This window comes from Aphelocoma coerulescens, chromosome 2, assembly GCF_041296385.1.
Source record: "Aphelocoma coerulescens isolate FSJ_1873_10779 chromosome 2, UR_Acoe_1.0, whole genome shotgun sequence".
NCBI lineage: Eukaryota > Metazoa > Chordata > Aves > Passeriformes > Corvidae > Aphelocoma > Aphelocoma coerulescens.
The window spans coordinates 31,540,044-31,684,222 of NC_091015.1; the positions used below are offsets into that span (position 1 = coordinate 31,540,044).

The 144,179-nt window shown below is 37.7% G+C and overlaps 1 protein-coding gene and 2 long non-coding RNA genes across 3 annotated transcripts in view; 2 read left to right on the forward strand and 1 right to left on the reverse strand.

Moving 5' to 3' along the window:
• LOC138106406 (uncharacterized) overlaps positions 1-452 on the reverse strand; it is a 6,185-nt gene extending 5,733 nt beyond the window's left edge. Inside the window, exon 1 of the long non-coding RNA XR_011148983.1 lies at positions 318-452. This is a non-coding gene — a long non-coding RNA (uncharacterized lncRNA). The remainder of the gene's footprint in view (positions 1-317) is intronic.
• Positions 453-12,024: 11,572 nt separating this feature from the next.
• On the forward strand, positions 12,025-75,506 carry LOC138106405 (aryl hydrocarbon receptor-like). The gene is made up of 11 exons (XM_069006957.1): positions 12,025-12,509; positions 20,172-20,359; positions 51,645-51,760; positions 55,213-55,302; positions 57,092-57,215; positions 61,440-61,570; positions 62,440-62,642; positions 64,303-64,412; positions 67,023-67,164; positions 67,928-69,218; positions 72,383-75,506. The coding sequence occupies exons 1-11, from the start codon at positions 12,454-12,456 to the stop codon at positions 72,536-72,538; spliced, it is 2,607 nt and encodes an 868-aa protein (XP_068863058.1). The 5' UTR covers positions 12,025-12,453; the 3' UTR covers positions 72,539-75,506.
• A 33,555-nt stretch (positions 75,507-109,061) lies between these two features.
• On the forward strand, positions 109,062-112,605 carry LOC138105667 (uncharacterized). The gene is made up of 3 exons (XR_011148606.1): positions 109,062-109,136; positions 109,980-110,105; positions 112,326-112,605. It is a non-coding gene; the product is annotated as an uncharacterized lncRNA (long non-coding RNA).
• The last annotated feature ends 31,574 nt before the right edge of the window (positions 112,606-144,179 follow it).

Here is a 144,179-nt window from a genome sequence, read left to right on the forward strand (position 1 = left end):
GTGGCTGCTCATCAAACCAAGGAGCACCATCGGAGATTTATTTTGAACCCTATCACTTCTTACAAAAGTATGATGAAATTGCAGAAATAACCTTCATTGATTATCTTCTATTGACTTTACATCCATTACTATCTCTTCCTGGACCTCATTTGGACTACCAGTCTCGAGCAGTTTGTAACTGATCCTGCAGGTCAGCTACCCTGATGCACAGCACACACTGACTTTCCTGCCTACTGATGTTTCTCCTTCCAGTGTAAACTGGAGTATAGGAAATAAATATAGAAGAAGAGAGAAAACTATATTGAGTTGCAGCTCACCTTATTCCACCACAGAATGCAAGCCTCCATCTGCACCCAGGCTCAGGGTCTAACAGCACCTGCCATTTGGATGAACTATTAATTTCATCAGAAGCAGCATGATGCTCTGTTAAATAGGACAGCCACTTCTTCTCTTGAACTGGAGTGATTTCTGGGAATGACATAGGTTGGATATTAGATAACCAACATGAAACCCATAGTTTTCTAAAAAAAATACTCATTTTCTTCCCATATCATCATTGCAATAGTTTCAGTTACAAAGAAGAAGAGGCATAGTGCCACCAGCTCGCTGTCCTGATTATTTTCTTGAGCATCAAGCTTGAAAAAGATTGAGTTGTTTCCATCTGTGTGCCTCTGTACATCTGTTAAACTAAATAGATTGAAGTGACTGAGAAATACTATTAGATGAAACACTGATTTCTGTGCTTTTTAAACATGGAAATTACCTAGCTACTCAAAAATAATGTTTTTTTCCATAAAGAAAACACAGGTGACTTAGAATAGGGAGTACTGTTCAAAGCTTATTCTTTAAGTTATGTCATCGTTATCAAGTATTTCAGAAAACACATATTATGTCTGCTGTTTGGATACATGCAAATATATTATCAGTGGGAAAGAACCTCAAATAAATGAATGCAATATATCAAATACTACCAATATTAGGTGTTCTTACACCATGTGAATACCAAGAAACTACATAAAAAGCATAGTTTTAATAATAGTAACTCAACAGCAAAAAGGATATAACTTTTTTTTTTCCCTCCCCCGTGACACACTGTGGCTTAAACCAGAAGCGTTTATTCATTTATGGAAAGTTCTGCTCTGGGTTTGCATAAAGCTTGGTGTAGGAAATTACTGTTTTATCTGACTAAATGTTCGGCAATATAAATCATTGTATGATAGTTTGATCCATATATATGTGTGTGTGTGTATATATATATAAATACATAAATATATATATCTATAAAATGCAGCCTTAGTAAGCTTGGAGAGGGTCACAGGAGGTTGTTCTATCCACTACAAGTCTAAAGGACCTAGAGCATCATCTCCACGTTTAATGCCATTCATCATCTGTGTGAATTATGTCAGGGTAGAGACTATTCAGCTGCTTATGGATAGAATGTATGTAGATGTTAAAGGAACAAACTCAGCAAAGTCAGAGCATCAATAACTATAACAGGAGTAAAATGGCACAAACGCATCTGAAATTCTTGTTATTTTCATTTTATAAAAGCAGTTCAGGTGACCTGCAGCCATGATTTTAAGGTAACCATACTTCCAACCATCAGGAATGGTAACTATTTTAGGCTTAAAATCCTAAACTGGCAGTTTTCTTTATTCTGCTCTGTCTACAGTAGAAAAATTTGAGATGAAGGGCAAAAAATCCCACTGAGTTGTGTTTCTTCCATCTGCATAGTTACAAAGGGAAGGAAAACACACAGGTATCTACAAGGTCCTGCCCTGATCAAGATAATTGCCTCATTGTGTCCATTAGAAATGTTGTCATGACTTTGGTTCAAATTTTGTCCTGAAACAATGGAGAACACAAAATATGTATTTGCTACTTATTGAGAATGTTATGGGAATAACATAAATATTTCATACAAGGGTAGCAATACATCTTTAACAAATATTATCTAGCCATAACATTCTGGCACATGGATTGCTGAAAGAATTGTTACTGGGGAGAAGTTCTGACAGGAAGACTAATATCCCAAAGTAAATTTGTTTTCAAGTCTCCTTTTAGAAAGACTTTCTTTTTTCAGTTTATTGTAGAAGGATCGTGTGATGGGAGAAGTGGAAATTTCCCTGTGGGTGCCTTTCCCTGAGGGCTTCACTGAGGAATAATTATTGTAAATTCACAATATGCTCTGTGGAGCCAAAAGACACAAGAAGATTCTGTGGGGACAAGCTGAAGATTATTCCCATATCATTCCCTTTCTTTGTCCAGTTTTTGGACTGGCTAATTCTAGAACATGAATGTGAAAGGCAGCATCTACCTAGGAAATTAAGTCGAGTTTAGATGTTGGCAATGACCCAGATACTGCAGCTCAGACATACATACACTGTTAAATTTGTAGAATCCCTTGAATGACTCTCTGCCACTGTAATTACTGGCATGAAAAGCTTTAAGAAATTTCTTTATAATGTAACAACATATTGATCACTAGATCTTACAGTGACCTTTCTAAATGAACTATTACAAGATAATAGCTTCCATGCTTATATGAGCTACTAGTGGAAATCAATAATTTTCTTTTTTGTCTCTTTTTTCAGATTTTTTTAATGTCTTCTTTTTGGTCCCAAATTTCTCCAAATCCATAGCTAGTTTTCTCTTCCGTAACCACCTCTTTTAACTATTGGCTTATTGTTATTTCTGGATTTCCTCATTTGATGTGCTTATTCTCCTTGCTTTTCAACAGTTTTATCTTCCTGTATTATTCTGATTGCATTTCTAGGAAAGTACTGCAGGAATCCCACTATTAGAAAGTAAGACAAACATTTCTGTGACTCTGATAAACTGTCACAAGACTTTTTTGTTATTAAACATCTAAAGATTGTATAGAGATGTTTAATAACTTCTATCAGATAAGGAGTGAATAGATGCACCAAAAACAACAAGGCGTTGTCTTATTATTTAGCACATAAAACACTATGCCAGATATCCTGATCTGATGGAATTAGGGATCCAAATGCAACATAGACTCAATTCACTTCATATTATTACAACTATTTGTATTTTTAGTAGGTATAGTAGGAATGTTTACCAAGAAAAGAGAAAATAAAAAAAGAAAATAGAAAATTTGACAGAGTTGTTGTATTTCATTCAATAAGATAACTTCAATAACTGAAGTAACCTTCAGCTGCAACTCCTGATTATTTTAGGCTTGAGGTAGAAACAAACACAGGAATTACTTTTTTCATCTTTGGAAACTCCCTTAAAACATATTACACTGGCCTTGGGACATTATGCAGACCACAGGCCACCTTAAGGCAAGCCTGAAGGCCAGCTGAAAGGTTCCAACAGACCAACATGCAGCTGCTTGTCTTTCTTAACATAGATGAGATCTTCTCACCCAATTTCTGTGCTTATTGTTTGGTTTCTTTTCAAAGCCTACTCTACTTCAAGATACTGTCATATGTTCCTCGAAAGGACTATCAACTACTTTTGAAGGATGATCTACCATGCTGCACATTACTAGGGAAACCCCCACCCTTAACTCTGTAAACTGAAAGAGCCCAGATTCAAATTTACCAAGTGTGGACTCAGGGAATTCTTATAAAAGGAATCCTGGATGAAAAATTAATGTTGGCAGGAGTTTCGCTGTCTCTAGGCCATCCCTTTTGGTAAGTCTTCCTTATGAAAGAAGCTGTGAACTGGCTCTGATATACACCCTCAGAAATAACAAGCAGTATTTTATACATCTGAAATGAGCAACTTTTAATCTCTGGCAGACAGTTTAGATAACAGATCCATGGACTATTTAGGGAAAATGGTAAACTTCTAAAGCTTTGTGGTACCTTGATGATGCAATCTATTGAAGTGTCAGGATGATAAGAATATTTGTGCAAAACACTGAAGAAACAGTTCTGACAATATTGTGCTGAGATTACCAGAATTGCTAAGAACACTGACTTGAAAAACTGGCAATGTGCAGGTTTCAAAGCTGGTTTAATCTAGTGTTTCCAGAAGATTAAAATCATACACTAAAAACAAGCACTTCTTTTTAAAAGAAAAAGTTCTTTTATTGCAAAGAATGCCCATGATAGCTCTTATCCACTCCAGTATTTTATTTGTCGTTTATTTACAATGTTATATATATACAGTACAAAATATAAATTATAAATGAGGCAGCATTCCTTAGAAGAAACAGAACAGCATTTTTCCTCACTGGATGGATAGTTTTCTAATTCAGTATCTTCATTATTCAGTATCTTTATTACTGTAAACAGAAAAATATTTAAAGGAAATTCTGAACTGCAAAAGAACACACTAGACATTGGTCTGTGGTTCTTTTGTGCATGTATAACATTAAAAAAAAATTAAGAGACAGCTTCTGCATAGATGAGATTGTTAAAATCTTGCTTTTCAGACAACACCACAAAACCCAAGGCTCTACGCTGAAGCTGATGCTAGATAGCTAGTTGTGAAGATAACATGCAAGTCACTATAACTGAGGAGCTAAACATCTATTGTGCATGCAGGGCACACTGATCAGAAGGCTTTCAGAAGGCTCATTACAAGCAAGTGTTAAATACTAAAAGTTAGTCTGTGAGCCAGACAGAATTCAGAGAACCAGAGATAATGAGACTATAAAGTTGATATGTAGCTAGCAACAGTTGTGGCTTGCTTAGGGACACATGTAAACACAGTCTGGTTAGGACACTTAACAGGATAAATGTGGAAAAAAATAGAAAGGATAAAGCAAACAATACATCAGATGGTTTGTGGGCAGTTTTCAGTACATGCATGTTCTCTGTTAACATTAAGAAGAAATAACAAGCCATGACTACTATTTGCAGAATAAAAGCATTCAAGTTTTTCCCACTGAAAAGATACCTGCTCCTGTTACCCCTTCTCCAGTGTTAGTGTTTGTTCTATGTAATGTGGCAACTCTCTGGATGCATGCTGGCTTTAATTCTTCAAAGGCAGTTGTTTCCCTACTTTCCTGCCCTGACAGACACACTGTTTCCTCTCTTCACTTCCTCAGGTATCTCAATCAGAGATGAAATAAAAAAAAATTACTGTTGGAATGGCAGAAAATTGTAGTCACTCTGAATGGGAAAATATGTTAAAGGTCTAAATTAAAAAGCCTACAAAAATACAATTGCTTAATGAGAAACAGTCTCTAGGAGTAAGCTCTGAGTAGCTTACCTGGGGAGGCTGCAGTCTCCTTGTGACAGAAGGCTGCAAATGATGGGCAGGGCAATTAGCTGTTAGGGATGACACAGATCACTATGCTTTAGAGAACTATGGGCTGAATGAATGGCTGCATTTTGTGTCATGTCAATGAAAATAACTTGAATGAAACTAACACAGACCACAATTTTATTCTCAAGCAGGTTATTTCCTGAGCAGGTATTAAAATCACTGTGTTTGGGCTTTCTTGTTTGTTTTTTCTCATCTATTATTAATTATATTATATATATATATACATATATATGTAACTATATATTAATTATATATATATTTTTGGAAACCTCTCTGTGTAATTATGCAGATATCATATTGGTTTTAGCCTTGGTCTTTGGCCTTTAGATATCTGTGTATCTATTTGCTATTTTTGTTATATTCTTCTCTTTGTATACCCACTAGATTTGGTAGGAAGTCCCACTAAAATGAGAAATAACACAGTTGCCATTGATACAATACCTGTAGCCTGTCTTAGTCATGGAAAGGTTTTATAAGGTTAAATTAAAATGCATGACACCTAATTTTATTTATCAAAATTAGCTCAGGTTTCTCTTCACAGAAATTAAACTTTGGCATGGAAACAGCATTGTCATGTCTAATTTATATAATTTTTTTTACTCATTAGTCTTACTTTGTGTATACCCTTTCCTCTTAATGAGAGCATAAAGAAAATTTGCAACCTACTGAGTCAGCCATCATAATTGTAAGCTTGTTTCAGGATCTCTCAAACCACAGGTTTTGCTAAAATTATAAGCCAATAGAGCAACAAAGCCCTGTTAATAAATAGAATGCAGTAGTGTTTTTAAAGCAGAAGTAAAATGATCAGCTCTTTATGTATTTGTTATGTGTATAAGAGAACACCACAACAACATTGTGTTTGTGGTGCTGCTGGATCATATGCTGCCCACATTTGCTGATTGTCATGGTGATTTATTGTTGTGATCAAAACTTCCCTGCTTCTGCATACGAGTGATTGTACGCGATTTGGCACATGTATGGCCAAAAGCATCGCAAATGTTCTCTGAGGTTAAATCTGTATTAGTAAGTTTAACAAGTGCTATGGTTGTTAAAACAACCATTGGTAGATTTAAATTGTTAGAATCATCCTTTAAACAGCTTCAGCATGTTCCCACATGATTCCCAGGGGCAGTTCAGGGTCTAGCACAGGGTAGTGGCTGTTTGCAGTTTGCAGGCAATCACCTTAGTTTGGAAACTAAGAAAATATTGTAGTGTGGATCTGATTCCTCATGTGCCAGTGAGCCTCAGTGGCAGGGAAGGGTCCTGGGAACATAATGTATTTGTTGATCCTGGTGGTTTGACTGTAAGAAACATCAGGCAGTACATGCAAAACCAGTAATTTTCTTTTAATAGGTTTGTAGTTGCAGACATAACTCTGTGTATTCATGTGACAAACAGAAGCTCACTCCATCAAGAAGGAAGGAGGGGAGGAAGAAGGAGTGGCTGTCAGTCATACAGGTGTCTAACTGCTGGGGTCTTGGTTAAGAGGTTCTCTTGGGTCATCCCGACTTGCCCTTGGGAAGAGATGACTTGTTATCACTGATTGATTTTTTTTCCAGTACTTGATTGGGAGTGAATTAAAATAATGAGCGGTTCTTTACTTTTCAGGACAAAAACAAAGGTCCTTGGGCATAATAATGGAAGACTATTTTAGCTATATAATAAAATTTGCTTTGAATGCTTCTGGGTAAAAGAGGATTGATGAATGTTTTAGGCAGGCAACTTTCATTCAAGTTGCTTGCTATAGCTGTATAGATCTTCAGAACTTTTTGGTTTGAAAAAAGAGTTCTCTTGAACAAAGAGGCAGTTTCTGTATAAACTTGTTCTCTTCTACTTGTTTCTGCATATGAGAAAAAACCTCAGAATACTAATCAATGTACTGACTTTTATACTTTTATATATTGTTTTATATACTTTATATACTGTTCCTTTATTCCTGTACTTAGAGGTGCAATATGCTTTTTATTTTATATATCATAGGATCTGAGCAGAATCATGATCCTGCCTTACAGATGATTCTTACTAATTACCCAAACTTTTTCCAAGTCGAAAAATCTTGAACACAGTCTTTAAATGTGGTTTTCATCTACTCAAGAATTTTTTTGGGGCTCTGTTGGAACAATTCAGACTATAGATTACATTGGATTAGTGCAAGTCAATGAATTTAAAATAATTAAAACACCATTATTAACCAAGACCTATCAGCAGGAACCACTATGTGAGGATTATATTCTACTTGCCCAAATACTAATTATATTTCATATTTTTCAGCCTTTATATGGCTCTTCAACTTCTGGAAATGCTCCCTAAATTAAATACTCAATAGAAGCTGGGTGTGATTTTAAACACTAACACATCAGCAGCACCTGCAAGGGGAATGGGGAGGCAGGTGTCTGAATGGGAGAAGAGAAAAAGAATGTGGTGGTTCTGTCCTATGTTGACAAAAATATAAATAGAAGGGTGGGGGAGGGGGAAGTTTCTTGTCAATCCCATTTTCCCATTAAAACTGTAGACAGTTCAATTAGTACCTGCAAATGAGGCTTCTCTAATATTAGTCTCATTACTGATTTTCTTTGTTCTCGATATAATTACTTCTGTTTAAGTTTTAAAAAGTGGGGTAGAATCTCCTTCAACAATCCTTGTTTCTCACTATGATATATTTGTATGACCTTCCCAGTCACCAAAGAATCCGTATACATGTAATTTGCTGACTCTCATTTAACTTCCACAGACGATTACTTCCCTGAAATGAGTAGGAAGAGACTCATCTGAGTTGCCATAGATATTCTTTCTTAGCAGAACACAGAAAATAACAGCTAAATCAGCAGTAGTTCTGTATATCCATAAAACCTGAGATGCATAAATCATGGTTTAAAATCACAATCTTCTTTCCATGTCTCCAGGGAAGGAGGAAAGAAATCACAGATAACCAGACTAGATTTCTTCTGTGTTATTTGCACTGCAAACAGCTAGAACAAGTCAGCACATAGAATTAAGCTGAGGGAAGGAAAATTTTGGCCATGGATAGAAAGAGTAGGATAAAAGCTAGAAATGAGTCAGAGATGACCCTAAGATAGCAAGCAATGTTTATAATTCTTATAAATTCCTCCCAAATGACAAGATTTTTGTTGGTCTCATAGTGACCCTGTGAAACTCCAGCCCACTCAGGAATTTCTGTCTGTTTAGTAAAAGTCCCCTCTTCCAAATAGCCCCTACCATAGGAAACGATTGAAGGGCCAGGAGACAGAAATTAGGAGGGAACTGTTGAGGGTAGGAGATGCAGAAATGGGGCAGAATGTGGAATTGTGTGGAAAAAAACTATACAGCTCATTTTGGAGCTAGGGCAGCAGGTGTGATTGCTGACAAGTGAGAGCTCTGGAAGTTTCAGAGGATAACAACTGCAAGGCATACTGGGTACTGGACCTCACACATGCTGGGGATGGGGAAAGGCACAGCTCATTAGATGCACAAACATATTTTTCTTAAAAATCTCATTGATTGGCACCCCAATTCATATCTATAAGGGCAAAAATGCTGGATTTGAGTATGAGGAGAAAAGTGATTGCTAGTGGTTTGAGAGAATTTATTACAGGAAGATGTGTTCTTTGGTTTAGACCTAGTAAAACACCTGGGTAGTAGCCTAAAGATAAAATGAGAAGGGATGAGAGCACTACATGCATGAAAGTGATCTCCATAGGAATTAAACCTTTTTTAATTGTCCACATTATGACATTAACCACAGTCATCCTTTGCGAGACCAAACATGTTGTAAGACATGACAAAATACTAGTTCAAAAAAGAAAAATAATAAAAAGTCCAACAAAAACATACACTGTAAAGGAGGTTTTAAGATTGCTGAATCATGGTTGTATAGTTTTTCTTGTTTTACACTCAATATGAGGCAAGATCTCTACTGTACCCAAATTATCAAATAGAAAAGAAAATACTGAGACGGTGCATTAGGCAAAGAGACAGTAAGAACGTCAGAGGAGAACAGATTTGCGAAAGTTGTGGGTAATTTTTAGAATTTTTTAGTTAACTGCCTAAAATGGACATTTTCCATGCATTCTACAATTCTCTGTGTGCTGAACATCTGAAATGTCATACTTGCTGTTAAATAGGTGACTGCCCCATTGGAGTGGATTTCTAACAACAGGCAGTGGATTGAATTGCAGATGTACAGAAGATGCCGCTTCTGCCTAGCAGCATGAATTTACCTTACTCTCTATTTCCAAATTAGGGAGCTAACAGTAACCACAGTACCTCGCTGGTGCCATGCAATTCCCATGGCCCCAGAAGGGAATTGGGAGATGAAGTCCCTCATGGGAGGCTACTTCCTTGTTTGTGTAACCCTCAGTAGATTTGGAGCTAGCAAATAAGAGTCTATGTACGGGTGTCTCTCTGCTACCTAGGTAGCACAAGAGATCAAGAAACAGTTGTGATCTTGAAGCCAGTGGAAAGTAAGAAGTCTTAGTTCAATCTCATAGTGAATGAACAAAAGACTGGAAGCAATTAAATTAAAAATTAGAAGAAGAGGAGCCATGAACAATGATTGTAAGCTCTCAACACAAAGATAATGTAAATGAAGAGAAGAATGAAAGCAGATCAGCAATTTAGGTTGTATGGATTGATCACAGCCCACTTGTGTTGACAGAGAAAGAAACCAATGAATACGAAGAGGTTGGGGATGAAAAGAGCACTGAAAGGGACCGGGAAATTTAGGCTGGAAGAAACTGAGTGCTTCCATAGATGAATGTGTATGGAGTGAAGAAAGTGTGTGAATTTCCAGTTTCAACCCTAAAATCAAAAGAAGAAAGGGGTTGGAAAAGAGAAGGAAGTAAGACATGTACAGTATTACCTGCTTGTTTTTTCTAGGATGCTGGTGTGATCTTGTGAAGAGAGATGAGAGTGAAGAGGAAAGGGGCAGAGGAAAGAAGCTACCAAAAAGTTGCTGTCCTCTGCAAAAATGTTTGGTCAGAAAGTTGGCAGGACTGTGACTGCAAGGCATTGCCCTCATAAGGCATAAGGTCCTCTTACTATATTTTCCCAAATATGTTGCATTCTGAAGACCTGTTTCTGCAAAACATCATTTGACAAATCCCTGGCATCTGACAAGCCCATTAGCATCGCTGAGGTTTTGTCAAACTAGTGTTATCTGCCTGTTGTGGCTTCAGTGTACTTTGCCCCTGGCATAGGATGGCAGGGAACTAAACCCGAGCAATTAAGCTGATAACCGAGGGCGCTCTGTGCTGCCTAGCGCCAGAGGGACCCAGCGGGGCACGGCCCGCCCAAAGGGACCCGCGGGACCCCGCGGCCGCCGCTCCGGGGAAGTCGCTGTGCCGCGGGACGGGCGCCGCGCTCAGCCCCAGGTTTTTGCCGTACGATAGCACCGGGACCACCGCTATCTCTTCCGTCGGCAGAGCGGAGCCGAAACGCCCGTGTAACCGGGGCTCCAGCAAGCACCGAAGCAAGGGGCGAGCCTCCCGCCGCTGGTGCGATGCTGACAGCTCGGCCAGCCCCTGCGGACGGGCAGCCAGAGCAGCACCACGGACACTGCCTCGGCCTCCCGCCCGCTGGGCGCGGGTGGCTGCGGGGGGACCGCACCGCGGAGCCGGGGTCGAGCCCGCAGCTGCGGTCGCGCTCCGGCGGCGGGGCAGGGCCGTCCCCATGGGGCGCGGGTGCGTCGGGAAGGGAGAAAAGGGTGCTCTTCCCGACTCTCGTCTCAGCCGTGACCGCGAGCAACCTGTGTTTACACAGGGCGATTCCCGGGCTCTCAGGTTTAGCGCGGAGACAAAATTTATTGCGGTTATTCCAGGGGAGAGAAGAGCTCTGATGCTTGCTGCAGTGGCGGCGAAAGGGACCGGAGGGAGAGAACGGGCAGGGGAGCGACCGCGGGTCAGAGCGGCACCGGGGCTCTCCTCGGACGGTTTTACTAGTCAGCAATCTGACAGTAACTTTCCCATGCAGCTCCTTTCCTTTGAAACAAGTGTTTAGCCTAAAATGTCAGTGTAATAACTCAGAGATTCATCACCTAATGAGCCGCGTCCTCGGTCACTGAGACCCGCCGGTTCTCCCAGTCGCTGGGTGAGCGACAACCTTGCCCTCAGTGATTCCCATTCTGTCCCCAGGTGTCCTGCTGTCCTTGTCCTCGGTGGAGCCCGGTGCCTTTGCGCTTCTCCCCCACTAACCCCCTATTTTGGGCGGTCGCGTGTTATTTTGGGTTTCTCTGCTGGGGCGACCTGCGGCTGTGACGGGGTCAGCGCAGCGGAGGCGGGAAGGGGGGGGAAGGGGGCGGGGTAGTGACAGACACGGGCCTCACTGTGACACTGTGCTGGTGTCATTTGTCTTTCAACCTGAACGCTGTGATTTTTTTTCCCCCCACGATTATTTTCTGTTATTGGAGCTACATGAGCGCTCGGAGCTGACCTTCCTTCTCACTGGCCGCGGGAGCCCCCCTCGCATGGCTCCCCGGCCACCAGTGGCTCGGGGTTTTTCCATCTCCCCATCCCATCCCCACCCCACCCCCATCCCGGAGCGCTCCCGCCGCGCTTCCCCCCGCGCCGCGCCGGTCCTCCCTCTCCTCGCGTGACCTTCCCAACATGGCGGCGCGGCCGCCCCTGCCCCCTCCGCCCCGCCGCCGCCGCGAGGGGCCTCCCCGGCGAGGGGGCGGTGGCGGCTGTCAGCCGGGCGGGGCGGGACCCGGCCGGGAGCGGGCGCGGGGCCGGGCCGGGCCGTGCGGGGCGGTCCCGGCGCCGCGCACTCTGACAGGCGCTCGGCCAGCAGACGGCGGCCGCGCCGGGGTGCAGAGCCCGCCGCGCACCCTCCCACCGCCGCAGAGGAGCCGACAGGGAGACGGCGTCGCCTCGGCGGGGAGACGCGGCGCTGGAAAGCTCCGACCGCCCCCATACCTGTGCCCTCCGGGGGCGGTGAGTGGGTGTAGGCGCCGCCGATCACCTGGGATCCCGCCCCGCAGCGCCTCCGCCTCCCGTCCTCGCCCTCCCGGGGAAGGTGCCACCGCCACTGCGAGCGAGCGAACTCCGGGCGGCCGCGGGCAGCAGGAGCGGGGCCCGCGGGCGGAGCAAAGCGAGGGCTGCGGCGCCGGTGGGGCTCGCCCGCTCCCAGCAGCCGGGGCGAGGCGGGCAGGAGGGGCGGCGGCCCCTGGCCGGCGGCGCCCCCGGCGCGGGGCGCTAGAGCCGCGGCAGGATGAACCCCAATGTCACCTACGCCAGCCGCAAGCGGCGGAAACCTGTGCAAAAAATGTAAGCGGCCCCGCGGACGGGCGGGAGGCCAGGCGAGGTGGGGAAAGCGAGCGACGGGCTTCCCGGAGACGCGCCGTCCTGCGGCGCACCGCGCCGCGGGGGCCCGGCGGGGGCGGCCGTGGGGCGGTGCGGTGCAGGTCGCCGGGGGGTGCTGGTGCCTCGGGGTGCTGGCAGGATTGTTACTGCTTTTAGGGTTTTTCTCCTCCACCCCGAAAAAGAAGAAGAAGGGAGCGTCGGGGTGCGGAGGGTCGCGGCGGTGGAAGGGGGGAGCAGTGCCGGCAGCGCGGCGCAGCCGGCTGACCTAGATTGGGAGGCATCTGAGGTGACGGCTCCGCGCGGTGGCTGCGCTCGCCCCGCCGGGGCGGGTGCCGCTCTCCCCGCTGCGCATCCGCAGCGCTCCGCACCGCGCGGCCGCCGGCCCGCTCAGGTGTCTCTGCGGAGAGCGCGGGGTCGGAGCCGGGAAAGGCTTGGCCGGTTCCCACCGTTTAGGGCCTGCCTATGAGGACTGAAAGGAGATGCGTTTATTTGTGTAGAACCAAAGAAGCCCATGTGCAGTAGACCAGTCGAAAGAGGGGGAAAATAAAAAAGCTTGGCTATATGGTGGCTTTTTGTTAATTAATGGATATTTTTGAAACTGTGGGAACAGCTTAGCGCCAGAGTAATTTTGTATGATGCACCTGCTTTAGGTTTGCGTCCTAGGTTTTATATCCTTCACTAAAACGTTGCTCTCATGAGAGGGGAATTTTTAGGCTAGCGGAGATGCTTAACTTGCACTTTCAACTGAAAGTCAAGAATCTATAGGTCATAAAAAGTAGCAAAGGTAAACTACTGAGTTGCAAGAAAAACAAGCAAAGCTTAAAAAAATCCCTATGCGTTTCTGTGGGCTACTTCTGTAGATGTAAAATAACTCCAAGGACTAGAAAAGCATTAAAGCAAAAAATGAAAAAATATTGGATGAAATTACATTGTGAATGATACGTTTTTAGATTCACAGCAGACAACTGTCTTGGGGCAAAGGGAATTAGCTTGAGTGCTTGCTTCTTTACGGTTGGAGTTGTTAGAATGAATGCATGTATATAGTTTGGGTTTTTTTTTACCCCACAAATTAGAAAAAACAGTCTAAAAATGTGTGTGTGTCTATCTATCTATCTATCTATCTATCTATCTATCTATCTATCTATCTATCTATCTTTAATTCCCCGGGTAGAAAATGCATTAATTATGAAGAGACCAATGTCTGCTTTTTTGACCATTCATTTCCAAATAAAAAGGTAGAGGTACCTAATTAAATTCACACTTCAGATTTGGATTTTTAAGAATGAAATCAGTGTTTGTTCATGAGGAAGTGAAATGTATTGGTGACATTTGTAGACTACTAATAGCTAAAGGCAAATGGTTCTGATTGTGAAAGGGTGAGGTATTCTGCCTTGCTGGTGAGATCGCTTAATGTCTGGCTTGTTATTAAATTTTGGTTAGCCTTAGCTAGAGGATGTGAAACCTTTTTGTTTAACCTTACTGTAGTGTCTGTGTAAGTAATCCTTTCCCCTGTATCTTCTTGTTATGTAAGTTGGCTGAACTGCTGTGATTAGTTGAAGTTGAAGCTTTATTACTAATGGGAACTATTTTTCTATCAAGGGACTTTGCCTTAGGATCAGAGGGAGAAGTTTCTTGTCAGAATAAAAGTATTCATATTGAAACAGTTTGTTCACCTGTAATTGAAGTGAAGGCTGATTATTAACCCACCTTGCTTGGATTACTGGAAATTATTTTTTATGTAAGACATTTATCTTGCTTTTAACACATTTATCCTGTTCATCCTTTTTCCTTCTCAAAACGTCTTATCCTCTTTGGTTGCTGCTTCTGTTGGGCCAGCCTTGGAGAAATTGCTAGTGGATCAGAGGGCTCTGATTTCTCACAAAGCTACTTACAGACCATACCTTTAGGCCAAAAAAAAAGTGAGACAGGCAATAATCTTTTTTTAAATGATTGTGGGAGAGAGGAGAGATGTACTTGGTACTGGCTAATAAAAGTTTGATGCTGTCATTTTAATCTGTTTGAAGTTGATTTTTCCTTCTCTCAGCAGAATTCAGTTATTCAAAAACATACAAACAAAAAAAAGAGGTGATACATTTCCGAGACTAGTATAGTTTTTATTTTATAGAAGAGATTGTATCTGTTGATATTTCTAATGTTTTGTTTGCCATATATGTAACTCTCAGTGGAGCATAATAATTAGAAATCTGTGGAGGCAGCTTACATAAATGAAAGGAGGTCGAAGTATAGTGCTATAGTTGCCATAGGAAAAAAATGAAATAGGAGAAATACTTCTTGTTTCAGGTACAAATAACTCATGAAAGCCATGGTCATAACTCTATAACAATTTAAGAAACTTTCTCACTACAACTCCCAGTTTTTACTATGTGCCTTGTAGAGAACAGAATTTGAGAGGGAATCACAGGCTGTTGTCTGACAGTGCCAAGTGTTGAAATGTGCTTTTTTGAGTCGGGAATTACAGTACTGCAGCTGAAAAAGAAAAGCAATTGCGGGGGAACGTAACAGTCAACTGTTCCTTCAATTCATCGTGTTATCTTGTCATGTAAGGGAAGAGGAAAAAAAGATGCAGAACATGTGCTCTTCAATTGCTTTGTAGTATGCTACAGAAATCACTTTCTCAATACCTTGGAGTCTTTCAATTTCCTCCCTCCTTAAGGTTTGAACCCTGTGAGTCCCCCTGGTGGCAGCAGGGCTGGGGGGATTTTTCACTCCCCACTGAGGCTTGGGGAGCAATGGCGTGGCCCCTGCTTTCTGTTTTTGTCTTTTTTTCCAAACCTTGAATTTCTTTGGCTAGTGATTATTAAGTGAACTAATATACTAGTATTTTAGTTAGAGGAAAAAAATGCAAGTTTTATGGAAGTGGGGTTTACTGCAGATAGATTCTAACATGAGATGAAAGGTATTATATAAGTACAGCTCCAACTTGCAGTTTTTATGTCTTTCTGCCTGCTAGCTCTGATTTGGTTTGGTTGGATTTTTTGTTTTCAGTGTTTGGATAGGAATTGTTTTGTATAACTGGATAAATATAAGAGACAAGGAATGGGGTGGGGAGTTCTAGATACTATGCAGAGGCAAAAAGAATAATGATTTGTTTATTATTAGTAGACTAAATTAAAAAATAACGATAGGGTTTTCTTCTGTGTTATCTTAAATAGATTTATGATATTAGTAGTCCAGAAGTTTGACTGGTTGATCCTTAATGATGAGTAGTCCTAGTAATGTTAGAAAGCAGAGCAGAGAAATTTTAATTTAAAAAATTGAAACTATTTATGTGTTCTTTCAAGGCAAACAAACAAGAAGTGCCAGAATAAGCTTTCAAAAAGGAAGCTCATCAGAAAAGAAAAATAATCTTTGAAATATTCCTTTGTGTAAAGCAGTATTTGCTACAAAGCATTTTGCACCTCTTATTTGAAATGGAGGCAATTAAGACTCTTGTCATATGTAGAATAAACTTCTTATATATATTTGTCAGTCTTGGGGTAGCCATATGTTACATGTAGACTGCTACTTAAAAGTCACTTGTTTTAAGGTTTGTTGGGCTTTTTTGATTGGTTGGTTTTGGTTAATGTTTCTTGCAAAAGTATACTTTTTAGAAAGAGAATCTGCAGCAAATGGTGGTGTACATATATAGGTAACATGGTCAGTAAACAGGAACCTAATTTTTTGTTCTTTTTTTCCAAGAAATCCTGGCTTGTTATCTTAAAAAGTATTGAGATATGTTAAAACTGAGTGTCAAACTTTCATTCTTGATTAGTGCTCTGGATGTTTCTATCACTCTGGTTGAATCCTTCATGCGCCAAACCAACCTGAACAAACTAAAACTATTTACTACTGGAGGACAAACAATAGCCCAGCATCAGATGAGTAGCATGTCACTGCTTAAGGTTTTTTTGGTGAAACAACTTTATCCCTTCAGCAGTTTGAATCTGGACTGGTTTCAGTCTCTGCTGAAAGAGCCACTGCAAAGGGTCTCTGCCCCTGCAAGATTGGTTGACAACAGCTTTAAATCTAAGAAGTCGATAGTCTGTGTCTTATCTGTTGTTTCCAAAGAAATCATCAGCTGAATTTTCAGTAACTGTAAATTCAGTGTGGGAAATAAGAGTAAATGCTTAGAAGTATTTTTCAGTTGCTAAAGTAAATAGAGAAGTTTTTTAGGATTGTATTACTTGCTTAGTGATAACTGATTTCATATACCTGGCCTCCACTCTGTGAAATTCTATGCATAAGAAGAACATATGTTTTTGCATGTACTATTAAATATGAGATGAAAAATATTCAAAGCTGAGAAGATTAAATCCATTAGTTGGGTGACTTGTTTGTTCTTTCTTATGTCCTTCTTTCCTAAGCAATAACACAGTTCTGATGAACGAATGATTGGGGGTTTTTAACAATTTTTTTTTTTTTAAACATGTCTCTGTATCTCTAGTGTTCTTCTTGCACGTTCTTTTATTCTCTGATTTCATTTCACACTTCAGTCTTGTTACTAAGGAATCATTCTTTTCAGTGCTTGGTTGTTGGGTTTTCTACTTTTTCCCCCAGCGTTTTATGTTGTCATGAACAAAATAAACTTGTACTCTTTTGGCATTTTCTCAGAAACTGCTTCAATTTCACTTTAAAATAATAAAAATTAGCATGTAAATATTGAAACTTAATTTGGCCTTTTGATAATAACTAAGACTCAGGTAATTGTGCACTTTTTAATAATTTATTGTTAATGTCTGTGAAGGTTCGCATGATGAGCATGTGTAGTGAAAACTTCTGATTTAATATTCTGAGCAGACCTGTGAAAACAGCAGTCAGCTGGTGTTGTGATGTCAAATCCTTTAAAATTGTTAAGTCAAAAATTAAGTGTTTTTGCTTGTCTTGCAGCTGGTGGGCAATAATTTGTAGATCAGAGGCACTGAGTGTACAGAGATCTCTGGTCTTTGCTTAGGGAATTCAGATTTCCTATGAAAGGTAGAAGATTAAGAATGGAGAGATCAGCTTAAATACATTCCCTCTTTTAGTCTTTTTTTTTTTTTCTTTTAAATAAAGCACATGGCATGGATTTAATCTTGCCATTGCACATAATTTGCCTTGAAGATCATGTTCTGCGTTGAAGCTCGGCTGTCTTTAGCATCGAGGGTTTATGTAAGTGGATGGAAAATGGTTTAGCTTGCTGCTTATGCCCCCAGCACTTCCGCCCTTATTCCCTTCGTCACCGAAGGATCCATTTTTATATAATGAATTTTAGTTGGGTGACAAGGGAAAAAATTAGGGATAATCAGTGTTTGATTTGGGGGGAGAGAATATGGCAATATTTATGCTGCAAATACTGGTAACTTAGTATTCAGAAATACTTTGAGCTAGTTAAAAGTAAGAGAAATCTTTAGAAAGTAAATTTAAAGTACAAACACAATCACATCTAACTGACTATCTGACAAGATGACTGCACAGTTGCACATAGTTTCAACTACTTTGTCAATTTTCATGTTTAAAGCAAAGCAGGGGACAGTTGTTAAGATAAAAAAGCCTGTTACTTAGTGCTGATTTATTTTGTAAAGTTTGCATGTGTTGAATGGTTTCTATGGGGTCCTCTGCTTTTCAGAAGCAGATCACTTTGATTTGATAGTACTTAGCTGTTCACTGGTTGTTATACAACTGTTACATGCTTAATGTTTGAAATCCATTATTTTATTTCTACATTTAGCAACTGTCTAATACGTAAAAAACATTTAAGAAATACCCTTTAATGTTGCTGCTAATGCTTGATGATTTTGAACTTGATTTTTTTAGGGCTATATATAAGTTTTGTTAATCATATGGCTTGTACAAGTTAATATTCTGCCAGCAGTAGAGAATATGAAGAAAACCTTGCTAAATTATTTAAAGTTTAATGTTCACTTGGGAATATGGTGAACTGCTGGTGTCAAAGTTGTGATTTGTGACTGAAGCACACATCTAACCAAGTAGTTTAGTTTGTCATCCATTGCCACTGATGATGAGCCTATTGTTTTTTCAAGAGAAAGAATTTTCATAATTCTTGATTCAATTGTTTTGCCCACTTTTCAAATGTTTTCAGGATAAAGCACTACTAATTTACAATATTTACTCTGCAGCAAGTTTAACTTTATCCATCTGGGAAGTAATTTCTGCTGATATATTATATTTCTGTCTGTTAACAACATTTTGTATTATGGCATCTTCACATTTCCAGGCTCCGCATAAGGCTCCTTTAATGTGGAAAAGAGCAGTTGTAGTGCTGGGGAGCAGGCAGCCAGGCTTAAGTGCAAGTTTTTGACAAATGACAATTGAATAAGCAATGGCTGTAAAAAGAAGGGCTTGAATTTAAACTAACAAGAAGTGTAATTGAAACATAAAGTAAAAACAAGCTAAAAATAAGAATGTCCACTCTATCAGTACTCATTTGACTGAAAACACAAGATGAAATTTCTTTTCTCTATGGTTTAAGCAGTGGCAAAAATAACTACTGGCACTTCTGCAATTGCTTATCATAAAATTGATATAGGGATGACAGTTGGGAGCAGACTAAATGAACTACTGGAGAAATTAGCTGCTCAATGTCTTAATGCTCAGTGTTTTTGAGTGATGCATCTTGCAGAACCAACATTTCTGTAAGAGAAGCACAAATTGATAACTGCTGTAGATCTCATGTAGAACTGCAGTACTGGAAAAGCGAAAGTGAGTCACTCTTTAATTAGTAAACTATTTAATAAAGAACATAAAATGTACTATGGCTTATGCATATAAATTACTTGGTTTTGGTATTGGCTTGTAATGACTAATTGCGATTCAAATGAGTAGGGGTTTAAACCTGTTCCCAGACTTCTGTGTATGTGGGAAGATGTGAGCATCCAAGTATCTGGAATTGGAGCTCAGGGTGGATATGAATGGATAATAGCAAGTTTACAAAACCTTCATTATGTAATTCATAAAACAAAGCTTTCACAATTGTTCTTTGTGAGGTACAAAGGCATGCCTTTGTCATGCTGTACTCAAATGAAATGGCTTCAGCTGAGAGGTGACTTAAAGGATGAGCTCCTACAAAGATTTTATGTGCTGGCTGAGCTGTATCTCATGGTTTTCTGTATAGTTTTGGATGCCTAGCAACTTACTAAAATTTTGTTGTATTCAATTAATAATAGCCTGTTACATACTGATAAAAATAAAAATTGAGGACATCTGTGAGAAATGGTTATTGAAGTGAAAAAGTGTACTGTCAAATTTATTTGTACGCAAATATTACTAAAAGTTATTGATGTATTTGAAATACTATCAGTAGGAAGAATTCAAGTGAAATTTGACTGAAAATATAGGAAGCTTTTTATAAAAAATGCTGAATCTCAAAGGTTTCAAATGTTCATTGCAAGTTCAAATAGGTGTTGTAGCTCAAACTGGTTCATTTAACCAGTGTGTGTGTGTTAGAAGGGAGATTAAGCCATTTTAGATTTTTTTTTTTTTTTCCAATGGGAAACAAAGACACTTGGGAAAACATTTTGGTCATTACAGTTTGAGAATGTTACAATTTGTAACTTTAGGCTTGGCAAATATTTGCCTTCATTTTGGAACAGACCTGGCATTCATATTGTGTTTGCTTTTTTGCCACAGTGTAAAGCCATCCCCAGCTGAAGGAGTCAAGTCCAATCCATCCAAGAGACACAGGGACCGCTTGAATGCGGAGCTGGACCGCTTGGCGAGCCTGCTGCCTTTCCCTCAAGATGTTATCGCCAAATTGGATAAGCTGTCTGTGCTTAGGCTTAGCGTCAGTTACCTGAGAGCTAAAAGTTTTTTTGACGGTAAGCACTGGGAATTTATTTGGGTTTGAGCTGCTTGTAAAATTCATTTTATACTGTATGTTGATTTCAGCTGTTTAAGTACTTAAAACTGTTAAATTTATCTGTATATTAATGGAAACGCCAGTTGCATGAATATATACAATGTAACTTTGTAAAGTAAGCTTTCCACTTTCTTGAAACCAAATGTAACTACTTTCATTTCACTTGGGTCGCCAGCCTTTCAATGCCGTGCATTTGGAAGTAATATTGCCCTTAATGAGTCCTCCAGTCCTTTTCATCAGACTGTCAAAGATACCCAAGAGATTTCTCTTTTCCCCCTCTGAAAATTGCCTTTGTACAACTATTACAGTTTCAAAATATGTCATATGAGTTCCCATCCAGCTGTATTTTGCTTAATGATGCATCAAAAATGATTTTGCTTTGATGTAAAGTAATTGATAGTGCCCCTTCCTACAGTTTATTGCAAAGGTGACTTGTAAAGAATAGAGACAAAATCTCTCCTGTGTCCAAGCCCTGATTAATGCAGGACATGAGGCATTAAAATGACAGCTAAGGTTCTCCAGTTATGTGGGCAGGTGTGCACTGACCCCAGTCCTGGCAAGGGTAATATAGCAACACTCAGAGTAGTCATGGGGTCAGAAGTGTGTGTCCTTGGTCACCTCAGATCTGGCCAGGGAGTCCCATCCCTCTCTCTCCTTTGCTACCTGAGATGCTCTGTAGGGTGAGATGCACTGGTTGACTTCATGCCAGTTTCTTCAAAGGCAGGCATAGTCTGATCCTTTTCATTGCAGGAATAAAGCAAGGAGCTTGTATTAATTGTCCTTTTCTTTTAGCAGTCACTGAGATTTTACAGTTATTATATTGAAGATTAAATTTTATTGATCAGCTGTAGCTGAAGAATCTTGATTGCAATGGAGTTGATGTTAAACTTCAAGTTGTTTTTAAACTTTTTTGGACATTAAAATAACCATTGTCCTCATCAGTTTAAGATTGTCTCAGCCTCCAAAACATGGATGAAAGGACTCAAGAAACCTGTCTAAGATAGTTCCACTTTTTCCTGCAGGACTACAGAATGTCTATTTTCATTTATTGTGTCAACTGGCTTCAGTTTATTAATGCTTATAAATTTATATTCAGTTTTATTGCTTGAAGAATATATCCAAGTGTCCTGATTTCTGTGCTTGTTCAGGACAGTTCTTAGTATGAAGTCTAAGCTGTAAGGCTAGATCTGGCCAAATATTTCTAGCAGGTTTTTTTTTTTTCCAGATGAAAATATTTTCTTCCATCAAATGAGAGTTCTCTTGGCAGCTCAGTTTCATGAAAATCTTTGTAAGATGTTATCTGAGGTAGACTGCTGTAACAGAAATTATTTTGCTTGCCTATGTTCTCTTGGTGAATTGAAGAAATTCTAGTCTCAGTGAAATGAGCTTTGTTGTATTTGTTTTAATTATGTTTTCTGAAATAAATCCAAGATTGCAAGTGATAATAGCAAATCTTAATTTCTCATCTCAGTTTCTTGTGCAATGGAACTGCTTGATTTTTATTCTTGTTGCCTCTTCCGCCCAATTTGCACTTGAAGGTCCTGGAATAAAGTTTAAGGCTATGATTTCTCTACATGGAAAAAAAAAAATTTGTACCGTCAGATAGAATGGCTTCAGTAGAAGTTGTCTTAATGGGTTTTATTACCAGAAAAAGTCTTTTTGCTACTTCTTTTCAGGCCTTTGTATTGTAGGACTACAAATCAGGTTAGTCATCAGTCTCCATCTGAAGGTATTTAAAGATTAACATTGATGACTTAAGTGAAGATAAACAAAAGTGACCAATTTATGACTGACAGACACAATAGTGAAAATTAGATCTTTCTACTGTTTTAGTTGTCTTAAATACCATGGAATCTATTTCAGTGAAATTCACCTTCCAAAAGAAAAATTAGTGCTTTGAAGAACAGAATTAGCAAAAAACTTCTGAAAACCCCTAGGTTTGATTTTCATGATCTGTCTATGCAGTGCTTCTCAGAAGGGCTTTTTTGAAAGAGTGTTTTGTGTGGTTGAATATATATGGAAAACCCTGTAGAATAAATCTGGCAAATGCAAGAGTGAGCACTGATTGTCACCTTGAGTGCCTAGACCAAGCCAAAGCTCCACTTTATTAACACAGCATGCTGAAGTAAAGGGAAACACTAAATGAATAACAGGATGCAAATGGGGGGGGTGTGTAAATTCCTGCGGAAAGTAAAATATAAACGCGTAATCATATGATCTTGCTTGAAAGGAAACCCAAGTTTTTGCTGTAACAATAGATTTTTTTTTCAAAGAAAACACTTGCATTTTTCCAAGTTTAAATAATCTAGAGTGAATGTCTGTTTTCTGAAGGCGGAAGTCTGGGGGGAGAAAAAGAACTCTTTTGTGAAAGACATCTCAGAAAATTACATCAATTTGAATAAATGTGCCTCACTTAAATGTCTACAAGGTTTTTTTAAAAGCTCTGTGTGTGTTTATATATGTGTGTGTGTATATATAAAAAATAAAAAAGCACCACCAAAGAACACCTTCCTTTGACTGTAGTCATTAAGATGGTACGGTGGTACAGAATGTTCTCTGGAGCTAGAGGCAGGTGAGTTTTTCTGTAGTGCCTACTGAAATATTGTAGACCTCTGCATGCTTGCTGTATTTCAGGTTGTAGGAAAGAGGTATATGCATTTTTCTCTTCCACAACCTCAAAAGATCTTACTTTCTTGTGTTGGTGATTGCATTCTGTTAAGCAGTTGCTTTTGATTGTTTTTCTCTGTTGGTGTAATTATTGTCCTGCTAAGTGACCCTGCAGATACACTGGTTTAGTGTGGTCAGGTTAGTCTCAAGACCACATTATGTCAGAAGGCTTTCTGTATCCCCATGTCAGGCACTCTGGCATGCTTTTATATGCACAAATTTGACCTTGACTCAAGAAGGAAATTGTAGTAGTGGATTAAAATTGTGAGTCTCAAGTCTGTTTCTTTATAAAGTCTTGTGTGGCACGTCAAAGCTAAAAAATGTTTTAGGGTGGTGTCGCTTCTCAGCTGTGCAGTTCTACCTGCTGTACTGAAGTGGATTAGCAGTCCTCAAAGTCAAGCAGGTTAGCTTAAATCACCACTGGAGTGTTTATTTTGTGCATGTAAGATACTTTCTGAAAGTGGCTTAAGGCAAGCTTTTTATTTATAAGAGACTAGGATGAATCAGGCAGGTGTCTGCTGACAATCAGAAAAGACTTTGTGTGTTGTCCTGGTATTATTTCAGTTCACTTTGATGTTAAGTGCCCATGCATGTGTGCAGTCAGCAGTGAAAAATATAAAGTAGAACATGGGACAACAGTTCTTTGTGTGGACGCAGGTTAGTGTGAGCTCAGCATCTGAAGCACCACTGGGCAATCATTAAGAAAAGCCTGTGTTTCCCATGCATACTAAAGGAAAAAGCCCTTTTCCTTCCAGGTTTGGTCCTTATATGATGAATTGATAATCACTTAAATACTTTGCTGCCGTGAGGAAAAACTTTCATAATTATTCTTCTTGGGATTTTGGTGAAACAGATTAAAGCGTTAAAAGTCGACTTTGTATGACTGATCACTTTCGTAATGTTAGGGGCAGGATTTTTTATTTCAAAGGTGTACTGAGAATAAAGGAGAGGCTTGCAGCATCTAAAATGAAGTAGCTGTGCTATGTGTGCCTATCGATACATTAGAAACAAAATTCAACATGTTGCTTATTAATTGTCCTTTCATCCATTTCACTAAGAATTCCTGTGGTTTAAAGTATGTGGGGTTTTTTCCCCTCTTGCTTATTGGGCAGTAATCTGCATTTATAGAATAAAGTTTCCGCTCAAAATTAGTTTAGAATTGGTTTCTTATGTGGGATGCTAGTGATTCTGGCAAGCACAGCAATAACAAACTAATTAAGATTTTTTTTTTCCAGTAAGTTTGCATTGCTTTTTTTTTTTTTTTTGCTTTGTAATATAATTAACACACATTCCTTGGCATGGTATAGCTTAAATTTGCACTGTCATCATATAAAATATATATTTTTTGATAACGTATTTTTCCTGTCATGCCCACTTTTCTATCATATTATGTGCTGGAGAGAACAGACTGCATGTGGTTCCTGTTCTGGAGACTATGGCTAAGATATACACATGGGAAAGACAGGCAGAGTGGGAGACAATGTATTTATTCTGTCGCACTGAGAGGGGCAGCAACATATTTCCAGTCTAGCAGATATACATAGCCTTTCTGCCAAGTGTCAGGTGTCGGTCTGGAACAGAAACCTGAAAGTACAAAAATTGTTTAAACACAACCCAGTAAGACCAGGATAATACAGTAGATCTGTCCTGACTTGCTTTTATTTTAGACAGTTACCATCTTTACCTGCCGTGTCTGTCTAATGCAGTTTTCCTCATGTATTTTTTGAAAGTGTTCCTTCCCTTTTATGTTACCTCCTTTCCCTGCTCCTGCTGCTGCATACATAGATGCCTGACCTCCACACTAGGAAAAGCTAAAGCCCTGTAGAGCAGTGGAGTTAGGCTACACTTACTGCTTTTGAGTGTTTATGTGGATGTTGCATAGGAATTTACTCTTGCCAGCAGCTTCTAGTGGGCTTGGCTAGTATTATTTGTTTCAGGACTCTGTCTTAGGCTATTGTTTTACACCTAAAGTAGAAAATACCCCATGGTTTGGTTGTTCTCTAACTGGGTTTTCTGTATCTGGTATTTTATACCATGCACACAAATAATTTTCACAGTTTTGAATGAGCTTCTTTGAATCTCGTCTGAGAGGTGGAGGGAAAAAAATAATCGGGAAAAAAAAGCCCAACCCAAACAAACCGTTTCCTTTTATACTCTCTTCCCCCCTGGCCCAAATCCAAAGTTATTACAAAATGTGAACCTTGGAATTGTATAGTTATTTCAGTATCAGACTATCATACCATTCAAATTATTTCCTAATCCATGCTTGTTCTTTCACTGTCTCTTTTTTTCTTTTTTTTCTCCAAACCTCCCCCCTTGCCCCCAATCCCCTGAGACTCACACTGAGCATTTGGGACAGTCTGCTACAGACTATTTTAGCCTGTATTTTATGTAACAGACAGTAAGTAGGGATTTAAGCTTTGAAGTCCTAAATTCCGATCTTCAAAAATGATGATCAGAGCCATGTAGCTGTGACGTCACCCTAAATCACAAAATGTGTATGTCTTCACAATCTTAGCTTTTGTTTTCAGGAGTACTGTGTCACTAGGCATCTGATGCAGCTGGGCAGCTCTATACCCCCATGGGCTGATGCAATTAAATATAACCCAAACTGAACACCTAAAATTGAAAATTCTGTTTATATCACACAATAAGAGCTTAAAATGTCACTGTATTTGTAGGATAAGAGGAGAAACCAGTACAAATGCTAACAGGTTAATGTGTTCTTTGGATTTTCTTTCCCTGTTACATTCTGGTATTTCAGTGATTGATGTTAATGATTGTTAGAACTCCGTTTGCAAGGAAGAGAAATGAAAGGTTATCTCTTCTTCTCTGCCCTATGTGTATTATTTAATCAAAGGCATATGAAAACTCATTGTAGGAGCCTCTTATGTTCCACAGAGCTGTTGTAAAATTTCTTGAAAACCCTGTCCCAGTGTGCAGAGCATTTATTTTTTCTCTGTAGCCCTTGTTAATAGAGAGATTAGTTCTAAGCATACTGTCTGGGCTTTGCTCTGGATTCCTGGCTCTTGTTTACAAGATCAGAGCCTAAAATATAATTTATCCTGTTCTAACACCATCAGTGTTCTGGAGATAGACACTGTTGTATGACATTCAAACCAAGACCAGGTAGCAAGATAAAAAGCTTAGCCTCAGGAAGTACCACTGCTTCTCTGGCCTTGTGTATTCCAAGTCTTGTAACCTTTGCTCATGTTATTGCTGTACTGTAGCACCTAAAGATAATGCAATTTGGAGCTTTTTGGTTTTGTTACACAAATCACCACAACTGTTGCTCCCTCCTCCAATGAAAGTTTGAGTGGAGAATTGGAAGTAGCACTGGGCTCTCAACATCTGTCTTCCATGGGCTTCATGTTTCATCCACCCAAATTTGAAGAAGTATGGTTTGCTTGAGTATGGCCTTAGAAATATGTCCTAGTTAATTAAGGCTTCAGTATGAATACACATTAAAAATGTGTACAAATAATCTATTAATACTGGAATAGTTTCTACTGCTCTCTGTGCCTTTATGACTCAGCAGTTTTCCTCCCGTGTGTGCTTGCCAGTGGAAGAAATGCCCTAGTTTTTCCTTACCAGAATACAGATAAAGTCAAACAGGAAATAAGACATGCTTGTATGATTCAGCTCTGTAGATGTTTACAGTTCTACCCAGTTATAACATTATTTATTTTTCCTGAGTAAACAAAAACTTCACCTTTGCTAAAACAGTTTCTGTTCCGTACGTGCTTTGATGAACTACTTAAAGAATGATTGCCCTGTGAATTGTCTTGGAAATCCAGCTAGATAAATAGAAGCGAATTCTATTTACCAAAGCTTGGTCATAGTAATTGTTGAATTAATTAGTTACCTCTTTTTAAAGAGGTAAAAATAATGAATTTCAAAAGTGCTCTTCAAAGTTTCAGGTAATGTATTGATAAATATTTCCTTGTAAAAGAATCTTGGGAGCTCCTGCTCATCAGTGCGGTGTCCAGTCTGGATGTTTAACAAGGTACTATGTAAATGATAAAACTTACCATAGTTATTCTAGAGACTTAAATGAACTAAACTATAAGAACTAGAATGGTTATCTGAAACTGCTTTAAGAAAATGTAGGTTTGCTGCCTGCCAGCTGTGAACATTAAAGGGGACCTGCAAATAGGAATTAGTCGCCCTTAGTGATGCATGCTAAACTCTGTTTTTAGTTGAACAAAGAGATGCTCATTGTTTTCCACTGAATAATTGCCTCTTGAAATTTAACACATGTGCCTTTTGAATTGCACATTACTGCACACTTTATGCATGGCATTGTATAACATCTAATAAGCTGAAAGATATACATACTTGGCCCCTCAAGACAAATTGAAGGATGATGTCTTTCCTTTATTGATGCTTTTCTTTATGCCACATTTTTTAATATGCCATATTTTACTTATTTGGAGGAAAAAAATAAGGATAGCCTCCAGTTTCGTCCTTGCTTATATCATTTATTTTTTGGTTTACTTTTACCAGACAATGATAAGAGATGTGCCTAGAACAGAACAAAGAGTCTTTCTTGCTTATCCTCACAGCTGCTCTGAATTTTGCTTTGATATTGTCATGCTCTGTATGGTGCTATGTGTAATATCTTACCAGAGACCAGGCTGTTGATTTGATCATGTTAAAGGATGGTTAAATGCATCTGGTGTCATACAGCACGTTGATACTGAGGGCTTTTTTTAATATGCTTTCTTGACCTAGTTAATGGGAAACTTTGTAGACAGGTGAAGCCTATTAGTAGGTCTGATGTTAAGTTACATAATTGTGTGGTTTGTAGCTGATCCTTCAGAAGGATAGCAATGCAAATATGAATTCCTGGTCAGTATGTTATCAGGTGGCATAAATGCTAATGTTATACCTAGTGATGTAGAGGGGGTAAATAAAAATTCCCCCTCTTCATGCTCCCCGTCATCATTTGAAAGTAAAGCTCAAGACTTAATGATCTTCTGCGGGAAGGGTTTGAGCTCCATAACCAAGAGCTTTTAGGAATGTATTAGCCTGTGCATTTCTCAAGTGTCCCCCTTCCCTTTGTTTGTCTTGATTCATACTGGGTGACTGCAAGCCCTGTGTAATTAATTGCAATTAACTACTTTCAGCACTAGGAACATCAACTGCACTGAATCCATCAGTGCTTCTTGTAACATGGCAGCACTACTGTGAAAAAGCTACTGCCTTAGTTAAGTGAAGAAGTTCTTCCTCAGCTTTTATCCGGTGAGAATACTTGTCTCCTCTGGAGGCTAGGGGCAAATCATGCCTACAAATAGACAAAGAGCCCTTTTATGAAGGGTGCCTAGGTTTGTGGACAGCAGGAGAGTGGTTAGTATTGTTTCCCTTGACTTTTACAGGGTCTTCAATGTTGTTTTTGTATCACCAAGCTGGTGAGTTAGCATCTCTCCAGAGAATCTCTCCAGTTCTGTCCTAAGTGATCCATTCCTCTTCCCCCTGAGTAGTACAACTGAAGTCTCGCTGTCAATATCAGTGGAAGCCTGTGAAGTTCAGGGGGTGACTAGAGGTTTCTGCAAAGGACAAGGCAAGAATCATCTTTCAGTCCGAGGACATGCATGTGGCTTTTAACAAGATAAGTCGATGGGCTCTGGCAGTGAAATAAGCTGAGAGTAACTCCCATATCCCAAGTAGAGAAAAGACAATCTTGGTCTGGAAAGAAAGCAATCCTCCAAAAGCTCACTTGATTCCCTTGCTATAATTCAGTCATTGCAGAAAGCCTTCTGCCAAATTGCTGAAAAATTATCAATTGGTGCAAAAATGCAACTTCATCTCTTTTGGTGGAATGCATGTTTTCCTCATTCAATTCAAGTAAGAGATACTTCTGTTAGAAAGTGCTTGTTCATTAATATTTTTATATAGCAAGGGTTGGAATTGAATGGTCTTGTAAAGAAACCTTCCAAACCCACTTCCATTCCCTTTTAATGCAGTAGTTGCAAAATTCAACATTGCCTTTTACTTGTAGAATTAACTGTCCTCTTTCATGTATGGGATATAATTGACAGTTTCTGTTTTTTCAGTTAAAATTGTAGAGAAATTCTCCAGGCAAAAATTCTATGAAGTTGCCATTGAGCCATCAGTTCAGTGAACATAAATTTAAGGCATTGTTTCAGTAGGGGAAAAAAAAAAAGGATTTGAGTTAATATTTGAGTAACAGGTCCAAGTTTGCGTGAGCCAAGTTCCCCAATGAAACTGATGGATAAGAAAATAACTGGGAACTATAAAGGGAATTTAAAAACTGCTTTAGATTCCTCGGCTTTATAATAAAAGTTAATACTGATGTATAAAAAGAACAGTTATTTCAATATGATTTTTTTCTTAAGTGAAGTTTAACCATTTCAGAATTAGTGATTTATTTTTAAAATAATCTATGGCATTGGCTGTCCTTTTCTAGTTGGTATTAATTAATCTTTTCTACAAATCAAAAGCCTAACAAATGGCTGGTTTTTAAACAATATGTAATATCTGATTAGCTTTTGCTTTGTTCTAACATATTGAAAAATTGTTATAGGAAGAGAAAACTCTGGTTTTAGGAACCAAAGGCTCAGAAGTAGGATACTGTTAATATAGGTTCAACTTCCCACATATCTCATTCCATAAGGAATTAAATTACTTCACTTTCTTCTTTGATTTTTCATGCCTCACCTCAAAAATATTAGGAGGACTTTTTTTCTCCCCTTTTTGTGGCTAAAGCAGTCTCATTAATAGGTCTGATGATAAGCTACACCTCTTGCTGACCTTTTTTTCTGAAGAAGCAAGGAAGATGTACCAAGACAAGCAACTGAATGGGAAATAGCTCAGAAGAAATGTGTGTGCCAGGATATGGTTTTGGTGATTCAGCAGGTGACTGTCACCTCTGTGATAGGGAACAAGAGTTCATTGCCTCTAAGTCTTGAAACCACAAGCAGTATACAGTTTGGTATGTGGTTGTTAAGCTTCAAAGCCCAAGTGAGAGATTACAAATTTGAACAACTGTATGTTTCCTGAGATTTACTTTTCTGTTTTTAAGTACAAGACAAAAGCAAAGTTTTTATTCCTTACGTGTGTTTCAAAAAAAGGATCTGAACTAAAATTTAATCAGGCGACTCGGTACAGCTGGATAACTATAAAAGCACTGCACACTAATTGCCGTTTTGCTGCGTTATACGTATGTCATATGCAGCCATTCTTGAGGCTTGTTTTTTAGCAACTCTGCTTTGAGTTGAGGAGAACTACCACTGCTGCATTTGAAGCTCAGAAACTCCCACCCACCTTTGACCCTCTCTGACCAAGACATAATAGTTTATTCCTGATCCTGCTCTTACAAGGTTCTGTAACCTTCTGCCCACTTCTTGCTCTCAAAACGGGCAAACTGCCTTTCAGCTCCCATGTAAATGTAATTTTGCCTTCCTTTTACATCCTCTGAATCTGGGAGCCTGATGCATCTCAGCAAGATGCACACACATGCTTTTAGACTTTAAGGGAATGAGCATTTATTGCATAGTGGTCACCACTGCTTATGATTCCTTTTTTATTTTTCTGGTTTTTTTTTTTTTCATCTTCATTCTCACCCCCATATCAGGAGCAGTGGCTCCTGAAGCACAGCACAGTTTGGGGACATCTGCTTTAGGAAGGGCAACTGTTTATGTGAGCAAAGACTTGAGTCTTTTTTGCAGTGACTTAACTCTCATTTTTGTAGGCTAGTGCATGTTGACTTAGCGTGGTGTTTCTGGACTGATTAATTATCACGCTGTGAAATAAGTTCAGTATCACTCAGTCACTCAAGGAAAAAAATACACAACTTGGTTGTTGGTTTTACTTTCTACTTAAGAAAACATAGCATTGTGTTAAGTACCATTTGTGGCAACTGAGGATATGTCCCCCATTTAAGGGAGACTACTGCATAAACACTTAACATTCCACACTTAATAACGCTGTTAACTCTTTCTTGAAAAAGCAACATTAAAAAGGCTAAAAACTTATAAAAACCTGAGTTCAACTGACCTGTGTAGCAGAGCTTGGGTTGGTTTTAATCAGTTGTGAGCAACTCGGTGTGTAATGGTTTTTCAGATCTTTAACAGCAGATATTTTATTTATTTTAATCTTTTAAAGATCTTGGGAGAAACACCAATCTACTTCAACAAGCAGTTCAGGGCTTGCTGAGCTAAGTTTTGGGAATGGCTCAAAAGAAAGTATACTGTGAAAGTTGAGGAAAATCGTCCAATAAACAACCTGGTTTAACTTCAAGTTCTTGGGTTAGGTGAATGTTTTAAAACAGGGTATGGTATATATGTTAGGCAAGTCTAGTAAAATCTGTTGTCTTCATTCTCTAAAATGTTTCAAAAAACCAGTAAGTGTACTGCTTCAATGTTATTACTTCAGCCAAATTTAAGAATGTCATAGCTACTGTTAATGCTTTTAAAAGAAATATGTTCCACATGGGTGTGATATTTTAGGGAAAAGAGTTCAATTACTGTACAACTAATATTTTGCAAAGCATTTTGCTCTAAGCATGCAGCAGGCATTTTTGTATTCGTTACTTTTATTCATAAGTTTTCTGTAGTTGCTAATGCAAATTTACTGTTTGGTAGTAGTAAATTTTATAGAAAGTAGGGGCCGTGACTTGAGGAGTGGGTTTTAGCCAACATTTTATATGTTTGTCTGTGTGGGAGGAAAAAAGAACATTAAGAACTCCAGTATTAAACTACTGATGTTCATGCTAGCTTTCTATTTTAGTGAGTCTAGCACTAGAATGGGATTTTTTCAGACATGACATTTCTAGTACCTCAAAAGTCAAGAATTTTGAGAATAAACTGCTGCTGTTACGAGACTTGTATGTTTGAGCCAAATTAGAAATAGTTTAGCAGAACACTGTCAATGAGCTTTACAGTTGCATTTAGTCTGATTTGTCTATTTTGAAAACATTTTAAAACCACCGCTTACATATTTAACTCACTTCAGAATTCAAGAGCAAAAAGACATTTGCTTCTCTGAAACTGTATCGGAAGAAAAGGTTGCTAGGCAGTTTCAGTTCAAGATAAGGTAGGGTGTTTCTGTTGCTGATTTGATATTTTTGCATTAATGATACAGAAAGAAATATGGATGGAGAAAATGTTTGAAAAAAGGTTAATTGCCTGGACTTTTGAGTATTATGTTGTGCTAGGTGGTTTCTTTCTCAGACACTTCTTCTTACTTAGTTAAAAGCGCTTGTTGTAATGAGAATAGGCTTAAAAAAAAAATCTGTTTTTCTGGGCAGGCCAAGTAATTAGGCTAACTTTTGAAAACAATAAAAAGTCTTGATTGTAAAAAACCAGAACAAAAAAAAACCCCAAACCAACCAAACCCAAAAAACCCCAAACCAACCAAACAAAAAAACCAAAACAATTCTGAGTGGGCTTGTGTGTGCAAGCAGATAATTAACTCTCTGACAAACAGTTCTGAGCTGCCTACCCATCATAATGGGTGATTTAGGATAAGTTAGAAATCAAAAGTTGGGGCAAACTTTGAAGTCATGAATGCATGGTATGGATCAGTTATTATATTTTTGACCTCTTCCTAAATTGTTTTCCCAATGAAATACAGAGTGTAAAAAAAATGGAATTGCATGCAAGACTGGATGAAAGTAGAGAACACTTACAAGATCATTAGGATGCATATCAGAGAATTAAAGAAGACAGACAGCTCATAAAAGAGAGAGAAAGCTACAAAATTGGTGTGCACAAATGAGGAATTTAAAAACATAGTTAAAATAACAAAGAAGAACATTTTACATTAAGCAATAAGGAAGCCTGGAAAAAGATGGAATGGTGGAATATTGTAATAACTGTTATAAGCTATATATGAAAAATAATTCAAGCAAAGGATTGGATTACTAACAATGTAGAAAAATTAACGAGTCTTACAGTGCCTCTTCTTACTAAAGAGAAGAAAGCATTAGAGATACTGATGACAGAAGAGGAAGTTGCTGAGCAGGCAAACTGAAAATAACATGATATTAGGTTCTACCTGTTGTAGGCAATAATGCTGGTTCAGACTTATAAGCTTGTTTCTTGAAGGATTTAAATCCATCTGAATTAGACCATAACAGAAGAATGCAACAAAAAACTTACACAAAATCAAGAAACATGTCTGTGTTTGAGAGGAACCTTAGCAAGTGTTTTCATTCCATGCCTTGCAAATTCAAATAACTTTGCCATCATTTTATGTCACCTTTAACATCCATGCCAGTCTGTGTTTGTAATGCAAAGGAGATGTGTTTCTTGTGCAAATATTTAGTTACATTCCCATTCATCAGATCAAGTAGCAGTGCTGAGGGGCAGCTGACACTGTGAAATGCATCTTCTCTCTGGAATCCTGTGGCTCAAGTGAGTCACTACAGCTATGTACAAAGACACGTTTTTGGAAGGGCTCCCACTCTTGCACTTCAGATAGTGTCTCTCTCCATTAAGAGACAGAAAACGATCTGCTGTCGTTTTGTGCCTTCCTCTAACTGAGGATACCTGACTGTTAGTGACTAAGCTGGTCAGACTAACCTAAAGACCTCAGCCTGTCCTTCACCCTCTTTTCTCACTTTAAGCTCCTAATCATCCTAGAAAAGAGTATAGCCATGTTCATTTTTCCTCTTCTCTCCGAGGAAAACCATATGTAAATTACTTTATAATATCTTGGACAGTATTTGTCTGATTAAGGAATAGAAATGAATGGGGAGGGAAGGCAGTATCAAGTGGAAGGGGGCAGATCCAAATGATATACTACAAGATGGTTATAACTGTTCAGATGATTATAACTTCTGCTCTAAACCCATCTGGGAGAAAATGACTTGTGCAGACTTTCAGTGCTGTTCAAAGCCATGTGCTGCTTGAAACTCTTATCTGGGTGAAATCATACAAGACAAGATCTGTCTCCCTTTGGGTTTGGTAATGGCCCCCAAGCCTACAGTTGCTTGTTCATAAAGTGGGTCATGTTTTCATTCAAGATGAAAATAAAACACAGGAATTTACACTCTGTATAAATATTTTCATACTTGAGGTATCTTTCAAGTATTCTGAAGATTCTTTGTTTGCATTAGCTAGCCCCACTCTATAGCCATCTGAAAGTAAATGTCAAAGTAGAGATGTTAAATGGAAGAGACTTTTGGAGAAATTGTTTCAATTTCTCTAGGTTTTTTTGTTGTTGTTTTTAAGGTACAGCAGTGAGAATACACTTACATTTCAGATACTTTCAGATGTTCTAACTTGGGGTTTCATGATGGCACTGTCTGCACAGCTATCATTCTTACATGGAGCCTTCTAGAACTCCCTGATGGGAATTCCTGCCTTTACAGAGATGTTTACTGACTTTATATGTCATGACCAAATTCTCTCCTTTCTGTTTGCCTTCTCTGATGGAAGAACCAAGTAGGTGCTATTAAGAACCTTCTTCACATCAAAAATTTGAACTCCTCATTCAAGGAACTTTTAAAATGTGAAACATACTATTTAATGTGCGTATGTATACTTCAGACTTGTAGGTATGTGGAAGGTTCTCTGGAAGATATGAAGTCAAGATTATCACCTTCCAAGATATAACACCAGATGATTTAATCTCCCCTAATTAGAAACTTAATGCTTAACAGGATGTAGCTCATGTGGCAGCATCTGAGATGTGTAGGGAATCAGTGCTGTATCTCAATAGCTTTATGTTTTGGCTTCTGATATTGATCATTTTAATCAGTAGGAGCCAAAGCACTAACAAGTTTCACAAAATGCCACTTTCTTTTGTCAAAAAAACAACCTAGGATTTAAAAAAAAAATCCATATAATGGGATATCTACTTCATTTAGATTATCTTAAGGTCACAAACTGAACTATCTTCCTCTTAAAACATTGATAGTAGCCTTAAGCAGTTGACACTTAAATGATAATTGTGTAATTTCTAGTAACTCAAAATTAATTTCAGCCTGGTAAAATGTTAGCTGATACAGTAAGTTCAAATATAACACTGCTGCAGCATCACCTTTTCTATGTATATCTCTGAAAATAAATGTCTACTTTCTGAATGTGATCATGGACTACATGTGACTCAAATTGAATTGAAAGATTCTGTGTAAGAAAGTTACGTGCATAAGACAAAAGGAAATATGAGATACAAGTAATAAATTATTTTATAAAAGCTTATTTTTTATTTTATTTTTATGCCATGCAACAATGAAAGTTGAAATCAGTTCTGATTCGTTTGTTTATTTTATGAACATGATGAATTGCTTATAGCAGAAGCTTTTGCTGTTTTGCTTGCAGAGCAAGTTGATTCCAAGTTGGATGTAAAATATTTGTCACTTGAATTTATTCTGCAAGGCTGGCAGCTATATATTTATGCATGCATACTGCAATACTGCTAAATGTTTGGAATGAAATAGTAGGTTTTTTTGGCACTAGGATCTAAGGATGGAAATGCCATTTGGTATATAAAAGGAGAAAGCTGTAAGTTACTACAGTACTAATTAGACTAAACACACATAGTTCCTCTCATGAGGAATACATAACTGAATTCCCTATAGTTTATTTTAATTCACCCCTAAATTATGCCAGTTAAAATTGAGGAGACAAGTATCAATAGTTTTCACAGCCTGCATGAAGAGAAGGAAAATGAATCTGATACATAAGACACTACTTTTTAAATAACTTCTTTTGTTGCTGAAGCTAGAAGTAGACTAGGAAAGCTCATAGAAATATTGACTTCTTATCTTCCCTGCAAAGTCAAGCTGTCCTGAAGAAGGAATTCGTGGCAATTTTGTGTCTGTCTTTTTGTGAGACTGAACAAGATCGGTTAAATCTCAAAAGTTGTGTATATCCTTTGTACAAAACAGACCATGTCTATCCCATGTGCTATTTTATCTTTGTACAGGTCAGTACTTTCCTCTGCTTGTACGTTAGTGTAGCTATCACTAGTAATATGCCTTTTTAATTTCCTTTTGCACTTGAATTTTTCTATTATGTTTCTATTAAACATACCTGAGAGACCAGTTATATTTTTAGCAGGGTGCATTTTATTTTATTTATTTTTATTTTATTTTTCTCAGTAGTTTATACATATGTACCACAAAGCTGAAACAGTATAGACTCATTTCACCTTTCCTAAACTGGTAAAATAAATAAAACCATGAACTTTTCTAATAGCCTTGCACAGCCTTGTGCAAGTGTTTGAGGGCTGTCTCACCTTTCTAAATCAAAATCTGTTCTTCAAACCATTGAATTTCTTGCCATCTTACTATTTCAGCTGGTGGGGGGGTCCGTGGCTCTGACCCAGGAAGAGGTGACTGGTCCGGAGAGATGGTCCCGGAAGGGATCGCCTTCCCGAGGCCCAGTGTCTTCCTCTCAGCTGCTGGCAAAGGAGGGCCCTTGCAGAGGCTATCAGCTCTTTAGTGATTATCAGCTCGTGATTCCAGCTCAGCTCTGCAGGGCATCCTCCAGGCCAAACCAGACCAGAGAGAGACGAGAGGGCCCGTGTGGCTGGTTCCGCACAGAGGTAGCTTTATTGTTGGTTCCCTCCGGCGAAGGGGAAGCCAGGGACGAGCTCTCTCCCCCTCCGGCGAAGGGGCTTTCTTTTATAGGGATACAGGGGATCAGCAGGGGACCAATGGGTTACAGAGGGTCTGGGACAGACCAATGGGTTACAGAGGGTCTGGGACGGACCAATGGGTTACAGAAAGATCTGCATAGTGTCTCTCAAAGGATTGTGGGACCACTTTTCCTCGCCATGACCCAAGAAGCGGCTGCCCCTTTCAGGGAGTCCTGCTGGGCGATTGCAAAATCTCTTGTCTCAGCAGAGATCCCTCCAGGGCAAGGGCTGGGCATATCCCACATCTTACTACTTGTGTTTTGCTGCAAGAATGAGGATCATTCAACTTTATGTTCATTTGGAATGCAGATAGCTGAACCTAAACTGCAGAATTAATAAACTGTATCCAGATTGTGTTTGTATGCACACTCCTCCAACACAGATAAAAGCTGCTTTGAAATGGAAACATAATTCGATGTCCTTTTATAAATTTATGTGATGTAGTAAATGTAATGGTAAAATTAAATCCTTAAATTACTATTTGCAGTAGTGTTACAAAAATGGTGATGTGCAAGGCAGTAAGGGGAATGTGTGTAACTTTTGCCAAAAATTCTCATGTTGCTCTTTCTTCTTTTCTACTGTAAGGTAAGGGCAATTATTATGAAGTTGTGCCTGGAACCAATCTGGAATTATTTCTACAAAACTATTCATAGCAACAGTATATTTGAAAAAAAAAATATTATCAGAATATGCCGTAATTTATAAACTCTAATTAAAACACTCTTGGTGAGTTCCGCACCCTCCTCCACAAAGGGCTGGGATGCAGGAAGGAAGTGGAGTTCCTCTCACTAACAATAACCATCTGAACTCTGTAGAGAGCTCTCTGTCATCTTTTCATCTGTCCTAAATGCATCTCCCTCACTAACATCTTAAAACTAATAATAGATTCTCATTCTGGTTTGCCAAAGCTAATCTTTAATTTGATTGATTAATTTTAGAACTAAAGCAAATGTCTTAAATATGGAAGCAAAACTTAGTTTCTATTAAAAGATTAAACAAGTACGGTGAATAGTTGCAACAGGTTATATTTTATATAAAAATATATCTTGCAATTAATGACAGTTGTCAAAGGAACATATATATAAATGTTGTTATTATTAATTCAAATGGCTTAGTAAAGCAGATGGTGTCAATTGAGTGAAATTGTCAACAGAGTATTTCAAAGTATTTTTGCACTATTTTAGCTTACATTTTAATTTGTTAAGCTAAATGATTATATTTCTGCAACTGTGTGTTGTGGTTTTTTCTGATGAACATAGTGAAAGAAATAGTTAATGCCAATCTTGTTACGTAAGAATCAACTGCACAAAGATAACTTGATGTGTATTTTGGGGAGGAACTTCTCAACTACAAGCAGTGATTTTGCTTTTCTTCTTGGCGAAATCCCAAATATTCTGACCATATGGAAGAATTTAGCAGAAAATACGTAATTATCAAACAGATCTGTCTTTGCCACCTTGAAAATTATTTCTTGTGGCAGGGTAAATGAAACCTCATGTTTAGATTTTATTTCATTTGATCTTTTGCTGCTTTGGCAGCAGAATACAAAAAAAATATGACAGACGGCACCATTAAAATAAGAGTTGATTTGTGCTTACTCTAATATGAATCTGAATATGCTTGATAAAGGCATGGCACAAACTTCTAACTGAAATTTTGAAGCAAAGTACATTTATCTTGGTAAGAACATGAACAATCTGTGTAACTGTAAAAACAAATTTAATATCATGCAGGTGTTCACAAGCAAATATATGCACATTATTCCTTTTATTATAAATAAAACTGCAATCAAATTTTGGCTCTAAGCTTGTTTCTGTTTCTCTTTTCTATGTAGAGCCCAATATCAGTGATTGCCAATTCTCTATTGCAGTGTCCACTTGGTGGGCAGATATCCTTACTGATGTTGTAGCCTTACGTATAAAAAACTCTTTTTACAACATAAGAAATGTGCTGTCAAGATTTATTCAGTATGCTCTGTTTTATGTGACTTCTGATTTTTCTTTATTGCCTTCCTACATCTACAGTCTTTTGAAAACTGAATTTTCTGGACTAGATTATGCGTTTCCCATGAAACACTCATCCCATAACAGAGTGGAATGGCCCTTTCAGTGGGGACTGGGTCAGGGTTCTTTTTTGGTCAATGTCCCAGATGGAACATCCTTTTGATTTGATCTTTCAGAGTTGAGAAACTCTTTTTTTACTGTTTTCTGTATGGTAGGTAATTTTCAACAGGAAGAGTAGGTATTACCTGTACTCCCAGCTTTAAGACCTCTTCTGCAGTGGAAAAGAAAGGAGTGGGAACCACCCGCAGCAGCGGAGTGAATAAAACCTGAGTTTGTATCCTGATACTGCAAAAAAGAGGTATGTAATTTTCTTCAGACCTGTAAAAGAATCAGCCACTAGCAGCTGTCAGAAGAACCAGGATTTATGCCACATGGGGGAAGAGTCAGTAGAAACCCAGTTTCTGCACCATGCTTAGGGTCAGGGCCAAGTGTGTGCCAAACCATTCTTAACCATCCAGCAGGAGGCAAGGCAGCTATGCATGGTGGGGCTTACAGTGAAACTTAGGAAACTGAAGTACGGATGGTATTTAGATTGGGAGTTTTCTAAATAGTATATTGTGTATAGAACCCCAAATTTGATGTATCAGGTCCTTTATATGGCTCTGGCCTTTTGGCCAGTACAGCACTCTGGCCTATAGCCATATCCATCTCTATTGCAATTGTCCATGTTAAAACAGTGTTTCCTGTTAACGTAACTGTTTTCGGGAGTCTGGGAGCCAGACAATAACTGGCTAAACTAAAATGTTAAGAATGTTTTTCACTTCAGTAGCTACAGTTAATAAATACTGATAGGTATTTTTGTAAACTTGTAGTTGTTCTCATTTCAGCTTTTCTGGTGGGACTAAAACAAGTGATGTGGAAGACTTTTTATTAAGTTGGGCTTAGCTGTCTTTTGTTTCTCCTTTCTGAAGATTTTGGTAGATTCTCTTGAAGCAGTCTTGGAGATAGTATTGAAGGGGACATTCCTGTAAAGCAGGGTTACTCCATTTATCAAACTTGTTTAAAACAACTGAGTTTCTCCAGAAGATCTGAGGGATGCCATTTAGTTTGTCAAATCAAGTTAGGGTCTTACAGATATTGTAGGAACAGGAACAAAGAAGCCCTAGAGAGTAGTACATACTACAGGACTACATGACTGCAGTTGTCATGTTTAGCATGGCAGAATGCAGGCTAGGGGTTATGATTGCTGTCTGTGCATATACCAGGGAGGGTAATACCAAAAAGGGAGAAGAGCTGTTGAAGTTAATAGGCAGCATTATCACAGAGGGACATAAGCTGGATGTGATAAAATGGTTGCTGGAGATTTGAAGATTTCCAGTAAAATAAGCAAAATAAGTCTTACTAGAATGTCAGTGAGGGGAGAAAGAAAAAAGAAAAAAAAAGAGGAAGAACTAAGTATTCTTGAGATTTAATTAAATATTTACTGTGGTGGCGTGGCCCCTCTCAACTGCAGCATCAGTTATTTTCTGAAAATGTTGCTTTGTCCCCTTTAAGACATTGCATCTTCCAGCTTAGCCTTTTAATGGCATTTCAGGTGCTGGGAAAGTTGGACATGCTTCAAAAAGCATTTTGAGGGGAAATGGTAATTACTTATGTACAGCCTATTATATGTCCTACTTTCTTTAGAAGTAAGAATATATGGAATTCCCGAACAGGAATGGAATGTGTGTGAAACGAAGAGTCTGTGAAAGGGGCCATTCCTTCTGTGCATCTAGAAAAGTCTCATGTTTACGGTAAAACTGTGGGACCAAGTTATGTGGAAGCAGGGGAAATCCCTTTTAAATTCTGCTGTAGTATTGTCAACTTCAGAGATACAAGATACTGCAGCATGGGTACCTATGAGCTCTATGGCCAGCTGGTGTCACAGCTCCAGAGAGGTCCCTTTTGCTGTCAGATTCTCAGAACAATCTTTGTATTTATAGACAATTTCAAAACAAACAAAATTTCCCCACAGCACAAACAAAAGCCCCCAAAGCCTCAACACCCCCAACCCCTCCCCTCCCCAACCAAAAAAATTCTGCCAGTCCACACAAGCCACATAGTTCTTCTAAAGCATGAAACTGCAACAAGAAACTGAAATCTTGATACCATCACTCATCTTTCTTTTGTGTGTGTGGTTGCCCTCGAGGGCAATCTCATCAAGGCAGGAGCTTTCTGGGTTTATGTATATCTGTGGGTCAATGTAAGTGGTGATGTTTAATGAATAGCATTCAAGTATCTGTCTTGCTTTTTGAAGCAGTTTATTAAAAGTAGAATGGAAGCATTAAAAATATTAAGAAAATTTTGTGTACCTTTTGGTATACTGAAAAGCTTATGCTGTGAAAGGGGCATATCATTTTTGTATTTAGAACTATTGGGAATAGAACCTTAACTGGAGTGATTTTTTTAAATAATAAGTAAAATTTTATATATTAATTTTAGAATCTTAAAAGCATAAAATATGTTAAAATATTTTATGGCATTGAAGAAAAGGTCCTCTCTATGAGAACTGGTAGACATACCTGGTAACATATTAATGAAAATATCATTTTGCTTTAGGTTTACTCTTCATACACATCTGATTCAATTGAGCAGTTATTTCTGAAAGACAAGCAAATGAGTTGTTCCAGTAGTAAGCTTTTGCTAATACTTGTAGTCTCTAGGGTGTGTTTTAATATTTAGAGTTTTAAATATTTAAAATATTTATTAATATAAAATCCTCTAATGTTAGACTTACTGGAATAAGCTTTGCAGACTTACACCCATGGTTTGTCTGTGGTTTTATCAGACCACTTCTATCAGCTTCACTTGTGGATGGACTAGAACAGACCCTCTGGGAAATGACTCCCTGCGGGGGAGAGCAGATGACAGAGGCAGAGGTTCCTGTTACCACCAAGTCCTCTTCTTCCAGAGTTTTGTCTGTGTGCTCCAGTTCCCCTTCTTTGCAGCATTCCTTGCCTTTCTCTTTCCCTCCTCCTTGGGATTGTAATGAATAAAATATAGTTTTCCTTTGCATCACAGTCCAACCCTTAGCAACATAAGTTATATAATGCTCGCTGTTGCTATTTCTGTTTTCTGATGCTAGGTCAGAAATACAGACCTCTGTCCTGTGCAGCCTCCTAAGCACAGTCTTCAATACAAGTACCTGAGGTAAAATCCAGTGTGACCTTTTTTCCCTTTTTCTTCTTTCTATATAGAAAGCCATTGAAATTTTTCTTATATGGAGACTATAACCATTCGTAGGTCTTTAATTCATAAACTTTACAGATCAGCATAGCAAACCAAAATTGTCCGGAAAGATGATATTGAAATACTGTGCAATTATAAGCTTTAAGCTTTGTGTAATCTAATATGATTTTCACATGGGGCTCTGAAATGTCTCCCTATTAGAGAATCTGAACTTCCAAATCTTTACTGCACTTATCCTTGCAGTGCTGGTGGAACTGAAGTGCTCCTGTTCTGGTTTCATGGTTAAGGAGTTTCATGGTTAAAGAGTGTACAGCGCTTGTATGATTTCCACTGCAATGCTCAGGAAGATGATGTCAGAACCACAAAACCCTTCATCCTCTCAACTTTTGGACATATTTTTGATAACTTCCTCACTGTCTTCAGCCTCTCAGTCTTTTTCTTGCCTGCCTACTACCCAGTTTGCCCCGTGTATATGCTGTAGTGTATCTTATAATCCTACATTTACTTGAAAAGTATAATAATGTTTGTTGCTGTGTGAAAAATATACCTAAGCCACAGATTCTGCACTGTTTATGGCCTTCCTCATTTTTGGATGCAGAGCTCTGCTGTCTTAAAATGCTGCCATGACTGAAGCTATGGGGAAAGACAGCTGCCACTTTTGCAGGCTGTTGCAGTTAAAGCATTGGTTTTTTAGGATATTTACCCATGAGGTTTTGGATATTTCTCCAAAATAACAGTGGAAACCCAGTGTCTTGTCCATATTCTGTCTCAGGAAGTTGCTATACATTTAGCCCATCCTAAACTCATTAGGTAAGATCTAATTCCTGTCCTGGTTACCTGCTGTTACCTATTCAGCTTTCAATAGGAGACTGAGGCTAGGATTCATTTCTTCTAAGAAGCTTTTTGCTAGTATAGAAATAATGCCAGGAAGAGTTAGAGATGTTTCATACAGGCTTTCCCATGTTTCAGGTGCTAGAAAGAAAGAGTTTATGGTTTTCTTCCTCCTATTTAGTATTTACAATGACTTTTCAGTACAACCAACTATTAAAATTTGTCTCCTTGTTTTATTATAAATGAGTTTTACGATTTAAATTGTGGTTCAATAAACACACAACTTGCAAAACAGCAAATAAGTTACCAACTTGCTGGTTCACCTTTTGTACCTTAAAGATATTTTGAAAAGTAGCTGATACAGGTTTGTATTTTTTTCTATGTATGTAGTTTAATAATTATTTAAATGACAAAAATTGCAAATTTAAATTAAAATCTTGTTCTTTAGAAGATACATATTCAAATATGTTCAAGTATAAAATATCATATAGCAAGGGGAATTAAAATACTATGCTATAGTATTCCTAGGATATGGTGGTTTATCAACAAAAGCTGTAGGACAGGGTTTAGAAACGTTTTGAAAGGGTTTTTTCTGCTTTTATTTGTTGTTAGTGTTGGTAAATTTTACTAAGCAGCAAAATTAGATTGAGAAAAAACATTTCTTTTTTTCCCTCAGTAGAATAAATGAATGTACTCATTTACTATCTTATAAGTAATCTTGTGATTCAGAAATGTAATTTCTGGGAAATTTGTGGCTCCCTTTGAGTCTTGGCCAATGAAATTTGATTGAAGTTTAGGTAGAAAAAAAGGTGATCCTCCTGCCAAGTTTTTGTCAGTTTTATGATTTATAACTGAGCATTGGAAACTTATCCTTGCCATAGACCTGGAAACTAAGTAGAACTGATCTGAACTCACAGACGTGTCAATTTTGAAAGGGCAAGCAACAGACTTCCTTATGCCAAAAATAGCTTTCATGCTAAATTATTTAAGCTCTTACTTGATCACAGATAAATGAAAAATAATATTTTTCACTTTGGAGTTTTTGTATAGTAGGGGAAACACAAGGTCATTTTAAAATTAGATGGGTTTTGTTAGGTGAATCTGAAATACCACGCGTTCAAAAACCATGGTGCTTGGTATTGAGAAAAATGTTGTGTGCTGCTTTTATTCTTCATCTATATTTGTTATATATTGATTGCAGTAAAGAGACTATTTTAGACTCCTGCAGCAGTTCAAGTAATGTGTACCGCTTCTGCTCTTTTCTCTTGTTGGGTGTAAAATATGTATGAAGACATGTCTGAAGTGTAAGTACAGCGGGGCCCTTGGGAAGCTCTGGAGCCGTACCTTGAATAATTTCAGCCCAATGCTGACAGACTATTTACTGGTTTATAGGTTTGCTTTTATCCATGGTCTCTGAAATGTTCAAGTAGGATTCTTAGTAGAACCTTAATATTGAAATTTCTTTATCTTGATTATGCCAAAAGTATAAATATTTCCCCACAGCCTAGCAAATACATACAGCTATATTGTAGTGGTTGCTTTGGTGGCAGCCACCAAAGGTTCCCAACAGTTTCTATTGAAACATTTTGGCACTTTGAACCTTTGGAATCACCTGCTTTGGAGAAGAAAATTTCCTTTTCCTGTTTTTAGCCTAAGCATTTTTGGGCAAGTCCTACATTTCTTCCTCCCTTAAAGAAAATTTATTTTATACTTAAACATCCTCGCAGATGGGTAGACTTGTGCACTTTCTGCTGTGTCCGATCATATAGCTGATGAGTATGCATTTTCCTTGGTTTAAATTTGGGTTAAAAAGAAAGTACTGGGTGACTGGAAAGGGAGGAGTGCACATGCACAGAACTTGTAGCATGTCCAGTGCAGGTCTATGGCGCTGCTGGGCTGTGGTTTGAGTCACAAAAATATGCACACCTGGAAATATTTGATTTCTAGAGATTTGTAACGTCAGTAAGCAATCTGTATCTGCACAGCAGTTGTTGACTCTCAAAAGCCCAGGAAATGCCCAGAACCTGGCCACTTACCCTTGTTCTGTTCTCCTTTTTTTAAATAGGGGAAATAAGATTTGGGTTTGTTGTTTTTTTTTTCCTCCTCCCTCTTGTTAAAACTTACTCTTGTAAAAGTTTTATTCCCCCTTAGTCTCTTTTTTTTCTTCTCTCACCAACCATAACCTATTAATATTTCTTTGAAAGTATTAATGGTTGTATGATTTATCCTCTTGTGATATTTCATGGCATTTTCTCTCTCTTGAACTATGAATAATTTCTTTGAGGCCAAATCAAGAAATACCTTTCTTCTGTGGCATGTTGGTTCTTTCAGTAGCTTTTCCTGAATATGTAGACATATTTATATGTTTCCACATTAGCTGAAAATATGCCTATGAATCAATGTACCATGTGTTCTGAGGCCGAAGGATGGTTGTTACTAGTTTTTTAAACTATATTTGGCTTTTTAGTGGAAAGTAAAGGCAGCTCTGCATATGTTTTATTGGTAATTTTTCTGCTTTAAAATATATCATTTGAAAGCAGTTCCAGTACTGTCATAATTAGGTGCATTCATTGATGCTTAAGGGGGAAAAAGGTACTCTTTTTTAGTAGTTACTACCAAATGTACAATTTCATCCTCCTTTTCTTATATTTACAAAATCCAGTTATTCAACTTCCATGACTACTTTTGTAAAGTGTTTTCTTCTGATATTGCTCTGGACTCTGTCAGAAAAGTAATGTATTTTTTACATTTTTATTAATGCATTTATCTTTTGGAGTTTCAGTAGTAATGGAGAATACATGTTGTTATCCATCCATCCATCCATCCATCCATCCATCCATCCATCCATCCATCCATCCATCCATCCACAGTTTATCATAATTTAGAAGCTGTACTGTAATTTGTAATGCAGTTTACCAGGAAGACTGGTCTTAAATTATTTCATCTTCAGACACGTAAGGAAGAAGACCCAATGTAAATCTATCTTGACAATTATTCAGAATCATAAATGAAAAGGTAGAAAATGGAAAATTTAAGTATGCAAAACACAGTGAAAAATTTTTTCCCCCTATATGTAATGTGTTTTGCTTGTAAATGCAACCTACATAGAAGTCAATCTTGCCTCGTGTAACATAACTGACTTTAGAACTAGTTATGATAATTCTGAATTTTATTTATTTTCTCTTGTATCTCTAAATACAGAGCAGTTCTTCACAAGGTTTGTTACAAAAATGTACAGTTTTTGCTATCTAGAAATGTAGCTATTTACAAAATATGAAGCCAATGTATCTTTATCTTCTTAGAAAAATAATTAATTGCATTTTTTCTTTGTGTTACTTAACTTTCATAAACATTTTTGCCTTGACAGTGTCAGAGACTCCAGGTGAAAAATCTCTTAAGATTTTATATAATCTTAAGTAATGGAAATAGATATGGTTGCATGTAGATACATGTGTGTGTGTATGTAATACTTTCTCCCTCTTAAAATAGATCTTTCACCAGTATAAACAGTTTATCTTATGTTAATGATTTAGGCAAGAGTTTAATATTAAACTACTGTTTTCTCAGTACTGCCCTCCTTGTCTTGTGTTAGCTGGTGACCTTTGTGTTGAAGCTTAGCTTTTGTTGCTGAAGCAAGACCACCCCCCTCAAGAGAACTGTTTTTGTACAGTAATCTAGAACAGACAAGTACAATTTATAAATCTACTGAAAAGGTTATGAAACAGTCTCAGCTGGCTTTGACTGCAATCTTTGACCTGTTTGGCTGAATTTTGGAAATTGTGCCAAGATTTGATTTAAAGCAGTTCTGGGAAGCTCTTTAAGATTAAATTCAGGACTGCATGACTGATGTGCTAGTGATATACTTGTGGTATTAAACAAGTGTTGCTTCAATACAGTTTTAGGCTTGAACAGATCATTCAGCTAAAAATAAAAATTATCTCGAGTCTGACTCAAAGAAATTTGTTGCATCTCAATATGATTTTAAAAGGTCTGTTTAACATTTGGCATCTTGATATTCTGTTCTCTACAGCTCTCTGTAGTGAGCTACCCTGACTCCTCTAAAACGATTTGCTATGTTTTTTCTTTGGGGAAGAACAGGTAGGAAAAAGAAAAGATTCTAAATGCATTGTACCTTGATATGGTTTCCATGAAGCTTTTCAGCCAGCAGTTGCTGAAATTATTTGTATTCAGCACTCTAATAATACGTGGTTGGATTACAGGAATTTTGGGATGGAAAGTTTAAGGATACATTTTTTCACTCCTTTGATAATAAGAGACATTTGGTGTGGGAATGCTCAGGTTTCAATGGGGAAAAAATCTCTGCAGACTTCACAGCTGAGCACCAGCAAGTGTGCATTTATGTCAAAAAAGCTTCTTTATTCACTCAACACAGAAAAAAATACTTTTATTTGGTTTTCTCTTGTTTGCTTTGTTCTGATTACTTGAAAAAAAATGTACTTTTTTTCCAAATGTAGTAGTTTGTAGATTTGAGGAAAACAGTATAATAATCTTGGTTTGGCTGAGTTGAGTATTGACAGTGTCCTGATAACCACTGATAGATGCTACTCTCTTGTTCTATGGTTAGAAAACTGATTATTACATAAGATATCAGTCACATTCAGGTTAAAGGCATTTTTACTAGATTTCGTTGTTACTGATATTTCTTTTGAATATATATTTGTATAAGTGTTGTAGGTGTGTCACTTCTTTTGTGAAAAGGGGAAGTGGAACAGTTTTTTGAATGCCTTTGTCTTACTTTAAGTAATTTAACTATCTATATTTTTTCTTAAAGTAATAGTAAATTTGACAATTCAAGTATTTATGTGTTAAATCAGGTTTCTGCATGAATGCTCATCAGAAACTTGGCTAGATAGTTCCTAACATATATACTTTATGCTGAATTCTCTGCATCTCCAGTTATTTTATTAACTCTGCAACAATTAGTACAGGTAGGGCTTTCTCAAGTACATCAGTAGAGTGTCTTTGCACCTGCTCTGTGACAATTTTGTGATTCTCTGCTGTTGTAACTTCTGATAAAGAGAGTAAGGAATCATCATTTACAAGATTCCTGTTGAAGGTGCTCTGGTAGCTACAGATGGCTTCATCTTTGATTTTGCAAGCTGAAGTGGATGAAATAGTGGAGCTGGGACTTCAGAGAAGCTGCCTGTCAAGTGAGGAAGTCATGGCAAAGGTTCTTACTGAGAACAGGAGTGACAGCCTGGAAGGAAGAGGACACTGGTTGCGGGTTAAAGCTTGAGGGGAGCATATTGATCAAGTATAAACCCTAGACATCAAGTGTTTGAAGGTGAAAAAGGCCTTTTTCATCTTTAAATAGAGTTTCACTTGGAGGACAGCACAGAGATTAAATGAGACTTATTTTTTCAGTAATTTAATCAATAATTTTCCTCATGTAAGATTACCTTCTGAATATCTCAGCAGATAATTAATGAAATTAATCTATCATGAACTGTTAGTTGATTCAGCAAGCTGCTTATAACTCATGCAGTTTCTTATACTGGCTGTTGGTCCCTGGAAAGAAGGAAGATCACCTAATACCTGTTGTCTTTAGGTAATGAAAATAATTTTTTTAATGAACACTTACATGGTTTTAAAATGAAAGATGGCTTTTGGCAGTATTTAGAATTCAATTTCAGACCTGAAGAAGTAGTTGTATGTCAAACATTTTTTTTCCTCCACTCCATAGAGTTAGTCTGATAAAGTACACTACCTCTCCATATAAAGCACGTATCACCTGAATGTAATGGTTAAAACCAGAGATAAGAAGCTGGTAAACACTGATGTAACCATTGTTATTTAATTTATCTTTGAAGATACCATGTAAAAGCAGCTGTCTTTTACATTTGGTGGTTTGGGTGCTAAAGCATTTCACAATCATAGAACAAATGTATCAGAATATATAATTTTTTTTATGTCTAGAAAAATGTCTATTAAATGTCACTATCTAGTTGTCTTTGGGATTCAGCTTCTACTTCAAATCAGGGAATTCTAGGCAATGGAAATGATGCTTATTGCTGGACATAGGATTAAATGACAGTCATTAACCTACTTGGAAAGCAGGTGCTTACAATCCAGCCCTCCTGCTAAAATTGCATAACAGATCTTTTTTGGTTTGGGGTTTCTTTGTTTGTTTGTGGGTTTGTTTTTTTCACTTTTTTACAAGTATAAACAAATTTGCTTTATTTTTTATGCTTTAAAATTATTAATGGGAAATTCTGAGAAGTAATTTGTTAGTGAATATATTCTAGAATATGTGTCCAGATTTTTCCTATTTACTCTGGGGGAGTATTCGTGTTTTAATTTCCTGTGTAGTAAAATAATGAAGGGATAGCCTGAAATGAATTCTGTTTAATTCAGATATTCAAAGATTATCAAGTAATGAACTATTGAGATTATTTTGTCTGATACCATGAGTAAGATAGACTATGAGGACTAGCTGAACACACATGGCTGATTTTAAGCTAGGTGGTGTTGACTGTAATATTACTTTTGGTTGAGTTACGCTTTTTGAGATTTACTTCTCCTTTCCATTACCTATTATTATATCTCTAGCTGGTATTTCTGAAGCCACATCATTGTGTGCTGTGACTAAGTCTGTTCATAATTGCTGCTTGGCAAGGTGGTCCTCCTATGCTGTAAAGTTTCTTGTTGCTGGTAGCCTTCAATTTGACTGTATAGAACCACACATTTCAAGTGTGCATCCTAGTATCTGAGGTTGTTCAGTGCCAGGGACTTGGGTGGCTTGTAGCAGGCACTAACAGACCTGTGATTTATCTGTCAGAACAAGGTAAATTTGGATTTGTTTCTTTTTTTGGGAGAGTTGTATAACCAATGATGGATATACAGCTCTAATTTCCACTGTTATCTTCCATTTTTACTAATCCAGATTGTTGGCAATTTTCCACATGCCTTAGTTGTAAACAGCTTGATTCCCTCCACCTTCTGATTTCTGCAAAAGGTGTAGGTTCCAATTCAGGAAAATGTTTAACTTCACACATACCTCTTATGCACCTTGAAAGTCAGGAGGAATATAGCCACCAATGTATTGGCTACGTTTGAGCTCAGGAGCTCTGTTAATTGATAGATGTTATCTAGCAGACAGTATCTTATTCTATCAGACATTACAAAAGAAAAATCCCACCTGTATATAATGACATATAGTATTTTGCAGAATGGCAAGCGTGATTAGGCATCTTTACTTGAAGCTTTCACAGCTGAATGTTGACTTTTTCAATAATCATACAGTATAAATTAAAAGTTTTCCTCTACTGCCTGTTGGCTTCAGGGGTGTTTAGTGAATATTCTATATATCCTTTTGAAATAATGCTCAGAAAAAAGTTGGCTACATAACCTATTCACACGAATGTGCAACTGCAATTCTGTGTGGCCTGTTGTAGGACTTTTTACTACCTTGTAGGAAGAACAGCATCAGGGTTTTAATTTCAAAGCAAACCCTTAGATACATTCTGATCTGATTAATCAGTTAATGTCTCTTTAGAACACATTTTTCCCTGTGGTGCCTTTGAGGTATATTTTAATGAAAACTGTCTGGCTTGAAAGTTCTTAGCTGCCATGATAGCTTAAAAAAACAGGAAAGGCATAATCTATCTTTCAGTTAATATATGTAGTGTAAAATACCATTTAATGTACTTTAAAAGTGAGTGAACAGAAATTCTCCAGGATTCTTAACTAAAGCTCTGAGCAGTGGAAAAATGAAGGTTTTCAGCAGGTTGAAAAGTAATTTGAAATTTAGAGTGAATATCCCATTGTTATGAGAAGCTGTTGTATTTTACAGAAGTGGAGTTGTTTTTGTAGTTTTATTCTATTATATCTTTCCCTTGCTTTTCAGCATAGAAATTTTGGGTTGGGAGGTGGTGGCCTTTAGTTTTATGGTAAAGGTTTAAGGTACAATTGCTCAAGTAATTTTAAGCTGTTTAGACACTACAGACCTACTCAGACTAATTTCAGATTTGAAGACTTCTTCCCCACCCCCGCTCCCCTGTTTTGGAATGGTGAAAAGTAGGTAAATTCTGACTTATGGATGATCTTTGAGTATGTAGTTTTATTTGACAGCATCTTGTTTATTAGAAGGATGCAGAGATGGGAATATCTTTCAGGAACTTCATAGCAATATGGTCTGATTTTTCCTTAGTCACTGAGTAATTTTCTCTTTCAATTGGATATATTTGTGATCTGAATAATGATGATTCATTGTTATAGTATTTTATCTGAAGTTGGGAAAAGTGCCTAGTTGTTTAAAAGGTTAAAATTTAACTAAGAAAGAAAATAACCACACCTTTTTGTTTGAAATACCATTCTTTGTTTTGTTGGTTTTTTTTAATATGTAGCATGAAATTAGGGCTCAAATTTCTTTCCTTCCTTTCCCTGAAGGGAGCTTTAAGTCTAGAGCAGGCTTACCTGTCTAATGAACCAGAGTTTGATGTCTGAAATTAGGTGGGTTAAGAGTAGGTGCAAGTGTTTGCATATCTTAACACAGAGTTGTTATCAGATTGTAGGAGGTTGGCCTATGAAAACAAAAAGGCCCTTTGTTTGTCACAAGAGTGACAAACTAGAAGTGAGTCTTACAGTAAAGAGAAGAAGGAAAAAAAGGTATAAAATAATGAGATTTGCATTGATTGCAATAATACTGATTTTGTTGTGAAAGTATTATAATATAGAAAAGAGAGCAATGACAAAATTGGGGGGTTCACTCTAAAGGTAAGGAAAAATTTGACATGAAACAAAATTTTTTCATCAGATTGAATTTATAATATATATATTTAAATACATTTTTTTCTTACACAGAATAGCACATCATTACCTAAATTACTGGTAAGCCTTTCAAAGATTGCTCAGGTTTTTTTTTTTTTCTTTTCTTTGTTCTAGTTGCATTAAAATCTTCTAACTCTACCAGACCAGAAAGAAATGGCATTCAGGAAACCTCTAGAACAGGAAAATGTGGAGAGGGAATGCAGATCCTGGAAGGAGAACTCCTATTGCAGGTATGTTTTGCAATAGACATATTGTATGAAGATTTAAATTAAAAAAAAAAAAAACAAACACCAGTATTTAGCATACTAGATGCTCACTGATGAGATAGAAAAAGTAAGTTTTTTATTGTCAAATTCTTTCCTCATTTTCTTTAGGGTAATATTAAACAGCTCTTGCATTTTCTTGTGTAGTAGTGACTTTGGAGTGGATGTTAGAATATGGGCTCCTTTTCAATGTTTCTAAGTCATTTGTTGGGGGGGTGTCCCCCATTTCTTTGTATCTGTTGTTAATAAAGATGATAATATAAAGGAACAGTTTTTATAAGGACCAGATAAGTTACTAATTTACTGTAAATTTGGTGATTAATTATCTGAAAGAAACAATTTCTCCTCAAAACACCTTGGGCTTGGTAAAATATCTTGCTTTTTCAGTGGTTTGAAAGAACTCAACATACATAGATCCAGGACAAATTTTAAAATACTTGGAATAACTTTTATGTGAATCAATCGAAAATATTAATTGTAAAAGTGTGGATTTTTTAAAATTATATAGCCTGTTTTAATGTCCTAGAGTGTCAAAGCATATGGATAACTATGTACTATCAAGTCCAGATTAAACTCAAGAAATTACAAATATAGGTATTACAATGTTCTAACTAGTTTCACAAAATAGATTTTATGGAGACCTGCAGCTCCATTTGAATTATGTTGGTAGTCTGTCTTCTACACAGGTTTCACACTGATGTATCTACCAAAAGTGGCAAATTGTTCAGTCAGAGCCAATTGTTTGCTTAGAACAAAATTAATTTCAGTGTTCAAAGACTAGGAATGAAAACAGGTTCTAAGACTCCCACAAAACAATTATTTTAAATTGATGCTAATTGAAAATTGTTTTCTAACCAACTAAAAAAACTAGGACATGTATTTCATTTTCTAACCTTAATAAAGTATGACAGTGAACTGTTACAGAGTTACTGCTGGAGAACAGCTTTATTTTAAACAGACAAAACCCTAAAAAGCTAAAATATATGGTTTATATTGGAAGCATCTATTTAATCTGAAATATAGGGGTTTTTTTTATGACTTCTGAGTGGAAGTTATATGAGGGAACTCTTTTCCAGTATGAAAATTAAAGGGGTGATATCGTTATTACTGTAAATTCTGCCCCTCTTGGGAAGTAAGTAAATTACCGACTTTCTTAAATGAATTTGTTTTGTAAATATTTAATATATGTGAAAAAAATTATGAAAATGAATATGCAGATAGAGTTTTCTTATGTTATTGTAACAAGTCATAAGTGTGATGAAATTGGGAATTTTCTAGAAGGTAGTGGGAATTAGTAAGTTGTAAATATTGATCAAGTCCTTCCCTTCCACTTATGCTCAGAAGTCTTTTGTGTTACACAGGTGTCAATAAATTATAACTGATGATGAACATTTCCCTTTTACTATGTCCCTAATTTTTTTGGATTTGCCAGGGTGGTATGAATAAACACCCTATTGTTTGTATTTGCTTTTATTTGTTCATCAGATTCCTAACAAACAGAAAATTGTCTTTTATTTCCAACATAGAAACTCTCTTGCCAATCCAATAGATTGTGGAAGTAAAGATCCAATACATAAATGTGCCTTCCTTAAAAATTAAGCTACATTTCCTGTAAAATATTTAACTTATTTTAAATACAAAATATATTACAGCCTAAGCAAGTTTATGATAAAAAGTGCAAGACAAATGATGACCCCTAAGAAATTTTTAAAACTTAATTCTCACCAGTAATGAACAATTTTGTAATTATCTTTTTATTAGGAGCATTAGAGGCAGAAATATCATCTTCAGTTCTCCAGAATAATAAACTCACTGAGAAACTTCATTATGGCTTTTAAGATAATTATTTTTGGATTGCATTTTGCGAAAACCTCTATCAGCACTCATCTCTCATTTATTGGTATATCCAGATATATGGATTTTACAGGATATTTTGCTTAAAGAATGTGTATGGCTATCTCAGTAACAATCCTGGTTCAAGATGAACTGCATACCAGGGCTACTGCAAAATTTGATTGAATTCCAATGTACAGAAGGTGTACATAGCTCTGTATGAAAGGGACCAGAAGAACCAGTTTTAACATTTGAGACAAAGTTAGATGCTGTGCAGCTTGCAGATTTTTTATGTCAAACAGCTGAGGTGAAAGGCCCTGCAGAGCAGGTCAGCAGAGGACACGAGCACCTGCCATTGCGGCATTCTGCTCCCGTGAAATTACTGCAAGCTTCTTCAAAACCAAGGATTCTGTGTAACCACTCAAGATGTCTTGGATTGGCTATGCTGTTTAATTTCAGATTCCTATTGGTTTTTTTCCAGCTCATTCTTTATTCATGTAGAATTTACTAAATGTATAAGGAGTTTTTTAGAGCTAACAATGGTTTGTGAGAGTAAATTAAATAATATCTACACATTAAATTGGAGTGGTTCACAGCATTTAAAGACCAGTCACTTAATCAAATATTTCATTTATATATTATTATTTTTTTGCAGTAAGATATACGATATCCTTCCCTTACATTACATTTTCTATGTACAATAATTCTGCATAAATAAAGAGGTTTTTTTAGAAAAGTGTTTTGAGTATGCTGGCCAAATTTGCTTTTGAATGCGGCTAGAGGAAATTAAGTGGCACAATATACTCAGTCTGGCCTCTAGAGACTGCCTTTTGTTAAATCTTGACTGAAATCCGTGGAAGTAAATCGGCACCTTTCAGATGAGCTGCCAAGTCACAAATGTACTGTTTGCTATCACAACAATTGCCATGGACGGTATTGATTGGGAGTTCAGATAAATGCCCTTTGCGTGACTTTAAGTGTGGAGCCGCCTGGTCTGCTGCTCCATGGAGGGGGAAATCTCTTGAAAAACATTGTTTACTTGCAACAGTCCGCTTGTGCCGACGTTTTCTATTTTAAGTGAGCTATAAAATGTTTTCTTGGGCTATGTAGGGGATCTTGATAGCTTGATTTCCTGTCCACAGTGGCCTATCTGCACTATGAATAGAATGGATTTGGGGACTGGGTTTGTGACATGGCTCTTGTTTGTGCTGTGGACAGCTGGGGGTATCCAAGGCTTAAACCACACAAGCATTGTGAACTGTGGTTGATATTAGATAAACTTATAGTTCATACTGCTGTCCCTTGTCGCATATAATCAAGAGTATTTAAAAGTCTTCAACATGGTTTTGTTTTCTCCACTGAATTTAAAAAAAATTTGTTACTTTTTTTGTTGGATCCAGTTTTCTTCATTTTAACATGTATACTGTAGAGAGATGCAATGAGGGATCCTTCTGTTTATGCTGTTAGAAAATGATATGCTTTTACATGCTTCACATTGTATTGGGGGTCTACAGTATAGGTAGAGCCGCAATAATTATCTGGAATTTTGTCTCTGGAACTGACAGATTGGTGTGTTTCTTCCCCAGGCATTAAATGGATTTGTGTTAGTTGTTACAGCAGATGCTCTGGTTTTTTACGTCTCTTCTACTATCCAAGACTACTTGGGGTTCCAACAAGTAAGTTTATTTCTTCTTCTATTTTTTTCAGAGATTTTGCTTAATTTCAGAGAACATCAGTGTTCATATGTAGGGTTTTAAAATACTTTTTGTACTAAAAATTTCAGTTAGGTACTTTAGGTTGAATTACTTTGAAACCATATTACTTTTCTATCAGCTTTACATAGCCAGTATGTCAGGCCAAGCACAACAGGAATATAATTTCCAAAGTTGAGTTAGGCAAGATAGGAAATTTTCGCACTTAATTATTCTTTACTGGAACGACTGTTTGAAATTTATGCTGTGGTGTTACCCAGTTTATGATGCTGAGTGAGACATAATTCAGTGGGAAGGTAATTATTTTAATAGAAACCTTTCATGCAAAACTATTTCCATATGCCTTGAGATTTTAAATATCCAGTGGGTAATTCTGGTATTTTTAGAATTTGTTCTCTTGCTCATGTTTATTTATTTAATTATTAATTTCAAAACAAGCATTTCTTTTTGCTATTTATGGTGCAGGTCACATATGGCTAACTTCTTTGGGCTTGCAAGCCAGGTGCCAAAGTTCTAAAGACCAAGGCATAGCAGGAAAATTCTGCCTTTGTTAGAAAACTCCTGGGATTACTTTATGTGAAGATGATAGTTCTAGTTCTCAATGCATATCTGTGGATACTGCATATAGACATTCAGCTGCTGTCTAAAAATAGGGAGAAACCTTGGTGGGTCTGCAATTTTAGGTAACTGGTAAGAGATTGGGGAAAGTTTGTGTAAAAGAAAATATGTCAAAAAAACCCCATTGTTATTCCTGGGGTTACATATTCCTTCAGTGTTGGGGAATGAAAAAAGAAAAGCTTGGAAAAAAAATTGGGCATAACATTTTTGAAGTAATGCCAGCAAATTAAGTGCATAATATAGAAGTGAAGTCTTAAAGTTACAAAAATTAGCATTTCTGGCAATTATTCTGGAAAATACTGGTTGTTTTATTAAATTCATCATAGCAAAATTTGACTTAGGCTTCTGCTTTTGCCAGTTCATTTAAATTACTTTAGATCTATGTTTTATTTTAGTATTTTCTGTTTATATAATGGTTGGGTTTTTGAAACATGCCAAGAATGGGGATCCTAACTCTTCGCAGTCAACTGAGTCTTTTCTTGAATATTTTGGGTGTTTTTTTCCCCTGTTAAGTTCCTTTAAGCACTGATCCTTGCTTTAGTGCCTTTGCCATTTAGATCACATTCCTAACCACACAATTGGTAGTGGTATAAGAGATTAGTAATTACATGTTTTAACACATCCTTAAGAAGTGACAAAGCTTTCAGGCAAACAAATCCACTGTTTATAATCTGCTTGGCTTAGTTTTGGCAGTTGTTTGGATCAGGGTCTTTTGCTTCTTTTGTGTTCCTGTAGCATCTATAGTGGGTCAAGTCAAGTACTAGCTGGCAAGTACTTTATTTACCACTGTGTAAAATTAAATAATTTAAACGGTACCTAAGCATAGCATTTCCAGGCCTTCTTAGGTAAAAGCAGGTAAAGAAATAGTTGACATAATGTAACATTCTTTTTCTAAGGCAATATTTTTATTACTGTTTCCTACATTTACAGTCATGGGTGTAACTGAACTGTTCTCTATGCTGCTAAAAATTGTTTCATGCAGCTTTGCCACATACATGTGATTGTATGTATTTACCGCTGAGCAAAATGGATTTTGCTATATTCATAACAGCATTGTCAATCAGACAACTTGTATCATATTGTCATATAATTTTCTTTTTCTCATTCTTTCACACCTTTTTCCTTTTGTTCATAGTCGGATATCATACACCAGAGTGTATTTGAATTGATTCACACAGAGGACAGACCTGAGTTTCAACGACAGCTACATTGGGCATTAAATCCTGCCCAGTCAGGAGATTCTGGACCAAGTGTACAAGGTGAGAACCAAACCAATTAATGTGTTTGCCTGTCTGATTAGTTGTTTGTTTTTTGGGCTTTTTTAATTTGTCTATGTAAACAAGTTTAGATCATTTTATATGAAGAAAGGAAGAAATAGCATCTTTCAAATTTATTTGACTTTTATGGACATATTTAGCCAACAGTGAGAATTACTAGTTTTGCACTTTAAATAAGCGCTGTTATTCACAGCAGAGCACCATTAAAATACTAATTATACTTTGAATTGGAGGAGTTTAATTTGGAGTGTGACAAGGTTTCTTAGACTGATCAGTCTAAGAATGTGCTAATTACGGTCTTAATAGAGGGAATAGTGTATTAATTGCCACATGGATGAGCACTTCTCTTAGAGATAAAAGGGGAAGGGAAATAAAAGATGAAATAGAGGGGCCTTTAAGATCAACTAATGTGCATGCTAGAGCATAGGGTTGTCACGTTACTGGCTGATGCTTAAGTGAGCTGCTATATTGAGAAACAGCTAAGGAGAATCACACTGCCTGTGTATCAGAGCAGTGATGTGTAGGTGCAGGTAGTTATGTGTAATACAGGAAGCATGTGCCTGGATCATAATGACAACAAAGCCATTGAGACAACTGCTCCATTTTAATGCTCCTTTTGCACAACAGTTGTTTAAACATGTAGGTAAAATCTTCTGTTACACTGACTTGATTATAGAGGTTATTTTAATCCATAAAAAAGTCCAATTTTTTTAATAAACCTGCCATTCTTAAAGTAACTTGATCTAAAAAAATTTAGAATATGGAAATGCCATGATTTGATAGAGAAAAGTTACTGTGCTTGTAATACACCTCAGTATATTTCAGTTTTTCACTTAGTGGTCCACATTGTTAAATCATCTCTGGATCAATCTCCACAGGCCTGCTGCACAGCTAGTTAATAGTAGAGTTCAGGACAGCAAACAGTAAGGTGCTCAGAAACCAGATTTTCATGTGGTGACTTCCTGTTTGCTTTAGAGTGAAATGGTGTTCTATGGACCTTAAGTAAGTGCATATGAATTTACAAAAGGTTGTCTGAAAACTATGACACCAGGCTGAATTGGCCTCAGATTTGACTGAACGACAAGAAGTGCTGAGCAGAATTACAAACAATTCTTTGTTTTGTATTTTGTGTTTCTAGCTTGCTAAAAACTGCTAATTGTGCCCATTCCTGAAAGGCCAGGGTGCATGGGGCTTTGAGCAACCTGGTCCAGTGAAATGTGTCCCTGTCCATGGCCAGGGGCTTGGAATTAGGTGATCTCCAAGGTTGCTTCTACCCTAAACCATCCTATGATTCTATGATGACTTTTGAGTCTCAAGTAGCATAAAATGTTTGGATGTTGAGGATTTTTAAACTGAATTCAGATTTATAGCAAAGAATAATGCTATGACCATAAGGATCCCTTCCATTTTTCATAATTTAATCCATTTCTGTTTTAATACATTCAACTAGCATTATGTAGATATTTATAGATACAATTACGCTCTGGCTTCAGCACAGATTCCATCCTGAGTCTGGGAACTAATTCTGCTTCAGTTAGCCTGGACTGGTTATTTCTCACACAAGACTCTGGTATGCTGCTAGACCACTGGTTTCCTCAACTGTTACTGTGCTTCCCAGATATTCCTACCAGTCCTGTCTTGTTCCCGGAGAAGTTTGCAAAATTCTGATTTTTCAGTCCCAAATATCCACTTTGGGGCATTAAGTCTGGACTATCTTTTGAACTTCCCGTGTTGCGCAACCATATGGTCTTGAGTTTAAAGACAAGCTCTAATGCACTGCATGTTCTGCACATTGCTCCATGGTATTGATAAGATCCAGTGTGAGATTTGTGAGGGATATCGGTTCTAACCCCGGCATGTTAACTGGTAGTTTTGCTCTCGGGATTGTAGATGCTCTGTAAGATTCTTTGCCTTCTTACAGTGAGTCACTTCTTCAAGATCTTGGCAATAAAACCTCCCTGCCTTCCGTCTTCCTGGAAAAGTGCAGCAGTAGTGCTTTCACAAGTGTAGGAGGCTCAGTTTTGAAGCCCATTGCCTGCTGTTTTGAATTGTGTTCCCCTCCTCTCAAGAGCCACTTCTTCCACCACAGCTTTGCTCACTCTTGGGTACTGTGCATTTTACTATGGAAGTTGACAAAAATCCACAGGACCCAGCTGGACTTGCTGAACCTTCAAATTTCAGCTCTGTATTTTACCAAAAGAATAACATTGAGTTTCTTGTGTGGCAGTAATGCTGAAGGGCACACCTACCAGTGCCAAGGATGCCAGTAGAAACCCTGGCACTGCTTTTTGGGTACTAGATCTGCACCCGGTCAAAGTTGGCAGCTCTGAAATATAAGTTTGGATTTGCAAACTTATATATATTATATATACTTATGTATATAATAATATACTTATATACTGTTTCTTTGATGCTCCTTCTTCATAATCATTGCTTCTTCAAAGAGCTTCTTGGAGAAGCACTGTCTCAGAAGTTTTGGAAATTCTCACCAGCAATTAGGCAATTAATAATAAAAAAAAAAAAATCTGCAGCAGTAGGAAGTAAGGAAGTTTGCTTTGTCTGTTGAGAACCATCCATATGATGAATGTGGGAATTAGTTATTTTCTGATTTCAAAGTTAGCTGGTAACTATCTTGGAGTACAAATACCTGAGTTTCTGTGGCTGTGGGATCTGCTCATAATGGTGACTGGCCAATACAGTTCTTCAGATGACTGTAATTTCAGATTATCCCTTTTCATACACACGACCAGCTAGGGCGGAAAAAGGTTTATTTTTCTCCATACCTTGAAGTTTATTCAGCAAATAACCTTGCATAGCAGTTCTTTTAAGAAAAAAAAGGAGCTCCTGATTTTATGTGAAAAGCTGGATAACTCAGCATTCTTGTTGGATTTAGATGGCCTTACGTTGCAAGGCCTATTGGTAAGACATCAGCAATCTCATTTGGCTCCAGTTCAGTCCCTTGAATTCATAGGAGATTAAACTGAAATGGATTTTGGTAATGATTTGTTTAACTTTGGGTTTGTTTTGCCATTGACCTAACCTCTGAGCCTATCTGTAAGTTTTTCCAGCTGTTCAAGAAACAAAATTGTATTCCAGAAGATATAATGTGGTGTGTTATTAAGTGACATGCTTTCCCTGACCTCGTCTCCATGTCTGGAAGGTCAACATGGGTTCTTAAAATCTGTATTATTATTTTGTCTGTACTTGATAATTTGTTCTCTAAGAGTACATGCTCTTTTTTCTCAATTTCCTGCATGTATGAATTCCTAGGGAACAACCGGTGTTTTTCATATGTATTGCAAGTAAGGTCACTTTGCTAAATTTGCTGTGATAGTCATGCCCTGGTAGGTTCTCTGTATATGTAGCCTCATGTAGAACACATGTATTCTGTCAGAAGTTTATTGATTTACCTTCTGTTTTTACTTTATATTCCAAATGTTTAAGTCTGTTTTCTAAATACCACTTAGCAACAAATGCTTGTCCTGACAAGGTAGAAGGATACCATGTTGTTATCCTAGTTAACAATCATGGCTTTGAGTATTTTTTAAAACAAACAGCCCCCAAAACACAAGTACTCCAGATATACCTTGGAGAGGTAACTATGGTGTTTTGATCAGCAGAGCCCAAAAATATTTTCACTATTTAGTAGGGTGATTCTGCCTTTACTAGAGAAAAATACTGAGTTTTTGTGGCAATTTCCTAAAGTTGCTGATTTTTATTTGCTGCTACTGCTTTCACCTGGCTGTCTGGAAAGTTTCACATTTTGATACCATTACTGAGTTTTTGAATACTCAGTTCCCGTAGGTGCTGTGCCTTTTTATAGACCCTGCTGTTGTAGGAACATGGGTGTGTTCTCTGCTGAGGACTCTGCTCTCTGCAACTGATCCAGAATCTAGGCTGTTGACAAACATAATGAATAAATTAAAAACCCAAACAAACAAAAACCCCAAAGAAAAAAAACACTTAAAATAAATTACATTCAATTTTCAAATACCATAGCCTGTAAAACATAATCCCATCAGAAGAACTGATGCTTGACCTCAGTGTTACAATCGTTATAGGTTCTGAGGATGTTTCCAGCTTACATTGTTCTTGCTCAGGTCGTGACCTAACGTTTTGTTTATGAGACGGAAGATCGTTTGTCATAGATAGCCTTCACTAGGTGTTCTTCTAAAAATAATCCCTATAAATAATCCTCTCCTGCAGGAGATAATGGGTTTTCACAGCCAGCAACCTATTATAACCCAGACCAACTTCCTCCAGAGAATTCTTCCTTTATGGAAAGGAATTTCATCTGCAGGTTACGATGCCTTCTGGATAATTCATCTGGATTCCTGGTGAGTATGGAGTTACATAAAAACTTCCACATATGCTTAAAAGTTGGAAATCTGCATTAAACTAACAAGAGGTGCAGCAATTTACTTTATTTGTTAAGTCTCCAAAGATAATCTGAGCTGCTTGAACCACAGTGTTTCAGTTAGTGACATTGAATGTCTCCCCTTTAACATGTTGTCATAACCAGGTGCAAGTTCTCTCATTTCTCATGGCCCAGTTTCCTCAGTAAAATGCAAATAAGCAACTGCTTTTGTAAAGTGCTGTGTGATTTGCAGATAAAAAGGCATTGCAAGAGTATTTTCTTGTATCAAGTTGACTATGTTGAGATGTAATAAGCTATAGTAATTAACAGGACAATAGTTCTTCCGTTTTTGGGAAAGTTTGTCCTTGCTCTTTTTAATGCATTTTTTTGCTAGTCAATTATTTAGATTTTAAAGCAAGTATGGGTTTATCACCCTCTGCGATATCTCACAAATAGAATTGCTTACAACTGCAAAATTGAACATACATATATGCAAGAGAAATAATGATATAGTTATATGTATGTATGTTCATTAGAATTTTAGAAGCCCCAGATGATATTTATTACTTACTACATGTTCAGGGGTTTTTTTTTGTTTTTGTTTTTTTTACAGAATAATCTTCCCATTAATTAATTTTCCAGTAAGTTTATTAGTAGATCTTGAAGTGACACAGGGGTATAACAGCAGTATTCTGTACTTGTTAGCTAACTTTTATGTATGCTATCCTATAAAGCTTGAATCTGATGGGTCTTAAAAAAAATGAAAAATACATGTTTTCCATCAAAACAGAAATATCTTGCTCTTAAGTATCTCCAGCATATAACAATTACTTTTTTCCTCATCCTAAGGCTATGAATTTTCAAGGACGATTAAAGTTTCTTCATGGACAAAACAAGAAAGGCAAGGATGGTGCTACTTTGTCTCCTCAGCTTGCTCTGTTTGCAGTAGCTACTCCCCTGCAGCCACCATCTATCCTTGAGATACGAACCAAAAACTTCATCTTCAGAACTAAACACAAACTGGATTTCACACCTACTGGCTGTGATGCAAAGTAGGTATAAATTATTCTGGTAACAGTCTAGTAATCTGCCAGTGAGATAGGTTTCAAGTATGTATTTGAAATATAAAGCAGGCTACTCTTTCAGTATATAAACTGTTTTAGTGATGGTTGTTTATAAACTATTAAGGTTTTTCTCTTCAGCCCTGCTAACAAGGAAAGAGAAATGGGTTTGCCATAGTCTATTTCCTGGAAATGGCATAGTGCTCTCTGACTCTCCAGTGTTAGAAAAACAAAGCAAAAACCCACAAAACCAACCCAAAATAAAAAACCCAAAAGACAGCATACTAATGAATTAGGGAACAAAAAAAGTTTCATGTTAAATCTGGTTTGAAATTTGGCTTTAGAACTGACAGAACAAGTGTTTCATTTCATTTTACATGCATATTTTCTCCTTCAGTTCAAATAGGTGTAAAATAAAATGGAATTTTTTTTTCTTCAAAATAAACTAATTAAGTATTTTTTTATGCTATGACTTTTACCTATTTCCAAACCATTTTTTTCCCTATGAAAAATTTGGAAACACTACTTCATTACTAGATCAAAATAATATTACTATGCATCAACATGGCAAGAAGCCCATTAGGATGCTTTTTTATCAAAAAAAAACCTCTGGCTTCCTTCCTTCTCCTCTCCCTCCTATTTTTGACTGACAATGCTTTCATTTGCAGTGGAGTCTCACATATGGGTTTCCATGCGTACTTATAGGATACAGTTAAATTACTTGGTATTCTGTCTACTTAGACACCAAAATGTTTTACTTCTCTAAGCTGATACAAGTAAAAGTTAAGAAAATGTTAACACAAGTGTTTCTTTCCTCTGATATTTTCATTCACTTGAAACTTCCAATTTTTGTCCTATTTTACACTTTTATGTATATTGTTCCCCATCCCTATTTTCCCCCTTTTTTTACCTTTCTGTCTTTGAATCTCCATTTCTTTGTTCCAAATAACCTTTAAGTCTCTTTTTGACTGTCTTTTTATCATGTATTGCACAGAGATCACATGAATTCTGTTAAGTGTTTCATCTCCCCAGCCTCTAGTAAAGTTCTCTAATTTTAGCTGCCAGGGTCAAACATGACTATCACTAGTAGTCCTCTGAGTCATATCTTGTTTAAATGCAAACACAGGGGTCCCAAGCCCCTCGATAGCAAACGGAATGTAATTCTGAAATACACCTGGGTTTGAACTTTAAGGTACTAAAAATTCTAATTTAGGCAAGAAGTTTTAGACAACTAAAGTTAAACCCCTACTTAATTCTACACACAAGCACCTATAGGTAAATTCTAAGAAACATGGCTAAGGAAATAGTTTCTTTCTTTGGAACCAATGGGAGCTGACTGCTAGGAGTGAATATATTCAATAGTATGGAATTGAGAGTCCAGCTGTAGGCATCCACTGTTTTTTTTATGATCTAATGGTTTTGTGAACCCAGCCCTAGTCACTGAAGGCAACTTGGCAGACTAGTTAAAATTTTATTATTTGTGCACTGTATCTTTTATTGGAGCTGTTCTGCTTCCGCATACAATTGATATAGGAACAAAGTGTAGTTAGCATTTGTGTCTGAAATGTTCTAGCCATAATTAACTTGCTTCACATTCATTCTGTGAGTTGGTTCATCAGCCGTGTTGCAATTTTTTGGTTTTACCTTCCAGAGGAAAGATTGTCCTGGGATACACCGAAGCAGAGCTGTGTATGAGAGGAACAGGATACCAGTTTATTCATGCAGCTGATATGCTTTATTGTGCTGAAAATCACATCCGAAGTAAGTTTCATTCCCTAAGAATAGCTGAAAAATCAAAGCATGGAGTATTTTTTCAATATGAATGCAATATGAAGTACAGTATAAAAAAAAAGGTTGTTAACAAAAAGAACACTGTTCATTTCATGTGTTTTTTCTCTCCATCTAAAAACCTACCCTAGCTGAAGAAATGTTTTATATTCATATCTAGTCCCTTTTAGGATATATATTCCAGTCTCTGTCACATCTTGCTCTTCTCACTTCCTTTTCTGCTCAACCCAACTTCTGCTATTTGAGCAACTTTCTTTGGGCAAGGGGACTACCAAAGATAGCTTTCCTGTTAGCAAGTTTTAAATAAAGCATTTTCTTTTGATATTGGTGTAAGATTTTTACCGGAAATTAATCTCTGATTTAACATGCTAGTGTCCAAACATTTCTGAATTTAATTCTTGACCTCTTGAGTTGGTTTAAGTAACAATTATGGAGAGAAGTATAGTGTTAAGGAAATAAGCATCAGCTATCTGATATACAACTATTTAGGGGACTCAGCTTTTTACTTTTGTTGTTAGTTATAACAAAGTTATCTTCTGAATGTACAGAATCATCTTCAGAATATTATGGTACTTTTTATTTTCTACTGACTTCGCTTGAAAAGTTCTTTTTTTTTTCTTTTATCCCCTCATAGACAATTAGATAATACCCCTCAGCAGGTTGTTCTCAACCTATTTAGGCACATTTTCTGTTTCAGGTATAGCTCAGTCACTGTTGCTCATCAGTGGTTTTGTTTCTTTCATAAAGAATAACAAAGAAATGATTCCAGAGTAGAAGGGTATGAAACTTGAATGGTTTGAAATTTTGTCTTAAAGAACTAGTTTTGCTACATTTTTGATGCTAAGACTAAAATAAAGAAAAGTTTTGTAGCTAGGATTTTTGGTTATATTCTTAGACTTTCCTAATACATTTTATTTAATTTCTGTCTAGAAATGCAGGGGTTTTGAGCCATTGTATTACTTCCACCCCTCACCTCTGTGAATCACATATTTAAGAATTATCTTTAAAATCCATATTCATCATACAACCTTTCATTCGAACAACAAAACCAGCCAAAATAAGCTGAAGCTCCCCACACAAAAACCAAGATAAGTTCATCACAACACAGAACAAAATTGGACAATTTGCACAAAATCCACCTTTTGTCCCTTCACCACAATTACAACAAAACTTCCCCGTGATAATTCTACTGTCTGACATTGCTCGGTACTCGTTTTGCCTGTTACCTCTCCCAATTACTCTCCTTATCTCAAAATCCTCATGATCCTGGGTTTCAGCAACAAAAAGACTGTAGTGGGTTGACCCTGGCTGCAGGCCAGGCACCCACCAAAGCCTTTCTATCGCTGCCCTCTGCAACTGGAGAAGGGAGAGAAAATATAATGAGGGGTTCATGGGTTGAGATAAGGACCAGGAGAGATCACTCACCAAATACTGTCACAGGCAAAACAGACTTCATCTGGGATATTAACTGAATTTATTACTAACAAAAACAGAGCAGGATAATGAGAAGTGAAATAAGACCTTAAAAACACCTTCCACCCGGAAATCTGCTCCAGCATGGGCTCCTCTCTTCATGGGTCTGCAAGTCTCTGCCAGGAGCCTGTTCCAGCACAGGCCTCCCACAGGTTCACAGCCTCCCCTAAGGCATCCACCTGCTCCAGCGTGGGGCTCCTGCATGGGCTGTGGGTGGATCTCTGCATCCCCGTGATCCTCCATGGGCTGCAGGGGCACAGCTGCTTCACCATGGGCTGCACCATGGGCTGCAGGGCAATCTCAGCTCTGGCACCTGGAGCACCTCCTGCCCCTCCTTCTGCACTGACCTTGGTGTCTGCAGACCTGTCCCTCCCACATACTCTCACCCTGCTCTTCTCTGGCCACAATTATATCTGCACAATAATTTTTTTTTTTCTTAAATGTTATCACAGAGTCATTACTACAATTTCTAATTGGCTCCACCTTGCCCAGCAGCATGTCCACCTTGGAGCTGCCAGGGATCTGCTCTGCTGGAAATGGAGGAAGCTTCTAGCAGCTTCTCACAGAAGCTACCCCTGTAGGCACCCCTATTGCTACCAAAACCTGGCCTCAAACTCAATACAGAAATGTACCATGAAAATGTACTATGTTCATCAAGCATAGTTAGTGGTAGTGGGAATGTAACATAAGATTTTTAAGTACCTCTGCATTAACCAGTCAATATGTGAAAGAATTGGATTCAGAACTAAGTGTTTTCTAATTGTTTAATTGTCACTTTTTTGAAGGTAAGAGAGACTTATGCTTTTGTCATTTGCATGTTCTAGTATTTACTAATTTCTGTTATTGAAGAAATAATGGACAAAACCCCATATAGAATGCTGCCAATCTGTAGCAGATATCTTGCAGTTTTGACTTTTATTTTACCAGTAAATTAGACATATTGAAGTGATCAGTCATCCTGTTTCACTGGGAATGTGTTAGTGCCACATGGAATTGGGTGATTGAGGACATGAGATTTGTAGAATTGCTCTGCAGATGGATTTCCTTTCATGACATACAGGTTTTTGTGATTTTGTTTGCTGGACAGTAAATAGTATGCTTACTCTTTAGTGATGAAGACAGGTGAGAGTGGAATGACTGTATTTAGGCTTTTAACCAAAGAAAATCGATGGGCCTGGGTACAGGCAAATGCACGTCTTGTCTACAAAAATGGAAGACCAGATTACATCATTGCCACGCAAAGACCTCTTACGTAAGTCATCATTGCATAAAGTAGTAGGCTTCAAAAACTGAAAACTGGAGGTTGTTTATGTTCACAAAGGAATTTTTGTTTTTAAATTAATACCCTTTATATTCCAAATTCCCAAAATTCTTTCAGTTTGCTAACAAACATTTCAGAACTTGTGGCATAATCCTTTTGCATAAAACTTTAGACAGATTGATTTCTTATAAAGAACAAGATCAGCAGCAGAAGCATGAAGTTATTCCATCCACCATATTCAATCCCAGTGAACAAAAACTGAGAAATCCAACTGCAGTTGTGTAGAAGGAACAACGAATAACAAAGAAATTCAGTCCTGAATTTCCGTGCAGAACTATGTTCTGCATAATATGGAATTCAGCCTTGTTAAATAAATTAAATAATTTTTGCAAAGGAGTCTGTAAAATGGAGGAAAAGAGATACTTCAAGTATTGATTTACTTGCTACACCAAGAAAAGCTTAATGCATGGCACAAAGCCTACTTATTTTCATTTCAGCCCATAATGCACAGAAAATGGTGTATGCTATCTAAATTTAATTACAAATGTAATATGTAAATGTGGTATTACAGTCATAAGCTCCTTATTTCATAATCTGTCTCTTGGTTTAACTCACCCAAGTTGAGTTGAGGTAGGAATTCAAAAAATGCCTACAAATAGAATAGTTCATTTTTTATGTTAATTCCGGGGGACAAAAACATTAGAGTAACTATTAAGTACTACAGTACCATGCTATATATCTGATTTATTTTCAGAGATGAAGAAGGGGCAGAACATCTACGGAAGCGTAACATGAAGTTGCCCTTCATGTTTGCCACTGGTGAGGCTGTGTTATATGAGGTCTCTTTCCCTATGTCAAGCCTTATGGACCCCTCTCAACCGAAGAGTAAAAGCACAGTGGGAAAAGGAGCCAAAGCAATGCTACAGAATGATTCTGTGGATCCAAACTCCCTCCTAGGTGTCATGTTAAGGCAAGATGAGTCTGTTTATCTCTGCCCTCCAGCATCACATAAACTTTCTTTTGAGCGGAACTTCTTTGCAGACAGTAGGGATGAACTGGGTGGTGTTGTTAGCAGTGGCTGGACAGACAATCTCCTACCTGCTGGAAACCACAACATTCTCAAACGGGAGCTGATGGAGTGTTCCCAGGACAGTACTGTTCCACTTCCTGAAGACAGTGCAGCACTCTTTCAGGATAACAAAACCAGTGATTTGTACAGCATCATGAAAAGTCTGGGTATTGACTTTGAAGATCTAAAGTGTATTCAGCAGGATGAGGAGTTTTTTAAAACTGAATTATCTGATGTGGATGATATTGGAGACATCAACATAACTGACGAAATCCTGACTTATGTTCAGGATTCCTTAAATAAATCTGACTTCTTATATTCAGACTGTAACCAGCAGCAGCCCTTGGTCCAGAATGAAGGTTGCATGGTACAGCAAGACTTAGATCCACATCAACTTCATCAGCACCAGAAACAGCTTGTGGAACAACAACAACAGCAGCAGCAACAACAGCAGCAGCAACAGCAGCTCTGTCAAAAGATGAAACATATGCAAGTCAATGGGATGTTCACAAATTGGAGCTCTGGCATCAGCATGCCTCTTAGCTGCCCACAGCAGCAGCCCCAGCAATATGTGTTCCCTGGCATGCATGCCACTACATCTGAGTTCTCTTACAAATCAGAAGTAAACACTTCCCCTTATGAGTGTAGGCAAGACTTTGTTCCTTACAAGCAACCCACAGCGATGATGCCACAGCTTTCTAATTTTGCTCAAATGGATTTTCCTGCAGCAGGTTTTGATGGAACGACCTATGCTGCTTCTTCCAGCTTTGAGGATTTTCTCAGTTGTTTGCCACAAGTCCCTGAAAACCTTGAGTGTGGGATAAATTCTGAGTCAGTTATGCTCACTCCTGAAACATGCTATGCAGGCGCTGTTTCTATGTACCCATGCACGCAGGAGGCACAGCCCAGCTGCGTGGATCAAATGCAGTATGATCCTGTGATGACAAATCAACAACAACAAACCTTGGGGAACAAGGTATGGTAAACAGTATTGCTGCATTGCTTGCATTTTGAATTGAGTTTATATTATAGTTTTGGCTGGCTGCTGGGGGGCAGTTTGTTGTGACTGTATTGCTGAGTTTGAAATGGATGGGTTAGTAGTGTGTGGATGTCTTTGCTTTATTTGTTCCTTAGAATGAAGAGAGTTGCATTCGGTCAAGTTTATATATACATGTGCCTGATAGAGAGTCTGATAGCTCTTTTTGGCAGTATTAATCAAGAGTGAACGAACTAGTCTGTGGTACCTACCAGTAATTTTCCTGATAGGAGCAAAAGAAGAATTTTCAAAGTCTTGGAGTTTGCTAATTGACCTTTTTGAGAGGAGTTGAGTTTCCTTGGCACACTAATATTCATTAAATATGTTGTAAGGATCAAAAAAAAGTGTTAGTATTGTCTAGCTACTCAGATCCTTCAATGATTTTAGGATTAGTGAAAGTATTAGATTATAATATCATAAAAATGGCCTTAAATATGAACTATTTAATTTCTATACACAATTTTACTCCAAAAATTTTTTTATATATTGCTATAAGTGAAAGTCAGCTGCTTCTTCATGCTGCTGTCCAAATTATCTGCTGAAGAAAACAGAGTTTGAAAAAGTTATATTCACAGTGAGATAAACTGGTTCTTTTTCACCAAGGAGAATGCACAATAAAAGTCATGGAAGAGAGGATCCTGGCTGTAGCACAGGCACAGTTGTAAACATGGTTCTTCATTGGTAAAATTAACTTAGAAATAAAATTCAATTACTAATTCCTGCTTCTGAATAACCTTTCTTGAAGTGCTTTCTCTTGTACCATTTATTTCTGTTAATGCTGCTAAAGTACAGAACCATAATTCTTTTTTTTGTTTGTTTTACCTCAATGAGTTAATGTTCTGAGGTACTGATCCTGCAAATGCTTATGCACATGCATAAGCATTTGCAGAATTAAAGTATTAATTGGCATTTAACCTATGCAAGACAAAGGTGAGGAATGCAATTTAGAACATATCCATTTTTTTACATGCTTAATACAAGTACAAAACATTCCCTTTTTAAAGCTGCTTCACTGCTGAAAAGAATGCAACTGCAGAATTGCAGAAATTTACCTAAAATATAGGACAGTTCAGCAATATGAATGGCTTCTCCCTGAGTTCCCAGGGTTGAAATTGCATGAAGTGACTTTGAGAAACTGCAGTGCACAAGCTTGAGCACTGCTTGGCTGTGCGTTGCCTGGCTGTGCTCGGTGTTCAGTCTTTTGCAGTGCTTCTTAATAGTGTTGCAGGGAAGTTCCAGGGCCATCCAAGTTTATTTTTATAATAACAAAGAATTACTCTTTTCACAAAAGCTGTACTAGTGTGATGCATCAGTTTTGAACAGCCATTGCATTTTCAATTCCATTTCTTTATTTTTAATGGTTAGTTTCAATTGCATTTATGTTGCAGATTATTTTGTTGTTACACTGCCTTAATCATTTTTGTTATGACCCCTACTTTTTTATTTTCTTCCTTGCATTTTCTTCACATCTATCTATAAAACATTTAATGACTGAGGCAGCAGCTCTGAAAAAATTATGTCTATTGCTTCATATTTAATAGAATGCTGTGCTGCAATAATAATAGGACATTCAGTTTGTTGTTGTAAAAAAATGAACAAAAGCCACTTTGTGAAAAATTGTCCTTACTTAAGTTGTTCAGAGCCAAATTCAGCCCCTCTTGTTAGGGTATTCCCATGCTGTGTGGGGCTGGGTAGCACTGTATAAGCAGAAGCCTCTTGTGAATAAGCAGATAGGATACTGCTGTCTGAGCCCACATTCACACGGCCAAACCAAAGTAGGGCAGTCTTGGTGGCTGTGTTTAGCACGCTGACATCCCTGTCAGTGGTTAGAGTCCAGAGAGAGGACAGATGTTGCTATCCAAGCCATGATTGGTATCTTTTCAGACTTCTAACTCCCATTGATTTCTACATGAAAAGACTATGGGATTAGAAATCCAGAAGGGTTTATTGTGCCTCGACCTTCTGCCTATCTTTTAATTGTGGTGGGAACATAGCCAATGTAGTTTAAAATCACTTTCAGAGATGGAGAAGGGCAGAAAGGCCTGTGATAGTTTGGCTGCTTGTTTAGGATCAGTATTCCTTTATTAAGTAGGAGAAACCTTCCTAAGTACTTGATTCTGTGCTGAGAGCATTCTTAAAAAATTTAATGAGCATGGTCATCTTATTAATGAAGAATTTTAAAATAACCTGCTTCTGTCAGAAATAATCCTAGTGTATGCTCTTAAAAGTGTGTCAGCTTTGATTAAAAACATAATTGTTGTTAAAAGGTTAGAAGAATTGGGCACAGTTAGTCAAATTTCAATGTTTGCATAGAAGGAAAAAAAAGAACTAATACCCAGCATAATTTGATAGATGGATGAATGAATGTATGAGACATGTTCTTAAAAACAAATCTTGAATGAATGAGTACTTATGATATAAGCTGCTCCTAAAGAGATGATGGAAATGTTTAAAATACTTTGTTGTATTTTCTTTGCATGACCGAATTGAGTATTTTGTAGATAAAGTCCATAGCATGACAGGAAGCATTACATTAGGTGATTAAAATAATCCTAGGAACAATTTTTTTAAGACTGATGAAAGCCATTCATTGCTCTTACTTGGCATTGTCTGTATGAAGACTGTCAAAAAGCCCACCCTGCAACATTTCAGCCTGTGGATTGCACACAGTATGCTTCAGGTTATGGATAGGACTGCATGTGCATTCCTGGAAGAGCTGTAATGTCTGGATCCCACTGCAGGCATGGAAAGATGTAAATAGGTTGCTTTTAAAATGTAACAGCTGGATATGACAATTAGGAGTTCTCAGTCAGACTGTACTTTCTAAAAATAGAAACTATATTGCACTTTAGATAAGAGAATTGTTTCTGTACTTAACCAGAAGTATGGCTCCCATTGACTTCAACATGGGTAAGATTCACTGATGATTCAGTCCCTACTTTAATGCAAATTAACTTCTCATTATTCATCATTTTAAAAAAAATTAAACCTAATCAATGTATTTTAAGATTATTTCATCCAATGTGTCTTTAGGAGGATTATTAAATACTTATAAATAAATTGGTTTCCTATGCTAACCATTTATATTCTTTTTTTCCTGCCAGTTCCAAAATGGTTTCAATGGAGGAAATGTAAACGAATCATATCCCTCTCAGTTAGATGTGATCAGTAATGCACAGACTGCTACACATCTTCAGCCTCTTCATCATCCAAAAGAACCCAGATCCTTCTCAGATTTGGCATCTAGTGGATTTATCTGATTCAGATCTAGAGCTCCATCTGTGATTTTGTCTGGGCGTCAGGTTGCTCTGATAAGTCTCTCTTTGAGCATCAGACTTTAACAGCTAAATTGCATTTTGAGAATATGAGGTTGATTGCACTATATACGGGTGGATATGTAATTTAAGACCTGGCTTTTGAGAATGACAGGTGAAATTGAATCTTCCAATTAAAAGTATGCATGTGCTGTTTTGCATCAGGTTGACTGTGTCCGTGAAGTATGGATTACATACATACTACAGACTGTGTCATGCTATACAACATAAGATAAGGCAAATGGTTTTGTTGTTTAGAAAATAATTGGGCACTTTACAAATAGCATTGATGGCACAAGGAAGGTGATTTCACACGTGAATTATTCCCAGACTTTATTTTTCAAAAACTATTAAAAAGCTCTAAATTAATGAGAATCAAAAGCACTTAATTTTAATGCATACTAAGCTCTTTAATCACTTATTTTATATTTAAATCCTTTTGTTTTAAGTCTCCATTTCTAGCACTTTAATAGAAGGCTTAATACAAGGATATGATATGCAACTTCAGGTTTTCTATGAAACAGACCCCTTGCATTCCTCCTTTTCATGTCAACCTTAAGTGCCTCACAATTTAGCTACCTTGTTTCTGATGGGAGCTTATTTTAGCAAAACTCACTATAAATGTCATCTCTAGATTGTGAACTTTTAGCTAACATCTACAGTGCTACTGGCCGTGTCTTTTTTTCTTTCCCTCTAACAGTTATTTGTTTAGAGAGTGACTTAATTCATCTGTGGATTTGTTACACTATTATCAGGAGTTGTTAATGTTCTGAATTTAGTTCAGCTAAAGAATTTGAGTTTATTCTATACTGCTTTTCTGCTTTCTTCAGGCAATACAGGGTATATTAAAAAGCAGATTTTGCTGAGGGGGAGGAGCAGATCCTCAGGATTAGTTTTAGATTATTAATGCTGAAAAACATGTGCCTTATCTTGTGTTAAAATGCTCATAATGTTCTTTAGAAATAATACAAGGCTGTTCTATGCAAATATTTTCATTAAAATGGATATTGAAAAGGATTGCATTTTCAATAAAAGGGGTAAAGAAGTCTCAATAGTGATTGATATTGACATTATTTTAACTGCAATTTTCAATGTTAATAGTGGGATAAGGGTCAGTTTGGTTTCAGTTTTATCCCTGGCAAATTGCACTGCAAAGAACAGAGAGGTTATTCTTCTTGTGTATGTTGATCCATTTGTAAAGCTTTGTGCAAAATATGAAATTGGGGAAAGAAAAAAGTAATTGGAGAAATTCTCCTTGTAATAGGTTTTATTTTCAGGAAAAAAAGCCAAACTAAACATATCCACTAAACATTCTGGGGTTTTGTTTTGCTTTTTCTGAGGACTGTTAAAATTTCAGACACCAATGTTTGGTGCAAAATAATAATCTCCTTGAAAAATACAGAAATGTGTATATGTTCAAAATATTTCATACTCTTGTGTGTTGTATAGTTCATATATATAATAAAATGTCTTTGTAAAATATTTTAAACAGTTAATTTTAAAGTGTTACATCGTTATATGTTAAGAACAATTTTATTACATTTGTTAAATATAATGTAAAATGGCAATTTAGCTAGTTTGTTTGAAACAGGCAAAAGTAAATTGGCTCCCTCCAGATAGTTGTTAATATTGTTTAATAAAGGACAATCACTTGAAATTGGAATCCTTTCATAGCTGAAACATGCTTTCTCTGAAGAAGAGCTTATTTTCTTCCATTCTGTGTGATGTGATACATTAGGCCAAACTTCTAACTTAGTTACAACTTTTCAGATTAATAAGTTCAGCAGTTCTTTTAAGTGAAATTAGCATATATGAAAGGGACATTAAGGAAGCAGTAACTATTCAGGAAAAGCCCATAAAGACATTGTGGGTTTTATTATAAGGTTCTTTTTTCTTTTTTTTTTTTTTAATAATGTTTCAGATTTTGTTTTCAGCACAAGACAATTGTAACAAATTCACATAATATCATTTGACTTAATCCTTCATTCTGTCTATTTTTTTTTATTGAAGGTCTTGTTTTAAGCCAATATCTGAAGCGTCTTCCATATCTAGCTAGTGTATCATGTCTGCATTTGAACTTGAAAATTAGAAAAATGCTGTAAAACCAGAAGGTTGAAAGGGATAATGTATGTGTTCCATCTTACAAACCATTATATATCCTGTTTATGAATTTAGTTAAACCAAATACCTGTTGTCCTATCACTAAGTGCCAAGGATGCAGTACTACAACTGTGCTGCCCTACTTAATGTAAACAAGTTAGTTGTTTATATGCATATCAGCACATTTTGTGCATTATCTTACGTGTACAACGTTGACTGTATTAGCGCACTCTTGATCTGCACCAAACTGTACCTACAGTGCACAGGTGTTTTTGAATTGGATCTCTATTAGCCCTTCAGGCCTGTTATAAGTAAGATTATAACCCAGTGTTAGTCAGTATTACTCTCTGCTTTTGTACAAGTTTTCTTACCTTGTTTTACTTCCCAGTTCTTCTCCCTCCTTTGCTATGCCTGCACATACCATGCAATACACCTCTTGCGTTAAGGTATGGTTCTGTAGCGCTCTTGCTCATCTCCACTAAAGTTTGTAAGACATAATACATTGTAATAAAATATTCACTTGAATGTAGCTGAAATGTATGTTCTTTTACTACAAAAATGTTTGATTTCAGCAGTATACAAAAAATACATTATCATATGGTTACTAATATCTTTTGAGAGCTCGTCATCTAAAATAGTTTACAAAACTTGTTATTTACGTCACTGTGGACTTTGCACTTCTCTGAATATTAGATGCAAATACAATGTATATAATTTAGAGTGGTGAAAAAATGTGTATTTGTCCATGGAATTAGTATTTTATACTTGCATGAAAATGAGTTTATAAATAAAGTTTGTAAATAGCAAGCCACAATTAGTAGTTGGAAGGCTCTTATATTCATTGCTTACTCACAGTAAATCCACAGTTAACCAGTACTGAGGCAGGAACAGATTTCTTCATTGATGCTGCTGAAAAGAAGCATACTCTCTTTTGTGATCTGTAGCTGGCCATTGGTACTTACATTACGTTGGTATTTACTGTTTATTGCTAGTTTATAAGTAGCGGCATTAGGTTAAGAAAACAATTTGTTTATTTCTAATAATATTTGCTAATATTACTGTTTCCTGTGTGGTATGTTGGCTTTGCATTATAATCTTTTAAATCGTTTGTAATGCTAAATCAAATGTTTCACTGTAATTCCCTATGCAGTTTACCAAATTTACAATAGTTCTTCAGTTTAGTGACATGATGGACAAGAATTTAATTGGCTTGAACTACACCACTGTCTTGTAAAATGTATTAAGACAAATGTCTTATTCAGAATCAATACTAGGCTATGAACTCTGTATGTCAGTCCTATTGTTTACTCTTCTTTCACTGCACAAAAAGACATGCTAAGGTACAAGAATAATTCAACAAGACTGCAAATCTATAAGGTAACATCTGGAAATAATCAAGCAATAATATAAGCAACACTGGTCATCCTTTTCTTTGTAGTCTGTTGCATTTGTTAAATGTGCACCTTCAAGCCACATATCAGCCTGTTCCTAGAAGTATATGACCTTACTGTCCAGTTTTGTTTGAAGGAAGGAGATACTTTCTTCTGGGGAAAGCCATTTTCTTTATGATTTATGAAGTTTTTTTCTTCTTTGCTCTAATTCAACGTGAAAGTTAACAACCATGGTGATACCAAACCAGCAGTAGGGCACTGCATCAAAGCTCAGGCAATTTGTTGATAGTACTCAAGGTTCTGTCAGAGGGAAGCTTTTCCAAATAGCTGTGTTGGAGATCTTCCAAGTGAGGAACCATGTCTTCCACTCACACACTTAAAACTGAAAGCTGTTTTATTCTCAGATGATGTTGTTCATCTGAGAACTGGCTTTTTAATTAGAGTTACTTCTACTGTTTAGAGTAGGAGCCTGATTCTACTTCTAATATTTTTATTCTGTCATTGATTAATCTGGCAAATTATCTTCCTGCCTTCTTTCCTCTCTGCCTAGGCATCCTTCCCTACTAGCTGACAGTTGTAGTTCTAAATAAGTAATACAAGACCAAAACAGCTTTAGACATCCAAAATACAAGTTAACACTTAAAACTAATAATGAAATTCCCCCCCACTGTATACTTTGTGCAGTCTAAACACGTCATGATTTCCAGCATGGGGCACTGTTCACTGTCCCCCATTTCATTTCCATTCCCTCCAGGAAGCAATTCTCACTTTGATTACTTATCAATGAATCTGAGCCAGCTCTACAGAGAGACATCCATTCTTTCACTCTAGCAAGTTCTGGTGCATTGATTCTTCTGGTGAACCCACATTCTATAATTCCTCTTATCTCTTGAAGTTTGTCTTCCTGACAAGTAAAGAAGAACTATAATATTAAGGCATCTGTATGTAAGTAAAAAAATTTCAAAGATTCAACCAAATATGTGAAATCAAAGATGTTGTCAGTCTTATGAGATAGTGAGTTTTCTTCTTAATAACCTGACTTTTCTATTCAATGTCCAACATACAATGTTATAGTATTAGCATTAAATAAAGCTGTATACACTTAGTTTCCAAAGAAGGCAGTCTTTGAGAAAAGGAGAGGTTCCTCAACTTTAAACATTTTTATGATTTATGCTGAAGCCAACAGGCTCTTATCTTCTCTTGAATCCTCCCTGGATGCAAATAAAAGTATAAGCAACACTGCTTATAACTTTTATTAATTACTAACTTAATTTCAAAATTAATGACTTCAACAGCTTAATGTTTTGAAGGCTCTATATGATCATAATCATCTGGATGTCTGAAACCTATACAACTAAGTTTGAGAAGTTTCATTATTAAAAAAATAAATTATAAAAACAGTAGAAGCCTGAGGAATGTTGGGACTAATTGGAATCCTTCATGTTGCATAATAATAATAATAATAATGGTAATAACAATAATAATAATAAAATATTAAAGTCCCTCCTATACTTACAGAATGAAAAATTTTGATCAAATTTTCTCCATTTTGCTGGTTTTGGACAGGCAGACTTCCCACAACACAGAGTAGTGGGCATGTGTTGGTACATGATATAAACCAGAGGAACTCAAGTCCTTGTTAATAAAAGTAAGAGCTAAATTAGAAGAAACTATGAAATTTATTTGTGACACTTGTCAGTAAAGTTATGAGGAGGAGGTGCAGGAAGAGAAAGGATGGTTTCACACTCACTGGACTTCAAAGGTGTTTGAAGGTATTTGTATTATTTTCTAGTTTCTAAACCATAATCCTTGGTTTTTTAAAGACCAAAATTTAAATCTTCAGAGTCCTTACTTGGCTGCCTTGATTATGCCATAGCCACTCAGATCCTGGCAACACCGAGCTACTTGGCTACCAAGCCCTCAAAGTTGCATATCAGGTGTTTCCTGCATCTCTGTGGGGCCCAAACCAGTAAGGGGTTTCAGAACATACCAAGAGAATTTATCCAACAGAAAGCAGCCAGAAAGTCTGTCAAAAGGAACTAATTGGCAAGCAAAACAAGTTAGCTCCATCCTCTGCCTTGTTTGGCTTTGGCATGTGAATGAAATGGTCTCCATAGTGGTTCATAGGATATGCTGAAATGAAAAAGTCTCTCCTTTTAAGTTGTTCCACTTGGAACGAGTAGTTCATGAATAACAGAGAGTGTGAGAGAGCAAGGGACGTATCCTTTGGTGTAGGATCTAGGACATGAACTTAAGACAATTGGATTCTTCAGGAGGAGGTGCTGGATTCCCAGGATAGTCTGTGGCCCAGCAATTAGGACATTCATTCACCTCTTCATCAGCATCTTTTTCATTCTCTTGAGGGGATAAATGTTATCAATTTGGATGGAGGTTTAAATGTAAAAACCCTGAAACAAAATAAAAACCCTTCATACTTGGTTTTACATCTGCAGTAGATGAAGGATCTCTGCAGCTGAAATATGCTACAAATGGCCTCATTGGAGAGTTTATTCTCTTTGATTTTAGCTGTCCATACTGACATATATGTTTTTTGAGGCATGTGTATTGCAAGTTCTCATCAATATTGTAATCATAACTGTCTCTCAGATCTTTTTCTACAGAAGATGCAAGTTGCTCTTCCAAGTCATAAATGGAACTGTAAAGTAAGTGCAGAATGACTTTTTGCCGGTGGAGCTTCAAATACAATGCCAAGAGCTGATCAGGCCTTCACAGTACTGCCAATCACTATAAAAAATAGAGTAGTCCTTTGTTTGCAGAAGTACCTAAAATTACTAAACAAAATGGTGTAGCTTTTGTGTGTCCTGGTGGGTGGTGGTAGCAGTGCTGTGTAACGTGCACATGCACGTACACAGAGCAGCCTGTGATCATGAAGGCACATGATTGTGTGCCAAAGAATGTTTTAATTATACTGGCATTTAATCAAAACCTTGAAAGGCTAATAAGAGCCTGTGACACCTCATTCAGTATAAAGAGGGATCTGCGTTAAACTTCAGACCTAGACTTACAATCAGTACATAAACTTTTATGTACTTAGCTTTATGGCTCAAATCTACTTTCAGTCCCTCAATAGTTCTTAATAAAATAAATTAAAGGAAGTTCTCAGGCAAAGAAAAGTTTTACTAACTTTATATTTCAATTTTAATATTGCAAAGTAAAATAACAATCAGAAGAGCTTCAGACCAAGAATATTATTATTAGGCAGCAAAAATGTGGAAATGATCAGTTTAAAGAATGTAGATAAACCTCATCAAAACCTTCTAAGCTATTACTTTTTCCCTCAAATATAACTGTGTGAAGTCACATTTGTCAAGTTTGTTACATTCCTTCCTTTTTTTTGCAGACACCTAAAATCATAATTTAAAATGCCTCTTGCTACAGGTGAGAAAAATACAGATTTTCTGACTCAGCTGTGACTTCAAAACTTGTGGAAGCTCAAAGTGCTTTGAATTCAGCATGCCCATTGCTCTCTAAGCTAGAATCTGGACAAAAGTGAAATATGTGGCAGAATATCCAGATCTGAGTAGGTGTACCACTGAATATTTTTCATTGCTTTTATTTATTTGTAGAACTAGAGTATTTGTATATTAGTGGACACCCCTACCCACTCTCAGGGGTCATATAAATCTTACAGAACCTACTCCAATAGATACCAGTCGAATGAGACCTATTTGGGCTTATTGTTTAGATATTACCAATGAAGTTTTTAGCTTCTGCTGCTTCTGAATGAAGACAACTGTGCAGCTTCTGCAGAAAGGGCCAAAGTATACTGTGAGAGTGTCTTGAAATCCCTTTGACAGACAGCAAAGGTAGATGAAGAGTTCAGCCTATCGGAGTCTGTAGAGCAAGAAGAGTTGCTTCATGGCTGGAGCAGTTGCCTGTTTCGTCAGGGAACAAGGTAGGCAGACTCCTGCAGCAGCACTGCACAGTAGCTGAAGTCACTAATAGGATGTACAAAGGACAATTATGGCTCAGAATTGCTGCCAAGGATCTTAGCTCATTACATGTACTGCAGAGAGATCCACAGTGCTAAGTGCTGCTCACACTGCAGGGCCCAGAGCCAACTGTAAGCTCCTAGACCAGACTTGTCTGACTGGTGACTCCCTCTTATGCAACAGCATTGTGGTTCTAGGACGAGCCTTCTGCCAGGGCTCAACTGGCAGCAGGAGGGAATGCATTCAAATGTGGATCCTCACAACAAATACACCAGCTGAACTTCCACCCAGGAACTTGGAATAACTGATCTGAATTATTCAATGTTCCAAGTGAGCTGACTCCCGTGCTTGCAGACACAGATCACCTAGCAGTTGTTATTTGGGCGGGGAGGGGGAGTGAGCAGGAAAATTCCAACAAGTTGGTTAAACAGGATGATTTATAACACCTAATGCCTAAAGCAAATACCAACTATTTTAGAATCTGTTCTCCTCTGATGTGGCAATTGTTAGGTACACTCTTGTCCACTTTGAGATATCACTTAAGCAGCAGCCCTCAATCGATAAAATCTGTTGGGTAACACAACCCAATTTGAACAGTAAGGTAAGCTGCTTATCTGCTTGTAGCTTTTACAAACTTCTTTGCTACCATTCTTTGCAACTTCTCACTGCTCTCTGTTCCTTGCTCTGGCAGCTGCTCTCTTTACCCATGGCATATTGGTGAGTGGTTCCTGCTACAGCAGCTCAGAGCGCTGAAAATAACACAGATAACTAACATACATGTTTATGTGTGTTAGCTTAAATAGCCTTTCCTGCTTTGCAGCATAGAGGGAATTGTTGCATATCAGTCCTTTATTCAACTTTAGAGGAGAGATTTTTTTTTTTTTTTTTTAGGCCTTCACCATCAGTCTTACAGCAGACTTGGCAAGTCCCTTGTCTTGGGATCATCCCTTGTCATCAATCTTCCTTCTCTGCCCCCTGTATCCTGAGAACATGGCAATAGTTCTGCTCTCTCTTTTCCAGTTCCTTCTGAGTCATGTATTCCCTCAAAGCAATCTTTCTCAACATTTTGGGCTGTCAATCTTCATGCAACCCTGAGTCAGTTCTCCTGCCCAGCAGAAATGAAGCCACTGCCAGCAGTGAGAGGTAGGTAGCAATTCTCTGGCTAAGATAAACATACCCAGTGATGTACTACAGCCCACTCATGTTCCCTTGTCACTCCCCACATTAGAGGAATAGAACTTCTACATACTTCTTCCACCCATTATGCCTTTGGAGCCTTTTATAACCTTCTAGTTGTAACCTAAAACTTGAGAAACACTTCTTTAAAAACTACATGCAGTAAATGATGGAGGACCCTTCTTCCATCCCTCAAGAACTCGTATTTGACCTTTCATTTGCCATACTGTATTTTTAGTGGTATAATTTCAGACACAATTATCTACACTCAGCTACTTAAATCATGCATGAAATGCTTTCTCAGAGCCACATTAACAACTAGCTGCTCAGCTTGCTGGAATTAGAAACCAGATATGTTGTTCTATTTACAATATAAAATCAGACTGTGGCTTTGGTGTAGATTGCTATAATAAAGAGGAAAGGTCCCTTTGGTGTTCTTTAATTTATGACACACTGTAAAATGTCCAGGCACATTTTGCCTAGTAGCAGAAGGAAAAAAAATAGTAACTCTTGGCTGAAGATTAAAAAAGTCTCACACACCATTAATTGAGATCCTGCACATTTGGGAGCAAATCAGCTACTTATCTGCTTCTGGGATCATACTCATTTGTAACCACAGTGCAGGCTCTGTGGCTTTCAAGATCTTTTTTGTTAGTCTGCCTAAATAAAATCATTCACATCAGATAAATGTCAGTACAGTGCCATTAAGATCACATTAAAGAGATCTTTAGGCTAACATTTTTGGCCTTGCAGGATAAATTGCATCCTGTTCTGTTTTTTCAGATTTTTAATGTCTCAAAGCCTGCTTTTTAAGCACTAGAAAGTAAAAATAGTCAGGTGCTGTGAATTACAGCTATATTGTGCTCTTTACCCTGCTCATGAAAAGTCTTGTCATCATTCTGCTGGGTGTTTCCTGGGGAGCAGCATAAACAACTATGACCTATAGTTTTCTACAGCTTGTGGTCAAATTGTTTAATCTCTGCTTATCAGTCAGGAACCGTCAAAATGGCTACTTCACTGCAGAGCCTGTAGTAGAAGTACATCATCTGATTAACTCCAATCAACTGCAACAGTAAACAGAAACATTACAATCACAGAATGATGCAAAGATCTCTTATATCATCTCTCTCCTCTCACTGATAGAACAGGATTCCTCATGGTTGTATAAAAGTTTCATCTCTCTGACTGGGGCAACTGTGGTACCTCCAACTCATGCAAGAACCCAGTAGGTCTCTCCCTCTGAGAAGGATTTCCCTTCATTTATCCTGTATTTTTCTCCTCTTCATTTCTTCCTTCTAGTCTCTATGTAGCTATCTCAAGAAACTGCCTTCTAGCCAGGCACACAACAAAATAGTTCTTGACGATCACCCTTAGTCAATTTGAACAGTATGTATTCAGGGATTGGTACTTCCATACACCATGCTATAAAATAATTGGTATGAACAGACAAGTAAAAAGTAATAGAATGATCCAGCAGAAGTGGCAGGTGAGGAGCTATTATTTTTTTCTTGACATGATAATTCTTCAATAAAAACCTCCCCTTGTAATACAAGCCCATTGTTTGTATTGTGTTTTGAAAATAGTTTTCTTTCAGCATGCTGGGTTTTTAAGGGGTTTGGGGTTGTTATGTTTTGGTTTTTTTTCTCAAAGTGAATGTAGTCCATTATGTCAGTGCTGGACAAAGAGACATTAGTTGATTTGATTGCTCATCATATTAGAGACATATATATATGGAAAAATCTCTTGCCTCCTTCTTTATATGAGGAAATTCCTTATGCATGCCAGATTTGTATTGGTTTGGTTTTGCAGAACATTATGTTGAAAACTCATGTCAAATGCCTATCCAGAGTCTCTTTCTCCACCAGTAAGAATTTCTTGTTTTCTTCATCCTTTGAAAGAGTTGACAGTCTGCATTTCCCAAACAATTGAGATAAAAAAGGTAAGGGAGATCTGTTTTGACTGAAGAGGATGCAGCAGGGAGCTGTTAGATAAAACTGTGGAAGAAAGACCAAAATATTAAGGAAGCCTGGGGAATAATAGGACATCCAGCAATGGTCCCTTGGGGGTTAGTTAGAGGTGCTGTTGTGTAAGACACTCAGACCTAGACTGAGCTAGCTTGTACTCTGAAAACAATTTATATGGCTTAATGGATTTCTCCTATCTTTTATTCATGACTCTGCTTGGTCCATGACTGGGGCCTTTCATTCTATGAGAAAAACATGTGTGCACAGCCCAAGAGTGGATGCTTGCCTGTGTGCTTTTAAAGGGCTCATAGCTGCCTGCCAAATTGCTTTTTCTTTTTGGTTTCATGTGTTTTTTGAAATTCATACAAAACCTTTGGAAATGGCTCACACAAACATTTCAAAATCCATCCAGAGGAATTGAAAAAGGAAGGTGTTTACTCCCTAGCTCACAGCCTTTGTGTGTCATATCTCACCCTGCAGCAGGTGTTCTCAGCTATCATCAAGATGTTCTCATAGCAGCTGAACATACATATTTCTTTGCACATGATATTATTTTACCTTATGGAACTTGTCAAACTGCAGCATAAGTTATCTGAGCTTCTTTGCAAAAATTGCAAGGAAATCCTATATTTGCCACTTCTAAATATTTATGTCAATGTTTTGTGGAATCCTTTTGTCCTGTGGGCGAAACAAACAAAAAGATAAGTATAGATTTACCCACTCACTTCCTGTCTTCCCCTCTATCCCTCTCAGTGTCTATACCCTGACTGTTATTCCTCACCTGCAGGCCCAGTCACAGTGGATTTAGTTCAGTCTGCAAGGTAAGAAAATTACCTTGTTTAAAGCTGACAGGTGAGTTTAGAAGTGGCCTACCTTACTTAGGAACTCTGTGCCTCAGGATAGAGATCACTTTTGCCTGTTCATGTAGAAAAATACAGAACATATTTGCAAAAAATAACTGTGCTGTCCACATACACCTAAAACAATTCTGGCAGTCTCTGGCTCTGAATGTCACCTCTGGGTCTCCTAATTTCGCTCCCATCCCAGCAGGAATGGTTACTGCCTCTGAAGCTGGAGATGATTGTCATTCATGCACAACAGAGAAAAGCTCTTATCCTACTTTAGAAATTAATATATAGCCTCGAAAACACTGACTGTGGGATTTTTTAACCTTAGTTTTCTGATCTCTGCTACAACCATTCTGGCATCAAAGAAGGGAAGATAGAAAATAATGACAGTAGAACAAAACCACAGATCTTTTCACATTTCAGTCCTGCCACTAACTGACAGATGTTTTTCATAAATGACGATATACTATTTGAAGAGGTTGAGGCAATAGAACAAAAAAAGTGCTTTATTTTCTAAACACCTTTGGAAGATTATCTTTTCTACAGGTGGAGAAATCAACTTTCATGTTTTTCCTCCTTTCTATTTTATTTTTTCCTCAGCCATTCAGCCTCTCCTCAGCATCTGCGTAGTTTCAAAGAATATAATCCCTGCCCTTCACTGAGAAATTGAAACCTTTGCAATCTACTGACACAGCAATTAGCAATCTACTGACACAGTCTTACTGGTATGCATCTTTTCCTCCTTGCTCAGCGATAATGTCATCATCCATTCTGCTCTTTAGTCAGAGTAATGAAAAGTGACTATCTGAAATACTTCACTGTTGGAAATGGAACAGATCTGTTACCAGATGTAATACTAGATGTAGCTTTATTCTGTATTTTACAGAATATCAAAAGCATGACTAAGGTATAAGATCAAGATCAGCCATTTAATTACTCAGGGTATACATAGCTAGTGGTTACACAAATAAATCTTGAAATTCTGGACTCTTAAATTCAATCTCCTACGCACATCGATGAATGACACACTGGAAGATATTCAAGGACCTAAACACAGACATCTAGTACCATTTTAGCTATAGGCTATCCAAAATATCTACATAAGCAATTTCACAACTTTTACAGAAGCAGCTGGGAGTCCAGGAGAGACTGGTGCCTATTCCAGATATAGGAATCACTGTCACACTGGGGCATCTGCATGTTGTTGAGAAGCACTTAGGAAGAAAAAATTAAATAATTACGTTCCTTTTACATTCTGACATGATCAGCATGTGGATTTGTTTAACATGTTAATAGGCAATCAGTTTGATTTACATACCCTCTCACAGACATGGAAATCAGGAGGGGAAAACTGAATTTAGTAATTTCTTATCTTTCTAATCCACCCCCTGGTCACAGTCCTTTTGTGCTCATAATCGGTCAATGTTGTTGCAATAAAACTTTTTAAAACTGGAAAGACTTCATTGTACCACCCAGCATCTGGAATGCAGAAGCAATTTATATTTTTATGTACAAGAAACTGCCAATCTCCTCTCACTAAAGAAAACACAGAACTTATGTCCAAATATGACCCCATGACAGTGCATCTGTCCTGGCCTCTGGTGCTCAGCCATCAATATAAACTCATTTGATCAATTATCCAACACATTCAGCTAGGTTGTATCCTGCTTCTAAGTATTCTGTGAGCAGAAGTCCTTGGGAATCATCCATTTGTTGCTGCCTGTGGCATCTTGCCTGTTGCCCTCTCTGTAACAGGGGATATGAAAGTCGACCAGAAAGCTTTCACAGTGGCAGGGGTGCCAGCTGTCTGCCAGTACCAGTGGGTGTTACAGCAGTCAGTGCAGGCTGCCCTAGGCAGGCATGAAAGCCAGATACAGTGATCCCAGCACTCAAGCTCTGCTAGAACTCCTGGCACTCAGCTTAGTTTTCTATGCTTGCTCTTTTTGCTTCAGATCTCTGGCCTGGTGAGGAGGAAGAACATTTTTTAAGAGGTATTTTTCAAGCAAAGTGTTTTAAAGTTGATTGTGATCCCTTAAGAGTTTGCCTTGCGTGTTTCTGGGTAGCATCAGCTAGCCAGGACAGTGCTGGATATCTTTCATAGATGATGAATCCACTTCTCCAATAGAAGCTCTGCCATAACTGTTCCCCTCTTATCTCCTATTTCTCATTCTGAAGAGGCTTTCTGTTTGCAGATGAGGTAATTGGCTAAAGACAAGCTTGCTGACCAGGCCAAAAGTTCTGTGGACAATTCTTCACAGCTTTACAAACTGATCTATGACTCAAAAAAATTCCAAGAACTGTGTGAAAGACTCACCTGGGACATGTGCAGAATGTAAACTCTTATATTAGCTGTTGCAAGTGATTAAATAATTCAGGCTATCTATCCAAGAGAAGACTTGAAATAAAGCTAAAATATGGGTAGAGAGGTTTCAAAGAGTGTACTGAGAATCTGCATCTCCCCTATGAAGTGAATAAGGCTGAGAACTATCTCTTACCAAGGTCTAGGTCGCAGGGGAATCAAGTAGTTTTAGATAGAGAGATAGATAGATAGATAGATAGATAGATAGATAGATAGATATGTAGGAACCAAATTACCACTGAAATAATCTTTTTAGAATGGATGCAGTAAAAATCACCAAAAACCAAAAAATTGTATTTTACAGAGTTCCAATCTTTAGAAAATCCTCCTATCATTTCTGCCAGTAAATCTACTCCTTTTATAGATTTCCTCCTGGCCAAATGTCTGCATTGTCAATAAAAGAGGTATTTTATTTTTAAAACACATGCAATTTACTTGATGCTTTAAATTGCCTTTGAAAAAGTTTGGCTTCAAAGAAGCACATAACAATTATCCCACACCCATGAAGTGAATAATAACTTCACTTTCTCTGAAAAGCAGTGCTACAGCATTTTGCTTTGGCTTTTTGCCAAATTCAGAGGCATTCATTAAGGTTTTACTGCATTTTTTTATAAACACTGTCTGATTTACCTGAAATACCAACATGATCTTTGCCAGAAAAGTCATTTACTTCAGGGGTTTTTTTTGTACAACATACTTTGCTTCAGGATGACTGTCATTTAAAGTCATAGAGCCACTGACCACTTGTGCCAGACTCTAAACTTTGTAGAACATTGTAGATATGTTCTGACATCTGGGTCCCAACAGATGCCAGGTATGGTCAGGTCTTCAGACTCCTTCTTTGTGTTTAGTGTAATTATAGCATAATATTTTGCTTTATTCCCTTGACCCATTTAGCAGTCTTTCCCCATTGCTTTGATTTGTGAAAGCCCCCTTTCCTACTTGAATCTATGTTTATCATGATTTATTACATTTAATTGGATTCTGCTGTATGCTGAGAGCCACTGAATTACACTGAGAAAGAAAAGAATATACACAATGTCACATCAGACAAAGTGCTAGCATGATTTCATTTAGTTTCATAGTCTTCTTTTAGGTACCAAAAAGGGAACTAGAATGTGTGGTCACTTCCTCTGCTTACTGCAGTGGAAGAAGTGTGCTTTGTTCACAAACAGGAAAAATGAAGGCTTAGGGTATAACATGATCCTTATGGGCCCCTTCCAACTTGGGATACTCTGTGATTCTATGATCTTCTGCAACCAAACAATTTTCAGTACCAGGCTAAAAATAAAATGTAAAGTAATAAATGGAAACGTAAACTAGTTTGGGGTCCCTTTACCTATATTTCCTTTTTTGATATACATTTCCTGTTTTTTCTGTCTTCACAAATATGCCAAAATAGATTCTAAGAAGAGTAACTTCTTTGATGTACTCACAGAAGAGCTCCAGTTCTTTCTCTCCTGACACAGTCAGGCACAGTCAGAGATGGACTGTGCTGGAGATGGATTCTACTGATTTGAGCATGCAGAATGAGTGGGCTCCCATGGAAAAGGTTACTTATTTTCTTATATTGCCTTTGCAGTGGCAGATTTTGTTCCAAAGTGATCCATTCACCTCCTCCCAGAATTATGACTAGATCTTGATGGAAATGGAGAACCTGCACTCCTGGTTGCTCACTTGTGAAGCCCTGAGTCAGGTAATGGGGTTGACCCAAAGCAGGGGAGATCACCCCATTGATAAAATTTAACTCCTCTCTAGATTCCCAGCTTAAATATGCATCCCTTTCATTTAATTAAAGTTGAGTTAAAAAAACGTTTTCATATTCTATGCATGCAGACCTCAGCATATGAGACTATTTTATTGAGCATTTGAAACTTCTTTTGATTTACAGATTCATGGATGAATCAGAATGATCTGTGCCAGCTAGTCTGCATGACCATTATTTAGTTCTGTCTTGACTCATACAATTGAAAAAGTGCAACAGAAACAACAGCAGAGTGAAAGGTGTGGAGTCAGCACCAGCCTAATTTTAGAATCTACATGTGAGCCTGATGTCTGTACTTCAATTATTATTATCAGCAAAGATCTCAACCTACAGTCAAGTGAAGTCTGGAGAGTGAGACACTGGAGTCTGGTCTAGTGGAAATAGCAAGGCTGTGCAATATCCTGTGAGAAGGACTTCCAGGACACCAGCACTAGACCTTTGGTGGTAAAGGAATATGGTCATATCATCCCACACAAAGAGTTATCAAGCACCACTGAATTTTTCTGTCAGGAAAAATTTTCCAATTTACTGGCCTAACTCTGGCTGGTCAATGATCATTTATCCTTCAAAGCAGGGGAATCTAGATCATGCAGAGATGGAACAACAGGACCTAAGGGCCTGCTTCTCACATCACGTAGTCCCATAATCCCAGATCTGTTCTGATTTGGCTGCTACTGATGTTTCAGGCTCTGACCTGACATTTGTTCTGGATGAGTTTCTGCTGTAGTGCTATTGCCTTGCACTGCATGGTGCAAGCATACATTCTCCATCAAAGAAGTGGAAAACTGCACCGTTGACTGTATTTACTTTCACCTCATTGCTTCATCCTTTGAGCTTTCTTTGTGCTGGCTTGTGACCATAATAACCATGCATGTCACTTTACGCTGTAGATAATGTTTGCACAATGATATAGCTTGTGTAACATTATGATCATCATCATCACATCTATGCTGCTTTTCTGACAGTTCCAGACAGATTTACTTCTGTGTGTAAACAGGTTACTGACTTCTTTTGGAAAACACTTGTGAGCACCACGCTTTTTTGTTTGTTTAGGATTTTTAAATTTTGTTATGGAAGTCCCATTCCAGAAGAAACCTGACAACTTTTTCTAAAACCCAGCAATTTGTAAAGCCTAGAAGAGTTTTCTGTCTTAATCTATTCTTGAAAATCCAAAGTTCTGTAAATTTTTTCCTTAGTGTTTTAACTAATAACTTTCTTATGAGAAAAAAAAGCACAAAACATGTCCAGCACTTTTCATGTTTCAGAAGATAAATATCTCTTCTAAATATAATACCTCATTTAGTATTTTAGTATCTCTAAAGCAGGAACAAAGTGAAAGTTTTGAATCAATTTCTTCAGTGACAGCTGAAGATGGCCAACAGTCAAAATGGACAACAAAATAAATGGAACATGACCAAGACGATTCTGACACATTCTTTCAAAGTGCATTTTTGCAGTTATTCTGTTTCATTCTCTTTGTCTTTTCATACCTCGAAATATTATACCAGTTGCTATATCCTTAAAGAAGTTATTTGAAGAATGGTTCACAGTCCATTTATTGTTATTCTGTACAGAGATGTGATGAAATCTATGTACTCTGCACCGCAGGCATAATGTAAAGCAGATGGGTTTTCCTCAAGCAATGAGTACATTAAAATCAAAACTATAATACAATGTATATAGTGCTTCTAGAGTAAAGCTCTTGCATGCCAGATTTGTAGCTTTGATTCTTTCTGATTTTAGCGCTTAGTAGGACTTATCCCAGTGATTCTGCCCTTGGGCCAAAGTGAATCAGCTTTTATCTAGGATGATCATATATTGGCTAAGCCTTGTAGATTTTCTTTTAATAAACATGTAACTTTAACCTACAATTACATGTACATAAAACATTACAATCCAAGCTTGTGTACAACACTATGGACAAACCAAGATCCATTAGGGTTCAAAATGTGGTTCATTTGCAGCAGGAACAGTTCTAATTTGTCCTTTGAATTTTTCTGATTGGCTTCTAGTCAGCTTTCTTATAATCAAATTCATGCTTGCCCAAAGCTAAGCTTATTGTGGGCACAATAAAAAAGCATCTTCAGACTCCTGCCTTCAGAGTGAAAAGTCTTCATCAAGTTGCAGTTTTTGGCTAGAAAGTGACATTGACCTGTGTGCAAAGTGACTCTTTGATTGTCTTATCTTTCTTGATAGCACAAGAAGCAACTTTCAAAAAATGTTTCTGTATCACTTTGGCATATTTTCTTACACTTCTTTGTTTCTCAAGACTTTCGGGGCTTTGCTCATATTCCAAAAGATTAAATTTCTTGAATCTGGAGTTATTATTGTTTTTTCCCAGCTCTCCAAAAACACATTTTGAATGTTGAAAGTAGTCAAGTAGGTCCTCTTGTCCAAAATATTCTTTTACCATTGTACAAGGGCAAAAGAGAAAATCTGTCTCTAAGGCTCCTACCTTAGAGACAGATGTGATACATGTAAGATATATATTGTTTACAGAGTTAACTTCCAAGGCTCCCCTCCTCCTGGTCATCAGGGCACATGCTGTGACAGACAAAAGCAAGAGGGCAAGTTGCAGTCTGCTCTAGAACATTCTGATTTTCTCAGCACATGGGAAAATCCTGCAGGGTCATAGTCAGACTGAAGTTGGAGGGCAGAGAGTCATAAACAGTCCTTTCCTCAAGTGATGTTTTAAGTAATTCTTTGAAAGCATCCTGAGATCTATGGGAATACAGGCTTATTTTGTTTGGGAAGATATTTACAGAAGCTGAAGCTAGAATACAATAAATGAGTGTCAGACATGCAGTCTGACACATTTAACTGATTAGTTCCAGAACAATTAGAAAATAATTCCCTCTCACTCCAAGTTGATTTTATATATCTCTTTGTCTAGACTATTCAAAGAGGCAGGATGAGTCTGACCTGTACACTCTCTGTGGCATTACCTATATGCTTCAGTTTCACAGATTTAGCTCATTAACTCAGCTATTGCCTGAGCAGTCCCACAGAGAAGCTCTCAGTAGGAGGAATAACATCTACATAGGCCTGGGTGATTCAAGACCAGGTTAAAAAATTGTTTTAGTCAGTCCACCATGTTGAAGACTATATTTTACTGAGGCAGGAGTCCTGTGCCTGTTTGCACAGGGATGTGCACTGCTCCTGCCCTCCATCAGCCATGCCTCTCTTTGCCACCAGCTTTGTACATCTGCTTAGATTCACGACAGGGTGTCATTTCCAAAACTGAAACATCAGCTCCTCAATGAGACTACCTCAAGCACAGTGCAGAAGAGATATACTATCATTCATACAAACAAATTAGAGGGGTTTTCCCTCCTGCCTTTTTTTCCTGCATGTAAAGCAGAGGCCTATTTATCATTTCCTGTAAGTCTGGCAGCTCTGAGACTGGTATTGACTCAGAGCAAAATAATTTACGCTAATAAAGAAAGCAAGCAAGACTTTCTCCCTAAATATAGCGCAGACTTTTTCCTGACTGGTTCAAATTCAGACACAAGCAGTATAAGATTGTCACTGAGTGTTAATATAACTCATACAAAAGACCAACCAACAAAAAGAGTGCAGAAGGTGCAGAGAAAGCAGAATCTTCCCACGCTTTGCAGTTTGATGTTAAGATCATGCAGCATGTGACTTAGAGTAAACACATTTCCTGCAGCCTTTAAAGATGCTCAGCAGGTCTGTAGCAGGTCTGTAGCAGGTGTCAACATGTCGAATAAAAAAGTACAAGTTTTTGAAACAATTAGTATATTTCACATGTTAATTTAGCCTGGGTGACCTAAATACTATCTGTCCTTCAGACATTCCCACAGCAAGCTCTCCCAACCTATCCTTCAGGTGAATATTCCTAGAGATGAGATGTAAATGCGCAGTCCGGAATGCTGAATTCCTGCTAGTGTGCTGAGACAGCCCACAAAGCCCCTGATGACAGTGGAAGCTGTACTGGTACATGGAACTGAAAATGCTGCTTCATTTCACCAAGAAAACACACCAGTAGATCTTTGTTCAGGACAATAAAACCTTTTGGTTACTACTGATCTGGGCTGCCTCCAGCCAGTAACAAAACAATGAAGGACGCTGTCTTGCAGTACTTATCTACTGAAACCTTCCAGCTCTGGATTGAAACATGATCGGTTTTAATCACCATATTGTTAGAACTTGTTCACCCTGCCACAATTAATGCAATGAGAATGCATCTGCACAGTAATTTATTTGATTATTAGTTTGATTATTATTTCATTTTAAATGGGAGATATACAATTACTGCATTGCAGATACTCCCATTTTTTTTTATTGAAGAACTCAGTGTTCTCCATGAGATTAATTGTGATCCTCCCATATTTTGTCGACATTTTCTTCTCCAATTGGAAAGTGGTGTTTTCTGTGACTGCTAAGAATTCTATTCATCTACACTGAGCATTTAGCTACAAAGGAGTAATAACAACTAGGGTAAGTTACTGATATCTGCCTGCACTAATAAATCTCATAGCTAATATTATTTTAGCCAGGAAATTATTCTCTTTCTGATATATGGAGTTCACTTTGCAGAAAGATTTCACTTTTTTTCTTAATTTTAAAATCTAAGGTAAAATGTGGGGTTATCTCTTTCGATCTTGTTTGGAGAGGTTTTTTTGTGCCATGTGCAGTTTTTTTCTCAAAAAAAATTCAGAAATATGACTTTTGGGCACAATTATCTGTTTAGTTCAAAGCTATACTACATAATAAATATTTTTTCTACTTTTGAAAATTTCTACAGCTGTTTAAATTAGTTCAGTCATCCATCCCACACAAGAAAATTTTTTGAAAGAAAAATATCAAAACAGAGGTAAAAACAAAGTAAAATTCTCAATATATGAAGTAAAAAATTAATGGAAAACGTGCTTGTTACAGTGGTTACATTTGAGACCATGATGGTCCGATTGTTTGTAAGTGGTAGGCATGCCTTTTCTCACTTGAATTGATATAAATCAAGGGTAATCATTGTGTAGACAAGGATATTCTAGAGAGGAATAAAGTTCCAGTTATACTAGCAAATTTTATGTTTTACATATATATATATATATATATATATATATATATATATATACATCTATACATATATTTATATCGTCTCAGCTATCATTTTGCCGAAAAACATTCATGGAGATTATTTTCATTTTATCCCACCACACAGACAATGTAATGATTCTTTGGGGTTTCATTTGGAAATATGCTATGGTTTAGTGACAAGTTCACTTACTTTTTGTTTAAAATTCCTTTTCATTTTTTCACTGTGTAGTTATATATGTATTTGAATTACAGAACAGTTTTGTTATGGTGCCTTCTATATTCAGGGAAAACAAGGATAAATAAAGCTCTAAATAAAATAAAACCATATGCCAAGTATGAATGCTTTGAACCTTTGCAACAACAGAGGAAGTGAAATCTGAATTCTTTCCTGTGAAAACATTTGGGGAAAGTATGAAATCTGGGAACTGGCTGGATTCTGCACCCTGTTTGTTTACCAGAGCAAACAAATAATTGCAGCAGGTTATGCAATGCACTGTCATGTGTTACCTCTGGGCCCCTTCACAAAGACTTTCAGGAAGGAAGTAACAAAGAAAAATATCAAAAAAATCAGCAATTCACACATAAAATCTTCCTTTTCTTCTGGAATCTAATAATTGCTCCACAGTTTTGGTGAAGAGCAGCTGTTGTCACTGGGATTGGAAGATCATGGAAGGATCCTGACTGTAGCCTTAGAGAAAACTGGGAGATGTTTCAGGAATATTCTGAGGCTGAAGAGCCACAGGTGTGGTGCCTGGCCAGAGCAGGGAAAGACCCTGGAGAGGGAGACTGAGAGAAAAAAACTGGGTTTGGACAAGGCGCTCGCAGGACAGACTGCAATGTGTCAGGATGGGACCAGGCCTGCAGGTCAGAAGAAGAGGTCCAGTTTAGGGGCCAGATGAAGGGATGAACTCAACAAGAGGTGAAATAAAGAAAGATAAACAGACAGAGAAGCAAAGAGCCATTTTAGAAAGAGTAGGGATTACTCTGTGTGCCCGTTAATGCACTCCAGGTGGGGCGGATCCAGATCCTGGATTCGCACTGGGGGTCTCAAGCACAATTTGGTTGGTGAATGCAGCACTGAGGTACCAAATATGGGCTCACAGCTGCTGCAGAAGCCTGCAGGCACATAAACACCAGAGATGTTTTCCCCTTTTGCCACAGTTCCCTGGGGCCAGGGTTCACATCTCAGCACATCACCAGAACGGGCCCATTTCTGACATGGCTGAGCAGCTGGGAGGTGGGGATACAGGCATTCCTCTTCCTAAATCCCCAACAGGCCATGGTTGGAGAGGCATTTGCAAAGCACGCTGAACACACTCGTGACTGACACGTCCCTTTAAACATTGCCACAGCTGAGGGGCCCCTTGGCAGCGCTCTCTTGCTCACTGACAGCACTAAAGCACTTACCCCAGCTGCAGAAAAGCACCTCTGTTTCCCCAGCAGTTGTCTCCAGGATCTCGGAACCCAGCCTAGACCTACACTTTTGCTTCCTAGTCAGACCAGCAGGAAAACTATGTTTCCTGGAAGAGGAGTTGGAAATAAGTTTGCATCCATTTTGTAGGAGTATGTGGGCTCCACTGTTTGTAGGAGCAAGTGGACCTCACCTGGACCAGTATGTGGTACAGATCTGGAGGACTCTGGACATCTACACCACAGTGGAGGCACGGAGAAGGATGCTCTTGTGAGATAGAGGGTGAACCAGCCTAGCAGCATGGCCTGCAAGCACTGCTGCGAGGTCATCTCTGCAGTCTGCCAGGGTTCTGCTGGCCCTCAAGCACAGTCAGGGCCTCCCACCCCAGTGCAGGTACCAGGGTGCTGGCAGATAGATTAACATAAAAAAGGAGACCTTTAGTAAGTCAGAGCATAGTCGTGTTGGCAGGGGCCGACCTTGGCAGCAAAGGTAAAGGTGTGGCTGTGTGCCCTACCTGCTATTCTGTTCCATGCAAGCCAATTCCTACTGCTGTGTATTTTTGCAGTAAAAGCACCAAATAAATCTGACTGGCACTTTGCACAGTGTTGATTTATAGCTTCAGCCTTTAAGACTCATTTGCTTTTTTATCTCTTCTATATTGATTTTACTCCCTTCAGTGGCATGCCATAAATGAGAGCATCCTAATATTTATTACACCCACATATCTTTGTTACATGTCAATGCATGGCTACAATTAACAGAAGGCAATAACAAAGGAAAAATGTGAGAACCACTGTGTGTACAATCACTGTGATAGCTGCTGGATTATATTATAAAGTACGTGCTTTACTTTACCACATATAAATGTAGTCTGTATTTCACCATGTGTTGTGGTCTTTAAAAACCTGTGTCCTCAGGTTGATTTCTCCAGCTCTGAATTTCTGTACATGTCTCCACTGCATTTGGATCAGACTTTTCTTCATGGCCAGACTCCTCTCCATGTGCCTGCAGATGCGGCCCCTGGCATAGCTGGAGCCCATAATCTGGGGTGCCTGTCACAGCATGTTTGGTGTTGAACAGTGCCAGGCATAGCCAGGCAAGCTGCTTGAGAGACATGGCTGTGGTGGGAGGAGGCTGGCACCTGGGCACCACTCAGCTTCTGCTCACTGTCGTGACTATCCTGGAGATTGTATTTTTCCCCTAGAAAAATATTTCCCTACTTCCTCTCAACTCACATATTGGACTGTGCAAAATGGAACCTCTTCTCTTTGACAAGCGCTTTAATAAGTTAGTCATTTATTTCCTTGTACGTCTACCAGCCTTTCTGTCCTGAGATAAAAGTGAACAAAGAAAGGAATTTTTTACCCCTTTTTAGAAGCTGTTAATTATGCTCAAGCTACTCTTCCCCTGATAGTGATATACGAGTGGGAGGTAAAAAGGATGAAAAAGACACTGAAATGGACTTAAACAGCAGTTCACCATTTTATTCATAAAAGGGAGGAAACACAGAAATCTCTGTGAAACTTCCCTCAAAATAAATTATCTATCCCAAGTGAGGAATTACCTCTGGGACCATGCTGGGAAATAAAGAGATCTGGCCCATGGACACCTGACAGATTTTGCATCTGTGCTGTAACTTTTGGACAGAAACATTTTATTTTTACCCTAATAATCCTTTAAATTTCACCACACTTTGCTTAATTTTCAGCAAAACAGACAAGGAGTCTCCCCATCACCACCCAGCACAGTGGGTGCAGGAACCATCCTGATTTAAAGTTGAGAGGTAATTACGACACAACTGTAAGAGCTGAAAGTACTGGTGAGAACACTGTAAACAATCCATCAACAATCCAGGTAGTCTCAGGCCACCTTTCAGGTCTCCAGGTGAAGCAGGGCTCTGGTGCAACTCTGATGGCCCCAGTGTCCGTATGTGAAAAGCTCCTAGTCTACTCAACAGACTTCTCAATTCCAATTAAATGTTAAGCACCACCTCTGTCCTGATACTACCCCTCATATATCTCTATCTATTCAGTGTCCTCAAAAAATAACCTAAGCCATGAATACTGTAATCCTTCTCACTATAAAACCTAGTTCTGTTGTTACTGTTGCAATCCCACAGAATCAGTGCCCATCACACACCCCTGACATGATTTGCCCTCTAATTCCTTTTCTTTATTCCCCTATATCTCCATTTACTCCTTCTGTGCGTATCTTGGCATCAGACAGTACACACAATAGAAAAAAAACCTACTGTGAATTCCATTCTCTTTTATTTATTCTATAATTCTCAGAAAGGGAAATATTTTTATGGGTAGGAAACCTTCTTTAAGGAAAGGTAAAATGAATAAAGATTTAGTTAGCAAGTAAGAAATCAAAACCTGTTACAATAATCCATAAAAACCAACAAGTTCTGGGGTGGTGTAATATATTTTTATTATATTTACTATGGTAAAACATATAACTCTTCTGATACCATTGGAGTGACTCAAATTAAACTGTGCAGAGAGTCCACCTACACTTTTTAAGGGTCTTTAAAAAGGTACATAAAAGCCTAACTGTATGAGACGTCTGTAATCCATTGACAAAACAAAAATACAGTGAAAGTGTGTGCCTGTGAGAAACACTGTATACGCTCTGCAAGCAGCTTCCAAACCACAATATCTTAGCAGTTTTCATTTTCCAAAACAAAAAGCAATAAACTATATAATGCACTGTTACACTGCCAAAATAGTTTTAACCATGGTTTATGGTTAGATAAGCACAAATACAGCCAAAATGAATAAGGTTTGAGACTTTTCCTGTGTGTGTATATACTTTAGAACAACCATATATGTTTTTGTCTTATCCAATAATTATTGGTGCACTGCAGTGCACCACAAGTAGGGTTTACAGCTAAAAACTTAGTCCATTTTATTGCAACTAAACTAGTTCTGTTTTTGCTATTAGGTTTTGTTTTGTGGGTTTTTTTCATCTCAAGAAAAATAATAGGGCTAGCCAGTTTCTCATTTGAGGCGTGTCAAAGATTTATTACTTGTTTTGAAAGTAAAGGGAAAGAGAGAGGTGTCAGTTCAATTTGAAACATAATCTGAAGTGAGAGTGTGTATGTTAACCATTCTGGGGGTTGCCAAGCATGATCTAAATATGTGTCTAAAACACTGGTTGTGCCTTTTCATGCTTTCAATCAGTAACACAGACCAGACCAGATCATAAGGTGCTACTGCTAGCAGATTCTTTTCATCTGGACCAGAGCTCCAAGTTAATGCTCTATAATTATTAGTTACAGCTAAAAAATTCCCTTTTTATGGGAGCGTGTGGGCTGAATAACACCATAAGTTTACATACGACATCCTAGTGAACATAACCACTGAATTTAATGCAGCAAGCAATGCATTGCACAGCTTGTCCATCTCAAAAATTTTTATACAAATGGCAGTGGGAAGACTCATCTCACACTCCTGCCTCCAACCACCAAATTTACTCTCCCATGGAAGTAATTTTCCCCCTCTCCTTCAGTTTTAACTGAAATGTTTCCTGACCTTGAAATTTCCAAAGCAGTGGCTCTTCTTGGCTACCCAGTATTCAGAGGAACAATTGGAAGAACTACTTTGTGCTTTTAGTCTTGTTCATCCATGTCCATTGCTAGTAATCATGAAGTTCCAGACCTTGCATCTCCCACTGCCCTGGCCAGCATAGTTTAGGAGAACAGTGTTTTAGTGCTTTGAATGGTACCACAAACTGGTGTGTAGAAGGCTGTTGCAGTAACATTCCAGATAGAAATGCCACAGATTGATTTTCTAAAACTGGCTAAAATTGATATTAAGAAACACTTTCTTTTTTTTTAAATACCCGAGATACAAGATTGCACAGTGCCATGTTTTCAGCTTACAGCAACTCTTCAAGGGGAAGCTTGAGGATTCACAAGGGCATGTAAAATGAAAAAGGAAAATTAAAGGCCTTTCTATTATGCACTCCCTCAGGGTTAAACTACTATGTTTCTCCTTTCCATCTCATCCCGAGGTTTTGCTGAGGCAGTTCTTGGTGAATGGGAGAAATATTAGTAACATGTTCTAAGAACCAACACTATTGAACCACTACTGAGGTGGCAGAAGCTGACATATTCACCCACTGACCATTACCTTGAGGTTTCATCTTCTTTGCTGTCCTAGTTCTGCTCATATCCATGATTTATTAAGACAGCATGATGTGAAACTAGGAGATTTTCCCTGACACAGGATATTTCTTCACACTGCCATGCCTGGAATTTTTTGTTAATGGGTGGTGGCTGGAAATTCAGAAAGGCAGTGCTACATGCAGGTCCATGCACTTCTCATGTTCTTGCCTACAACAGAGGTTTCAGGTCAAAACTTAACTAATAGTTAGTACTGCAATGTCTAAGGAGGTAACTCTGTAACAAAACATCTTTTAGTCATAATATAAATAAGCTTTAGGAGCTTTAGGTGTCTACATTCCACTGCAAGCTGGGTCTTTAATTCCCCTAAATTCTTAAAAAATCCTAGGCTTGCTTCATGCAATGATCAACATCATCACTGTCCTTCAAAAATTTGCAACTAACTAAGCCACTTAATTCTGTAATTAGCTCTCAATAATGCAAATGAAGACACTAGAAACCTGATCAAATTTAAATCTGGGCCATGTGATAAATTCACGAGAGATCTTTAACTGTTAATCAGAAGACTGTTCCTGGATTTCTTAGAAATGGTATCCAGTTATTAGCAGTAAGCATTAATTCCCCACAAAAATTATCTGAGTTTAAAAGCCAAAATGTTGGTTTTTAAGAGCAAGCAAAACATGGTTCCAATAAAATTTATGTTTTTTAAAATTGCTTGATCTCAGACTTGGTATTGCAAGTCCTAGAAATAACCACACATTTGAAGCCCTTTCTTCAACTATTAAAGCATGGGAAAATTCAAACACATTTATACATTTGTATTTATTTAATCCTTCTGTTTTCTTAAAAACAATAAATAGTTTTTATGGGCCCAAAGAGATCAGTACACATTGGGTACCTACATTAAAGTTCTCTAAATTAAGATGTTATGAATTCTTAATGCAGACAAAAAAGTGTAAATATTGACATTTGCCAGCTGGAAAAGCTGAGACCTAGCCTTCCTTTATTTTACAGTAGAACCTGTGAGAATACACTCACAATGTGGAGCCCAATGCACGATTTCAGAAAGTATTAATTGACGCAGTCTGGCAATCCAGTTCATTTCTTCCAGGCAAACCCATAAGTTCCTTTGGAAGACACACTGCAAATTGCCCAAAACTAGTTACCAATTGCATTTGGAATGGAGCTGTGAATGTGGTGGCATGGAAATATTTGTAGTCTTTTGCTCAGTCACAGGGTTTTGGTGTGACACCTTTTGCACTGTCTACCTACTCCATGTCAAGTGCTTGATCGATGTGAAAAAGCAAAATTTCTCGTATCTTTGACAGACAAGGCAGATTTTCTCATTCTGGAACTGCTTATGTAAGAGAAACAGCATAAACATAAAGGATGGAGAATAGTTGACAGAAAGAAATGGGAGAATTAAGAAAAAAAATCTACTCTTTGTACAGACTTCCATATGATGATACTTCAAAGAAAAAGGACAAACCAGTTAGTGATCATGACGAGTTTAATATTGCTTTTCATGGCCTGGAAGAGGGTGGCACTGATCTGCTGAAGGGGTTTGACTCCTTGAACATGAAAGAGAGTTCCAAATTTCTGAATGGTTTTCCACAGACGGCTATGACTCCACAGAGGCTCCACTCTCTCTATTTGGTAGTGAACACCATACTGAGGGGCATACTTACAGCTTTTTACCGGCTAGGCTCGTAGTTTAATGCCTTAGAAAGCCTCGAGCAGCCTAGAGAGGTAGCACGGGCAATCCAGCATTTCAGTAGCTCTGAAAGCGGCAAAATGGTAGCTGCAAATCTAATGCCACCAGCAGAAGCAAAGAGGGAGAACTATAGCTCTTAGCTTGCTTAATTTTAATAATTGGAAGCTTTCAAAAGAAACAGAAGCACACAGATGTTCGCAGAAAGAGTTGCAAAGCCAAAAGAGGGTGGGCCCCCCCTTGGTCTCTTTTATTTGGAGAAGGGGAAAGGGGAGGACTGGGGGCAGACCCGGGGTGAGCGGCCAATCAGACACTGCTAAAGAGTTTGAGTTACATTTGGTTTTGCCTGCGCTTTGGAACAAAGGGTTTCAGCTTGGGGAGGGGGAGGGGAAACTCGGAGCAGGCAGCAACACCATACTGTATACAAATAAAAACAAATAGACATAAAGATCTTGAAAATTATGCAAACAAATATAGACAGAATACTCTTATTCCTAAGTTTATCCTAAGGCTCCAGATGACAAAAACATAGAAACATTTGTTTCAAAAGGATTAAAATGATCATGAATTCTGCTCAGGCATCAACCTGCACCATGTTTCTATTGGAAGCAGAGCAAAGTCAGGGAGAGGTCACAGTCACTGCTTGTTTATCTACTCATATATTTTTGGAGGTAAGGAGGAGGATGGGAAAGGGATTGTAAAAAAAAAAAAAAAGGCAAAGAATGATACACACAAAAGGAGCAAAGGGTAGCTAACTTGCCATTGAAAGGATGAGTTTAGAGAAAGACTGTAAAGGCACCATGGCCAAGAGGAATTCTGAGGTTCCTGAAATTTGTGGGATTTCTTGTTTGAGTTCTGCCTCCTTCCGCGGATTGCTAGCAGTTTTCTGCAATTCGTGGCAATTTGTTCCTCTTCACATTTGATACAGTTTCTAACCCCTGACTCAAAAGTGTCAGCGTTTCAGCCTTTCTCATAGATCAGGGATAAATTTCTGCTGCATCCCACCTAAATAAGACTTCAGAAAGCCCAGAGGCTCTCATGGGGTGAGGAGATGAACAGATGGGCAGCAGACAACAAGGAAGAGTTTGTTGCATAGATCAAAGTACTCAGAGTGGCAGCACTAACTCCAAATTATTATGACCCTTTGGTATGAAGGAGGGAGGTTTCAACAAGTGTTTGAGGCACCATTTTGCAAAGAGTTTCAGTGTGTGTTTAACTTACAATGCTGAAGTCACACTTGAATCAGTAAGATTTGAGTGTATCTCTTTGCATATGCATTATGTGTGTGGAATATTTTGAAAACATTGATGTTCCTGTGCCTATAAAAAAGGCTAGCATAGGAAAAAGTATATCCCAATTATACCAAGTAGGGTTATCCAAAAGAAGTTTCTTTTTTGAGATTTGCTTTCATGGGAAGAGACATCAAATATGTAATCAAACACAGCTATGAGAACACATGATAAAACTTTGTGCAAATGGAAATGAAACATGATTTCTCATAAATATCTGTGCTTTTGAAAAAAGTCTCTATATTGCATGAAAAGCACCACATGCCAGTTTTATATTCCTACAAACCTCATTTCCTTGAGGCAGTCATTGACTGAAGATCTATAGAGAAGAGGTTTTTTCCATGTTTTCAGAGAGGTGAAATATTTTCCCTGTGAAAACTTTTGGGCACCATAATGTCTTCAAAAAAGTCTTAAAAATTAGTTTCCACTTGGTGGCAAATATATCATTATGGCTCTGTGACCAGATAACAGTGATCCTGCTGCTGCTGAAGAGGAATGGGTGGACAACAAACAGATGATTTGATGAGTTTAAATAAGTATGTTGCAGACAGACATTCCTCTGCAAAAGAAGCATAGGCCCGCAATACCAGATAGGCTTGAGGTGATGTGAGCATGTTTCAAGCCAAATTTAAGAAGATCCTACTTCACATCTGCACTACTGATGCATCTCCCACCTCCCCAATTTCTGCCCACTCCCTGTCCCAAGTCCTTCTTCCTCAAACCATTTCAGTCATACACCATCTCTATACTGGTTGCTGTTTTTACACCTGTGACATAGTCTTAATTATTTCTGTGCAATCACAATCTTCAAGCACCTCTTGAGATACAAAACAGTGCAAATACAGGCTCAAAAGCTGTTTCCTTGGGCAGGCTATGACAGAAGAACTTACTAGGAGGAGGACTGAATGAGACAGACTAAATAATCCTGGAGCACTCAAACATGAGACCTATGCAGCCATTTAAACTGCTTGAGCTTTAGCCCTGCTTTGTGTCAGCATTTCAGTTTTGTCACAGAACAGATGCTTTTTTTGTGTTGTATCTTCCATATTCTCTCAGTTTTGAGCATCTCACAATTAACTCCATCCATGAAAAATAAACCCTGACAGAATTCAGTGCATGGGAGGCAGATGTAAATGAGCAGCACTGCTTTGACCAGCTGTATCTGGCTGAACCTCAGCAGCAAGCTGCCTGTCAAGCTCTGCCATGAAAAGACAAAACCCTCACATCTTGTGAGCCGGTGTGTGTGTTTGTGTGTGTGTATGTGCTGCAGAGGCCTGAGCTGGAATAAAGATCATGCTAAATGGGGAAGGAGAGAGCCTGTGATGGAGCAGCTGCTGCAACTCAGCACAGCTTCGTTTAGATTTTCTCCCCTCCCAAATGCTAAATCTACCCTGCTAAAGAGGAGTTCAAACCATGAAGATATTCCACACAGAAGAGGATTATAAAGCCCTGTGATGAGCCTGGAATTAAATTAAATATAGCCTGTGAAATTAATGTACTTTTCTTACTCTGCTCTGGGAAGTTTCATGAAGGAGATTTTGCCTCTCAAAGCAGTAAGTGTAATCTCTCATGTATAGATCCCAAAATGTCCACTAAATGTGACAAATTTAGATGGCTGTTAAAAAGGAATGCGCTCGCCTTGTCTGGGGTCTTTTTTTTGTGTTTTTGGGGCAAGGGGAGTGTGTATGCCTGTGAGTATGTGTGTAGGAAAAGGAGGGCTCAGCCAGTTGATCAGATTTCATTAGGTTTCTAACTGCCAGCTTTAGGCTAGTGGTTTTGGAATATTACTTGGGATCATTTCAAGTATTTTCAGCTTTGAAAAGCAAGTTGTTGTAGTTTCTAATTAAAAGAGAGGGAAAAAAGGCCCCTTTGTCAGTTAATAAATAATGGCCATTGACACTTCAGTTCAAAAAAACAGGAAACTCTGGAGCTTTCCTTTCTCCCACCTCAGCTAAGGGCTCTTGGCAAGAGACAGTGTCCCCAGCAGAGGACCACCTGCAGCTCAGGAGCAGCCAAGTTCTCAAGCTGAGATAGAGGAATTTTTTACAGGACCGTGATGTCCACTCCAGGCCATCTTGAGACCAGATGCATCCAGATACAGAAGTGGATGGTGCCAGATTTACAGTATAAAACACCTTCTTTTAGCATTACTCAGTCTATGGGATCCCTGGCTGCTTATTTTATCCCTCATAATATTAGAAAAAGAATATGGATCCTGCCAAGTTTAGTAGTTTCATGTAAAGCAATGACAAATAACCTTAAATGGTAAATTCTCTAGGAGCTCTCTTATGTCTGCAAAGTACCATGAACATTCCTGCTGAAATATACATATATTTATATAAGTATATAACATCATCTCAAGGACAGGGAAAAGGTATACTTAGCATTTCTTCTTGCCTCATTCATGCCACTTATTTCACCTTGTTGTGACAATTCTTATCCTTGCCTAATAACATCAAAATTATTTCATGGAGCTATTGTAGTGTCTTCAGAAACTTTGGAAAACACTTTGATATCTTCTCCAGATACATGGAGTTTGAGATCATACGCACTTAGTGTTCAACTGAAACTACAGATAAAACTCATCCTGGAATAGGGAATAGGAAGCTGATAGGTATCTGGTATGCTAGTGCTACACATTGTCCTAGAACTCACTATATGTGGGTGACTGGAAGTTTTATTTGTAGAGATCTGCAGACACTATAGGTGAAATTAAAACCTAGGTCTAAATCATGGCTAAAATACACCACACTCATTGGTATTTCTGTGGTTGGTGTGAGTGTAAGGATGGCCAAGAACAGCTAAGCTGAACCTTGCACCTCAATATGAGAAAGGTGGGTTGGTAAGAATTCCTCTGGCCTCTCAGAAACTTTTGTTCTTGATTCTGTTTCTGTGATAATGATCCAAAAAATTTTGGAAAGGTCCCTTCACAGAAGTTTTACATGACATCAGCTTTCCCTGTGACCAGCTCAAAAAACAACTATAAGAGGTATATATGGAAACAATAAAGACCTACTGTTTTTATGGAAGTGTAATGCCATCCAAATAAAATCCACTATCTATGGAAACTTTCATTAAACACATAACTCTGAAAGACTCACTACTAGTAATTCAACAAAAAGTACCCTTGTTTTCTAATGCAAGTTAGAGTCTTGTAATGTCAGGTTTATCAGAGAAAAAAAAAAAAAAAGAGCTATTCACAAACACGTCAGAGAGAATCCTGCATGTGGAGATAATTAAGGACAGATGTTATCTCATCTGAGATGAAGATGAGATGCTGAGCTTCAGATTTTTTGCAAAGGAGGCTCAAGAATAGATGTTTTATGCATCATATACCATTGAAGAGATATCTATTTTTTTCATTCTATTCAGTATTATGCCTGCACTTTACAGGGGACACAGAACTCTGTGGGCAAAGGCAAGCTTTCCCCTAGCTGCTGACAGTGTGAAAACTGTCCCCACTTTTTTTCCCTGTCTGAACACCTTTCAGTTCCCTGTGCCCAATCCTCTGCCAGTCCCAGAGCATGTACACCTGTCTGGAGAAATCCTGATGTAGCTTAGTTCCAGCTCTAAAGAGTTACAAATATTGTAGGAGAGGCTCTGACAACTCCTAGGACTACTGAAAAGTAATTTTACAAGTCTCTGATCCCTCATGCATGCCCCATGTCTGTCCACTGTGGTTACACTACTCTTTTGTGTCTTAAACACATGGAAAATTAAGCTAAATTTATCAGAATTATCTCAGTATATGTACAAAAATATGATTGCTGAATGATTTCTTTTTCCCCATTGGCTGAGAAAAATCGTGGAATAGCCTATAAATACTCAAATACCCTTTGAGAAATATTTTTAAGGTGATGAGTTAATACTAATTCAACAAAGGGGCAACAGCATAAATGGTAAAGTTCTATCATGAGTAAGGATTTAGCTATAAAGCAAGAACAAATAGTCAACACAGAAAATTATTATTAAAGCCTATTTTTAATAAGCTGAAAAAAACCACTAGAGTGTATAAAAAAGAAGTGTCCCAGTATAATTTAGATAAGAATTAAATGTACTCCTGGAACTGTCCAACTGAGAATCAAAGATGGCTTACATTCATTTTAGATTACAAACTTGCTTATTTTTTCTGATATTTTCAATTATTTTAATGAAGCAAACCTTTTTGTTTTGGTTAGATTGAATAAATAGGATGTCCACCGTCCTTTAATTGAAGAGTTATTTTAGGTCTCATTACCCATTATCTTTCATTCTTTTCAGATATATCATCTGCTGACAATATTTTTTACTTTTTTTATACTGATGGGGAACTCTGTGAAAGGGTCTTTAAAACATTGAACAGGGTTTTAGATAACTAAGTTACAGGGCATGGCTACCATGTAAGCCTTCAGTGCTTACATGATGTGTAAAGGGTGTTTGATAGGTAATAATTTGTACCTACTGTAATTGCTTGTTCTTGCAGATTGCAGAGTAATCCAGAAAGAATTCTGTAGTCACTCTACATTAACATAGAACAGGAGAGGTTGCAATGTGTACATTCCTGCTCCGATAATGCAGGCATAACAAAAAAATTAAGTAGGTGTGTCACAGACCTCTTTATTTCCCACAATGTTGTTTCAAAGCAAAGGCATCAGAGATACTAGTGTGTAAAGCAGCCCTGGAGTAGCAAGTATAGCAAGTTCAGACAGGTACAGATAATAGCAAAATATTTTGTCTGCATTTCAGGTGCAACAGCTGAAAGCTGAATGTTGACACTACCCAGATAAATTCTTTTCAGGTCTGTTACAGAATAGGGCTGAAATATATTTTTGCCTAAACAAGGTATCTCAATTTTAATAGTTCGGGGAAGCGGGGGTAGGGTGTGTGATTTATCTGCATTTTCTTTAACATATGTTCATTTATGAGTTCATTTGTTTAATTTGTGTGTGGTACTTTATCAAAAGCTAATCTTTTTTTCATAAATAATTTCTCTTAGTTCTTACTATATAAGCAAAGTTCTTACATTTCCCTATGGAAGAGAAACAGGATTTATTTAAGGAGAATGATTCATTGTTAACTTTGCTCAGTGATGTTGTACATTTACCAACTTTAAAATTTCCAAGTTGGATTGTCAGAAAGATTAGCTGTAACCTGCTATTGATTTTTAATTTATCAATTAGAAAATGTTAGTTTGATGTATCCCTTGGCAATAGTCTTCCTTGTGACATATTTACAAATCACAAAGCTAACATAAAGCAGGAAGCAAAATAATGAAAGCCTGTGCAGCATAAGCACGGACGAAATCCCGCCAGCAACTCAGATGCGAAAAATAATTCAGTTAATTGCATGCTTACAATTTACTCCATCCTAAAACATTTTTATGTTTTCAAGGATGACTAGCAATTGTATTTAAAGAAAGACACTTCCTCACCCATATCTGCAATATGAACACAAAACAAAATGTTCGTGGACATGGGCAATGGCTGTGCTTGCAGATGTGCCATGAACAGCACACTATCTTTGCCAGTCCTTATTTTGCCAGGGATCACCATAAAAGATGCAGGACACACTGCCATAAACGATGGGTCAGCAAATTGTTTTGAGAAGAACTTAACTGCACTGGTGGCAGGTATACTACAGTCTTTCTGCTGTACTGTGGTGGGGAGCTCCCCTGGAGCGAGACACGTGAGACACATTCCTATCACTCTTCAAATAAAGGCAATGAGAAATAGCAAATGAAACAGGGATATAGTATCCTGACAGAGTTTACCTGGGTTGAGTTGAAGGTTTCGTTTGGAAAACGATTTGGGAAACCACAGTTTGTTGTGGGAATGTGAAGGGACAGGAAAAGGAGAGACTGTGAATAACAGTTCTGAGGAACCCAAATTATTTTCAACAGATTTATCAAGTGCAAGAAAATCTGGAAGTCTCACTCAATTTCTTAAAATCCACCACTCTAAAATGAGAGTATTGCAAGTGTACCAATCTGATACTGGTTAACCATAACATTGCTAACAATTACCTCATACCTCAAATCTTTGCCAAGGGTTTCTATTTGCACAGAAAAAGGCTGGCAGTACCCTTTGCTTCAGGCAAATCCTCTCAGGTTGTTCTCCATATTTTTCATCTTTCTAAATTCAGTCTTTTTATAAGGTTCCCTGGTTTCATTCTTTCCATATGTTTTCTCCTTGGCTTTTGCACAATAGCCTGAAGTTTCAGGTCTGGATTCTGCCCCAGGTGGTGTCACAGAGAGGGGTGGGCACAGCCCACCCCCTGGCCTGGGGCCCGCCGGAATTTTCCCAGTGCCTCCAGGCTCTCCACTCCACCAAGGAGGCAGTGTCACCCTTGCTGTCCCCACAACCTTCAAAGAGCCCCTAGAGCCATCACACTGCCTCCCGTTTGTCCTGAGCGCTTACGGAAATGGATCCTAGTTGCACAAATGGGCAATTCTCAACAGCCAAATTAGTGCCAGGCAACTGATAGGGTGTATTTAAATATCCAAAGCCAGGAGGCTCAGAAAAAACAGCCAGGTGGATGTGAGGTAACTTAAGTTGGCCAACAGGGGATTCTCAGGCAAGAGTAGGGTTTAGGTCTTTTTTAAAAGGTAGTTCATCTGCAGATTTTTGAATAGAGGGGCAGACGATTCTGTTAACATATACTTCACAGCTACAAATCAATTCCAGAAGTAGGGTAGATGCAAAAGTGATGGTAAAAAAAGCCAAAAGAGGAAGACTGTTATCCTAGCTGAACTCAAAGAAGTGAATACTAAAATGCAAGTCCCCATAAATTTGATTTAGAGCAAAGCTTTGAAATAAAATTGCTTTCCTCCCAAGACAGCTTCCTTACACTTAGAATAAGCTGAGCAAAGTCTGTTTGTTGAAGGTGATCCACTTGACACAAACATTAGTATGTGTATGAGCAGAGATTGTATCTAAATATATTGATTTTCACACTCTGTCCAAGCTCAATGAATATTTAAGTATTTTTGCACAGTAGGACAAGAGAGACTGAGAGGATATCAGAACTGAACACCTCTAGTTTTGCTTTGCAGTGTTTAGATGACCTAGGTTTAAATCCTATACACAGATCAGACAGAGGAAAGAGCTCTAGTTGGATATCCCACCCTGCCTAAGCCCTCCCAACATTGATTTCTCAGTGGTGAGTGACAGGGGAGGACATGGACTTGAATCAGTGTGCTTTGTTTGGAGAGAATCACCCACAGTCCTAAAAGCAGTTTGAGAGAGAAGGTGAACCAAGATATTTCTGTAACATGCTAGAGTTTAGTCACGAGTTACACACTCATTTTACGATGTTAAGGTTTAGACAGAAATATCCAAGAACTTAGGCCCTGGAAACTCTAAGTATCAAAGGCAAGTTAGGGAGGACTATGAGGTGAATGAACAGAAAGGTAAGTTTAATCAATCTCTCCAAACTTTCCTACTGTGAATATGTAGCAGAAAAAGACATCTTAATTTAGAGTAATGTTTTCTAGTGAGAAATTGACTGTGAAACAAAAAACGCTATGGCAAGGACTCCTGTGCATTTCAAAGAAGAGAAAAATTCTCAACAGGTTTATAGAAAGGCTGGATCTGCTCATTTGAATTCTTTGGCTGCTCTACAGTAAAACTATAAACACACAGCCTATCTTGAAAAACCACAATATTAAAAGCTAGATAATTCAGAAGTTTAGGAAACAGATTGAGGGGCTATCTTTGTGACAACAGTCCAGCTTTCTTGTGCATATGCATTAAGACAGGACCCCAGATCACCCTTGCCCTATCCTATGCTCAGCATGGATGGTAAGCAGGTTTATGAAAATTAGTTTCTTCTGGGTGTTGAATGTGTGGTCCCCAGCATTTTTACTCTAAACTGTTTAAATACTCGTCAAGACATAATTGATTTTTTCCCCTTGTTTTCTTCTGTACTCCTCAGGACTACAGTGCCTATGTGGGATACTTCTGTATATTTCCCAGCTCAGTAGAAGCAGGAGCACACAGGTGGCTCTGTGCCTCTAAGTCTCAACTGACAGGATATTGGATGATCTGGACTTCAGCAGCTGTTTCATTGCCATCCTGTACACTTGACAAGTCAGCAGGTCTTGGAAGCAATTAAGCTAGCTAGTTAAAATCCCTATTGCCATATATACGTGGAGGGGATGTGTGTGTTTTAAATTATTCTTTTGCATGATTCATTTGACGTCCTTAATAACTTCATCACAGCACAGTAATTTTCTAGCTTCCTTGTTTTTCAGGACAAAACTTTGAGACAGAATAACCCCATGCAGCCCTACAGGAAAGTGTCTCAGTGGAGAAGGACCTGGGGATGCTGGCAGAGAGCAGCTGAACAGGAGCCAGCATGTACCCAGGTGGCCAAGAAGGTCAATCTTGTTCTGACTTGTATCAGGAATAGTGGGGCCAGCAGGACTGGGAAAGCCATTCTTCCCCTGTACTCAGCACTGGTGAGGTCACACCTCGAGTGCTGTGTCCAGTTCTGGGCCTCTCAACTCAGGAAGGACATTGAGGTGTTGGAGCATGTCCAGACAAGGACAACAAAGCTGGGGAGGGGTCTGGAGCACAAGTCTGATGACGAGCAGCTGAGGGAATTGGGGTTGTTTAGCTGGGAGAAAAGGAGGCTCAGGAGTTACCTTACCACTCTCTACAACTGCCTGAAAAGAGGGTGTAGCCAGCTGAGGGTTGACCTATTCTCTCAGGTAACCAGCAACAGGACGAGAGGACATAGCCTTAAGTTGTGCCAGGGGAAGTTGTGGTTGGATATTAGAAAGAATTTCTTCACAGAAAGAGTGATTGGACACTGGAATCGGCTGCCCAGGGAGGTGGTGGAGCCACCATCCATAGAGGTGTTTAAGGAAAGACTGGATGTGGCACTTAGGGCCATGGTCTAGTGGACATGGGGATGTTCAGTCATAGGTTGGGCTCAATGATCTTAGAGATATTTTCCAACCTAATTTATTCGTTGATTCTTTGATTATGCGATATAGCAGATTCAGGATGATGCCTTCCTTTAGTTTTTTGAGGGTCATTTTTGGACAATTTTCAACACCAAGGTCCCTCATAGGGAGGGGTCTCCACATATTCCCTTGGATAAAAATGCTGTTACAACTGGCTCTTCCATGGTGCTGACAACAGCAATGAGGACATATTCTCTGTATCACAGAATCATAGAATGGTTTGATTTGGAAGGGAACCTTGAAAATCATCTAGTTCGACCCCTCCGCTGTGAGCAGACACCTTCAACCAGATCAGGTTGGTCAAAGCCTAGCCTTGAACACTTCCAGGGATGAAGCATCCATAACTTCTCTGGGCAACCTGTTCACGTGCCTCACCACAGTCACAGTGAAGAATTCTTTCCTAATAACTAATTTAAACTTACTCTCTGTACATGGTATCATCTCATAACTGCCACTCATGCCACCTTCTCTCTGCTTCAGCAAAGAAATTGTCATCATCATGCGAAATACTTATCAGGCAGCAGTTTAAGGTCCAAGAACAGATGAATTTTCTTGTCCTTTCAGGCTGCTTCACATCAGCCACACCTATTCCAGCTATTTGATTCTTGTGAAATATTTTTGGTGATTCTTGAGCACATGATAAAAGTAAACTGTAAGGTTTCTTTTTTTTTTTCTTTTCTGATGTATATTTTCATGTTTTCCCAAAGTACCAGATACAGCCTATAAATTTTCCTTAGTCCTTTCTTTAACAAATGATGAGTAGACTTCAAAAGGCAAAAAGATTTTACATCTTTAAGCACCAACTCAAAGCAGAGAGGCTCTGAAAAGCCTCAATTTTTTTTCAGAAATCTCTTAAGGAAGATATTTGGGTTTACAAAGCTTAAAAAAAAGATTAGCTGAATTGTATGGTACATCTCATTTAAAAACAGAAGCTTGTTCATTCTACTTTAGAGTTCTCTCAAAAAAAGCATGAAGCTACTTTTTTCCTCAGAGTAGAAGAACTCAGAGTACAGCTGGAGTGATATTGGGGGGTTTTATATCTGCTCTGATCCTGTTTTTAATACATGATTAAACTTAAGACAAAAGCACTGTGAATATTCCTTTGCAAATTACTTTAGCTTGTGGAGTCACAGTGTGGTCTGAAGAAGGGATGACAGTGGGGCCTAACCAGAGATGATTCCTCATTATATTTCTGTCTGTCTTCTGGCCTGAACTCAGGAACCACAGAATTGTGTAGGAGTTATTAGGATGGGTTTGGAAGATTTCAGTGTTATTTTCTTCAGGTTAAGGGGTTTGCTTATTAACTCAACTTCTCCTGTGGAAAATCTTGTGCCAGTGATTTACAGAACAGACAGTAAATGAAGGGAAAGATTAGAAGAAATATGTTAACTGTTCATTATGTACCTGTCTTATCCTTTTCTACTATAATTAATGCTCTTGTAATGGAAACAATGGCCAGACTCACATAGGAGAAGACCAGTTCCCTGTTTTCATGTGGGGAGGAAGTCAGGAACACTTAGAAGTTTTAAGGTCTGTTGCTTTCCTCAAATCTCAGCTCTGCACTGGTAGATTTGTTGGTGCACAATTTGGTTTCCATTTATTAACAATTCTGTCTTCTGTGTCCTACAGTGTATCAGATGGATCAGCCTAAAGCACTGACAATTGCAACCAGTCGGTTTCTGCATCTGACTGATGTCACTCTGAGGGCTGAGTTCTTTCATCCCTTCCTTCACCAAAGCCCTGAACACTTGGAGGAGGTTTACCACCCTTACAGACATTTTCCTGAGCGCTGCCATGAAGGGAAAGAACATCTTCTGCGGGTCTGGGCCTACAAACCTTGTTGACTATCTGTGCTCGTTATAAATCACTTGTAAATGCTGCAAATTACTGACAATTAAAGCTGGAATCCGATGTATTCTTACTTCTTGCTATTTATACCTAATGAAAAATCTAGCCATGTTTCCTTGCAAATGGACAGAGAATGCAAAACTGAGCCAGAGTGTGAGACTGCAACAATTGTGTGTTACAACAGTCTTGGGAAGCTGGTCTTAATCTGTAATTTTCCCCACAGTAATTCAAATTATTTTTCTAAGTGATTTCAGTGACCTTTTTGTGGCAATACTCATGTCGCTATGGCAAGGCTTATATTAGTATTAAAAGGTGCTCTCAGACCGCATGCCTCCACTGAGACATACAAATGCTTGAAGGTGGGAAATCTGCCAAGATATTCTTTCTACACAGTCAGGAAAAGAAATGTATGGTTAATCATTGTTTTACTCAGAAGCAAGCAAGAAGAAATACATTTGTACCTCATGTACGCACCATTCCTCAACATCAGAAGAAAGTGAGGCCCAAAACTTCACACTTGTTTGCAAATATTGCAAAAACATTTGAATATACAAATGGTTTGATAGGAATTTTTCGTAATCATGGTTGTCTATGTTTTCTCTCAAAAGAGAAATGACAAAGTTCAATAAGATATATTTTCAATCTCAGTTATAACTGAGAAACTTCATTGACTTCACTGGGTTTGCAGAACTTTTGGAAGTGTGTCAAAAAGCCTATGAAGGCAGAATATTTTAAAAAAGCTCATGCCATTTTGATAATAGGTTATAGAAGGATCTTTGCGATATTTCAGGATCAAATTCTGCTTTTTTAACTCTTTCTGTCTTCCCACATGTAGGAAGAAACATTTTTCAATGCTACAGCTCCTAATCTGAACATTTTCTACATACTAATTTCTTTAGATTTACATGAATATGAGTCAGTACACGTGATTTGGTCATCTATGGGCATACTTCATATAAGATCCATAAGCAATAAAGGTTTAAACAAATATCTGTTTCAGTTAATTGTTTTTGAGAACCACAAAACCGGATTTTGAGTTTGGCCTGTAGGCATATCTCTGGGTACTGCCCAGACCAGTGGTGTGATGGATGACAAACACTTCTGTATTTACAGTGGCATGGTGCCCAGCCTTTATACTGTCTGCTTCCTCCTCTTTGCAGCCCGTGAGGTCTCAAGTTATTTTTCAAAATTGCAGTCCTCAAATGATACCAGAATTCCAGACCATAGCTAAGACATACATGTCTCCAGCTTACCCTCTTATTTTATGAGAAATGTCAGTCTCTACCTAATGAGCCCAAATAAGCTATAATTAGCAGAAAGCCTCTTTATACCCCTAATAACAGAATGGTCAATTGTAAATCAGTGGATGAGGTCATTATTTTCAATCAGACTCTTCCATCAAGCACCAAAATTTCATAGCTAAGAAAGCAGAGACTTCTTACAAACCACTAATCCTCATTCACTTCATAAGTAGCTTAGCAGAGTTCACATGAACATATGAATCACTCTGTTTATCTTTTTTTCATTAATTTATTTTATAACTGTTCCAAAGAAAACTCTTTTATAACAGCGATTTATAGTGTAATAAACTTCCCAGTATATATTCATGCTGTTATTGAGGCAAAATTAAGATTTCTTTTTTTCTTTTCTTCTTATTCATTTTGGGGAAGTGGATATTTGGATTGTGACTACTTCAGTCCCATTAGCAATAAAGTTCAGAATCACTGTGGCTAACTCAGTGAACAATCCAGCAACTTTACGAACCAGAAGTTTCTGCAGACATACTTTTGGGTGGAGACAGAGATGCAGATAAAGGGAAAAAAAACCTATTTGGTGTTTAGGTAACAAAGTTCAGCCACTTCTAACATGGAGAGAGGATTTTTTCTTAACTCTTATGCGCTTGGGTGAGAACGAGTTTCCTCAAGAGTTCACGCAAAATGTCTGTCATCTAGAGCACCCTGAGGATTGAAAATCTTTTTAAAAGCCAGAGCAGAAGCAACAGAGCCACTAGTTAGTGTGATTCAGCTGGGGCTTGTGGAGAGCAAAAGAGGTCTGCCATAATACTGCTGTTCCCACACTTACCCCATCTTTGAGATTTCAAATAGAAAGGCCTACTGGCATCATCTGCTGCATTTCTGTTATACCTTGATAGGAATTGGAGCTAAATTACAAAAACAGAGGTTTAAAAGTTAGTGAGAGACAATATCAGTGAAAGAGAATGGACAGTGAAATCTACTGGAAGTTTTATGCCTAGGGAATTCACGTCTGCACACAAAATATACCCCTGTAACAGCATTAACATCAGAGTTTAAGCCACTTCTGAAATTTGTAAATAAACAATAACTTTTGATTACCTACAGATTGTGAGGAGTAAAAATGCTTTTTATGACTTACAAGGAGATTCGGTATGAGATAATGACTTCTAATATGTGTGTGGGGTGCAGCTCTGCAGCAGGATTTTGCATTGATGATTAATAATAGAGCTATTCAAAAAAATCCATTAAAATTATTTTTGCTGCCTGGTAAACTCTATTATACTTAAATGAATTTCATTTTACTTTTCTATTGCTGTAATGGTGGAGGAAGCTAACTTACAAGTTATTTGTTTCAAAGAAGAACAACAATAAAAGTAATATGCAGCAGCTCTTTAAACTTTCACTTAAGAACTATTTTTAAATTATATACAAAACATCTGTTACAGATATTAAAGTATCTGGGACTGTCTTCCAGATGTGAAATAATGTTTATCAAAGGATGGAACAAAAAGCAGTTATCACTGAAGTAGGTCAAGAGGGAGGTCTCTGGATTACACAGTTCTACCAGCACTTCACAATAGGCAAGGGGTTATGAAACAAACATGTGATCGTGGTCAATATAACTTTATTTGTCTTATGAATAGGGTACTTAACAGGACACATCACTACCTGACACAAGCTGGGATTCAGAGAAATACACTGTAAATAACAAGCAGCCTTATCCATACAGTTTGTGTTGCGAGTATGTTTAAGTTAAAGGGTATCTGTCATGTTAACACAGAGGCTATTTTTGTGTTTGGGCACAGATACATCTTGAGTTACACCTTCCCTGAAGGGGTTTGGAGACATTAAAATGCTTCCTAGGACTCCTGAACTTGTGGTGTGAACTTGGAGTGTGCACCAGCTGCAGCCCGTTCTTTGTCCCTCTTAGTGGGCTGGTCCCTTCTCAGCGACACTATCAACACCTTCTGTGAGCAGAAACCAGTAGACCCTAAGACTGAACACAGCTCCTACTTAATAGCCATGCTAACTAATGTTACCCTTTCTACAAAGGCTTTCTCTTAGAATTTGGGCTTCCAGCCATGTCTTTAAACTGCCTCTGTATCCTGTCCTCTGGAACTGACTGTTGCCCTTTTTTTTCTGATCTACTGATGCATCTGCTTTGTCTGTGCTGCTTTTATGAACTTTCAAGTCATATAGTATATGTCATTTTCTCATATTGTGTGTGCAGACATTTCTTTTACTACCATTATTACAGTATTTATTTCTCCCAATAAATGGATGTCAGGATTTTAAGAGGGCCACTGCATCAGAGACATTTTGGTATCCTGAGATCATCCTGATTCAATCTTTTCCTGTTCAGACACTAGTGCAACTTGGTCAGTTAACAGACTGACCCGTTAAAGCTCACAAACTTTTCATAATGCATTGGTGGTCCCAAAAGTCATGTGAAGCTGTAAAAATGTCATGGTTTAAATGCAACCTTTGCTGATCTTGAAATCAAATGTGAAAGCTAAATGAAAATATCAGGAGTGATGAGGTGAAGGGTCCCTTTGCCAAAGTTAGAGTTTGTGGCATCATGAAAGGGAATCTTCTGACAATGCACTGCTTAGCAGTGTGCCACAATAATGAGGAATGGTAGGATGTTGCATTCCAATCAAAACCACTTTGCTCTTTGCTTGCAAGCAGAGACATTATGTGTCCAGATACGTAAAATTGAGGTTGTACTAGAATTCCTGTTATACTCATTCCAAAATTTCTGTCTGCATTGCAAACATCTAAATACAAGAGTCAGACTCCTGGAATTGCTCACTATTTGACAGCTTCACATAAATTGAATGTTTGAATATCTCTTCTTTGCAGTAAGGTACTTTATAATGGAATGTCTATGTGATTCAAATCAAAAAAAGATGAGAGAAAAATAGTTATAATCTGTCCATCTGGTGGATTAATAGATAATGTGTGCATTTTTCAGGTTTGAGGTTTCAAGCTTTACTGCTTCCCCCTGGGTTGCCAGGGATTTTGATTTGAATGAATTTCATTACAACATGGTATCTTTAGTCCTACTTCCAATGGTAATTTAGTAAATCCACTCCATGATTTGGCAGAGCAGGATGATTAGATATTGTTGGTATACTGAAGCAGCAAGTAGAGCTGGTTTTGATGTCTGAACAAGTCTGCTTTGGCAGAAGGCCAGAAAAAAAGGGAAGGAAACAAGCTCATGACCTCCAGGCAATTGCTGGCAGCTCTTTGGGGAGGCTGCTGGATCATGATAGCAAAAAAGTCATCACTGTAGGTTGTGGTATCTTGATTCTGAGAAAAAAAAATATTTTCCATTTATTGAATTGTTTTACATGTAACAAGAATTCAGTTATAGTTCTAAATAGACTTATAACATAAATTAAAGTCTTGATATGTAAAGCAGAAATCATCTATATGCCAATACTTTCCATGCAGTGGTCCTGTGATCCAGTGATCTGAATAGAAGTAAGGGCATTGCTTCAAATCAAAATGTATGCTGCTTTTTCTCATACAACTGTTGACCTTTTAAAGATGTCTGCTGGACTGTGAAAACACATTATTGCGAAACAGAATCTGTGTACCTTTGCGTCTAATTAGATAAGTCAAACTCTTATTTATTCAAGGAGGAAAAAAACCAATTCCCAAAAATGCCCTCCCTCCCTGGTTCAAATGAGTCATATGATTTCTAGCAACATCCTGGTTTTATTCAATGTTCCATCTGTGTTGACTGAGGCACCAAGAGGTCAAGTGACTTCAAGGGTGGCTTTCTCATAAAGGCAGATCTAATGCAGAAAACATAAAAGCAGTATAATATTGGTTGACACTGGAGCATTTAAATAACTGCAGGCTGGGAGGAGATGGCATTTTCCCATTTCCCTGGAGCAGCTGAGTCTTTACAGAAGTTGCTAGTGAGATGACTACAAGCAGTGGGCTTTTCACTGAGCTGGCAGCAGGGGTTTTGCATTTCCTACCACCGATCTCTGCTCCCTAGGCAATGCAGTTATGTCCGTAAACATTTACCTGGCCTTGACCTACCCTCCTGATGACAAAAGAACTTTAAAATCAGTTTAAAGAAGATGACAAACTTATCACTCCTTATAAAGTTTACAATTCACACATAAAATGTGAAAAATCACAAGACTGTGTTACAACCTTTTATTTAGAGTTATTGTCTCTTTGATTCTTAAGAGTGGGGCTAGACACAAAAAGTCAGTTATTTGCCAACATCTACGCCGTGGCAGAGTCTGGGGTAAAACCTAAACACTTTAGCCTGAAGAGAGGCATAATCTCTGTGTGAGTGGTAACCTGCAGAAGGTGTTGTGTCGGCGTTTTTGGCAACAAACGGGATGGAGAGCCTGGACAGGCGCTCCAGGAGCCTTTTATTATTTTATTCCGTTATCAGTCTCACATACCGAGTTGAGACACAGATGGTACAGAGCTCACGTCACCAAGGTCATCCAAAAACTTCCTGGTTACAGAGCATTCTTAAAAGCTTCTCAGCCAATCAGCGTGCTTCTAAAAGTCACAGACAGCTGTCTTAACCAATCCATAATAGTGCACATACAACTGTTGAACACAATGCTGGCTTGTTATGCCTTAACAATACACAATATTCTATTATAAGGCTTAAACTTATCTACCTTGCTAAGCGTATTTTTGCAACTTCAAAGTCTATCTAGGTCAAGCCTAGAAACTCTAACCACTGATTTTAATGTCCTTAATTGCTGTATAACTGTATCTTCTTCTATCTTTTCACAGGCAAAGCTGAACCTTAAATCCTTTTGCTTTATTTTCTGAAACCTGCTTTTATTTCTTGCACCTGAAATCTTTTCCTCCTTTTGTGTTTCCCCACAGTGTTGAATCAGTCTTAAGTGCTTAAGTCCTGGTTAGAGGGCCTGGGCTCATGGCAGGTACAGAGAGACACCGGCAGTGCTGCTCACACAGAAACTTCCCTTCTGCCTCACCACAGGGCTTGCTGTTGTAACAACCTCCAATGTAGCGCAGTGCTTTCATCAACACCACTGAGCTAGTCACCTCCTGAGAGCTGGGAAAAACACTCTTGCTCATTTATATTGGCCTGATTATGCTTTTTTTTTTCAGGTCTACCATTTGTGGGACACATTCTGTTGTGCAGCCAAGATGCAGCTGGGAAGCCCAGCAAATCCTGGGTAGGGACATGCTCTCGGTGCAAAGGTATCTCAAGTGTCCCTTGCAATAAACCTGGCCTTGTCAGCCAAAATATCTGGTACTATCCTGAGTTATGCAACCATTTTGAACAAAGTTGGGAAGGATGAAATCAACTGTTAGTACCTCTCACAAAGTGGACTGCTACTGTCATGCAAGCTGTCCCCTTCCTTCTCTTGCAGACGAGACATCACACTGGAGTTCAGCACAGCTCCCTCTGTTCCCTGGCTGAACCAGCTGCACTTCTGTCAACTCTGCAAAAACAAAACTTCATAATCTGTTTCAATTTCAATGGATTTCTAGAGGGATCAGGGATGGTTTTTTGCTTCTTTTGTTTTTCTTTGTATTTTGGCCTTCAGTGCACTCCATGCCCAGGCCTCTGTCCAGCACCAATATCCAAGGCAGCAGCATGAGGCAAGCAAGAACTCAGATACCGATGAAAGAAATTTCCCGTTGTAAAACAAAGATAATGATGTCAATTTATTCAATGACAATTGCACTTAGAAATTCCCATTAATTCTTGCAATTACTGACAATATTCATAGGCATTAGTCCAAGAGTAATACTTTTGTTCTGGACAGTTTCACTTTTAAGGGTCAAGAAGGAAAAAGTATTAAGCAGGACAAAGTGGATCTTTGAAGCAAAGCATGACAAAGAAACTACATTATGTTCCTTGGCTTTTCTAACACTTTTTCTCTTACTGTTCTGTTCTGAACCCATTTATATAATTAAGATAAAGAACAACTTTCTGACAAAATAAGTAAATGCAACTGATTTGTTTGCTGGAAATATGTGTTTATGCAGCTATTGCCTTAGGATGAAAGTCTCCTTGGGTCGATGGATGCCTCTAACAATAAGGAGTGAATAAAGACAGGGAAAATGGAGCTTGTGTAGTTAAAGAGGGATGTGTATAAGAAGAAAAGGACTTAAATTTTTAAAGGAGGCATGGACAGAGTTTCAGGATCTGTACCCAAGATTGCAACCTAGAAACTTCCTGATAAACTTGCTCTAAATCCACGAATCCTTTACTCTTTAATTTTAACATTCTTCAGGAACCTGAAACCCAACCTTGCTCTGTTTTGAAGAGTGTTTTGTCTAATTTCTCCCCAAATTAATTAGAGAGATTTTTTAATTTAAGGCTCCTGAGAGTAATAATTTCCCAGAGCTCCTCTGGCAAGACCAGACTTCAGAAAAGATTGTGGTGATGTTGCCTAATACTAGTTTAGAACGTTCCCTAAGAAATGGAAGGAAAGGATTAAATTTTTCCTCAGCTTGAGGCATGCTAAATCTGTATTTTCTACCTCTCATAAAAAGCCTGCATAACAACTGCAGAAGTTTTTAGGCAAATACATTAGGGAAAAGTGAAACCATCGTTTGTTTATACTCATGCTAGACTGAAAAGTAACATTTTCAGTGTATATGGTCAAATATTCTAGTGAAGGGCATTGGGAGGAAATACTCAGTTTTGACTCCACTGTTCATAATATTTGGTTCAAAGATACTCATTCCTGAAACATAATCTTGGAAACAAAGGTGGTTTATGCACATTGAATATCTCACCTTAGAAAATGTAGATATATGGGATTCAAAGTTAAGATGCAGTACTTTAATGCTTTTGCTGTTCTTCTCTCCACATTAAACATCAATCCTTTCCTGATATTACCAGAGCGTAAAACCAGGAAGTTCCCTCGCCCAGAATATCCCATATCTGGTTGCAAAGTTGCTCTCCTGATATGTGGTTTTGAAATCTCTCATCCAGATGAAAGATCTAATTTACTTCAGCTCTTAGTTTCTGTTTGTATGCTTTAGCTATGGGGTCATTTCACAGGTCATACATACCCATTTGTCTTTCAAAGAGTACTTTCACTGCCACATTTTTTGGTGTCTGCATCCTTTATTAGACCTAACACAGAATCTTTAACATGAAAGTCAACTACTGTTGATGCAACTTTCCATCTGCCATTTCCCTTACCCTCTCTAACAGAGCTTTCTTGCTCTGTCTGTTAACTAGTTCTGCTTAAAATAGATCCATTAGCCTGGGCCAGGCAGATGTTTACAATGTGAGGTATTCTGAGCAAGAACTATACTAAAGCTGTGATTTTCACTATATTGTTTCGATGTTATTCGTTTTATATCTGCTAAATTAATAAAATAATCTGCTAAGTAATATTGGAGTATTTAAATGAGCATATAAAATAGTCTAGGGTAGACACTGGAGCTAAACACCTAAAATGTTTATGAACACATCTTATGATAGCACACATATACAGACAGTATGGGCATTGAGAACAAGCTTTACTAATTCCCTCCTGCATTCTATTGCTGTTTGTATCTGCAGAGGAAGCTTCCCCTCGTTTACAGTTTAATATATATGAGATTGACATAGAGTAACCAAATATTATATAAATCAACACATTTGGGGAGCTGGGGTGGGTTTGTCAATTCAGAATTTGCTTGACAATTTTTGTGATTTGACTAAAATCACTGATTAAGAGATATTCAGTGAGTAAAATTTCATTATGACCATTCTTCCTTATTCTGAATGTATCTGTTTCTCAGAAGGTATAAAAATAAAAGTTGCTTCAATTTTTAGAGATTTGGGAAATGGCTTAATTCAAAATACTGGTAAGCTCAAATACTGGTGAACAGATGTGATATTAACAGTTGTGATTGTTACAAGACATGCAGTGTGGTTAGACATCAGGGAAAGGGTTAAATGACATTCAAAATCAAAGTTTTATTGTTTTCTGGTCTGGTTAAATCACCATAAATGCCTACATTTAACAGCACCATGAGACAATGAGATCTGAGTATTAGCTTGTGTCTATGCTTCACCTTCCATATGATGCAAACACACCCCAGAAAACATTTTAGACCATACTGCATATGGAGAGCCAGAAGTGACATGGGGTTCCAATTATAGTAAAATGAACCATATGTCTAATTAAATATATATGTTTTCTATTGATCTCCACACTAATTGCTGAAAACAGATGCACATGTTTCATTTAAGCAGCAATTAGCTATGGGTAGCTATAATCTGTGATTCTCCCCCATGCATCTTTTTCTCACCTGCTGTTCATCTTAGCCATTGTGGAGATTTTTTTTTTACTCTATAGGTTTATTTTAACTTGGAATATGCATGAGTTCTCATGCTTGTTCATATGTCACATATAATTAGCTTTTCCTGAAAGAAATAAGCAAATATTTTAGAAAGTAGTGATATGGTATTTCTCCAGTTTTATGTGAAACATCTTAAAGATTTCCTGAGGGTGGTGCTAAGCACATTGTGAAAATCACCCCTGCAAGAACTGCCAAATTAGGAATACACAGAAATGCTGCAGATGTTTGAATGGAATTAATTTTCTTGGTTATTTCTTGATGGGGAAGATTTCTAGAAAATCATTTCCCTTAAACTGCACAGAAGTAGGAGCAATAAAAGTTTTCAATGTGTTTCCAATTTTAGCAAAACATACATAAAATTATCATATAAATAAATTGCTCTTTTTTCAAGAAAAGTAAAAATAGAGCAGCAATTCTTTTCATTATACTAATCGAGGAAAAGTTATGTTTCATTGTTAGACACAAAGTCAATGAAAAACGCTTTTCAGAAAGAAATTCCTGAAGTAAGGATCCAATTTACAAAATTTTTATAAAGTTGAAATGAACACTGAAATCATCCTGCCCAGCTGCAGTCAAATGCATTCAGTTCTGCAAAGCGGATTTTAACAACAAAGTAAATTGCATTCTGAATAGCATAACATCTGTAACTGCAAAACTCCAGCTTGAAGCAAAGATAACTTATGAGAATTTTTCTTTTAAACATGACTTCATATTAATGATTTGTCACATAAAGTTTTTCCCTATAATTTTTAAAATAATGCTCCTAGGCATTATGCTGTTGAACATGCTCATTCTCTGAAAACATTTGAAATACCGCATAAATAAGTAAATTCTTTTGAAAGTTTTCCATTAAATTTTCAATGAGGTCATTTTATGAGGAAAAGAATGCTGCTTGGAAAAGTTGTCACAATGAAAGAATCCTCTTTCAGCGGATCATGAGACAGGTTTATCAATTCTTAGTGGTGTATTTTTCCAAAGAGATTGCTCTGCAGTTTTTCTGCACTGGATGGTTACACAAAAATGAGTATTTTCATAATCTGCATTGTCTCATTTTAAGTGTGCAGCTTAGGTGTGTTTCAGCAAACCGAGACGTTTTCTTCTCCTCATAGTTAAAGGGAGAAGGATGAAAGCTATCAAAAGGCAGGGGGAGGAAAAGGGAGAGGATGAGGAGTAGTACCTGTCAGGTGTCTGAAATGGTTTAATCACTGATGGTGTTCAACATGATGTCAGCTGCAAATATCCCTAGCAGGCAATACTAAAGGTGAAACACTGACTGAAAACAAATTTAAGTCTATTATGAAAATATTGTGCTCAAAAAAAGCGGTTTATGAAAGCCTGTAAATTTGCAGGTGACTTGCACCTTTGCTGAGAAGGCTCCTGACATTTTGGAAGAGATCAGAATGTCTGGGAAAGATTCACAAGCAGAGCGATGACTTCACTTGGTGAGTAACCTATACAAGCATGGTTTTGGTTGGTTTTAAGTTTACCTTGTCTCTCTTTCAAAGTCCCTAAGTTGTTTTCCCCAGGTTAGGCAGAGGTGAGTCACACTGGTTTAGCCCTGCTTTGAATGCTCTTTCACGCAGCTCAGCTGCCATTGGGTTTCTGGGCTTTGCTTTGGTCTGTTTTCTGGGAATTATCATATTCTTAAAATCACTGTCAGTATTGCTGAAAAAACCCAAAAGCCTCCAAAAGATTTTCTCCCACTTTGCATGGTCATTCCCCATTGATAACTAGAACAATTTTTGAATTTTTGAAGAAGGAATGAAATCTACACACATCATTATCAGAAGTAGTCAAATTCATTTCATCTGGTGTATTCATACAGAAAGACATTTGTAAAATGTGCAGGGTTGGCAAAGCTACTCATTAGTTTGCTGAACTGGATTCTTTAACATTACCTTTTTAATGAAATAAACTATTTTATTTGGTAATACATAATAATTTCACCAGAAGAATCTTTTATTACAGACCTGAGAGATGGAATTTGGAAAGGTTTTGTTACATTTACTTTTTAGGAAAGATTTGAGTTAAATAATGCACTTCAATTCACATTTTTCTCCTGGAAAATTAGTTTCCTCCTTTACATTATGTAATGAATTAGGACACGTATTTCAGAACCATTTCATTCTCTTTTTCCTAACTTTCGGAGTGGAATTTCCAAAATGAAAATAGATCAGATCACTTCGTTATTGTACTCTGAAGACTTCCTTTTCTGAAACAATCAACCCCCTTTTGTTTGGTTTAAATTCATGGGTCATGTTGAGTAATGCCATCTGCTGACAGAAGTATGGAGGAGTGAGTCACACAATGCAAAAGCCAGGGCAGGAGATAAGAAATACTCATGTTAAAGAAAGACTAACAGCTGAAGAGCTTGCCTCTGTCAAGGTCTGAAGCGATATTTATGAAAAGGATGCATGAAAACTGTAAGAGTATATGTCTCAGGTATCTGCAAAATGTCTATCTTTGAGACACTTAATATGCTTAGTAGTCCTTAGTGACAGATTTTTCTTTCAAAATTCTTCTGTAAGATAAATCTTTATGATTTAGCTAAATCTGGTAGCAATTTAGGATTCAGTACACAGTGCATTTTGTCTTACTGAGTACCACACTGTAATCATATGTGTGAAAAATAATGAGTTTTAGCTGGTTTTACATCAATTATCTTTGAGTGTTCCCACCCCATCCTTTCTTATGAAAAACTGTTAATAATTTAGTGATCAATAATTCATGAATTTTCAGAACATATGTAAAACTTTTCACCAAGTAGAATTCATATTCATACTTAGGAAAATCTCCCAAGTCCTTCCAGAGAATAGTAACTATTAAGACCACGAATTCACTACTGATCAAAACTGCCCTTTTTCCTTATGCTAAGTGAAAATCCTACTCAATTCTCTGGTATTGGTGGTCTGCTTAAAATGCAACGGCAATAGTGTGAGAAGGATGAGGTAAAAAGCAAGATTAGTAAAATTGAAAAGGCTTTTTTTTCCCAGGTCTTTATGAAAATTCTTCATCACATATGCAGAGTTTTTTTAGCAGTGGTTGCCTTATCTCTAACTAGATGTGCAGTCTTGCATAAGTAAAACAGCAGAGTTTTGGCTGATAACATCTGACCTTAAAAGAGTGGTTGGGGTTTTTATTGATTTTTCTGCCTAGACTGTATTTACGGTTGGGATGATTAATTAATGAATTTCTAGTTTCAGAGAGATTATTGCTACTTAAACTGATTAGCTAGCACAGAAGTATTTTATGGCTTTCCAGCAATTAATCTTTATAGCTAAACTGATGCAGGGCACTTTTATACATAAAATAATACAGAAACAGTTACTTATATCAACAAAACAAAAGTACAGTTACAACAAAAATGCGGTGTAGAGAATGTCACGGGACATGCACATAAATTAGTAACAGAAAAATATATTAAAGGCATTGTGAGTTAAATATGGACCTCTTTGTCATATCCCATACAGATACAACTTTGTGCACATTGTGGTGTAGAGATGATGGTCACTTGCTGCCACAAGGTACTCATTTAGACAGTGACAAAGCACTTAATTGAGCTCAAATACAGTTTCCTCAGGGTTGAGAAAAATTCCATCGATTGCTGGTAGCAACAGAGAAAAAGACTATTTTCCAGAAAAATAAGTTCTTTGGGTCCTGAAAAATAAGGCAAAAAAGAAAAATGGGAAAGAGAAATTGACATTGAAATGTTGCCAGGTTTAGTTTGAATAATCATGACTTGCTGCAGTGCTGCATTATATATACAAATTAAATGTACATTACATAACAATATTTGTAGGAACCATGCTATACTGGATAACATCTCTGCATTTAAGAAAGAACAAAAAATTCTAAAAGGCTCTGCCCTTGGGAAACTGCCTCACACTGACCTAATTACTTTATTAAGCTTGGATTGAATGGTTGATCCCAAAGTAGATAAAGCTGGAAGCAGGAAAACAGAAAATTCTCCCTCTCTCTCTCTGTCTCTCTCCCCCTCTGGGAAGAAATGTCATTAGGATGATGCTTTGTATCATAAAATATTTCTTGCTCTGTGTCTCTGTTCAGGAAATTGGCCTAGGTAGCAAATGCATTACACTGTGCAGAGCTGCAATAATTCATGGAAAAAAGAAATCGCCATAATCTTCACTTTGGAGAAGGTGCTGCAAACAGGAAGGCTTGTGTTTTGTGGAGTGTTTTGTTCTTCAAGTACAAGGGAAAACATGTAGAAAAGGGGAGAGTCCCCCGTGAAAACAAATTCTTTCTGTGATCACTCCAGTATCCCCAGAGTGATCTGAAATCCCTCGACAATTTTGGATTAGCAGGATAGCAAAGGCTGTCCTTGGCTTTCTCTCCGTGTGCCTGCAAAGTTCCCAGGGTACTTTGGGTGCAGTATGAGGGTGCACAAAGAGGGTGCAGAATGTCTTTCAAGACAATTTCCAAATTTCTTTTTAAAGATTTCTGAGACTGCGTCAAGACAAAATCGTGTCAGTGAAATAACTAGTCTTAGCTACAAGTTTCTTCACTTTATCTCTGAATTGCTCAGGCTTCTCCTTGCAGCCATGTGACCTTGATAAGCTTTCGTCAGCTGTACTGGAGATCCCCTTAGTGTGAAAAACCCGACTTTCACAGATGTGTGTAACTAAATGAACTGTTAACCTTTGCTTTGAACTAAATCGATAGATTGCCATGATTATGGTCCTCACAAGAAGCACTTTTCTCAACTCTGTCTCCTAAGATATATAAACACAACGGCTATAGCACCACAGTCCTAATCTTACTAACACCACAGCAACTTGGGATTCTTTTGTTTATATATCCTTGTTTCCTCTCTTACCTACAGTGTTGACATGCAGCTGTCTGTTTTTCATGATTCCTAGCACACCACGTCAAAGTTTGGAATTTTTATGTCATGAGAAACTTCGAAGTTTCCATAATTTTTGTTGAAAAATTGAAGCTTCATGAGAAAATACAAAAAAAAAAAAAAGTTTTCACAAGGGTTGTTTCAGAATAAAGATTTTTTCAGAATCTCCAAACTTCATCTCAAATACTATTTTTGTTTCTGTATTGAGAGAAATATTTGAATTTCACTTCATACTGTACTGTGTATCTTACAGTCACTGCTCACCACCCCGAGATGTTAAAGATGACACTACATAATAGTTGAAATAGTCCATTCTATCTTTAAAACCATTAAAGACAGCTGTTATTCAGTGCTGATTGAAACATCTCCTTTTATAGATCAAAGCATATACTATGACACAGAATGTGACATAGTGTGGCACTTGGATATTTTAAATAGATGGTCTTCAGATGTTCTCTAAGGATCTCAGATTTGAATTCCACTGGGAAGAAAATCACACAACTTTGAGCTTTTTGAGTTTGCAAAAAATTGTAGTGCTCCTTTCAGGTGATAGGACCTTCCAAGGAAATGTGGGACATTTTAATGTGAGGGCTTCCTAACACCCAAACTAAAATTTTACTGGTAGCTGGAAAGCCCAGTGAAATAGCAGCTTGTACACAGCCCTGCAGAAAGCTCTCAAATGTGGAATAAGAATGGACAGTAAAATTAAAAGAGGGTGTATCAGTGGCTGAATTTTCATGTAGAGGCCTTTCAAATATAATCTCTGGGCTGGACAAAGCTGCTTTGACTGAATTTCCTCCATAAGGGTGGTACTTTCTAAAGATCCAGGAAAATTAAAAATAATTAAGTTCTACATGTGAAGAATAAGCTTCAGTTTTGCTTCCAAGAAAAATTAACATTTGAAACACAGGCTATATTTAGAAAAGTCCATGGGGTTAAAAATTGAAGGAATATCAAAATACCTTCCAGCTATTGCTGTGCTCAGCAACTTTTTCCTACACTTAATAAAATATTACTATATTTAATATAACCTAATAAGGACACAGATAACTCAGGGTTTAAATGGACTTTAAATTACATTACTTACATTTGAGATAGAAGTGAAAAGGAAAAATACTGTATTTTAATCTTTTTATTCAGGAGTTTTCTCAGGGATCTGGTTAAGAATAAGCAGTCACCAGACTCTAGCCTGGCTGAGTGTAATATTATTGCAAAAGGCTGATGGCTGAAAATGCTCCGGAAGAATGTGAGTAAACAACCATATTAATTCAACTTGTATAACTGTATATTCAGGATCCAGATGCTGGAGAGTGAACTATTAATGGCTGACTTGGCTTGTATATTCAATTGTATGTTGGATGTTTCATTCCCTGTACTCTGCTATCCGTTTGGACTTGAGGCACAAACAAAAATGGGATAGTTATTTTAATGTAATAAATGGAGACAATGAATAAGAAACATACTACAGTCTCCTGCTTCCCCACTGTTTTCCAAGAACAGAAGCCCCTGAGAGTAGGACACTTTTCCCTAATTTTCTAATCAGCCACATTTGTGGTTAGTTGAACTGCTTCCATTTGCTACCATTTATTTTTATTATCCTTTGTCCCCCCACATAAGAGAGAAATTCTGGGGACAGGAGGGTGGGGAGAGAGAGAGAGGATGTTGAGGGCAAGAGACAGACAGACAGACAAAAAATAGACAATATCATATTGCAGAAATCCTGGCACCCTGATGCCACAGCTTAAGCTCCAAACTAGTGCCATATCCTGAAAACAGATCTGCTCTTTTTTTACTCTGTGAGTAAAGTAAGGAATTTAGCTCAATTGAGAAATAAAAAGCTTTCCACTGTGGCAAGGATTGATGCCTCTTTGAAGTATGCCTGCTGTGTCCAATGTTACTTCATAAGATAGTGTCATTGACACAAGATTTTGTGTTTCCAAAGTCAAAGAACCACTCTGAAGTCTGTTTTAAAAATATGCTTTGCAAGATTTAGCCACAATAAGAACACTTAATTGTATTATTTCAGTACAAAATACATTAGCCAATGCATGCTCCAGTACTGTGTGCAGACATGGACATTTGCAACTCTGTAACATCCCATTTACTCTTGTAGAATTGATTAAGTTTTGGATGACCCTTGTATAACTATTTTAGTATTCTGTAAGTAGGAAACATCATAAATAAATAGCTGTTTGCTTAGATACAGCCTGAAATGGATTAATTTGCACTGAAAGTCACTTTACATTCATTTCTTCTAAAACTTTATGTTCATTTTATCTGCAAAGTTATTTTTGGGATGAGAAGCTGTCATGATTACGTGCTTACAGAAGTTCTCCTGCCAGAGGTATGCAGTAGTTATTAGAAAAACTTCTGTGGGTTAGGGAGCCATCCAGCAGGGACCAATAGGTAACTTATAAAGATAAAATAGATGCATTTGCTGAGTCAATTGTCTGCTAAGAATAGTTCTTCCTGCTCTAGAAGCTTATCTCTTGCTTTGCACATATTGCTGGTTAGGCTTGGATAACACATAAACACAAATGTCATGACCCATAATATGATAGTATATGAGAAGATATCATAATGAATTTCTAGTCAAGGATCAGCATCCAAATTGCCTAGGAATCACTGACAAAAATATAGGTACATGGTTAATGGTTTGACTGATTGGACACTGCTCTGTCAGAGTACCCAGAAGAAATTCACACAAACACCTACTGCATATACATACAAATACCACACAGGTCTGATCATGAGGTCTTTGAGGCAGCAAACTTATTTGAGGTGGCAGAAAAAAGGGATGCATAACCTGGAGGAGTTTAGGAGGGCAAGAGTAATAACAAATTAATAAATTATCCTCAAAGAACATCAGACAGAATTGATACAACTCAAATAGTGCAATCTCATGTTGTAAGAAGCACAATACTCATCTTTGTATACAAAGAGTGCAATTCTGCCATGTTACAAGAAAATCTAAGAGTATAAATGTAGATCTAAAGAATATTTAATGCAGCTTTTACATCTAAGGATTATTGAACTGAGGCAGATGTTGATGGGTCATAGGGCTGTGGTGTCTGAGAGAAAAATGTTGAACTGTGTTCAGCTGATTACTGTTATGACATCATTACTGTTTTCATTCCAGCTGCTACTATGCGGACAATTACATAAAGTTTATTAAACAGTTTTCCAAGTCAATCCAAATTTATTAGGATAAATGTTTTCATTTCCATTCTGTTAGCTTTCATATGGTTCAAAGCAAAACTTTGTGATCTAAAAAAAAGCAACAGTTCTCAAAGAGTTTCAGAAATTCAAGTGTGGACATCTTAACTGAGCAGTGGTACTCAATGATTTATCTTTTTTTTTTTTTTTTTCCAGAAGGTAGTGTGGGCATTGTGAAAGCTCCACCCTTTAAATGAAACTAAGATAGTTAATATTTCATGTCATCTTGCTTTTTTTAAAACATACTGCTGCCAAAAGTCTTTGATAGTCCCACAGTCACTCCAAGCATAGCAAAGATCGCAGTGTATCAGAATACTATCAGGATTCCAGCTGGCACTTGAAGAAATCTTCTATGTAACCTTGTGCAGATCACTTCAACCCACTGATTTCTTTCTTCTGATATGAGTTTCTTCATGACTGTATTTAGACTGAAGGTACTGAAACAGGAATTGTTTAATCATAAGGTCCTGATTTCTACTGGAACTCCAGGAATTACAACACCCCGGAGAAAAGTCTCGCAGCTTAGGTGATAAAAAGGACTTTTTTCTGTAAAAAAGGGAAAATTAGATTTTAATATATTTAGCTTTTCATAACATCTATTTGAAAAAATACATCACATAGTGTTCATGTCAGCTACTGTTCTGCCATTTTCTGAAGACAGGATAAGGAGCTTGGTATGTTTTGTAAGTATGGCTTTCTCTTTACAGATCTTAACCTTCTAATTTCAGACAAAATGAGATACTAAGCCCTCCACACTTGTTGGAAAAATAGAAAACATTTTGTAGGTACTAAGATCACAAGGAACCATTTGTATTATCTAAAATGTATGAAAATACAAGTCCCCAATTTTTATTCAAAATTGTTTCCAACATTGTAGTTCTCTATCTCTATTGTCTGTGTCAAACTGTAATCAATAAAATATTGTTTATTGTTTGAAGCATGTAAAATCCTTTAACAGATTTAGTTTTGTCTTGAAGAAAGAAAAGTGTGGCTATTTTATCATGTTTTAGGGTAATTAAATCCAGAAATATTATGTCAGTCACAGGGGAAGGGAGAAGCTCTATTTTAAATTCTGGTTGGTCTTCTGTGGGTTTCCATTTCTACTTGATGGAGCAACAGCTTTCCTAAGGCACCTCAGTGACAATGGAAATATCCAAGCTACACTTTATTCTTAACTATAGGCATAATCCCTTGTATTGTGCTATAGCCTAGCTGTCTAATATACAGTTTTTATCATGTACTGGTACTCATTATTTACTTATCTGTGCTCCTTGTATGTAAAATGCTTCAGCAAAACTCAGAATTCTGCGTCCTAAATGAGCTCTTATAGCTGACTAAAATGGAAGCCACTCTTTCTGTCAAAATTATGAGTTTGTTTTTTCTACATGAGTTCAAGTAACATTAGAGTGTTGTAAGGCACTTAGTGGCTGCCAGCATTGGGAAATAGCACAGACTGATAGGAGTGGATCTGATGAGTAACTGATCCCCTCATCTGTTGATATGGACCTGATGCCCACATTAGATGTTTTGAGACCTCTTATTTCATGTTATCTCTAGTTTTTTTCAGTGGACTGAATGCACAGTGATGGCTGGATCCCATCAGGTCTGCTCCTCATTTAGTTTCATCCAAAAAGCGTCCAGTTTCAGAAGTCCTAGAAACATTGTTCACCAAATTACAGTAAGAGGGGACAATCAGGAGACTGGCTTCAATACTCTTAATTAATTTGAGTAAAAAATTACTGTGTAAATATCATAGTTTTCATGTACTGAAAAAAAAGCCAAATCAAAACCAAATCATCCTACCTTCTGAAAACCTTTGCTGGTAAGAGCAATACTGAGGGAATTGCAATGAATCAACTCTCCATACTAAAGAAACAAAATAATCTTTTCCAACATCAGAAAAGACAGACAGTTTTCTGTGTTACTTACTTGTTAGCTTTGAAGAAGAAATAAATAAGCATTAAACCAGCTTCCCCAAAAGGTCATACCTGCCAGCAGCATATCTCAGGGGGGGCAAATTTCACAGCAGATCATAAGCAAACCTGTGCTGTAAACATCAAAGTCCCTTCAGATGTCAAAACCAAAAATTGTGGTGGATTTTGTGGAATTATGAACTCCCAACAAGAAAGGGGATTTCAAGCCTGGCAGGTTTACAGTGCATCATGCCAGTGAGTCCCAGTAATGCTGTTCTAATTGTTCCCTCTCTGGTGTATCCCTAAAATTCCAAAGATTTTAAGTTAAACCCGCTCCACCCTGGTCTGCAGGCTGTTTACGTAGGCTGCTTGAGAACAGCCATACCATCTCTGCCTGTGATGCTCATACATTAAGAAGTAACATCTGGTAGGGCCATAGTTTCAAGAAAAATGTGGGAGTGAATAGATGGATTGGTGCTGGAGGCCTTAGACAGCAGTTAGGAAACCTGCATTCTTCTCTTCTGCCACAGCAATTCATGTGGATCCTGGATCCAAAACATGAAAGACAAGATTTCTTTCATCTTCACACTAGACCTTTCTTCTCTTTTTGAAGAAAAGACTTCCCCTGAATTATCAATCTCTGGTAGAAATATGAAAGAATAAAAAAATGTGCAAAATTCATTTTTGAGAACTATTGAGTACCACTCCTCCCTAGGAGTTCCTTTGTACCTCTCCAGCTTGTCTTTGAGAGTTACTGTCTCTTTTCAGAGAAGATTTTAAGCTGTCACTCTGATAACTCTTGATTTAAGAAATTTTATGCATTCTTCTACAGAATAAGAGGTGTAATTTGTTCATTTGGCTTATTTACAGCTTAGCACTGCTGCACCTACTGGTAGCTGAGTCATCACAAGATACTCCAGGCTCCTTGAAATCTTTGAGGAAATTCTCTTTACAGAGACCATATCAACAACGAGAAGCAAGACTAGAAAAGACATCTGAGTTTTCAAAGAGTTTAGTGACACAGACAATATGAAATGAAAGGAAAGGATGTGTCAGTTGTCAAAACTCCATTATCTGAACTACCTCTTTCTAAGCTAATGTTAAAGTTTTCATCTTGACCAGCAGCTAAATAGTTACTTTATAAAAAGTCCAACTTCTGGTTTGGCTCAGAAAACTAGAATTTTGTTTATCTTTCCATCCAATTTTCTCATAATAAGTTAATGTTATTTACTTTCTTCAGTCATACTGGTTTACTCAAAGACTGAGACAACCGCCACTTTTCTCAGTGTTTCTAAGATGTGTGCAGTTTGCTAGGCACATGGTAAAAGATGTTATGCAAAAATGTTATCATAAAGCTAGAAACAGTAGCTTTTCTAGTCAGTGCCTAACAAATAGCTGGTTTTCCTGGGATGTTCCAATGAAGAGAAAAAATAATGCCAGGCTTGAAGGAGTGCTGGTGTCTTTGAAGGAGCTCTATTTAGAGCAGAAACAATACTGCTAAATCCTAGCAGTGAAAAGCACAAATGCAATAGAAGTGTTGCACCTCTAATGTGGTCGTAAGAACAAAAAAAGTCCTTGCCTCCTACCGAGTTCTGAGGCTGACACATATGTCAAAAATGTAGAAAATCCTTCTCCCTTGGATATACAATGAAACAAACACTTAGTCTTAAGCGAACACCTCTACCCCAAAGCCCACTGTCTCCAAGACAGGCCTTTTCAAGTTTTCTGAAGCTCCTTTCTTTATCTACTTCTCTCTTCTCCAACTGAGAACCTTCTTTTCTGCATACACAGTTTAGAAAAACAATTTTAAGCCACATTTTTCCACATAGATCATCTGAATTTTGCTTGGATTTTTGTTTGTGGAAGCATAGCCTTAGCTCTCTCTTTCAGCTACCTCAAAACCAGGCAGAATTCCTTAATTCTGATGAAAGATAAATCCATCACAGTTATACATGTTAGTTCAAATAGCCCTGAATGGGACACACCCAAATCATCTATCTAAACAAAAAGAAAGTGAAATAATTTGACAGGTTATAAGTGCTGAAAAAACCCCAAATGATATATATATTTTTGGAAGTGTTTCACTTTGTCAAAATTCAGTTCCTGTCCAAATCACTTTCTTCCAAGCCCCATGGTAGTTTTGCTTTCAGATACAAAGGGCAGGCTGTGCTCACGTAGCCCTGATGAAACACTAGAGTCTCTGTAAAAATTACAAGCTGGAAGGTATTGTTTCCCTACCATTCACTGCTTTGTTACACTTTCTCTCTTTACTAGAAAATCCTGCACCATTATTTCCAAATTTCCACGGAGAAGAAGAAAGAAAAAGATGTCAAGATGCTATATCCTACAAGATTCTTAACTTAGGGATTTTTTTTTCTTTAGAGATTTTCCACAAGGAAAAATGAGACACATATTTTTAGCATATGCCCAGATGTATATAGTTCATATAGGCCAGTTTTCTATAGACTATTGAGAAAAAATAGAGCATTACACTTAATAGGCAATAAAAACTATGATCATGGTTAATATTTCCACTATTCAAGCAAATCCATGAAAATCCAGGATCCATAAAACCTCACAGTTTTCAGATCTGTGCTTAAATTTAACTGATGTGACAATCTCTGCAGATTTCATTCATTAGTGCCAATTCCAATTCCATAGCCTTTTGCTATCTGAATGGATAAGTAGCAGCCAATATTTGCATGTAGCTGCAGTCCAGTATGCCCCTTCTCAAAAATACCTTTGCACTTTGACAGCTACATATTGCAATAAAACTTAAAATAGCACTGTATATGGGCCCTCCTCCCCTAAACCATACCATCTTTGGCAACACAAGCACTGCCCTCCCTGCACCTATAGCTCTAGCTGAACCTGTAGGCTTCAAACACTATAGGTGTCACAGAATATTCTGAGTTGGAAGGGACCCACAACAATCATCGGGTCCAATGCTTGGCTCAATTCACAGATTGAACCCACAACCTTGGTGTTACCAGCACCATGTTCTAACTGAGCTAATCCCAATCCATATCTTTCCTTTTGAGGGGCAAGATTTTATTTATCTAAGAAATATCCAAATGTTTTAGAGCCATTCTGTAATGGTTTTTCAACTTCTCAGGTACAACAGTCGGCTAGTCTGTCTGACTGTTGGCTACTTTTGTCTCATTCCTTACTTTAACTCCCACTTTGCCCAGAAACCCTGAGATACTGATGGGATGCTGAACTTGATGGTGATTGCCTGAACCAAGAAGTCTGCTAGCCTCACACAGTCTAATTAACTATATCACTTCCTTTAAATTGATGTAGAAAAAAAAATCCATTTCATGATATAAGTGCTCTGTCAGATAATCTTAGATGCAATTCTGATTGCAGAGGTGATGGAACTAGTTATAGGTTGTAGCCAAATACAATCATCATGCTGCAGCTTGACTGTACTTAATTGAAGTACTGGCTTTATTACTCTGTGAAAGCAGCATGAAATACAAACCAAATCAGGTGTATCTAGGAGTAGCCCTAGATCAGACTTTGACTTTTCAAGGACATCTAAAGAAAACAGCTGCAAAAGCAAGGACATCTGTGAAGTAGATTAGCTGGCTTAGCATGGGGTGCCTAAACACAAACCTTTCTGACATCCGTACCAGCCATCTGTTCCTCAGCCATTCTAGCCTGCTCCTGACAGTCACACACAAAGCTGGAGGGAAGCCAGCTCTGTTTAATCATGCCTTATATCATAAACCTTCTGATCCAATCTTTTCCCATCTCTGCTAGTGCTTCATAACATACCAGCACTGCACGTGTGCTGTGAGCATATAACAGCCAGCTCTGCAGAGAAAGTCCCGGACTACCACTTGATATGGATCCATCCAGTTCACCCAGAGGGCCTCAGGACATATCTGTGGAATCTCATTGTTAACAGGAATGGTCTTCATTAGTGGTAACTAACTTGTAAATTTGTTCAGTAGCAAATATAAACCTTCTGATTTTAACCTGCCACACGTGTGCCCTGGAAAATAAGTCATGCCAAGATTGTTGTAGAGCCTACATTCATTCCTTTGTGGTCCTTTCTCAACACTGGTGACAAGGACTGCAACAAATTAAAAGTCTGCCTCAACAACACATATATTAAGCCAAAAAGAAGACAAAAGTTGCTTGAAATCACACTGAACCAGCTTCAGCAACTCATGGAGGATGCAAAATTGAATTTATACAGACGTGGCAAACAGTTTCTATTTTCTTTGTTAAAGACTTTTGCTTCCAATGCACTGCTACAGGAGCACAGGTTCTGGACAATGGTCTGAGCTGTCTTTGCAAGCTGTTTGATTGATGTTGATCTCAGTTATTTCAGTGCCATTACACTAATGGGGACTGGTACCAAGGAAGTATTAAAGCAGATAAAATGTTTGTATTAATACAATGAGGAAAAGTTCAATTGCAGTAAACGTAAATTTAACCCACTAGTTAGTCTGGTTACCATGTACTGGATACAATCTTACTTCTGGCACCCCTAAATTCTTCCTATCTGGTAGGGATCTCAAAAAACAACTGTAATAAAATTGTGCTTTCATGTGCATTAGTTAATGAGGACTTAGGAGAAGTCTCACACAAAGCCATTGGATAATAGCAAAGCAAGATAGTACAAAACAAGTGTATTTAGAACTTGTACATTTGAAAACAGAAAAAAAAAAGTCATCCTGTCTCCTACATGCCTGTTTCTGTGTACAACCTGAGGTGCCACAAGCCTGTCCCTGATTTCAGGGTAAGCCAAGGAACTAAATTGCTTGTATAGGGCTGACATAAAGATGTAAAGTGCTTCCCACATCTATGAATTCTGATGCTAGACTTGATATAAAAATGCATACCATCTGCACCCAGAGATAGAGGGAAATAAAATCCAGAAAGATTTTACCAACTTAAAAATTTCTGGGAGATAGATCTGCGTCCTCAAAGTAAGAGCCTCAATTGATCCTCACAGTAATAATTTGGAGTTATCATTTGACTCTATAGTAAGACAGACAAGTTAAGTCTGTAAACAAAATTAATGTGCAGTGTCGAATGAGCCTTCTCTGATTCAAGACCATCAAAAAAGCATCTCAGTATCATCATCTGTTACAATAATTTTAATCTTTTGGAAAATAATCTGGGGAGGAGAGATGTTTCAGAAGCGAAGATTCTTCAGAAGGCTGCAGATATTTTCTGGCAATCACCTTTGCAGACCTGTTCAGCCCTGCTGCATGCTTCTTTTCCAAGCTGCATGACAGCAGACACAATTGCCTCCCTTTGACAATTCCCCCTCCTCCCACACTGTCCTTCCCTGACCCAGAGGCACGAGTGATCCCAGCTGTAGAGAGCTAGTCCTCTCCAGCACTTGAGTGGGCAGGGAAGGAAAATCCTCCAGTGAGGGAGGCAGTGGGGGGGTGAGGTCTGCCTCGAAGTGGTGAGCACTGTGAACTGTTACTGCTCTGGGCTAGGGGCAGTGGAGGCTGGAGGATTGCAGGCTGTTGAGACTCAGGTCATGGCTCTTCAGAAACACCTGGAGAGATGGTATCAGTGAGTTCCTAGGTGGAACAATTGTGGCAGAACTGGCACTTTTAATTTTTCCCTTTTCAACACTCTCAATGCTGACATTCCATCAAACATAATGAATTCTTACTTCATTTTGCCCCTCTTCCATTCATTATAGACACACAGACAGGATACATGTGTATGTATTATATTGCAAAGGACTACAACACCAGCTGAGCATTACAGGAGCCTTTCCACTTCACATTGGCCTCAGAAATAGAAAAAGATGGGTGGGTAACACCGCTTTAAGAAGTGTCTTTGTAAGTCTACCCTAAAGACTCAGAGACACAGTCAGACTGCTGATTAGACCTTTGACAGACCCTGAAGGAACATTTACTGCATATGAAGATAAGATAAGATGTTCTTTGTCAAGTTTTTTCTTTTCTATCTAGGTGCATAGGATGAAACACAGGAAGTTTCTCTAGTCTTTTATTTTCATACAGTAGATTAGAGACGAGTTAGTTCCGAATTTCCACTTAAAATGTCTCTTGGAATGCATAGCTAATTTCCTGCAGGCATGATTCTCAGGCTTTTATGTAGAGTTCCAATAAATCTCTCAAAAATCTGTCCAAATAACTTTCAGGCATAGGGGTTTTTTCCTTTCCTTTTCATTTTTTGTGTTCTCTATAAGCATCAAGGTAAATTCTCAATGATGAACTTAATGTGTTGTTCTAGATAATTACTTTTTACAGAGATTTTTTGAAGAATGTTACACAAGGTAAAATGCAGTCAATAGAATGTAGAAGACCTCTATAACAGCACTCATTAATACCGAATTTATGAGAAAAGTAGAAGGGCTTACATACTAAACAACTGCATTAGAAGGCTGGGAAGGCTGGTGTTCTAGACGTGTTTATTTTGTCCTGGAAAACCATAATGAAATAGAGCTACAATATGGAAGTTTCATGAACCAACTACACAGTTTCACTGTGTGAATCGGATGATAATGTGGTCATGGGATCCCACAGACTGTATTCCTGTGAAACATTATGGTCAGTCCAACTGAGCTGAAGTCATGGTGAGAGGAGACTCAGGCACCAGATAATGAGGGCACATTCTGTGGTATATATTTTCTGTTTCTCTCCGGCATTCAGAATTGTTGCAATCTCTCCCTACTTTTCCTTTGGTATCCACTTCCCTTTGTAGTACTCTGCATTGTCCTGTTACTGTAAAATTTGGTGATGAACAGTTCCCCATTTTGTTTATCTACTCTTTTCACAGCTGTGTAAGCTTTTATCATATCCCATTGCAGCCTTCAGCTCTGCAGGGTGGAATCCCAGCTGGTTCAATCCCTCTACAGAAGGCAGCTGCTATAGCCCTGAAATGTTTTTAGTTAAAGTCAGCACATCTACCTCACTGTCCCAGAATACTGAACATCAGAGCTGCACATAATAATCAAAAAAAGGGTGTACATGATTTTGTACAGTGAAAAAATTACTCCTCTAGCTCATGTCATTCCTTGAAAAAACCTTCTTGGTTTTTTTGTCTGCCATTTTGAATGGAACAAAACTTGCAGAGGATTTTAAGTGCTGATACTTTGCATTTGATGTTTCCCACATTTGAGAAGATATCCAATTCTTACACACAGAACTTTTTCCCATTATGCCCTTCTCATCTTGCCCACTGAGGCCCTCAGTGTTTTAACTGGCTTTTATTTTTGGATGAGTTTGGTTTCCTCTTCAATTATGGCACATGTTTTACCTGGCCTCACGTAGAAACACAGCCCTACTAAAAGCAGAGGTCCAGTAGAAGAGAAAGAAAGAGAAAGGGAAGAAGGGAAAACATTTAGAATAGTAACGTATTTCCTGCAACACAAGCTTTCTTTAAATAGATTTGATGTAGATCTCATTGTCAAATACTTAATGGCAACATATTTATTTCTCAGTTCAGTGATCTAGAAGACAAATATGTCTTCATATAATAAAAAGAAGTTACAAAATAACAGTTCATCTTGCAGTCATATTAAATTTGTTATATTTTCTGCTAAGTTGTCTACAGTAAATCTATATAATTTTCTGCAGGTTAAAGACCATTTCTTTTTATTTTACTGGTGATAGCTCTCATAATAAATAAGACTGCAATATACAAATATGAAAAATTGAGGAATTTACTAGAAAAACAAAAGTTATCCCATTATTTTTAATGAAAAAATAGCCTTTCTTAAGAATTCTAAAGATTCCAGGTATGGTAACATATAGCCTTTTTTAGTTCTATAAATGTATTGAATATTTTGCTAATGATGCCAAGTTTTTCTTTCCACAGATACATTTCCTTTTTTGCCTTTTATTTCAAATTTTTGACCAGTAGGTAAGAAGCAGACTCTTAAAGCTCCTGTAAAAACAGCTTGTCACAGAATTTGACTTCAAGTTACATGTTCACAGCTCAGAAAGTCTCAGTGCCTGAGCTTAGTGAATGTGGTTGGTGATATATATTCCATGCATCTTTAAAGATATGTGGATGCTATATGGTTATAACCATTACTATTCAGAATTTGGTGTTTAATGGCCTCTTGATATGACCCCTACAGAGCAAAGCTGTTAAACCTTTGTACATCTAAACTGCTGAAATATAACATGTTCAATATAACTGTTGATGTCCTGTGGTGTGGATGTAGCAAACATCCAAAAAGTAACCAGCTGTTGAACCTTTGTTGTATGCTTCATTAATTACTCGCTTCATTCATGGACAGCCATATATGTGTTGTATTTTCTGTAGGCATTTGCTGAACTGGGCCTCGCTGAGATGTGAGCTATCTCCAAAATTGAAAACAACTGAATTACTTTTATCAATCAGCTTTATTTGATAGATTGGATGGTCAGAAAAGCATTTTCCACAGATCAAATAAGGAATTGGCAGAGATGTCAGTGGTTGGTTTATGACTTGCTTTATTTTATTCGTTATTTTTAAAATTCTGATTGTGTCATTTACATGCAGTGATGGTGATATGAGAGTGGCAGTGACAAAATTTATTCCAGTTGTATTTGACTTCAAAGGACAATTTGGAAATCTCCCATTTGCCTTCACAGGTCTCCAAGAGGCCAACTCATTGCTGCTCAGGTAACAAAGTACTTTGTCACCTCAACAGTCTCTAGGTACTAGAAAAAGTAACTTTGACTCACAAGCACCTGCTTAAATTGGTCAGGAAGGAGCAATTCCATGCAGATGGGAACTGGAGTGAAGTGTAGACATGGAGAGTTTCTGCCCTTGATAAACCTCCAGAATTACCCCAGTTCCTTTCAAAGCCATAGATTATTGCCCTGTCCTAAATTTTTGGAATCTCTATTGGAACCATTTCATGCTATTCTGCCTTTTGCCTGGGATACCCCCCAAATGTGTGGCTATTCTTGCATACCAGATATGGCTGCATATGCATTGCAATGTTTTAAGAACTCTGTCTTCTCTCTCTGTCCAGACTGGATTCCTATTACAAAATCAACAAATTTTAGACATAAGGTAGTTACTTGAAAAGTAAATGTGATTGTCATGTGGCCTCAGAGGAATTCATTAATATTCCCTATTATAAGCTTATGCCTGAAATGACAATTACTTCAACCTAGCCATAGAGATGTATGATGCACAGATGGAACATACCAGTGCTGAACAGAAAAAATATGCCATTTGATAACGAGTCCTTTTTGGGAAATTGATAACAATCTATGTAATACACTGGTAACATGGTCTCTCTACAAAACACACGGCAAACTTGACAGCCACTTACTTTTCCATGTTCTTTTAAATCCCTATGCTGGCATACAGAAACTTGAAATATCCTTAAAAATAAAGGAAAAAATACTCTTAAAAGCAAAAAGCCAGGAACTTTACCCTTTACTGGTGACCTTTAAAGACAGAACTAATAAGTGGTTCTGAAAGAGCAGCACTCAGGCAACCTCTCTCTTAAATGTCATTTAGGGCAAAAAAAAAAATCACTGTATATTTCCAGGTTTATAGAATAAAACTGCCGATAGTACTATGTTCAGGTTAATTTGCTGTTACAGGAATATTAAACCATATTGCTATTGTTACATACATGTCTGATTCCAGAGGCCCTCTATATTTTCTAACTTAGAGGCATCCTCTTCTATATGCCACTCAGAGCAACTGCTTCTGTGTTGGAGAGTTTAAATGTTACTTAATTTCTTCTTTGTATAAAAATACTGATTTGATTCTCAGATGGCCAGTTTTTAGCAAGTGCTTGTAGGCTTGATATTAGAGTTACATGAGTTTTACATTAACAGTCTAAATAGTCACCTGGACCTGCCAGGTGAATCAGAAAGTGACTTCTTGATTTTTATGATGTACTGGCTGCTCTGCTAGGGACAATGAATTGATTTCTCAAGTACTTAACACCCACACTGTGTGGTGCTTTATTTCCATCTGGGCTTAAACCATGACATGAAGTCCTTGTATCTTTAATCCTTCAGAAACAGACCTAAATTTGCATTGATTTGCTTTTCTGTTTAGGACCTCTCTGCATAAATATATTTTAGTCAAAAAATTGCTAATTATCTCTTTAATATTCATTATTTGAAGGTTGAATTTGTGACTAAAGCTACAGCTAATGCTTATCTAGTTTAGTTTAGATTACAAATGCACTTATAAAATTATAAAATTTGTGTATTTTTTTGTTCTTTGGTTCACAGACCAAAAGTTGGGCTCAGAGTACCTGAGTTGGACTACTTATTAATGAAGCTAAATTAAAAGTTGATGCAGGTGCACAGAAGATGCAGGCTGGCTGTAGCATGAGAAGTGTACAGAAAGGCACACTTTAATTTTCCTCTGGAAATTTCCCAGGAAGTACAGAGATGTGCCATATCTGGGCACTTTGGCCTTTTCTTGGATCCTCCAAGTCATACGTAAAAGTCACCATGAAATATGCCCAATAGAAGCCAGTGATGGAGATGTAGGGTAGATGAAGGGACTTTTTCCAACATTTGAGTAGCTGGGGAAGAAAATGGAACAGCACCTCTACTCATCTTATGTTGTGTAGGCTTGGAGCTGTAACCACCAAAGAAATTTCAGACACATTAGTGAAAAGTAAAGAAATGTTTTTTGTTTGGCAGGAACATCAGCAAGGTCCCTGCTATAGCTAAAGAGAAAATCTTGTATTGTTTGTAAAAATTTTTTGGCTTAGATTGCTTTTGTTTTAAGGGAATAAGTAGCCCCTGGAGTAAAAGATGCGATAAGAGACTAAATTTGGATCCTCAATTGCAGACAGCTGTTAAATAAGTCACAAGTAAAATGACTTTGGCATTGTTAACTCTTGAAAACAGATACAAGCTGAACATTCAACATGCCTGACTTCAGCACCTAATTTTTCACTCCATCTCTGTTTTCTGTGAGTTCTTAAGCAGAACAATTTCAATGTTAAATCTATAGTCTCCTGCCAAGAATAGATTGAAAAAATATGGTTTAAAAATAATGCTCTCTAGGTATATTTTTAACAGCAGAAAGTATCTTTAAAGTAGAGTAACTATTATAACATGAAATACATTTTAATAAAATTCCTCTGAATATTTTTGAAAACTAATATCTTCATAATTATTTTCTCCTAAATAGCTTATTATCTGTCTCCCCTATTAGATATATTTTGGTGCTTTCTGAGCATCAAAAATTCTGATTTTAGAACCATACAAGATAAAATATGTGCTGGCAAAATTATATTTGCATGTACATAATTTTTTAACTTGGATATCTTGAAATGCTGCAGGAGCACAGTCTGGGAGCTGAACACCACCATCACCACTGGCTAATGACCTCTTATTTGGGTTTTCATCTTTCCTTTGTCTTCCTCTTTGCTCTTGCTGACCATGAATACTTCAGCTGTATGTGAGGCTGAGTAGCTCTGTTTATTTGCAAGTCCACCTTGACCAAATCCTTCAGTGGCAATCTAGGCGGTGGAGTGTGCAGGGAATTTACTTAGGATCTGGGCAACCTCTGTTCTACTCAACCCCAGGTGGCCACTGGAAAAATTGCTTGTTCCCAGTATGAGAAACAAGGACAGTAACACTTCTTGCACACCAGTGGACTTGCAGTTAGTGAAGATATTCAAAGACAGTTGCCTTTCCATACCCAGCTTAGACTCCTTTACCCAACACAGTCACGGCCAGCTGTGGTCACAAGTGGGAACAGATAACCCATGCTGCAGAAGACAAGATCTAGGGAATTAATGTCTTTGGAAGGTCAAAATATATTCCCAAACCATTAAAAGTATGGCTTTTACTATTTCAGAAGAGATGGGTTTTAGGACAGCAGTACAATTTCAACCAGTGGACTGGCAGTGCTATCCTCTGAGGAAGCGCCTTCAGAGCAAGTGAATAACACCTCTGACAGTAGTTTTACATAAGAAGACAGATGTGGCCAGATGCCTTTTCTGAGTGAAAGCCACTGAGGAGGCAAAAGCCTTGTCTGCTTCAGTTGTGCCCACTTGACTCCTTCCTGTCAATGAATCCCTTTCCCTTATCAAACTTGTTTCGTCTTTCAGGGGATTTGACCTTTCTGAATT

Excerpts from the sequence above, each read along its gene's own strand:
- LOC138106405 (XM_069006957.1), top strand. The coding sequence starts at position 12,454 with ATGAACCCCAATGTCACCTACGCCAGCCGCAAGCGGCGGAAACCTGTG. Across the intron at positions 20,360-51,644 it reads AGCTAAAAGTTTTTTTGACG|TTGCATTAAAATCTTCTAAC; the intron begins GTAAGCACTGGG and ends TCTTTGTTCTAG. Across the intron at positions 62,643-64,302 it reads CCTACTGGCTGTGATGCAAA|AGGAAAGATTGTCCTGGGAT; the intron begins GTAGGTATAAAT and ends TTTACCTTCCAG.